Here is a 144,179-nt window from a genome sequence, read left to right as displayed (position 1 = left end):
TAATCAATGTATTCAGGGCAACTGAGGCTTCAACATAATGACTAGTTTGGTTACCCAAAGGGCCAGCAACAACCACAAGGCAACTTCCAGCAAAATCCCTAACAATGCCCCCATAACTAGCATCCCTAGGATTTCCCTTAGAGGCCCCATCAAAGTTGGCCTTGATCCATCCTTGGGAAGAAAGCACCATAAAAGACCATCCCTACCTTTATCCTTGTTGTTTCTACTATTGGAGAGGTTCCATCTTTCATTAAAGTCTTCTTTAGTAGCTAAACCATTATCAATTCCATATAAGCATTCATAGATCCCTCTATATATTTTATCCACCACCACTTTAGGGTTCACACTTTTTTCCCTAAAAATCTTGTTGTTACGTTCCTTCCAGATGTTCCATGTGACAATAGGGAGAGCAAGTTTCCAAAGCTCAACATTCTTAGAATTGGAACTAGGGCAATACCATTGCTGCCAGAACTCTTCCAGAGAGTTCAGGAAAACCCAACTCAACTTCCACTTACTAAAAATAATATTCCAAATTTCCTGACTAAAATTGCACTGGTAGAGGATATGGCAAGCAAACTCCTCCTCCCTGCAGAAAAGAAAACACCTGTTAGAAAAAAAAAATCCATGTTTATGGATATTATCAAGAGTTAACACCTTATTTTGGATAAAAATCCAAAAGAAGATATTAATTATGGGAGTCAACTTCTTTATCCACACTTTCTCCCACAAAGGGTTCTCTTCCAGAACTTTGTAATGGATAGACACCACTGAAGACACAGAATATTTCCCATCAGAAGTTTCCTTACAAATCAAACAATCCTCATAATGCTCCATAAAGATTTTGGAAGAAAGCAAGATCTCCAAAAAATTTAATCCTAGACAAAGCTGGCTGAACTCAATCCACTTTCCATTTCTCCAGTAGTCCCTAGCAAAGTCTCCATACCTACTTTTAAACCAGTCTTTCCATTCCTTAAGAATGGGGATTTCCTCCAGCGGTTTATCCATTAGCCACCTGTCCTCCCAGAATCTAATAATTCTCCCATTCCCCAATTTCCACTTTCTTCCAGCTGTAACCTAGGCTTTAGCCATTTGAACTGCATTCCAAATTGCAGAACCTTCCACAAGAAAATAATTATCCACAAATTCTTCCTCAGATGGTTGCATGTGAAGGTATTTCTTTCTCCAAATTGAATTCCATTCCCTTTCCTCCCCTTTCATTCTCCAAATTTGTTTAGCTAACAAGGCATTGTTTATAGTTATAATGTTTCTTATTCCCAAACCCCCAAAAGCCTTAGGAGTGCAAATATTATTCCAGGCAATAAGGGGGATTCTATTTTTATCTTCCACTCCTGACCATAAGAATTTTTTTTGAATTATTTCAATGGCCTTAGAAAACTTCTTAGGGATTTTAAACAGACTAAGGGCATAGATAGGAAAATTTTGAAGGGTAGCCTTAAGCAATGTCACCTTACTCACTTGGCTAAGGAGAGCTCCTTTCCATCCAACCAATTTGGAATTGAATCTATCAACTAGCTTCATCCAGAAATTCTCTGAAGGCTTTAAGCATAGAGGGAGACCCAAATAAGTAGAAGGGAACTCAAAAATTTTACATCCAAGGATTCTTTCGATCCTTCTTTGTCTATCCATAGGGGTAATGATGAAGAACAAAGAACTCTTATCCAAATTTATTTTTTGACCAGGATCAACTTCATAGGAATCCATAACACTCTTCATGTTTCTCACTTCTCTTATGGTAGATTCTCCCATGGTAATAGAATCATCAACAAACTATTCATGAGTATAGGTTAAGTTGGATGAGGAAGGTTTATGACCTTTGAGTTTCCCTTCTTCCACACTTCTCATTGTAGATCAGGAAATTGAAAATCATCAAACTATAGAAATTAGGACAACCACAAAACCTAAAGCTGCTATGAAAGCAATCCCAGTCCAATCAATGAAGACATAAAGACAAGATATTCAAATCAAATGAAATTGAAGCAAACCGACGCAGATATCTCCTTCATGTAGCTCCATTGTTCTTCTTTCACCTTCAAATTTGATGTGGATCTCACCTACAAGTGCAAAATGCAAGTGGAAAGCAAGTTGTTGATGAAATTCACAGTATAAGGTTACTCAAAAATGTGATTGATTCCCTCCTTTCATTGAAGAAATTCATCCAATTTATAGACAAATTGGAGAGAGGACAAGATTAGCATGAAGAGATTTGAAAGGAAATTCAAATCAAGAATGGCAAAATTATGACAAATGTATGACAATTTCTATGCAAGGTGTATGACAAATTATGACAAGTTGCTGTGCAAGATGTATGACAAATTATGACAATATTGAAATAGAAATTAGGAATTAGGAGAAATTAGCAAATTAAAAAATTGAGGAAAAAGATGAAATAGAAATTAGGTGAATTAATTAATAGGTTTTCATCCATTAATTAATTCATGAAAGAGACCTAGGACTAAATAAATAGATTTATTTAACCCACAAAGAAGAAGAAAAGGATTAAATGAACAAATCATAAAACCCTAGAAATAAGAGGACAAGGAATTAGGTCAAGACAACAAGAAATTAATGTAGGTTCAATCATGATTCTTATTGACAAAGGACCAATGTTGATAAATGATTGAGATTGGTTGACAAAAATCAATGACAAATTGACCAAGATTGACAAGGAGATCAAATTGATAGGCGTCCATTGATGAGGAACAATGACTAATCAATCCAAAATGACATGATTGAAAAGGACAAGGATCAATGATGAATCGATCACAAAATGACAAGATTGACAAGGACAAGGATCGATAACGAATTGATCGCAAAATGATAAGATTGACAAGGACAAGGATCAATGATGAATCGATCGCAAAATGACTAGATTGACAAGTTAATAATCGCAAATGATTACTAACAAGCTAAAGATGATTGAAAGATTGACAAGAGGACAAAACCCTAATTCTATCATTGATTAGGATTGAGGATGTCCAAAAATGATGATAAATGAGCATGCACCATGATGTGATAGGATAAAATCGACCAAAATCATGATTGAAGATTGCTATCGACAAGACCTAATTTGAAAGTGAGAAAAATGAGGAACACAGAAGGACTCAATGCTCGCAAATGATAAAGACCAAGTGTGCAACATAGAAGAAATGTTAATGCAACACAAGAACCCTAAAATAAGGCAATGCGCAAATGTTAAAGTATGACTCCACAAGCGTTGACCATTTTTAGACGTCTACACTCATAATAAATCTACCCAAACTTTCAGCCATAATAGTAAACAAAATAGGAGAGATAGGATCCCCCTGTCTTAGACCTCTAGAACTTTTGAAGAAACTGGAAGGGGATCCATTAATAATAACTGCAGAAGTGGAAGTGCCAGTCAGCTGAGATCAAAGTTGAATCACCTTTTCCCCAAACCCAAAAGCTTTCATAATTCTGAAAAAGGAATTGCCAATTCACTCTGTCATAGGCCTTGGACATGTCCAGCTTAAGAAAAAAGCCTTGTTTTTTAGCAAAAGTTAAAGAATGAATATTCTCATGCACATAAATGATGGAATCCAGAATCTGTCTGCCAAGGACAAAACCATTTTGCTCAGTCGAAATAATGCGGGGAAGGATATCCAACATTCTAGAAGTAAGAATCTTAGATATTATCTTGTAAACATATTTACAACAACTGATAGGTCTAAACTTATTGAGAGAATCAGCTCTAGAGATCTTAGGAATAAGAACGATAAAGGTAGCACTGAGTTCTTTTAGAAGCCGCCTAAAACCAAAGAATTCTTTAACTCCATTACAAATATCAATCTCCACAATATAGCAAAATTTTTGGAAGAAGAACATAGGGAATCCATTCGGACCAAGAGACTTGTATCCAAGAAAGGAAAACACAACGTTTTTGATCTCCTGATTCAAAGGGATCCGAGAAAGATTTTTGTTGTCATCCTCATTTAAAATGGGAGGGATAGCCTAAGCTAGAAGGTCTTGATTTCTAATAGCCAAAGCGTCCACACCTCCCAAAAGATTACTAAATAAATCCATAGCTTCCTTTCTTATTTCATTTTCATCCGACAAAATCTCCCTATTGTAGGATAAACTGGAAATCCTGTTGGCTGCCCTATGCTTAAGAGTAGTCATGTGAAAAAACCAATTGTTTTTATCACCTTCCTTCAAATACAATTCTCTTGATCTTTGTCTCCAAAAAGTTTCTTTATTAGAGATAATTTCATGGTATTTGGAAAGCAACCCATTTTTAACATTCCTCAAATCCTCAGAAAGCCCTTCCACTTGAATTTTATCTTGAACTTCTTTAATATCTATCTTAATATGAGCTTTCATTTTAAAGATATCTCCGAAAGTCTCTTTGTTCCAGATTTTAACTTTGGCTTTGATAATATTAAGCTTTTTGGCTACTCTAAATAAGGCAATACCCTCAACCTCAAAATTCCACCATTCCGCAACAAAGATTTCCAATGAAGGGTGAGACAATTAAGCTTTTTCAAATCTAAAAGGAAAATTTTGCTTTGCAGAAGTTGAATTGGCAGTGAAAGAGATAGGATAATGATCAGAACCAATCTTAATGATAGACGCCAAAGAACAATTATACTTAGAAAGCCAATTGGGAGAAATCAGGGATCTATCCATCCTAACTTGAATGAGATCAGAGCCAGTTCTTCTATTGGTCCAAGTGTAATTAATCCCTTGGAGATCCACATCCATCAAAGCTTGATCATTAATAAATTCCATAAGATCTTGTCTTCCCTCCAGCTGCAAAGGAAGGCCTCTAATCTTTTCATCCTCTTTTAAAGGGGCATTGAAATCTCCCATAATCATCTAGCTTTTATCAAAATTTTTTTATCTATCTTCAGCCAAGCTCCTCCAAAATTTAGTTCTTCTAGCTTTAGAATTAGGCACATAGATATTAGTGATAACCCAGGCAAAGTTATCCTTAATGTGCTCAAGAAAAACTGACATCCTATTAACCCTTGGAGAAATTTCCTTATCTTTAATAGTATTCTAATTCCAAAAGTTAGGTGTACCTCCAGAGGCACCCAATGAACTTGTTCCAACTACCCCATTACTTTTAAAAATTCTAATCCTTTCCACTTTATCCTTACACATCTTAGTTTCTTGAATAAGGACTACATACGGTTTATGATCTCTTACAATATTATGCAACACATCCTTCTTGTGGAGGGTGTTCAACCCTCTAATATTCCATGAAATTATCTTCATACTTTAACCGAAGATAAGGCTGACTCAATGGAGCTCTGTGTTCCATCAACATGATTCTTCCAACTTTCAACGGTTATAAATTTTATGTTATTTAAAGTTTTAAAATAGGATTTTTATTATTAATTATTATTTAGTATATATTTAATTAGTTGAGGATTAATATATATTAATTAATATTTAATTTGTAATTTTATTATTAATTATTTATTAGTATATATTTTATTAATTGCGGATTAATAATTATATATGTTAATTAATATTTAATTAATATTTTTTTATATATGTATGCAAGGAAGTATCATTTTAATTGGCAAATGATCATCGACATTTATTTCCTTTTTAATGTATATTTCCATCTTTGGAAAGTATGTAATTGTGTCGCAAGAGAAGTGATTAGATTATTGTTTTCGAGTAAGTATGAGAAAGATGTTTTATTTTGATAAATGAATATTTGATTTTATATCATTGTGTATATTGCATACATTATAATTATTATCATGTGATTTTGGTTTGGAAACTCACGAAGAAGTATTTAAATTATTGTATGATGCAATCAAACTTTAGTGAGTTAGAAAACCATGAGCGATCTGTACCTCGACAAGGTAGACAAATTACAATCAAACTTAGATCCATTAAAAAACTGGATCGATTTTAATGTTTAAACAAATATGGAAAATAATTGTCTTTTCTAATTTATGCCTATGCATTTTTCATTTTCTATATTCGCATTTGCTTAAGAAATGGCAAGTCCTCGATCATGATTATTAGATATTGTCGTATGTTGATTTGGGTACCTGCTTATGTCCTTGATCTGGAGTTTTGATTGTTTTCTTGTGATGGCATTGTATCTGGCCATGTCCTTTATGCGAGTGTTATTACGTTGGTATGTGGTTGACCATAGATGGTCAGGTCTCTATTTAGAGTACCGTCAGTCAGTGCACCTTGTATGAAGTCTTGTTTGACCAAGTGGGTATTCCTACCATTTTTAACTTCGTATGCTTGTCCTGGTGTTTATCTGGGTTTTAGGAGTTCATTGGATTATGGTCTAAGTTTCATATGGGAAAGTGGCTTTCGATTGGGGGTCATGCCCAAAGTGGTTATTGGGTAACCCATCAAAAGTGTGCCTAAATAAGTGATATCCTAATTGTTATTGAAAACACTAAGAAGATAATTGTGCCTCACGTATGGGATGAGGGCTAGTACAGACGTGACATGCTGTGAGAAGGCCAGAAATGAAAAACCAACAACCTTGTCTTCACGAAAGGATGTGTGGGTCCACATGAGGCTTGGATGGGCTAGTAGATGGGACTAGAACCTATGTAGACCTGCCATGGTAGCCATACCAAGTTATGTGATGACACTTGTCCCTTATGTTTGCTAGTGTGTTGGTTGAGTTGTCTTTGTTAGGAGCACTATTGTGGAGTCATCCTATTGTTTATGCCTTGATGAGAACCTAATATTCGCGTTAGACCCTAGGTTTCTTATGATGGTTTATGAAGACCTAGTTTCACGGATGGTCCGGTTGATCTTTGAATTTGCTTCTTATTATGTTCAGTTGGATCCTTTTCCTATTCAGGGATCATTCATGTATTTATTGGACCGATGTGGTCGTATGTATTATTGGTTTATGTTCATCTTGATGGCAGGATGTAAATGATGTGAACCTTATGTATTCTTCACCCTTTTAATTGTCAAAGGGGTCTTGTAGTTGAGCAGACCCAGAGATGTAGCTCACTAGGGGTGAACTCCGATATCTTTTTAGTGTTATGTGGTGTTTATGTTCTTATGTTTTCTTTTTAATTTAGAATGTATGGATGGCATTATGTTAAAATTTATAATGTGGATTAGATGAAGTTAATCTTAAATGTATGTATGTAGTCATCTTATTAAATGCAGTAATTTGGATCATGAAAGAATGTGGATTTGAATAATGGAATGTATTCAGTTGTTGATAATGCAATTAAGTGTGCATGGAAAGTATTCATTAGCTTATTATGAAATTAAGGTACATTATGAAATTAGATGCATGACTTATGTTTTAATGAAAGTTTGAACGTAATGTATGGTTAAATTTTATTGGATGAACTTAATCATGTTATCTATATTTTTAACCTTAATGAATGAACTCATCATGTTATCTATAATTTTAATTTACCGAATGAATTATATCCTTATTTAAAGTAATATCTTGTCATTAAGTTAATCAGCTTAATTGGATTAATTAGTGCGAGTTAAGTGTTGAATTAAGTAGTCATGTTGGGAAATTCTTTAGGTGTTATTGAAGTCTTCCATTGTGTTATCTGAGCTTATGATAACTCATAGTATCATTGTGTTGTGTTTAATTTAAAAAAAAAATTGCACTCTATTCTTGTGTTTTAGCTTTATCCCTTTGGGGTTTCCTTGCGGGCATTATTGTTATAGTTCAATAGGGGTTATGGTTCATGCACAATGATGGTTAGGGTTAAATTTAGGTTAGGGTTGAAGTTTAATTAGGGGGAATATTTGAGTTAGGGTTAGAATTAGAGCTAATCGGGGTTTAATTAGGATTAGGGTTAGTATTATAGTTAGAGTTAGTGTTAGGATTCAAACAAGGTTAGGGTTTTAGAATAAAGTTTGATTTTAAGGTTAGGGTTAAGGTTTAATGAGTATTATGATTTATGTTATCATAAAGATTCAAATAGTGTTGTGGTTCGGTTTGGTTTAGATCAGGGATAGGGTCAAGCTAAGTTTAGGTTTATGGTTAAGGTTACTTTAGGGTTAAGGTTTAAGTTTGAGATAGGGTTTAATTATGGTTTGGATTAATTTTAGGGCTAGGTTATCATAAAGGTTTGAGTACATTTAGATTAGGGTTAGAGTTAAGGTTAGGTTATATTAGGGTTATAGTTAATATTAGATTACAATTAAGGTTACTATTGTAGGATAAATTTGCGGGTTATAGTTAGGGTTCAAATAAAGTTTGAGTTATTGTTTAATTAACATTATGGTTCAACCACAATTAGGGTTAGGGTTAATATTAGATTAGGGTTGGGGTTCAATTAGAGAAAAATCTTAGAGTTAGGGTTTAAAGGGTTATAGTTAATTATAGTTAGGGTTCAATTATAGTAGGATTGATTGTGATAAGGGTTTAATTATAGTTAGGCTTAGGATATGAGTTTAATTAGGGGTAGAATTTGGATTATTATTCAATTAAATTACGGTTAGGGTTCAATTTGGTGCAGTATTAGAGTTAAGACTTGATTCAAAAAAAAATTGTACATGTTATAAAATATTTTCTATATTTTCAAATTTAAACCTATTTCACTTCTTGAAAATTCTTTAAAGATTATTTATTTAAAAATTATGTATTTTCTTATGTAAAAGAATACAATATTCTAGTATATAAATAAATTATTATATATTCTATAAATAAAATAAAATTAAGTTTAAGAAAAATTATATTATTTTAAAATTTAATAATTTTAGTTAAAATAAAATAACTCTATTATACATATTGTTTTTTTATTAGTATAGATATCTAAAATACTTCTATATAATATATATGAGCATCCTTCAAATGGATGTGTTTAATAAAGTTATATTAATTTTATTATCTTTTATGTGCTACTTTCATGTTTTTTTAATTTGATGAAATAATAAAAATCATTTGTATTTATGATTAAAATATAATCCTCGCTATGTCACTTGTGCACTATGATATATAGTTGTTTTGGTAAATTATTTATTGCCTGCATTATTTGCATTATTGGCTAAATACCTGGTCTATAGATTAGTTAAAGAATAAGCATTCTTTATTTTTCAAACTTTTTTAATGTTTTTCTGTTATTTTATATTGAGTTAAGAGTTATTTAATTTACCTAGATTATTTAAATGTTATTTATTCATTATTTGAATTTTTAGCATATAATTATCTAAAAATAATTCATTATTTTTTATCCATATCCATGATAATAGTAATAGGGATAATAGATATAAAAACCTTGCTGTAAAGCATGGTTCATAGATGAAAATAATAATTTAAAATCATTTAAGGAAACAACTCTTTGAAAGAAGAAAGTTGCATTTTTATTTGTAGTATTGAATAGACATTGGGATTTTGATTCAAAATAGAAATTGATATTTACAAACACACTTCCATTACAAAATTCCTAAATCAATAAGCATAGTAGAAAAACATTCCTAATTGAGTATCACACCTAAGATAGCTACAAACTTGCCCTGGAAAAATTCTAAATTTCTACTATTTGGACATTCTTTATATATTTTAAGATTGTAATTTTTCTTGAAATTTTAGAGGATTTTGAAATGGCAAATAAAAAAAATTCTTCAACATCTTAAAAGTATGATTTGGAACAATAATTATTTTAGAATTTTATAGACACATTCTAATATAACATTTTTTTGAAACTTTAAAAATAATTGTTGAATTTACAATAGCAATTCTCATCCTTCTAAGATTTTATTATGATAGGTGCATCCAAGAACTTAAAATGTTTGAATTTTAGACACTCCATGGTTGCCCATGTGAACACATTAGGAAGCAACAGTTGCATATAAGTCTATCATAAGGATAAGGATACATAAAGAAAAATTAGACAAACAAATTACATATCAAAGAGTATTTCATAAATTTTTTTAAAAGTTTCAACAAGAATTAATAGATTAAGAAATCAAAGAAGAAAAATAAATATTACCATCATCAAAACCAAAAACAAAAGTAGTTGTGAGAGAAAAAAAGGCATCAAATAAAGAGATATTAAGTAAAGGCTCAATAAATAATTTCAATTTTTTAATATTTGAATTAGAATCAATAATATAATACATACATGTTTGTTTATTGATTGTTTGAAGGTATTTATTTTCAATTGATTAAAATTGGTTTTATGTTATAGAATCAGATTTATAATGAGAAATATATATGACAATTTTATAGACTATTTTTACTCCTCTATTCATAGATATTACCTTGATTTTTGAAACAGATTTATATGGGAAATTTTAGGTATTAGCTGTCCTCCATACATGAATATTAACATAATTTTGGATTAAAAATTGGTTTTATGTTATAGGATCAGATTTATAGGCTATTTTTTTAGGTATTAAATGTTCTTCATACATGAATATTAACATATTTTTCTAGTATTTACCATTATAGTTATTTTACTTTGTCTATTTTTTAATGTAATTGAAGAGTTAATTTGTAATATTTTAGTTTCTATTGTAAAGTGTTGTTAATTAATTATTTTTTAGCACATCAAAATATTCATCTTTATTAAAATATAGAAACAATTTTTTAATTAAAATATTAACAAAATAATTATCTTCAGTTTAATTGATTTTTGATTCGTAGACAAAATGTGGGTGAACTATCTAGTTTGAATCTTCTTTTAAAGCACATTTTATACTTTCTTTCCCTAAAATATTGTTTGAAATGATTAAATTAATTAATTCTAATTTCGATGGAGAATTGATTTTTTCTAAAGAATATTAAAATAATAAGTATTCTTTATTTTAAAAGGGTTAATAATTTTTTTCTTTTTTTTATTATTTAAATATCATTTTTTTCATAATTAAAAAAAAATGAAGTTAGAGATTATTTTATTTTAGTTGAATAATAATGCAATGTTTTTGAGATTATACATATTCTTATTAATTATTAATTTCTAAGGTTGTTAAGTGCGGTGTAATTTGGTCTATATATAAATGTATTTAAAATAAGTTACATGTTAAAAACTTACAAATGTTGGAATTAACTTGAAGTTTATTAGTATGATAAATGAATAATTCGGTGGTAAACAAATATGAAAGGAATATTGTAATGTAGAGAGAAAAATATTTTAATGAAATTGAATGTGATTTTAACACACGAAGTAAACTTGGTGTAAAAATGTAAAAGTAAATTGTCTTGTGAAAAAGAAAGGTAAAGTGTGGAAAAGTAAATTGAAGACCCCAAAATCTAGACATAAAGACAATTAAACCTCCAATATTTATTTATTTTTGCAAAATCAACTCCATTACTTTCCTCTTATATTGGATATCCCTAGTTTGTTCTAGAACAGTCCTTAACAAACCTTTTTGATAAATGAATACAAGTCTCTTCATTTTCTAGAGGCTTGATTCAATACCCTTCTATTAAAAAAACCTTACATGGACCATGAAAATGTGATGAACTCTCTTACTAACTTAAATACATGTTTATGAAACAAATTGTAAAAATTAAAAAAATATCAATTTTGAAAAATAGCCACAAAATGTGGTAGTTAGTTGGCACCCTTGATGTGGTGTCAATAAGTCTTTGATGCCACCATTACGCACAATGCTTGCACTATTGATAGACACATTAAGGTGGCCATATTTCCATGTTGGTATTAGATGCTTCTATCTTATGCAAAGGTATGAAGATTTTTTAGCTATAGATACTTTTGTCTTATGCAAAGGTATGAAGATTTTTTTAGGTATAGATGCTTCTGTCTTATGCAAAAGTATGAAGTTTTTTTAGCTATAGTTGCTTTGTTAGGAAAGAACTTCCAAGTGCTATACAACATGTCCTAGGTAATAAGGATGCAAGATATTAGTTTTAAAAATAAATTCTCCTTTCCTAAATGTGTTATTATCTTTTTTTTATAGAAAACTTCCCCCAAATTTACTTGTTCATGTTTCTTAATCTTGGTTCCTCATCTCCTAAAATTTGTCTCTTTATATTTTATCTTATTTTTAAAATTTGTACATGTTTTTTAATCATTTGTTATTTTCAAAATCTATATATTTTTTAGTAGTCTAAATATTAGTATTGCAGACCTTTTAAATTTTGACCATGTTATTATTTTATATCATCCACAAATCATGTTCTATGATCTTTCATTACTCTACAATCCATGATTATGTTTATTTCATCTACGAATCATGTTGCATGATCCATAATTACTCCACAATCTTAGGATGGGGTCCACTCAACCATGCAGCTAGGTGACATCAGATTTGAGGTAAAAGGGCCAAAATGGACCTAGAGGAGAGTTAGGATGGGACACGCCAAATTAATAGCACAAAAATGAGGTTTAAATTGTACAAGGTTAAAATTTATGATGCTAAATTTATCCCTCACTTTAGTGGGTATAAGCCTATGCAAATAATCACAAAGAGATAATATGTGTCACTAATTTCAAGGTAAGAAGCCCCCAATCTTAAGATTTTAACAAAAGCAAAACAAAGACAATCAAAGACAAAAGACACATAAAAAAAGGGGTTAGTACTAAAACAAAAGCTCCAAGTCAACTAGTTGAAGAGACCTCCAATGTCAAAATATCTCAGCCACTATTCTCATTCTCGAAATGCTATTACAAGAACATGAGTGGTCACATGGAAAGAGAAAGAGCATGCAACAAGAGATGACCCATGATACAACAACTAGAAAATTCATGAGCTCATGGGGAGGAGAAAATAGAGAAAATGGATGCCACAAGGTATCAATTTGTGTTATGCTAGGTGATCCATGAGAGAGAGTAAGGAATGTAGATTCCATATGCTAGCAAGTTGTGTTATGCCAGGTGATCTACAAAATTATGAATTCTCATGAGACAATAATTTGTGTTATGTTGTGTGATCCATGTAGGAAGGAATAGTTAGAATAGTATACCAAGTTGTGCTATGATAGTTCCACTCATTTGAAAAAAGAACACAAGGTTGAAAGGTCTAGCAAGTTGTGTTATGCTAGTCAACCTACCTTAAAGAAGTTGAAAAGGAGGATGAGTTGACATCTTGTTAGATATGTTGTTGTCTAGTTTTATTAGTTAAGCATCTTGTCTAAGATGTTGGTCTAGTTTCGAGCATGCAACAACCTATATAAGACATGTAAGAAGGATAACCTAACAAGGAATCGTGTAAAGAAGTCCACAAAAAGCATAACCAAGAAATGCATTATGGAAGGAAATCTGCAAATTGAATTGAAAAATGATAACCAAGCAAGGCATTATGCAAGAAAATTCACAACTTGAATTGAAAAAGGATAACCAAGAAAGGCATTGTACAAGGAAATACACAACTTGAATTGAAGAAGGATAACCAAGTAAGGCATCATGTAAGGAAATCCACAACTTGAATTGAAGATGGATAACCAAGCAAGGAATTATGCCAGGAAATTCGCAACCTGAATTGAAAAAGGATAACCAATAAGGCATTATGCAAGGCATTCCATAGCTTGAATCGAACACATATTACAAGGAGGCCCCATGTATTCCCCCCTTAAGAAGTCAACATAGCCCTATCTTGATTTCTTAAAGAAGATAGAAACATGGATACACACCTTTGACATCGAAGAGGTATCCTTCAAGCAACAATTTATATAACTCCAAGCTAAAGATGCATGACTCTTATAAGCAAGGAAAATATAGTTGTAAAAGAGATCTTGTGACAAGTGTAAAGGGATTCTATAGAGGGATACATAGAGGAAGTGATCTTTATCCAAAGATATTCACCTATGGAAATAAAAGGGATATTTGATAAAGATAAAATATTTGAAAAGGAGGAGACTAACAATACGCACATCCCATTCCTAGGAAAAGGTATATTCTTAGTAAAAGATTGCACACATTCATTAAGGGGAGATCATTCATAAGAAGACACACCAATGCAAACAAAGAACAAGTCCAACCAAGGGACATATATGCACTTGTATCGATGGCCGCTCTATGTAAGAAAGGACCTCAAGTTATGAAAAATGTATTTGAGAAAGAAGGTGATGTGGAAACTTGATCATTATCTCTTATTTGGCTAAAGAGAAGGTGCTATGTCACATGGAATTACACAGGGTGCAATTTACGATATTACATTAGGCAATCTTTGATAAAAAAGAGAAAATTAAAATATTAATATTGCCCCCCAAGAATAGACACAAGGAAGAATGACTTATTATGTTGTTGTCCGAGTATGATTGTAATTTAAGTTGTACCACCACATGAAAAAGAACCCCCATTAAAGGTAAACTAGCAATATCATAGGGTAAGGAGCAACATAATAAGATAAATGGAGTGCTAAAGAATTACTTCACAATTTATATTAAGAAAAATCATAAGATTAGTTGTAAGAGTAATATGAGCTCTATCATATTAGTATTGAACAAATTATTTAAAAGCTTTGCAATTTTAAAGAGAATGATAATAGTTATGATGAAAGAGACAATACAAATAACCATCTTTATTCTTGCAATTATTGATATATCTTATAAAAGGAAAAGTAACATTATTATCATATTTCAATCTCTAAATGATTATTGTACCTGATTTTTCTTGGTTTTCAACATAAATAGGTCTTGTCTCTTGAGATGTAGGGCAAGGTACACTAGTGAAGGAAGAAAGGTTTTTTTCTTGTGGTAAAATAATTGGTAAGGAAGGAGGAGGATCGTTTGATGAAGAAGAATTTTTAGATAGACGATAGTTTCTATGTCTTGCAAATTACTTCTTAAGAATTTGAACCTTAGGAAGATAATCCATATATGTCAATGAATTATGATATCCTAAACAATCTGTAGTAGATTGTGAGGGAGTATCTATAGGGACCTTGACTCCTTTTTCTTGTTTTCCAGGTCCTTGTCCTCTATAGCCTGGTTTTGAAATAATATCATAGACAACCTCATAGGATGTTTTAAATTGTGAAGGAGAAGGAATTTGATTAGGGATATCCTTAAAATTTGTTGTATAAGGGCATGTGGAAGAATGGAAAGGATGAATATATGAAGAAGGGATATCCTTTGTAGGAAGATTCTTCTTTCTATCATCATTATTAATATCCTCTTTGGTAGGTTGGGGGGAAGCATCCTCATCATCTAAGGATTTATCCTTGCTCAATTTTATCTTAGGAGATAGGTTATGAGTAAAATGCATAACATCTTATTTCCTACTAATATGTTGATGATCAAGAAAATCTCTAGGAGAAAAAGGAGGATCTAGAGGGATTGGTATACTAGCATGTTTACCTTGATCCCCTTACACTAAAGTATCTTTATGATAAGAAGATTTTGTCATGGTTCTCTTCAATGATTCCTCTCCATTAGAGAGATCCTTGATATGATCATTGATTCTTTCCTCATTAACATAATATACCCTAGGAGAGGTACAAGTGGTAATATTTTCAATGAAATCTCCAAGATTATCATGAATAATGTCAACTAAAGCCCTTATGAGATCGAGACATTCCATCAATGTTTTTAATATTGTAATTATATGATCACATGAAATGTGGATAAAATCTTTGAACAATGATTTATAAAGGGGAAATATTGTTGAAGCACTTCTTATGCAATATGTAAAGGTACTATGAAAGAATGAAAGCAACATGAAGTGAAAAAGGCTACCATCCAAACCATGATTTTGATAAAGATATTAAATAATTAATGTTAGCATATGCGAAATAGAAAAATATTCAAATTTTGTTAACTCCATCATGAAACAAATTACATTTTGTAAACTCGATTTGGTTTAAAGTGTGATGTGGTTCGTTCTTTTGGGTTGGTTGATATTTTGTGTAGCTATTTTGGTCAATTGTGAATATGTTTGGTGGTCTGGATTGAAGATTGAAGCAATTATGTTGTTGTGCATTAATAGAGTTATTATTCAGGGTTGACCTATGGTATTTTGATTCGTGTAGTAGCGTGTAATTGCATAAGAGGTACTTTTGAAGTTTCTGGAAGGTGTGGCAATATGGTGTGATCCCTCACATGTTTCATTATCTGTTGCATTATCTTGGAGATTGGTTTTTAGTTTGACCATTTTTTTGTGTACACGTTATATTTGTTTTGGCCAACCTAATTAATAATATTGTGGTTACAGATGGTATATAAAGGATGAAATGATTAAGTAGATAAAATAATGAATTGTTGATGCAACCATAGCCAAAGGGTCCTCAAAGAGAACAATCTAGTCTATGCAGCAAGCGTAATGCCTTAGAAGCAACAACACAACATAGAGAAAATGCAAGATTAGACATCCACAATATCATAGATTCATTAAGAATTAGATGGAAATATGTGGCAACCATCAAGGCTTGTAGACCTAATTACATAATACATTCCAAATTACCATCCATTCGGACCTCCAAGAGGTGCTCTAATTAGTAAATATTAATTCATGTCATCATATCTCTTTTCTATCCCCCAAAGAATCAACTACAACAATATCTATAGCACTCAAAACACATCTAGGTAGGCCACAAAAGATTACATTCTTTGAGACAAGAAAATGAAACATGTAAAATAGGTCAAACCCAAAGCATGAAGATCTCCTCTGCCAAGGACAAGAATAAAGTGCAGACCACCAAGGAAGGTCGGTCAAGGGCCTAGGAACATTGTGCATTATGTCAATTAGATCCAGAAGTCAAGAAAGTTCTCCACAAACAAAGAAAATTCCAACTAGTTATTAAGCTCAAACTGCTCCGAGAACCAAGAAACAAACACTCCGGAAGGGACAACTTGCTAGAAAAGAGTCCAAATGAATGAAGAATCAGGAACAAGGAACAAGAGCAAGTCTGGAAGCCAAAAATATAATTCACAATGAAAAATGAACATCTACTAGAGAATGCAAGAAGAATCACAAAATTTGCAACATGAAATTGAATATGAACAAAACTGAAAAACAAATATTTTTGGTTGACACAAGATGGATCATCGATCAGGGATACTCCTGCATCAGACACCCCAGGTAGGAAAATATGTTCCATGAGAGGGAACTCATGAAAATCAAAATGGATTTGGGATATAGATCACATGCTCATTCTAGATTCAACTATCTTCTTTGTTTGTATATTTCTTTCTCCTTACTTCTTTTAGGACGTCAACTAGATTCTCCAACTTCTTCTTGTCTTCTCCTCTCTTTCCTTGCTTCATACTTGCACACTATCTCTTACCACCACTCTCCTTCTACAAATTTGATTTAATTCTTCCACCAGAATTCATCTTATCTGCCACCATAACTCTAACTTCACTGCCATCCAGTACCACCTTGCTATCGGACCCATCAACAAGGTTCTTCTTCAAATCCATGTCATCCTCTGCATCTTGTTTCTCTACACAACAACTCTTTACTAGACTCAAATTCTTTACTTCCTTCTCCTTCGCTTTCAAAGAAGCCAAAGTAAACTTTTGTCCATCCTTCTCAATAGTGATCAAGTTTCTTCTACAATCATAGATAGCTTCTCTATCAAACTACCAAGGTCTACCCAGCAAGACATGACAAGCACTCATGGACACAACATCACATAAGACTTCATCTTTGTAAAGTCCAATATTAAAATTCACCCAACACTGCTCTTTCATCTCTACCACATGATCATCTTTCAACCAACTCACCTTATAAGGACAAGGATGCTCAAGCCTCTTCAAACCAAGCTTCTCTACCATTTCCTCAAATACCAGATAATTAGTACTTCCAGTATCCGCAATAACCTTACAACGTGCTTACCTCTTGATTTGCATATAGTCCAGAAAAGATTCTTCCTTTGTGTAGGTTTTATTTCCTTCCTGCTCAGCTCCACCAGGACTTTTCTATACATAAGGGATTCTCCTTGCTTCGGTTCTACTACACACTCATCTGCTACTCTAGTTTCATGATCCTCATGCTCCATGAAATTCCTTGCCATTCCTTTCTTAGTAGCTCCCTAAGAACAATCATAAGATCTATATCTGATTTCTCCACACTTGAAATATTTACCTAGTAATTGCCTACTACTACTGCCATTTCCTTTTTTTTGCATCTTTTGATCTGCTCTTTACTCCATTTAGATTTTGATTCTTCTTTAGTAGTTTGCTTTTCCATACTCATTTTCCTTCTATTCATTGCATATCTTCCCTTAGGGTTATTTTGTTGTCTTCTTTTTACTACACCTTCTGCCTTCAGAGCATATTGGTAAGTTTCCTCAACTCAAGAAATCTTTAGTATATTCATCTCATCCTGAATGTTAAATCTAAGTCCATTTATGTATCTAGCCACCTTCTCCCTATGCATCTCACAAAGTCCAAATCTGATCATCATCTTGTATAATTCCTCAGTATGCTCTTTCACACTGATGTCCCTATGCTTCAATTTTGTAACTTCTTGATCAATTACAACTCATAGTCTCCCAGAATGAATTTAACCTTCAATCTTGAAACCATCTATCTCCATAGGGTGATCTTCATCTCACCATTCTCTATTATATCCCTCTACAACTCTCTCCACCATAAACAAACATGTCCTTTCATCTTAGTTTGTGCTAACCTAACCCTCTGCAGATCTTTAATATCTTCAAACTCAAAGTAGTCCTCCAACCTGCCAACCCAATCTATCAAGCTTTCTGGATTCAATGTACCTAAAAATTTAGAAACCTCAACTTTATGAATTTATTCACTTATGCCACTACTCTAAGAAATCTATCTTCTTCCCCATCTATCGGTTCTTCAACTTCTTCAACCTCAAGCTCCTCCCCTACCTCTTCATACTCTCCCTTTGGTTCCAGATCCCTCTATAAACTAGCCAATGCGTTTCATGGATCTCATTCCTCATCTCATTTTTGAAATCCTCCATCATCTGCTCTATCCTTCTAGGGTTCACCCTTCTCAGTGACATCTCTTCCCTTAATGAACTAATGAATCTAGAAGCCAAAAAACTGATCTGAAATGAAAAATGAACATTTATCAGAAAATGTCGAAAGAATCACATAAGCTGCAACACAGTTTTAAACAGGAACAAAACTTGAAACAATTTTTTTTCATTGATGCAAGGTTGATCATGGATCAGGGATGCTCTTGCATCAATTGTGTATATTTTGTGAAGGGAATGTTAAGTTGTATAGAGGTTTGTATTTATAGTAGAGTAGTGATGAAGAAAGTTTGAGATGTGTTTTGAACATTTGCCATGATTGTCTCATCTTATTGAAACATTGCACTATTTTATTCATGACTACTCTTTTAGTCTGAGCCTCACATTGCTCTTTGTCAATAATGACACATAAATTGTCATATATGTTGTCAAAGAGATGCATTCACTCTCATATCATATTCTAACACCATTAACAATCTATCATTTCCTTTGGACTGTCATGTACATGGTCTTGAGCATTGGTACTATCTTTGTTAGATTGCCTTGTAACTATTTTACCACTATCCTTGGTGGATGTGCTTCTCTAACCTTTTTCTAAGGCTTTGATGTTGAAATTTGTCCCTTGATTCATGACTATAGCTACACCTTATCTAATATTGTTGTTTGGTCTGGGACTACTACCAGTAACATTGTTGACTGTGACTAGAAACTCTTCATAACTTTAATGCTCAAAACTTTGTCACTCCTATATTCAATGATGGACCTTATGATCTATCCCATTTAATCTCTGATTTGAGTGAGATATCATTCACTATCTATTGATATAAAAATCATCTTAACCATTAATCAATAAAAGGTACTTCATAACTATTCATGGAGACTTAGATTGTTCTTTGTAATGCCCCACCAGGAAACCCCGAAGGGATAACACAAAAACACAAGAATAGAGTTCAATTTTTTTTTAAAGTTAAAACAACAAAATGATACAATGAGTTAACATTAAGTTCAGATTACACAACGAAAGACTTAACTAACACCTAAAGGGTTTCCCAATGTGATTACTTGGTTCAACACTAACTCAAATCCCACTAAATATTCCAATTAAATTGATTAACTTAATGACATGTTTATACTTAAACAAAGGATAAATTTATTCGATAGGTTAAAAATGTAGATAACATGATTAAGTTCATCCCTTGCAATTTAACCATACATTACATCCAATCTTACATTAAAATATATGACATCCATCTAATTTCCATACATACTTTAATTGCATTGAAAGCTAATGAATACTTTCCATTTCATTAAACCTACAACTTCATGATCCATAATACTGCATTTAATAACTTCATGCATGCATTTAAGATTAATATCATCTAAGCCACATTATACATTTTAATCATAATGCCATCCATACATGCAAAATAAAAAGGAACCAAATGAATACAAACACCACATAACACCAAATTGATATCGAAGTTCACCCCTAGTGGGCTACATCTTCGGATCTGGTCAACTGCAAGACCTCTCTGATAAAATAATAGGGTGAAGAATACATAAGGTTCACATCCATTACAACCTACCAATAAGGCGTACATAAACAAATAATACATATGACCACACCGGTCAAAAGATACATGAATGATCCCAGAAGAAGGAAAAGGATCCATTTGAAACATGATAAGAAGCAAATCCAAAAGAACCACTGGAGCACCCATGAAACTAAGTCCTCACAACCCATCATAAGAAACCCATGGTCTAACATGAATATTAGGTACTCACAAAGGCATAAGAAAATCAGATATGACTCCACAACAATGCTCCTAGCAAAGACAACACAAACTACACACTAGTGAACATAAGGGACAAGTGTCATCACATAACTTGGTATGGCTACCCTAGTAGGCCTCCATAGGTCCCGACCCCATCTACTGGGTTACCCTGGCAACCTTTCTCGAACCTCCGGCCCATCCAAGTTTGATGTGGACCCAACACATCCTTTCGTGAAGACAAGGTTGTTGGTTTGCCATTTCAGGGCTTCTCACTGCATTCTAAGTCTGTACTAGCACTCATCCCATGCGTGAGGCACAATTATCTTACTTAGTGTTTTCATTTACAAAAATCTTTAATATACTATTAGGTTATCACTTATTTGACACACTTTCGATGGGTTACCCAGCAACCACTTTGGGCATGACCCCCACTCGAAAGCCACTCTCCCATATGACACTAGACCATAATCAAACGAAACTCCTAACACCAAGGAATACACCAGGACAAGTTTACGGAGTTCAATATGGTAGGAATACCCACTTGGCCAAACAAGTCCATATACAAGGTGTACTGACTGACGATTCCTTGACTTAGAGACATTACCAGCTATAGTTAACCACATACCAACATCCAACACTCACATAAAGGACATGACCAAATACAAAACCATCACATGAAAAAAGTCAATACTTGAGATCAAGGACATAAGTAGATACCAAAATAATCATATGACAATATCAAACGCTCACAATCAAGGACTTGCCATTTTTAAATCAAATGCGAATATTGAAAACTAAACACACATTGACATAAATCTAAAATGACAATCTTTTTCCATATCATTTAAAAATACAAATCGATCAAGTTTTCTAATTGATCTAAATTTCCAAATACAGTTTAGACAAAATCACCATTACATAATAATTTCAATACCAAAATTGGAATCATATGATCGTGCCTATAAACCAATACATAAAAACCAAACGTTATTAAATTTATTTTCTCATCTAATATCCAATTTCAATAGGAGAAAATGTCATCAATTTTCTAACTCTATCTATCCATCTTCGAATTTCCAAATGACATATTATTTAATCTCAGAAATTTCCAACTAATATATTGTTTAATTTCCAAAATTTAACAAATAATATAATATTTATTTTTCCACTTTTCAAATACTATATTATTTAATTTCTAAAATTTCCAACTAATATATATTGTTTAATTTCCAAGAATTAACAATTAATATTACAATTCTTTTCCAAGATTTTCCAAATAATATATATTAATTTCACTATCAAGAATTACCAAAAAAAATATGTTATTTGACTTCTAAAATTTACTCATAACATATATTAATTTACTTAACAAACTTATGTTTAAAGAAATACAAATTTAATATAAATTTGAATATATTTAAAATTAAAATTCAATATATAAAAAAAACTTTTCTTTATTTATTTTTAAGCCACAAATGGTGGCCCCCACATCCGTGGTTACCACGGGTTGTGATTACCACAACCGTGGTTTCCACAGACTGGGTATGTGCACCAAGTTGTGGTACCAAAAGGGGGTCTTAAGATGCCAATTTTTTTTTTTTCTGAAATCAGCAAAGTCTGAACTTCAACGACAAATTGAAGATAGTTACACTCCAAATTTGAAGATGCAACAAGAACAAGAGTCAGAGTGCTTCGAGTCTACTTTCTAAACTATTAATTTTTTTTGAAAATGGTGGAGATTAAGGGCTTCAAAAAGGGGGGCCACAAAAAGTGGTCCTGTTTTTATGCAAAAAACATAACATAGCATCTCTTGTGGCCCCCCTAAAATGTTAACTTTTTTTTTGAATTTTTAAAACTGCTTCAGTGAGAAATTAGCTAACACCTTGAAGTTTATGCCAGAATTTTCAGCTAATTTGTTAATGAGTATATGATTTTTTACTAATTTTCGAAGTGGACACAACCTAAAAAACAAAAATTTGAGCGTGCTCCCCCCTAAAATCATTGAAAACAAATCAAAAATCAAAACTTTTTTTTAAAATTGTGTAGAATGGAGTCTAGTTTCTAAAAATGTAATTTTTTTCAAAATCTGATGAACATGTAAAAATCTAGACCCAAAATAGTGCATGTTGGTTTTTGACAAAAACCAGACACACTAACAAAAGAAATTATAGATGAAAGACTTAACGAAATCAAAATTTGAAATAAATTACATTTTTGGATAGCTAAGAGGGAGCTCAAGTTTACCATAGTATTTTTTTTAACTTCATTGAAACACGTGCAAACCTGATGGAGAGCACGACCAAAAATATGTCAAAATTTTCAATGTTCTGACAAAAACACATCTCTAGCCTGCAATGGTCATCCAAACCTTTGGGTTGGATGCCCAAGGCAAATCCAAACCATAGGTTTGGTGTTTCCCAAAGCGAGACATTTGGCGCTTGCCAAATATGGCGAGCAACCTATTTGGCGTGTGCCAAATATGGCAAGCAACCTATTTGGCGTGTGCCAAATATGGCGAGCAACCTATTTGGCGTGTGCCAAATATGGTGTTTGCCCTATTTGGTGTGCGCCAAATGTGATGAATAGATATTCCATTTGGCGCATGCCAAATGTGGATAACGAGGGAGATAGCTCAAGGGATAGTAGAATAAGGGAATTGTGAGAGCTAGAAAGGGGAGGGAAAAAGAAGAGTATGTATCTATAAGAATGAAGAGCCTGAGAAGAGGTAAGGGGAGAGAGAGAATATGAGATTTAGTTCATAGAGAGAGATGGAACTACGAGGGAAGGGAGTTAAAGAAGGGAGAGGTAAGATGGGGGTTTCTATGTACACATTTGGCTCTCTCCCTATTTGGCGCATGCCAAATATGGAATAGATACAAACTCTTCTTTGTCCCTCCCCTCTCTAGCTCTCACAATTCCCTTATTCTCCTATCCCTCGAGCTATCTCCCTCTTCATCCTTACACCCATCTAATTCCCTCTCTCACCTCTTTCACTCAGTTTTTTCCTCACTCCCTCCTCTCTCTAGGTCCTAAGGGGTTGTAGGACACCATATGACCCCTTAGAGCACAAAATGACCCCTAACAACACCTAAGGGGTCATATGGTGTCCTAAGGGATCATAGGACACCATATGACCTCTTAGGTTACCATAGGACCCATAACGACACCATATTTTGTCCTAAGTGGTCATAGGACACCATATGACCCCTTAGGACACCATAGGACACATAACGACACCATATTGTGTCTTAATGGGTCATAGGACACCATATGATCCCTTAAGTGTCATTAGGGGTCATATTGTGTCCTAAGGGGTTATATGGTGTCCTATGACCCCTTAGGACACCATATGACCCCTTACGACACCATACAACCCATAACGACACCAAATTGTGTCCTAAAGGGACATATGGTGTCCTAGGAAACCATATGACCCCTTACAACACCATACGACCCATAACGACACCGTATTGTGTCCTAAGGGGTCATATGGTGTCCTAAGGGGTCATAAGATGCCATATGACCCCTTAGGAAACCATACAACCCATAACGATACCCTATTGTGTCCTAGGGGGTCATATGGTGTCCTAAGGGGTCATCGGACACCATATGACCCCTTACGACACCATACGACCCATAATGACACCTAAGGGGTCATATGGTGTCCTATGGCCCCATAGGACACCATATGACCCCTTAGGTGTCCATACGACCCATAACAACACCATATTGTGTCCTAAGGGGTCATATGGTGTCCTAAGGGGTCATAGGACACCATATGACCCCTTAGGACACCATACAACCCATAACGATACCGTATTGTGTCCTAAGGGGTCATAAGACACCATATGACCCCTTAGGACACCATACAACCCATAATGATACCCTATTGTGTCCTAGGGGGTCATATGGTGTCCTAAGGATTCATAGGACACCATATGACCCCTTATGACACCATACGACCCATAACGACACCTAAGGGGTCATATGGCATCCTATGGCCCCATAGGACATCATATGACGCCTTAGGTGTCCATATGACCCATAAAAACACCATATTATTTCCTAAGGGGTCATAGGACACCATATAACCCCTTAGGACACCATACGACCCATAACGACACCGTCTTGTGTCGTAAGGGGTCATATGGTGTCATAAGGGGTCATAAGAAACCATATGACCCCTTAGGACACCATACGACCCATAACGACACCATATTGTGTCCTAGGGGGTCATATGGTGTCCTAAGGGGTCATAAGACACCATATGACCCCTTACGACACCATACGACCCATAACGACACTCTATTGTGTCCTAGGGGTTCATATGGTGTCCTAAGGGGTCATAGGACACTATATGACCCATTACGACACCATATGACCCATAACGACACCTAAGGGGTCATATGGTGTCCTATGGCCCCATAGGACACCATATGACCCCTTAGGTGTCCATAAGACCCATAACGACACCATATTGTGTCCTAATGGGTCATATGATGTCCTAAGGGGTCATAGGACACCATATGACCCCTTAGGACACCATATGACCCATGACGACACCATATTGTGTCCTAAGGGGTCATATGATGTCCTAAGGGGTCATAAGACACCATATGAACGCTTAGGACACCATACGACCCATACTGATACCATATTGTGTCTTAGGGGGTCATATGGTGTCCTAAGGTGTCATAGGACACCATATGACCCCTTACGACACCATACGACCCATAATGACACCTAAGGGGTCATATGGTGTCTTATGGCCCCATAGGACATCATATGACCCCTTAGGTGTCCATACGACCCATAACAACACCATATGGTGTCCTAAGGGGTCATAGGACACCATATGACCCCTTAGGACACCATATGACCCATAATGACTCATAACGACACCGTATTGTGTCCTAAGGGGTCACATGGTGTCATAAGCAGTCATAAGACACCATATGACCCCTTAGGACACCATACGACCCATAACGACACCCTATTGTGTCCTAGGGGGTCATATGGTGTCCTAAGGGGTCATAAGACACCATATGACCCCTTAGGACACCCTACGACCCATAACGACACCCTATTGTGTCCTAGGGGGTCATATGTTGTCCTAAGGTGTCATAGGACACCATATGACCCCTTATGACACTATACGACCCATAACGACACCTAAGGGGTCATATGGTGTCCTATGGCCCCATAGGACATCATATGACCCCTTAGGTGTCCATACGACCCATAACAATACCATATTATGTCCTAAGGGGTCATAAGACACCACATGACCCCTTAGAACACCATACGACCCATAACGACACCGTATTGTGTCCTAAGGGGTCATATGGTTTCCTAAGTGGTCAGAAGACACCATATGAACCCTTACAAAACCATACGACCCATGACGACACCTAAGGGGTCGTATGGTGTCCTATGGCCCCATAGGACATCATATGACCCCTCAGGTGTCTATACGACCCATAACAACACCATATTATGTCCTAAGGGGTCATATGGTGTCTTAAGGGGTCATAGGACACCATATGACCCTTTAGGGTACTATACGACCCATAACGACATTGTATTGTGTCCTAAGGGGTCATAAGACACCATATGACCCATAATGACACCCTATTGTGTCCTAGGGGGTCAAATGGTGTCCTAAGGGGTCATAGGACACCATATGACCCCTTACGACACCATACGACCCATAACGACACCTAAGGGGTCATATGGTGTCCTATGGCCCCATAGGACACCATATGACCCCTTAGGTGTCCATACAACCCATAATGACACCATATTGTGTCCTAAGGGGTCATATGGTGTTCTAAGGGGTCATAAGACACCATATGATCCCTTACGACACCATAGGACCCATAACGACACCATATTGTATCCTAATGGGTCATATGCTATCCTAAGGGGTCATAGGACACCATATGACCCCTTATGACACCATACAACCCATAACGACACCGTACTATGTCCTAAATGGTCATATGGTGTTGTAAGGGGTCATAAGACACCATATGACCCCTTAGGACACCATACGACCCATAACGACACCCTATTGTGTCCTAGGTGGGTCATATGGTGTGCTAAGGTGTCATAGGACACCATATGACCCCTTACGACACCATACGACCCATAACGACACCTAAGGGGTCATATGGTGTCCTATGATCCCATAGGACATCATATGATCCCTTAGGTGTCCATACAACCCATAACAACACCATATTATGTCCTAAGGGGTCATATGGTGTTCTAAGGGGTCATGGGACACCATATGACCCCTTAGGACACCATACGATCCATAACGACCCATAACGACACCCTATTGTGTCCTAGGGGGTCATATGGTGTCCTAAGGGGTCATAAGACACCATATGACCCCTTAGGACACCATACGACCCATAACGACACCCTATTGTGTCCTAGGGGGTCATATGGTGTTCTAAGGGGTCATAGAACACTATATGACCCATTACGACACCATACGACCCATAATGACACCTAAGGGGTCATATGGTGTCCTATGGCCCCATAGGACACCATATGACCCCTTAGGTGTCCATAAGACCCATAACAACACTATATTGTGTCCTAATGGGTCATATGGTGTCCTAAGGGGTCATAGGACACCATATGACCCATGACGACACCATATTGTGTCCTAAGGGGTCATATGATGTCCTAAAGGGTCATAAGACACCATATGACCCCTTAGGACACCATACAACCCGTAATGATACCCTATTGTGTCTTGGGGGTCATATGGTGTCCTAAGGTGTCATAGGACACCATATGACCCCTTACGACACCATACAACCCATCACGACACCTAAGGGGTCTTATGGTGTCCTATGGCCCCATAGGACATCATATGACCCCTTAGGTGTCCATACGACCCATAACAACACCATATTATGTCCTAAGGGGTTATATGGTGTCCTAGGGGGTCATAGGACACCATATGACCCCTTAGGACACCATACGACCCATAACGACTCATACGACACCGTATTGTTTCCTAAGGGGTCATATGGTGTCATAAGCGGTCATAAGACACCATATGACCCCTTAGGACACCATACGATCCATAACGACACCCTATTATGTCCTAGGGGGTCATATGGTGTCCTAAGGGGTCATAAGACACCATATGACCCCTTAGGACACCCTACGACCCATAACGACACCCTATTGTGGCCTAGGGGGTCATATGGTGTCCTAAGGTGTCATAAGACACCATATGACCCCTTACGACACCATACGACCCATAACAACACCTAAGGGGTCATATGGTGTTCTATGGCCCCATAGGACATCATATGACCCCTTAGGTGTCCATACGACCCATAACAAAACCATATTATGTCCTAAGGGGTGATATGGTGTCCCAAGGGGTCATAGGACACCATATGACCCCTTAGAACACCATACGACCCATAATGAAACTGTATTGTGTCCTAAGGGGTCATATAATGTCCTAAGCAGTCATAAGACACCATATGAACCCTTACGACACCATAAGACCCATAACGACACCTAAGGGGTCATATGGTGTCCTATGGCCCCATAGGACATCATATGACCCCTTAGGTGTCTATACGACCCATAACAACACCATATTATGTCCTAAGGGGTCATATGGTTTCCTAAGCAGTCATAGGACACCATATGACCCTTTAGGACACCATACGACCCATAACGACACTGTATTGTGTCCTAAGGGGTCATATGGTGTCCTTAGGGGTCATATGACACCATATGACCCCTTAGGACACCATACGACCCATAGCAACACCATATTGTGTCCTAAGGGATCATATGGTGTCCTAAGGGGTCATAAGACACCTTACGACCCATAATGACACCCTATTGTGTCGTAAGGGGTCATATGGTGTCCTAAGGGGTCATAGGACACCATATGACCCCTTACGACACCATACAACCCATAACGACACCTAAGGGGTGATATGGTGTCCTATGGCCCCATAGGACATCATATGACCCCTTAGGTGTCCATACAACCCATAACAACACCATATTATGTCCTAAGGGTTCATATGGTGTCCTAAGACACCATATTATGTCCTAACGAGTCATATGGTTTAATTTTTATGGTCGTGGCTATCAAACTATAGGGTATAGAGTAGAAATTTATCAAAGGTTTAAAAATTCAATGGAAGTCGTTTGGCTAGTGCCGAATATGGCTAGCGCCATATTTGGCGCTAGCCAAATGAGCTACACAAAAAAAAGGTTATAGGGTATAGAGTAGAAATTTATCAAAGGTAAAAAATTTCAATGGAAGTCATTTGGAGCTAGCCAAATGAGCTGCACAAAAAATAGGTTATAGTTAGTTTAAGGTAAAAAATTTCAATGGAAGTCATTTGGCTAGCGCCATATTGGGCGCTAGCCAAATGAGTTGCACTAAAAATTGGTTATATGGGACCCTTGACCCATGATCCAAGCCCACATTCTCTCTTTTTGTCCTCTTTCTGCACATGATCAGACAAAAAAATGCTTTTTGCATGGTGTTGACATTTTATGCAAGGTTATTTTATTCATTCCATTAGCTCTCCACCACCTTTTTTTTCATTTGGCAACGTCAAAGAGGAAGAACATAGTTTTTTTTATCAAATTTGAATAATTGAGGTAATATTTTCTTGTTTTTAGAATTCAAATACTTATTAAGTGTTATTTTGTTTAAATGTTAGAATAAAAGTGTGAGTCAAAATTGATTATAATCCTATTAGATTTACATTAGATTTAAAAATGCATTTGAAGGAAATTGCATAAGAAAATTAATTGTTTAGTGGTTTAAAACAAAATTTGCAATTTCATACATCCTTTTTAAGATCTTATGAAATAATTTAGAAAAGGAACACATGAAATAATTTCAATTTCATATATCCATTTTAACATATGCAGCATCATTATCATGCCAAGGAAATGACCAAAAAATGTAACATCGGAAGAGCGTGAAGCTAAGAATGCAAAAAAAAGAGAAGAAATGAAGCAACTTCGTGAACAAAGGTAATTAAATACCATAGAAGAAGAGGTGTCAATTGAAGAGGTGCCAATTGAAGAGGAACATGAAATATCCATCCAATCTAAGAGAGAGACAAAATTGGCCACACAAAGGCAACGGATGCAAAACCTTTGTGCAATGAGACAATTGAATCCCGAGGTTGAGAGCATGTCTACAACAATTCAAGTTGAAGGCACCCCATCTCTTACATCTCAAGTTGAAGGCACACTATCTCTTATTGACACATCGTTGGTGTCTACAACATCTCATATTGAATGCACTCCCTCCATGACATTTGACATTGCAAGTACTTCACAACTAACATCAAGTATTGGAGCTACACGATCTTGTACACCTCAATTTCAAGGTATGTCATCATTTTCATCTCCGCTTGAAGGTATGCCACCTATCCCTAATGTTGTTGACATTCCTAATCTTGAGATAACTCAAAGTTTGAGAACACCTCCTAGAGTTTTGCATAGAAATCCTAAGTATTTGATTGATATTGATGTTAATGTTTTGAAACCAATGGTTGACAAGTTTCTGAAGCATACTTGTCAAAGACATGCTAACCGGATATGGAAAATATTTTTTGAGCCTTTAAATGAGACAGGAAGATGTCAACTATTTGTTGAAATGATGAGAAATCTGAAATTTAGGCCTATAATGAAGATTCTTGGGCTAAGAACATCGATTGAATCAAGCGACAAATCTATTGTGAAGAATCTAATGAATGCATATGATACTGTTGGTTCTAACTCACGCACAAAAGATAGTAATCCACACGATGTGTCATTACATCAACAATTGTAAGCACTCAAACTAAGAAAGCTCACCTCCTTAGAAAGACAAGTAAACAATTGAAGATAAGTAGACAAACTCTAATGAGAGCTTTGGGAAGGTGACAAAGAGTGGAGGATCCATATAACAATGAGTTATGGGCATTTTCCAGTAGATTACCACAGAAAGATAAAGCAATTGTTGAAGCCTTGAGATCCCTAATTGAAGATTTTTGGAAGAATAACACAAGGGTCTCTCCAAATCAAAGAGATGTTGTAAGAAGGAGGATTGGTAGTAAAATCCATGATCCACATCCGAAACATTTTTTGGATATGACTCAAACACAATTTTTTCCCAAGTTTCAATGTATGTATCCTCAAATAAAAATTAGTCAAAGGTTCTTTGAAATGGTAAAGCCTTTTTATGTCAAAATAAATCACACACGCACAACTTGTTGTTGTAGAGTACATATTGAATTTTCTAACCATTATGATGTTTATCAATGCATATGTATAGATTTGCATGCTAACAATGTTTTGCAGGAATGCAACATAAATGGTCCACCGACATCTTCAAGGGAATTCATATTTAGCATCTTATGTGAAAGAGTAGATGGTCAAGTATATTACAATAAGTGTTGCTTGGATGGCACATGTGTTGATTGTGGTGGATTGTGACATTTACAAATTTGTCAACATATGGATATTGGACAAGAAATTGGTAATGAATTAGTAGAATTTGGAAAATATAAGACAGTGGCCTACATGCTAAAAGATGGAAAAGAAGCAAAAAGGTGTGAATTGGTTAGTGAGAAGATTCCAGTGTATCAGTTTATGGGCATCTTTCATGAGAATATAGTGTATGAGTATGCAAGGCATAACCATCGAGCTCGTTGGTTGGACTCACAATTTAAGCTATGCAAGGACTCATTTCCACTTCATACAATCATTTCAATTATTGACTTTGCAGAGAACTACACACTACAACCACAAAACAAGGTGCAATCACAATATTACAACTCCACACAAGTTGCCATATTTGTGCATATAGCATTCATTCATGCACATGATAGTATGGAAGAGGATAGGAAGATATTGAGGGAGTATCATTTTTACATCAGTGATGATCGCTCACACTCTACAGAGTTTGTGCAAGGTTGTTTTCAGATATTCTATGATGATTTGGCTAGCTGAGGAATATCATTTTGTCAACATATCATATGGTTAGATAATTGTGCATCACAATTTAAGAACTCTTGGATGTTTTATTGGTTGAGTAGGATGCATAAGTTGACTACTATTCAACATATGTGGAATTTCTCTGAGGTTGGGCATGGAAAAGGGGAGCATGATGGTGTAGGAGCATGTATTAAAAGAGCTTTAGCATGAGAAGAGTTAAAGTACAAAGGGAATGCAAACTTGAAAGATGCAAAATCAATTGTTCAATGGTGTAATGGTACAATTGGTCCAGGTAATCAAGGTAAGTCTTTAGTTCATAGATTATTTTGGTTGGTAGATGATACTAACATTGCAAAATTAGAAGATTGATGTACATTGACAGGATCGAGTGAGCTATTTCAAAAACTCTAATGCAGGTTCATGGACTATCCATATGCATCAGATGGCATGTTATTGTTCTTCATATAGAGATGGTGCCTATAATGACTATGAGTCAAAGGAGTGGGTGGACGAATGGTGTATGAGACCTCTAATCCCACTTGAGACATACCAACCTTCGAGTGCACTACAACTCACATAGATGGAAGAATCAATTGATTTTGACCATGTGTGAGATTTAGTCCAACCAGGTAAATTATCCACATGCAATTTTTTTACTTTAATATTTTACCTTAGTTGTTTGCTAAATTCTTCTCACTTTATCATTGCAGGGCATGTTTATGCAGTAATTGCAGCTGAAGACAATGAAGAAGGAACAAATTATTACCTGTGTCATTGTGTGGACGCAAAAAATAAATTGGACCGCCCTGTGGTAGATGGAGAAAATATTGAGTACCCCAAAGGATCAGTAGTTGTTATTGGTACATGGATTAGAAGGTACCCAATGAAGAAGTCTAACTTGTGGTTGTTTGAGGACTTCAAGACACATAAGAAGAATCTTCATTAATCTAACCTTGTTGTAGCTTCAAGTGTTCATTTGATCAAATATGGGGGTAGACCACTAAACAAGAACCTATGGAAGGTTTGTGAGTTTGACCATGAGGCCATACTAGACATGATAAAGAGTAGAGAAGATCCAGATGGTTCATTGGATTAAATGTAAATGTAAAAAATTGTAATATCAATCTTATTTGGATATATGTACATGACTTGTATTTTTGACTACTCGAGGCATTGTAATATAAAAAATTATGTTTTTGTCTTGTTTTGTGTGATTTTATGTAAATAATGTCATTTTGGACCATTAGAGATCACATGGGATCATTTCGTGAAGTATACCCTATTAATATGGTAAAAGATGTAAATAATGCTCATTTGTTGTCAATCACTCAAAGTGTGAAAAATTATCAAAATTTGGCATGGTTTTTCTTGATGTTAGTGACATGTAAGAATGATCCATTTGATCCTATGGGGTCATATTATGGCACTCTAAAAAAGCCTCTCTCAGTTTGGGTAGACTCGGATCCAGTTGCTCATGGTGACTCTTTCTCGGTCATGACAAAATGTGACAGATGAGTTCAATGAAAAGTTGCACAATGCCCCATCTTTCAATCCGCTCATTGCAGCACTAAATCATTAGCTCATACGCATCAAGGTGGCCGGGTTTATGCTAGGAATGCCTTCTTTTTTCTCTCCAACTCTCTTGATCATTGCGAGCCACACCCTAGCAGCCAAATCGCCCAAGTGCTCAAATTGCTCAAAGTTGTCAATATTCGGCATCGCATTTCTCCATGCCCATTAATTATAAGAATGATCCATCTAATCCTATGGGGTCATGTTATGGCACTGTAAAAAAGCCTCTCTCGGTTTGGGTAGACTCGTATGCAGTTGCTCATGGCGACTCTTTCTCGGTCACGACAAAAAGCGACATATGAGTTCAATGAAGAGTTGCACAATGCCCCATCTTTCAATACGCTCATCGCAACACTGAACCATCAGCTCGTACGCATCGGGGTGGTTGGGTTTATGCTAGGAATGCCTTCTTTTTTCTCTCCAACTGCAGCCAAATCGCCCAAGTGCTCAAATTGCTCAAAGCTGTCAATATTTGGCATCACGTTTCTCCATTCTTGTTAATCATAAGAACGATCTGTCTAATCCTACAGGGTCATGTTATGGCACTCTAAAAAAGCCTCTCTCAGTTTGGGTAGACTCGGATCCAGTTGCTCGTGGTGACTCTTTCTCGGTCACGACAAAAAGTGACAGATGAGTTCAATGAAAAGTTGCACAATGCCCCATCTTTCAATCTACTCATCGCGGCACTGAACCGTCAGCTTGTACATGTCGGGGTGGCTAGGTTTACACTAGGAATGCCTTCTTTTTGCTCTCCAACTCACCTGATCATTGCGGGCCACACCCTAGTAGCCAAATCACCCAAGTGCTCAAATTGCTCAAACTTGTCAATACTCAGCATCATGTTTCTTCGTGCCCGTTGATCATAAGAATGACCCATTTGATCCTACAGGGTCATGTTATGGCACTCTAAAAATCCTCTTTCAGTTTGGGTAGACTCAGATCCAGTTGCTCGTGGTGACTCTTTCTCGATCGCAACACAAAGTGTCAGATGAGTTCAATGAAAAGTTGCACAATGCCCCATCTTTCAATCCGCTCATCCATGGCACCAAACCGTCAACTCGTACGTGTCGGGGTGGCCGAATTTATGCTAGGAATTCCTTTTTTTTGCTCTCCAACTCGCCCGATCATTGCGGGCCACACCCTAGCAGCCAATTCGCCCAAGTGCTCAAATTGCTCAAAGTTGTCAATATTTGGCATCACATTTCTCTATGCCCGTTAATCATAAGAATGATCCATCTGATCCTACGGGGTCATGTTATGGCACTGTAAAAAATCCTCTCTCGGTTTGGGTAGACTCAGATCTAGTTGCTCATGACGACTCTTTCTCGGTCGTGACAAAAAGCGTCAGATGAGTTCAATGAAAAGTTGCACAATGCCCCATCTTTCAATCCGCTAGTCGTGGCATTGAACCATCAGCTCGTACATGTCGGGGTGGCTAGGTTTATGCTAGGAATTCCTTCTTTTTTTGTCTCCAACTCACTCAATCATTGCAGGCCACACCCTAGCAACCAAATCGCCCAAGTGCTCAAAATGCTCAAAGTTGTCAATATTTGGCATCACATTTCTCTGTGCTCGTTAATCATAAGAACAATCCATTTGATCCTACGGGGTTGTGTTATGGCACTCTAAAAAAGCCTTTCTTAGTTTGGGTAGACTCGGATCCAGTTGCTTGTGGCAACTCTTTCTCAGTCACAACAAAAAGCATTAGATGAGTTCAATGAAAAGTTGCACAATGCCCCATCTTTCAATCCACTCATCATGGCACCGAACCATAAGCTCGTATGCATCAAGGTGGCTAGTTTTACACTAGGAATGCCCTCTTTTTTCTCTCCAACTCGCCTGATCATTGCAGGCCACACCCTAGTAGCCAAATTGCCTAAGTGCTCAAATTGCTCAAAGTTGTCAATATTTAGCATTGCATTTCTCCATGCCCGTTAATCATAAGAATGATCCGTCTAATTCCACGGGGTCATGTTATGGTACTGTAAAAAAGACTCTCTCGGTTTGGGTAGACTCGGATCCAGTTGCTCGTGGTGACTCTTTATCGATCACGACAAAAAGCATCAGATGAGTTCAATGAAAAGTTGCACAATGCCCCATCTTTCAATCTGCTGGTCGCGACACCCAACCATCAGCTCATACATGTCAGGGTGGCTAGGTTTACGCTAGGAATGCCTTCTTTTTTCTCTCCAACTCGTCCGATCATTGCAGGCCACACATTAGCAGCCAAATCACCCAAGTGCTCAAATTGCTCAAAGTTGTCAATATTTGGCATCGCGTTTCTCCTTGCTCGTTAATCATAAGAATGATCCATTTGATCCTACGGGGTTGTGTTATGGCACTATAAAAAAAAATCTCTCAGTTTGGGTAGACATGGATCCAGTTGCTCGTGGTGACTCTTTATCGGTCGCGACAAAAAGCGTCAAATGAGTTTAATGAAAAGTTGCACAATGCCCCATCTTTCAATCCACTCGTCACGGCACTGAACCATCAAGTTGTATGCATCAAGGTGGCTGAGTTTACACTACAAATGCATTCATTTTTCTCTCCAACTCACCCGATCGTTGCGGGCCACACCCTAGCAGCCAAATCGCCCAAGTGTTCAAATTGCTCAAAGTTGTCAATATTCGGCATTGCATTTCTCCGTGCCTGTTAATCATAAGAATGATCCGTCTAATCGTACGGGTTCATGTTATGGCACTGTAAAAAATCCTCTCTTGGTTTGGGTAGACTCGGATCTAGTTGCTCATGGCAACTCTTTCTCAGTCGCGATAAAAAGTGTTAGATGAGTTCAATGAAAAGTTGCACAATGCCCCATCTTTCAATCAGCTCATCGTGGCACTGAACCGTCAGCTCGTATGCCTTGGGGTGGCTGGTTTTACGCTAAGAATGCCTTCTTTTTTCTCTCCAACTTTCCTGATCATTGTGGGCCACACCCTTGCAGCCAAATCGTCCAACTGCTCAAATTGCTCAAAGTTGTCAATATTCGACATCACGTTTCTCCATGCCCGTTAATCATAAGAATGATCCATCTAATCCTACGGGGTCATGTTATGGCACTATAAAAAGTCTCTCTTGGTTTGGGTAGACTCGGATCCAGTTGCTCATGGTGACTCTTTCTCAGTCGTGATAAAAAGCGTCAGATGAGTTCAATGAAAAGTTGCACAATACCCCATCCTTCAATTCGCTCATCATAGCACTGAACTGTCAGCACGTACATGTTGGGGTGGCTGGGTTTATGCTAGGAATGCCTTCTTTTTTCTCTCCAACTTGCTCAATCATTGCGGGCCACACCCTAGCAGCCAAATCGCCCAAGTGCTCAAAATGCTCAAAGTTATCAATATTCGGCATCACGTTTCTCCGTGCCCATTAATCATAGGAATGATCCATCTAATCCTATGGGGTCATGTTATGGCACTCTAAAAAAGCCTCTCTTGGTTTGGGTAGACTCAGATCCAGTTGCTCATGGCGACTCTTTCTCGATCGTGACAAAAAGCAGCAGATGGGTTCAATGAAAAGTTGCACAATGCCCCATCTTTCAATCTGCTCATCGCGGCACTTAACCATGAGCTTGTACATGTCGGGGTGGCTGGGTTTATGCTAGGAATGCCTTCTTTTTTCTCTCCAGCTCACCCGATCATTGCAGGCCACACCCTAGTAGCCAAATCGCCTAAGTGCTCAAATTGCTCAAAGTTGTCAATATTCAGCATCACATTTCTCCATGCTCGTTAATCATAAGAATGATCTGTTTGATCCTAGAGGGTCATGTTATGGCACTATAAAAAATCCTCTCTCGGTTTGGGTAGACTCAGATCCAATTGCTTGTGGCGACTCTTTCTCTATCGCGACAAAAAGCGTCAGATGAGTTCAATGAAAAGTTGCACAATGCCCCATCTTTCAATCCACTCATCGCGACACCGAACCGTCAGCTCATACACATCGGGGTGTTTGAGTTTACGCTAGGAATGCTTTCTTTTTTCTCTCCAACTCCATCAATTATTGCGGGCCACACCCTAGCAGCCAAATCACCCAAGTGCTCAAAATGCTCAAAGTTGTCAATATTCGGCATCACGTTTCTCCATGCCCGTTAATCATAAGAACGATCCATTTGATCCTACAGGGTCATGTTATGGCACTCTAAAAAAGCCTCTCTTTATTTGGGTAGACTCAGATCCAGTTGCTCATGGCGACTCTTTCTTGGTCACGACAAAAAGTGACAGATGAGTTCAATGAAAAGTTGCACAATGCCCATCTTTCAATCCACTCGTTGCGGTACTGAACCGTCAGCTCGTATGCGTTGGGGTGGGCGTCAAAATTCTCAAAGTTGTCAATATTCAGCATCACGTTTCTCCATGCCTGTTAATCATAGGAATGATCCGTCTAATCCTACGGGGTCATGTTATGGTACTCTAAAAAAGCCTCTCTCGATTTGGGTAGACTCGGATCCAGTTGCTCGTGGCAACTCTTTCTCGGTCGCGACAAAAAGCGACAGATAAGTTCAATGAAAAGTTGCACAATGCCCCATCTTTCAATCTGCTCATTGCAGCACCAAACTATCAGCTCGTACGTGTCAGGGTGGCCAAGTTTATGCTAGGAATGCCTTCTTTTTGCTCTCCAACTCGCCCAATCATTGCGAGCCACACCCTAGCAGCCAAATCGCCCAAGGGCTCAAATTGCTCAAAGTTTTCAATATTCGGCATCGCCTTTCTCCATGCCCATTAATCATAAGAACAATCCATCTAATCCTACGGGGTCATGTTATGGCACTATAAAAAAGCCTCTCTCAGTTTGGGTAGACTCAAATCCAGTTGCTCGTGGTGACTCTTTCTCGGGCGCGACAAAAAGCATCAGATGAGTTCAATGAAAAGTTGCACAATGCCCCATCTTTCAATCTGCTCGTTGTGGCACCAAACCGTTAGATCGTACATGTCGGGGTGTCCGGGTTTACGCTAGGAATGCCTTCTTTTTGCTCTCCAACTCGCCCAATCATTGTGGGCCACACCCTAGCAGCCAAATCACCCAAGTGCTCAAAATGCTTAAAGTTGTCAATATTCAGCATCACGTTTCTCCATGCCCATTAATCATAAGAATGATCTGTTTGATCCTACGGGGTCATGTTATGGCACTCTAAAAAAGCCTCTCTCTATTTGGGTAGACTCAGATCCAGTTGCTCGTGGTGACTTTTTCTCGGTTGCGACAAAAAGCAATAGATGAGTTCAATGAAAAGTTGCACAATACCCCATCTTTCAATCCGCTCGTTGCGGCACCGAACCGTCAGCTCGTACGCATCAGGGTGGCCGGGTATACGCTAGGAATGCCTTCTTTTTTCTCTCCAACTCACCTGATCATTGTAGGCCACACCCTAGTAGCCAAATTGCCTAAGTGCTCAAATTGCTCAAAGTTGTCAATATTTGGTATCGCGTTTCTCCATGCCCATTAATCATAAGAACAATCCATCTGATCCTATGGGGTCATGTTGCGGCACTGAACCATCAGCTCATACGTGTAGGGGTGGCTTGTGTCTTGGATTACAAACACATATTTAGGTTCAAAGCTTAAGTAATAATAAACTTTGTGCAATTATTCATCTAATCATTTGTATTGCAATTATGGATAACCATGATAAATGATTTGCATTAACCAAAAAGCTACAAATCCATGCAACATTGTATACTGTTAAAACTATCAAATATATCCAATACAAACAAATCGGCTTACCAAAAGCCATATGGACTTAGAATTTCACACATTCATAAAACAAAACATATGTTCAAAATTACTATAAAGGCATACAACATGATATCCAATAAAGTCAAATAGGGGCTTTCCAAAAGCCATATGGACATAGAGTGTCACATATTCGTAATACAAAACATATGTTCAAATTTTCCATATAGGCATACAACATGGTATCCAATAAAGTCAAATTGGAGCTTGCCAAAAGCCATATGGTGATAGAATGTCACATATTCGTAATACAAACCATATGTTCAAAATTGCCATATAGGCATACAACATAGGACCCTATTCTATTCATTTCCCTTTAGGGGAAGGAAACAGATCATGAGATATCTTTTCCTATCAAGGGGATGGAGATGTATATGATGCAGATGTCTTTCGAGTACGTCCACTCGACCTCCTCTCCCAACTTTTTTGTAACTCCACCTGATACAATGAAAATAATGATGTTAGCATATACAAAAATTGAATTTTAGAATGACATATAATAGAATAGTCACTTACCGCATACAAATAATCATGATGTTCATCCACAACAGGTGCACGTTCATGATCTGGAGTGACAAGCCCCTCCTGTAAGCATCACAATATAAATTAAACTAAATACAAGTGTCGTTAAAATTTTCAATAACATATTATTAAGATAACAAATGTAATGCTAAATTTACTAAATTTACAAATATGTCTCATACTTCTATTAAAGTAGTTGAACTTGCTACTACTGCAGCAACACCGCGCTCCATTGACACACAAATAGAAGGAGGAGTCTCTGAATTCAACATCTGAAAATTAAACAAAGTATATTGATTAATCGCCAAAACTATCTATATTATTTAATAACAACATTAAAGATAAATTGTTTACCTGGGTGAAAGATTGTCAATGAAATACACTATGAGGTGTTGATGTTGAAGCTCTAGCATCAAACTATTTGACATCCAAAATGAGTAATTAGAAAATCATTCACATAAGGTTCAACTATCTACATATAATAATTATATTTTTTCACTCGTTGTATACCTGTGGAGTCGACGAAGTAGTGAAAAAGGGTGCTGTAGGAATGTTGCTAGTATTGTGAACACTTTGACCCTGATTTTTTATCATAATAATTTACTAATTTAGATATATTCTCAAATTTACATATAAGATTTAATAAAAAGAATGAAATGAACTTGTAATGAAATTCACCTGGGTATCAATGCCAAATGTTTCGTTCAGCAAGGCTTCTGTCATGACAATGTTCTATGTAGCAAACTCCACTCGTGCACGTGCATTTTCAAAACTATTAGGATCATAAGTGCAAAGAGAACCACAAGATCGACAAAAATGAGCTTGAACTCAATGCCTAGAAGAATCAACATCATCACTCGCATCACCCTCTAGTAGAGGACTAGCATACTGTATAAGGGTCTAAGTGAGTGAGCTAATCGAGTCTAGAGTTTCGACCTTAATACTCTCCTTCACAATGGAAGGAATAATAACATGCTCCACCATAGGTCTGGTCAAGGGTCTTGGTGGGAGATTTGGATCACACTGTGCACCCTCTCTATCATGCGAGGAACCCCCACCTCTACCTTGGAAATCTAGAAAATCAAAATTGTTTGGGATCTCATTAAGGACAAACTCACAGTACAGTTTTCTCAAAAAGTATTGGGGTACCTCATGATTATTGCATGGGGGCTGATCAAATACCATCCACCACCTATCCCAAAAATTGTTCTTAATCCCTTCATGATGACACCAATGAATAGGGAATCTCCTACATCCAGGGTGTAAAGATTGATTCGTTCGGGGGTCCGTAAAAAGAGTACACAAGTCAAATTTATTAATTTTCTTTTTCTTCATTGCTGCATATGATAATTTGTCAGCATAAAATTGCTTTTGTTCTTCCTTCTTATGGGACCAAAAATTTATTTGCCCACTCACAAATTGTATGTGAGATACAATAGATTGCAAAGAACTGGCAAGGTTTGTCCTATGGGAGTTTGTTCTAGTGGGATCTTTTAGCCTTGTGATTAAATCTTCAAGCTCTTTTTGGCTATTTTCTATTTGACCTAATAGGTTTTCTTGTGTACCTATGGGGTGTCTAGGGATTGTAGGAGGTTCTTGATGTGCTTCTTCTTCAATATGGTCTTCATGAGGAGCTAATTGATGTGCTTCTTCTTCAATATGGTCTTCATGAGGAGGTGATTGAGTGTTTTCTATATTTTCTTGTCTAATCTCATTTTCTGATAATGAAAATAAATTTAAATCAATAAACCTAGTTTAATCTTCAAATTAATTAAAAAAAATGACAATAAGAAAATAAAAATACATACCTCTTCGAGCTCTTTGATGGCGTGGCGGTATTTTGATGAGAGATGGACAACTTAGTGCCCAATTTCAAGCTTTTACAAAGGGCGAGCGCAAGAAAATAGCACCCCAAAATGCCAAAACGTGGGTTTGGAATGCAAAAATGCAGAGCAAGGTTTTTTTGCTATTTATAATGCACATACGCCTTATAAAGCCCATGCCTTATAAGGCGTGCGCACTATAGGGCGTGCCCCTATAGGCTTAGTGTGCCAAGCCTAAGGCTTGGCACACCAAGCCTATAGGGTGCGCACCCTATAGTGCGTGCGCCTTATGCACTTTTTAATTTTTTTTTGAAGTGTGGCACCTTTTTGGTACCACAACTTCATGCATATACCCGACTATGGTTACCACAACCGTGGAGAACCACGGTCTGTGGCCTCCACAATCGTGGAGCCATAGACTCTGGTATCCATGGTGGGCAGTGGGTAGAGCCATGGCTCCCCATGCCCAATTTATTTTGTTTTATTTAAATATTTTTTTTAAATCAGAAAACCCCAATTCACTGCTCAATCTCAAATTGAGACAAAATAGAGATAAATTACCAGAATAACCATGATTTCTAAATATTATTTTTTAATTTTTTTTTGAATAACCAGACCCAAAAAGCTAAAACTGGGAAAATTTCTCCAACGAAATTCCACATTTGGGCAAATGGAATCAATTTACACATTCATCCAACTAATTTTCCCAAACACAAACTAATTTCACAATTTGAAACTTGAATCTGAATGCATTCATTTGGAATTTTAACAAAATTTTATTGTGAACAACCAACCCCAAATTTTGATTTTGAAATCAATTTGAACAACCACAATTTGATCTGGAGGTTGAAATGAAAGCAAGGAGGATTCAAATTCAAGATTTAACAACAAATCTTCCTTATTCCACAAATTTATGAGATTTTCAAACAAGCACAACCAGATTTCTTCCAAATCAAATCAATCTCTTTTAAACAAAAACCAAGGAGATAAACAAGAATCCAACCTGTATCAACAATCCTAGAAATGATTTGATGAAGAGCCCAACCTGCAGCTCAAGAAATTCTTCTCCCCCAAATGCCCAAAATTTTCCATTCCAAAAATTATTCCCTCCAATCTTTTTCAAAACCTAGGTTAAAGAGGAAATTTTGACCAAAAGTCCATTTTTTTGGTTGAAAATATTTTTCCCCAAATAAAATCATTTCCAAATTTTTTGCCAAAATTGATTTCCTCAATTGAATTAAAACTAATCATTTCTATTTCAAAATGCCAAAGAGGGTAAGATATTTCTATTTTCAAATACTATTTAACCTTTCCTTTCAAAATGCATATACTTAATTAATTCATCATTTAAACATAACTATTTAATCAAACTTGCTACAAACATGAATTTAGTAATCTGATTATTGATTAATCACACAAATAGGTTTTATTTAATTTAGTCCCTTTCATTTATGAATGCGTAAAAACACAATTAATCTAATTAAATACTTAGAATTTAATAATCATTTTTTACCAGACGCACAACACGCAAGTCAAGAAGCCAAACCAATACACAACCTGCATACCCAATCAAAAGGGGAAACTAACGGATGACTGGCGATGCTCACTTGAGCATGACTAGGATAAAACATAGGATCTTAAGACTACCTAATCCAATTCCTTTGGACCAATGAGGTACACTCAAACTTGTGAAGCCAGGTGGAGACGAACCTTGTATCTATGCGGTACTGTACCTACAATCTTCTGCAACAATGAACCACACATGCATACATATATATTGAATGAAAGTGTTAGCCTGAGATTAATAAAATAAATCAAAAGAACAATTATTCTTACATAAGGATCAATGTGAAAACAACATTTATAAGTACACACAATAAGCATGATACCTGACTATAACATTACAACATAATAAATTGATCATCCAAGAAAGCCACTTAAAAAGTCAACCAAGGTCAAACCGGGTTTAAAAATCTAATTAGGGCAAGGGTACTATAGATCGTAGGTAACAGTGTTATCATGGGCTCTTCATTGTGTGCTTGTATTCTTATTGCCCTCATCTTTCTTTTGCCAATTGTTATATTGTCTTCAACTACACTATTGGGTGAGATATGTTCATACAATTTTATCTTATTAGATTATGTTTGCAAAGAATGTAATGGGAATTCTATGAAATAATTATATTTTTTGAGATATATTCATACCATTTTATCTTATCAGATTATGTTTGCATAGAATGTAATGGGAATTCTATAAAATAATTATATTTTTTTGAATTGAAATGTAGGGTCCTCAGTCAAAGCCAATGTGAATGTGGATGCATGTTCTAGTCTTTGTGTGGGAAGCATTCCTATAGTTGATTGTGTGCAATGCGATTCTACCAAAGCATGTTGCCAACAAGGAACCCAGATTGTGTGTTGTTCTACCTACGAACAATCTAAAACTTTACTATTGTAGCAAATTATTTCTCCAGAGGCAATACATCAAATCAAGACTCAAGGTGTTAGGACCTACATGTAGGCAAGGAGTGTCATCACATGCAACCATAATGGGAACCTAGGAGCCTCTCTTGACATCCATAATGCCCATGCAGAGAAATATCAACCTTGAAGGAGTAAGAGAGATTAGCTTACCTAGATCAACAAGGTCTTCTCAACCATTCCTGGATCACTATAAATGCCCCAAGGATATGCATAGAGGCCACAAACCATTTATTATCTTATTATGGTGAATTACTATTAACCAACCTTCCTAGAATCAATTAATTAAATTATCACTTGATTACAAGATAAACTCCCAATGAGATATTCTAGTGGTCTAGACCCCAGTTCACCTAGTTGTCTACTCCCCATGACCCTAGTCACTAAATTGGAAGCCCACTCCCCTTAGCATGCACCTAGACCTCAGGGTACAACACATACACAACATAATACAACATTACCAAGGGCTCTCAGATGCATCATAACCTAGATAACTGAGGTTATACATCAAATAATAATCTCCAAGAACATGAACAACATATGCCAATATCATAGCCTTACAAAGGCAACCAAGAATCCTTAAACATCAAGAATCTCATTATAAAAAATTTTCAACATGAGCCCAAAGAATATCAACAAGGCATTTATCATCTTTCTCAATCCAATAGTGAAATCAATCATCTCAAGTCAATAAATCAAGCATACAACATCATAGGGATAGACTCATTCACGACAATGCACAAGCACGAGAGTCTAAATACCAAAATTCTCAATAACCAAAATCAAGAATAAAATACCAGTGAATACATTAATCATATATTTTTCACAAACACGAAGAGTACAATCTTTTCAAATCTAATTGCATAAGAAGGATTTAAAATCCCCAAATTGGAAAATAGAAGTTATAGAATGCAAAATTGTTGCAAAAGCGACAAGCCAAATCTTCAATCCACCATCAAAAATTGCAACCTCAAGAAAATCCAAGCCAAGCTCCAAAAGACAAATCAATAATTCTAAAAAAAAGGTCCAGCCAAGCCACACACAACAAACTCAAATCTCCCAATAAATAGAAATTGATAAAAAACTATACAACTTCTCCAACCAATAAAATTAATCCAAAATATAATATTTCATACCAACCATGCCAAATATTGAGGTAGAACAATATAAAATAATATGATTTAACTTACCCAAATATCCCAACCAATAATAAAATATGGTAGGTAAGATAAATAATTAAATAATAGATAAATAATTAAACCAAAGTAATATATTTCTTACCAACCATCTCGAAAATTAAAAAATAATAATATAAAATAATATTATTACAATCTCCAAACTCAACCAACAATGGGAGAGGGTAGGTAAGATAAATAATAAATAAATAAATGGGTAGAAAAAATAAACAATAATACATAATAAATAATCCCATTAACCAATAAATAAAATAGAAAGGGCTAATATAAAATAAACAAATCAAATACCCAATAAATGTTATACCACAAAATAATATAAATAAATAAACAAGCAATTAAATAATAATATCTTCACAACCACAACTCCCAAGAGGGCCAATCATAACAAGGGGCAAGTAAAGAAATAATAACAAATAAATAATTAATAAATAAATAAATAGATAATACATAATAAATTAAATAAATAAATAAATAAAATAATAAATAATTAAATAAGTAATAAATAATCCAACAATAAATAAATGGATAAATAAATAAATAAATAAAATAATTAACAAATAATTAAATGTACGGATACATATAAATGCTCCAACCAATAATAATTTAAACTCAATGCCATTAATATATCCCACATATGTATAAAATATAATAGTAAATAAATAATATTTCATGCATAATTATAAATGCCAAATATTATGATCCACACAATTACTTTAATAAATAAAAACCTTCAATAATTAAATCAACAATTATATTTAAATATTAATGCCATCCATTAATTTAATTTAATATAAATTTATTATATAAACCAATTTATTAATTTATAATTTGATTAATAATCACAAATTAATATTAAATATTTATATCAACTATTTATTTAATTTTTTATTATAAACTATGTAAGTCCATTAATTTAATTTAACATTATTAAACTATATAAATCAATTAATTAATTAATTAATAATTAAACCAATCAATAATCATACACAACAAAACAATCCAACATAGGATAACTCAAGAAACCACTTGACACTAGGCAACAACTCGCACCAAGACACTAAACTAACAAGGGTGATCAACTTAAACCTAGAGTATAAAGTGAGTTTTCATGTCATCTTCGATCAACTTGCCATTGGGATAAAGACACGTTCAGACCTGTGGAGCCAGGTGGATTCGATGTTTGGTACCTTAAAACTGGTCACCACCAATACATATACAACAACATATGCAATAACACATAACATAAATAAATAGGCAAGTGAAGTTAATCACAACATCATATCATGTTCGCAATGAGTGATATGACATCGTCTCTATCATGAATATACTTAGAAGACAGTCACAACATTCAAGCATTATCATTGACATCATCATACCCAATATAATCATGAAATAGAGTTAGTACATCATAAAATATCATCAAATCACCATAAACAAATATTAACCATGCATATGAAATGAGTACATATAGATCATCAAATAAGATTCCATCATCATCCACATAAAATCATAATGTCAAGTGCAAATGTAACATGTCTATCACCAATAAAGAAACATCCAAATCGTAAGTAAATCCATAAACACTTAATCATAGAATCACAATTTACAGTCTAAGCTATGCCAATATAGTCTATCAATGCACAAAAAGGAAAGACGAATCAGGGAGGGGCACTAAATCCTACCTCCCTTGGGCTCGACTTACTCCTAGAAGTTGCAAAAGTTAGGTTGAAAACATACACACATTAATCTAAAACTTCTTAAACATAGACAAATTAAAATCTTTCCTTTAACACAAATATAAACAATATACCTAATATTTCTCATTTAAGCATCCATCAATCAATAAATCTTCTTAATTTTAACATTTCCTAGCTCAAAGCAAGATAATAATAACAAAAGTTTCCTTACTACGATCCAATTATTCAAGGTGAATGAATTTCACAAGAGATAAAACAAGTCACAAGAATCCTACTAATTACAATAAGCATGCTAAGTCATTAAAATATTTTCAAGAAAACTTCATTTAATCCACATTTGCAAGACAAAACTATGATTTATGTCACCGAGTTAGCATCTATAAGCATGAATCAAAATAATTCACACCATTAAAGCATGCCAACATTCCTTTAACATCTAACTACACGCAAGCAAGAAGAGATATATACATTTTATGCAGCATTTTACACATAGGCACTCATTGAAGATACAAAATTTGCAGTTCATTTATGTTTAACTATTACAAATTTTTTAAATCCAAACACACTTCTATCTGATATTTTATAAAATCTAGAAATTTACCATTACCTTTCATCTATTAACATATTTATCTACTCAATTAATATTATCATTATTTAATTATTCGCTAAGTCTAGTGCTTTTCTCCACGGTGTCCTCCCTTGAACATGGTATCAGAGGTTCGATGTGAACATGATAGAGGCTACACTTAACACAACACGAGGGCCCACAATACTCATCATTCAAAATGACCACTAGAGAAAACAACAACAAAAGGAAAAATTCTAAAAAAAAAGATCATCAAATTCAACACTAAATCACAAAAAATTGCTCGCGAAATCAAAAAGAAATAAAGCGTGACAAGTACCATCATAAGAAAAAAATAGATGAATGAAGAATTACAAAAATCCATAAACCAAATTAACTCCAATGACACTTCATTCAATCACCAAGTAAATCAAGGCAATGCATCCAACTCATCAAAATCTACATCACAAGGTGACCATTATTAGTCACATCAAAGGGAGCAATCGCTACACAACTTCCAAGGGTACAATGCCCTAGATGTGTTAGAGAGTGCACATTAGACCTTCAAGACCATAAATTTATTTACATAGCCATATTCCCCTATTTATTTTTAATTCAATGCATTCTCTTATGTGAGTCTAAACATCTATTCTTAAGGAAAGAAGACATATACTAGGAAAGATAAAGTGTCTCATACAAGTTCTTCATTAGGGATAAGGTCAGAGTTATGGTTTGGGTTAGGGTTAGGATTAGGATTATGGATAGGATTTAATTAGGATTAGGGATGGGTTTTGGGTTAGGGTTAGGTTTAGAGTTATTTTTAGGGAAACAACTATCCAGCCCTAAGGATGCACCAATATATTAATACCCTCCATATATTATTAATAAATTGTAATAGATGATTGGTGCATCCTAAGGGCTATAATGTCATTCCCTATTTTTAGGATTAGGGTTTAGGATTATGATTTAGTCAAGCTAGGGGTAGGGTTATGGTTAACATTAGTATTATAGCTAGGGTTATGGTTTACATCATGGTTAGGGTTAGGGTTAAGGGTGAGTGTTAGGATTAATGTTAGTGTTTACATCATGGTTAGTGTTAGGTTTAGGGTTACCATTATCGTTAGAATTTATAATATGGTTAGGTTTATTGTTAAGATTATGGATAGGGTTAGGGCCTAGGATTATGGTTAGGTTTAGGGTTCAAATCATGGTTATGGTTATGGTTATGGTTTGAAATAGGGTCTAAGATTAGGATTAGGATGATAGTTAGGGTTTATATTATTGTTAGGATTAGGGTTACGATTAGGGTTAGTTTTAGGGTTTGGGTTATGGTTAGGTATAAGGTTATAATTATGGTTATTTTTAGGGTTAGGGTTAGGGTTAGGGTTAGTATTACAATTTATTTCTAAGGTTTAATTACAGTTAGAGTTAACATTAGAAGAAGCATCAAGGTGCCTATTTGACTTTAGGATTTACATCATGGTTAGGTTAGGCTTAGGGTTATTCTTAAGATTATTATTAGGGTTAGGATAATGGTTAGGGTTAGTTTTAGGGATAGGGTTATAATTTACATCACGATTAGTGTTAGGGTTAGGTTTATGATTTGGGTTACAATGAAGTCTAGGGTTAGAATTATGGTTATAGTTAGGGTTTAGGGCATGGATTAGGATTAAGTTTAGTGTTATGGTTAGGGTTTACATAGTGGGTAGGGTTAATATTTACATTAGGGATAGGGTTGAGGTTAATATTAGGGTTAAGGGTTAGGGTTAGGATTATGGTAAAGGTTTAGATTATGGTTAGGATCAAGGTTAGTTTTAGGGTTATGGTTATGGTTAGGATGAGGTTTTAATTCATGGTTGAGGTTAGGGTTAGGAATATGATTAAGGTTGGAGCTTAGGATTATGAATAGAGAAATGTATAGGGGTAGGTTTACATCATGTTTAGGGTTAGGGTAACGTTTAAGGTTAGGGATACGATTCAGGGTTAGGGTTTAGAGTTAAGATTTAGGGTTAGATATAGAATCATGGTTAGTTTAGGGCTAGGTTTTGGGTTATGATTAGTGTAACAAGGTTTAGGGTTCGGGTTATGTTTCAAGGTTATGATAGATGATTACTATTAGGGTTAGGTTTCATAGTTATGATTAGGTTATGATTATAATTAGGATTAGGATTAGGCATATGATTAGGATTAGGTTGACATCATGCTTAGGATTAGGGTTAGAGATTAGTTTAGGGTTAAATTATGGGCAGAGTTCAAATAGGGTTAGAGTTATAGTTCAATAGGAGTTATGGTTCATGCACAATGATGGTTAGGGTTAAATTTAGGCTAGGGTTGAAGTTTAATTAGGATTTAATTAGTATTAGGGTTAGTATTATAGTTAGTTTTAGTGTTAGAATTCAAATAAGGTTAGGGTTGTAGAATAAAGTTTGATTTTAAGGTTAGGGTTAAGGTTTGATTATAAATATGGTTTATGTTATCATAAATATTCAAATAGTGTTGGGGTTTAGTTTGGTTTAGATTAGGGATAGGGTCAAGGTAAGTTTAGGTTTATGGTTGAGGTTACTTTAGGGTTAAGGTTTAAGTTTAAGATAGGGTTTAATTATGGTTTGGATTAATTTTAGGGTTAGGTCATCATAAAGGTTAGAATACATTTAGATTAGGGTTAGGGTTAAGGTTAGGTTATATTAGGGTTATGGTTAATGTTAGATTACAATTAAGGTTACTATTGTAGGATAAATCTGAGGATTATGGTTAGGGCTCAAATAAAATTTGAGTTATTATTTAATTAACTTTATGGTTCAAGAACAATTAGGGTTAGGGTTAATATTAGCTTAGCATTGGGGTTCAATTAGAGCAAAATCTTAGAGTTAGGGTTTAAAGGGTTATAGTTAATTATAGTTAGGGTTCAATTGTAGTAGGGATGGATTGTGATAAGGGTTTAATTATAGTTAGGCTTAGGATTTGAGTTTAATTAGGGTTAGAATTTGGATTATTATTCAATTAAATTAGGGTTAGGGTTCAATTTGGTTTAGGGATAGGGTTCAATTTGGTACAGTACTAGAGTTAAGACTTGATTAAATTTTTTTTTGTACATGTTATAAAATATTTTCTATATTTTTAAATTTAAACCTATTTTCACTTCTTAAAAATTCTTTAAAGATTCTTTATTTAAAAGATTATGTATTTTCTTATGTAAAAGAATATAATATTTTAGTATATAAATAAATTATTATATATTATATAAAATAAAATAAAATAAAGTTTAAGAAAAAATATATTAATTTTAAATTTAATAATTTTAGTTAAAATAAAATAATCTTTATTATACATATTAATTTTTTTATTATTAGTATATATATCTAAAATACTTCTATATAATATATATGAACATCTTTCAAATGGATGTGTTTAATAACTTTATATTAATTTTATTATCTTTTATGTGCTACTTTCATCTTTTTTTAATTTGATGAAATAATAAAAATCATTTGTATTTATGATTAAAATATAATCCTCTCTATGTCACTTGTGCACTATGATATATAGTTGTTTTGGTAGATTATAAGCATTTTTTTTAAGGTTTATCTTCATCCCATATTTTTCAAACTTTTTTAATGTTTTTTTGTTATTTTATATTGAGTTAAGAGCTATTTAATTTATCTAGATTATTTAATTATTATTTATTCATTATGTGATTTATAATTATCTAAAAATAATTCTTTATTTTTATCTATATCCATGATAATTCATAGGGATAATAGATATAAAAACTTTAGTAGATGAAAATAGCAATTTAAAACCATCATTTATGTTCCTTTAAGGAAACAACTCTTTGAAAGAAGAAAGTTGCATTTTTATTTGTAGTATAGAATAGACATTGGGATTTTGATTCAAAATAGATATTAATATTTACAAACACACTTCCATTACAAACATTCCTAAATCAAAAAGCATAGTAGAAAAACATTCCTAAATTGAGTATCACACCTATGATAGCTACAAACTTGCCTTGGAAACATTCTACCTATTATATTGAGGTTTTTTTTTTTATTATTATATTATTAGAAAAAAGGGAAAAAATGTTGCTATATCGATATTTAAAAAATATAGAAAGATATTTGTCACAATCTTAAATTATTTTTAGTTAAATTATAGAAATTTTAAAAATAAAACTTATTTCAAATTTTATGAAAATGTTGTATTCTAGCTTTATATATTATATAAGTTTTTAAGATTGTAATTTTTCTTGAAATTTTAGAAGCAAGATTTTGAAATGGTAAATAAAAAAAAATCTTAAAATGAGATTTAGATACATTTGACAAACAAATTACATATAAAAGAGTATTTCATAAGTTTTTTTTAAAATTTCAACAAGAATTAATATATTAAGAAATCAAAGAAGAAAAATAAATATTAATAAGAAAACTACAAACCTAATTTCCAAATCAAAGAATCTCGAAGGAGAGTTGAAATTGCCCAAAAATTTCACTAATTGAAATCAAATCTAAAATAAAAGAAAATAGGTATTTAATTTTTTCCAAATCATGAAATCATAAAGAAGATACAAATCATCCCTCGATCTTCAAAAGGAATTGTCAGTTGGAAAAAAATGTCAGCGTGAGACTTACGAAGAATAGCCTATGGACTACTGAATATAAAGTTGTTATTATTTCAATTATTTTAATAACTTATATCTTTTGTAAACCATCATTTTATCTAATAGAACAAGATTTTTTTTAACAATAAAATAAACAACAAAGAAAGTGTTTGTTATTCCACAATCTTATCCACTTGCACTACTACAAATGAAATACATTTCTATTTATGTATTCATCACTTAAGATTCAAAAAAAAAAAAATTCAATGTATTGTCTTTACTTAACTTCATGATAGTTTAAAGATTCATATGTTAAAGAATGTTTCCAATACATTTATAAAGTTTCAAGATTTATAAAAAGATATGTTTTCAATGCACAAGAAATTTCTTTAATTAACTCACACTAGTAATCTATATAAATACCCGTTTGCCCATTCAGGACATACAATTTAGAATTTCAATACAGATCGTAGGTAAGAGTGTTATCATGGCCTCTTCATTGTGTGCTTGTATTCTTGTTGCTCTCATCTTTCTTTCGCCAATTGTTATATTGTCTTCAGCTACACCATTGGGTGAGATATATTCATACCATTTTATCTTATCAGATTATGTTTGCAAAGAATGTAATGGGAATTCTATGAAATAATTATATTTTTTTGAATTGAAATGCAGGGTCCTCAATCAAAGCCAATGTGAATGTGGATGCATGTTCCAGTCTTTGTGTGGGATGCAATCCTATAGTTGATTGTGTGCAATGCGATTCTACCAAAGCATGTTGCCAACAAGGAACCCAGATTGTGTGCTGTTCTACCTGCCAACCACCTAAAACATTACTATTGTAACCAATTATTCCTTCTACTACTTTATTTGGCTTTATTTAGAGAATAAGAGAGAAGATATTAAGTAAAGGCTCAATAAATAATTTCAGTTTTTTAATATTTGAATTGGAATCAATAATATAATACATATATATTTTTTTATTGATTGTTATAGTACTTGTTATAGGCAATATTATTGCATTTACTGATTATTAATAAATTGATTTTACATGGATTAGAAGTTTTTATTCATTTATTGATGTTTTTTTCTAAAATCAAATTTAATAAAGATATATGTGAGATTTTTAGCTCTATCAAAATTAAAAAGGTATTTATCTTCAATTGATTAAAATTAGTTTTATGTTATAGAATCAGATTTATCTTGATTTTTGAAACAAATTTATATGGGAAATTTTAGGTATCATACATGAATATTAACATAATTTTGGGTTAAAAATTGGTTTTATGTTATAGGATCAGATTTAAAGGCTATTTTTTTTAGGTATTAAATGTTCTTCATACATGAGTATTAACATATTTTTTTGGTATTTACCATTGTAGTTATTTTATTTTGTCTATTTTTTTGTAATTGAAAAGTTAATTTGTAATATTTTAGTTTCTATTGTAAAGTGTTGTTAATTAATTATTTTTTTAGCACATCAAAATATTCATCTTTATTAAAATATAGATACATTTTTTTAATTAAAATATTAAAAAAATAATTATCTTCAATTTAATTTATTCTTGGTTTGGGTGAACAATCTAGTTTGAATCTTCTTTTAAAAATGTAAAAATGTAAAAGTAAATTGTCTTGTGAAAAAGAAAGTTAAAATGTGGAAAAGTAAATAAATTGAAGATCCCGAAATCTAGACATAAGGACAATTAAGCCTCCAATTTTATTTTATTTTTGGCAAAAATCAACTCCATTACTTTCTTTCCAAAAAAAAGAAACAAACAACTACCAATTTTAATACTCATACCACATGTCCCCATGCAGCTTAAATTTAAGTAGCTAGAGTGTTGCCATGTAAAATTCTAATTAAGGGGAAATGATAAATTGGAATCTTTTGCTATTTTAGTGGACCAACAACTTCTTACAAAGTGAAAATAAGCTTTAAAAAATTCAGTAGCTGTTAAGCAACAACATGGGGACATGCCCTTATATATTGGATATATGTAGTTTGTTCTACAACAGTCCTTAACAAACCTTTTAGATAAATGAATACAAATCTCTTCATTTTCTAGAAGCTTGATTCAATGCCCTTCTATAAAAAAAACCTTACATGGACTATGAAAATGTGATAAACTCTCTTACTAACTTAAATAATTAAATACAAAATGTGGTAGTTAGTTGGCACCATTGATGTGGTGTCAACAAGTCTTTGATGCTTGCAGTATTGATAGACACATTAAGTCGGCCATAGTTCTATGTTGGTATTAGATGCTTCTATCTTATGCAAAGGTATGAAGATTTTTTAGCTGTAGATGCTTCTACCTTATGCAAAGTATGAATATTGATTGATTGTTTGAAGTTATTTGGGTTTATTACTAGTACTCGTTATACTCAATATTATTGCATTTATTGATTGTTAATAAATTGATTTTACATGTACTGATTGTTAATAACTTGATTTTACATGGATAAGAAGTTTTTATTGATTTATTGATGTTTTTTTCTAAAATAAAATTTCATAAAGTAATATGTGAGATTTTTAGCTCTATCAAATTTAAAAAAGGTATTTATTTTCAATTGATTAAAATTGATTTTAATGTTATAGAATTAGATTTATCATGAGAAATGTATATTATAATTTTATAGATTATTTTTGAGTCCTCTATATGTGATATTACCTTGATTTTTGGAACAGATTTATATGAGAAATTTTAGGTATTAGCTGTCCTCCATACATGAATATTAACAAAATTTTGGGTTAAAAATTGGTTTTATTTTATAGGATCAGATTTATAGGCTATTCTTTTAGGTATCAAATGTCATACATGAGTATTAACATATTTTTTGGTATTTATTATTGTAGTTATTTTACTTTGTCTATTTTTTATGTAATTGAAGAGCTAATTTGTAATATTTTAGTTTCTATTGTAAAGTGTTGTTAATTAATTATTTTTTTAGCACATTAAAATATTCATCTTTATTAAAATATAGATACATTTTTTTAATTAAAATATTAAAAAAATAATTATCTTCAATTTAATTGATTCTTGGTTAGTAGAAAAAATGGGGGAACTATCTAGTTTGAATCTTCTTTTAAAGCACAATTTATGCTTTCTTTCCCTAAAATATTGTTTAAAATGGTTAAATTAATTAATTCTAATTTCAATCCAGAATTGATTTTTTCTAAAGAATATTAAAATAATAAGTATTCTTTATTTTAAAAGGATTAATAAACTTTTTCATTTTTTATTATTTAAATACTATTTTTTCATAATTTAAAAAAAAAAAATATTAAAATAATAAGCATTCTTTATTTTAAAAGGATTAATAAAATTTTTTCATTTTTTATTATTTAAATATTATTTTTTTCATAATTAAAAGAAAATGAAGTTAGAGATTATTTTATTTTTATATTAGTTGAATAATAATACATTGTTTGAGAGATTATACATATTCTTATTAATTATTTACTTCTAAGGTCGTTAAGTGCGATGTAATTTGGTCTAGATATAAATGTATTTAAAACAAGTTACATGTTAAAAACTTACAAATGTTGGAATTAATTTATAGTTTAGTAGTATGATATATGAATAATTTAGTGGTAAACAAATATGAAAGGAATATTGTAATATAGAGTGAAAAATATTTTAATGAAATTGAATGTGATTTTAACACATGAAGTAAACTTGGTGTAAAAATGTAAAAGTAAATTGCCTTGTGAAAATGAAAAGTAAAGTGTGGAAAAGTAAATTGAAGACCCCAAAATCTAGACATAAGGACAATTAAACCTCCAAATTTTTTTTTGGAAAAAATCAACTCCATTACTTTCCTTCAAAATAAAACAAAACAAACCACTACCAATTTTAATACTCTTATATTGGATATATGTAGTTTGTTCTACAACAATACTTAACAAACCTTTTAGATAAATGAATACAAGTCTCTTCATTTTCTAGAGGTCTACAAGAGTCCTTAACAAACCTTTTAGATAAATGAATACAAGTCTCTTCATTTTCTAGAGGCTTGATTCAATCCCCTTCTATAAAAAAAACCTTAGATGGACCATGAAAATGTGATGGACTCTCTTAATAACTTAAATACATGTTTATGAAACAAATTGTAAAACATAAAAAAATATCGATTTTGAAAAATTAGCCACAAAATGCGGTAGTTAGTTGGCACCATTGATGTGGTGTCAACGAGTCTTTGATGACACCATTACTCACAATGCTTGCACTATTGATAAACACAATAAGGCGACCATAGTTCCATGTTGGTATCAGATGCTTCTGTCTTATGCAATGTAGTACCCCTGCCCTAATCAATCTCTAACCTTGGTTTAATCTTGATTAGTTTATCTTAATATAATGTTATAGTCAGATGTTGATTTAACGCATAGCTGTTGATGTGGTTTTCACTCTAGTTGTATGCAAGTTTTTCGGTGTTCCTATTTTGTGGTATTAATATCGGGCTAACGCTTTCATTAAGTTTCTATATGTATGCATGTATGACTCTTGGTTGCAGGATATTTCAGGTACAATGTCGCATGAGTGCGAGGTTCATCTTCACCTGGATGTGCAGGTTTGAGTGTACCTCTTTAATCCTTAGAGTTGGATTAGGTGGTCGTAAGACCCTAGTCGGCCTTAGTCATGCTCAAGTGAGCATCGCCAGTCGTCGTCGGTTATCCCTTTTTGTTTGGGTTTGCGAGTCGTTTGTTTGGTTGACCTTCTCGGTTTGCGTGCTTGGTGTGCATGGATAAATTGATTAATTAGTCCATAGTAATTATTTTGATTAAATATGTAATTGTGCAGTAGAGATTAATGGACTAGATTAATCAGGATTTCATTATGCGATTTTCGTTGATATTGGATTGCTCGTTTTAAATTGGGAGTAAGTTCGATTAAATGATTGATTTGGAATATTAAATGCATTTTGAATATGCTGTTGAAAAAGAAAGTTTTGTATTTTATCGTAATAGATTGATTGTATTCTGTTGGCTTTTGAAATTAGAAAGGCTAAATTGGATTAAATGAGAAAATCGATTTTGAATTGAAAAGCAAGTTAATTTGTTGCTATAGTTAGAAAAGAATTAATTTGGAGAGTTATTTTTTTTAAATAAAAATTTTAATTCCAAAAATGGAATTTTGGTCAACTCTTCCTTATAACCTAAAATTTGGGGGAAATTTTGGAGGATGGACATTTTTGGGGAATTTTTGGTTGAAAAGAAATTTTGGAGATGAAATTTGGGGATTTTGGATGGAGAAGGAAGGTTTTGGTAGCTGGAGATTGGGGCTCTTCAGCAGATCTTGCCAGGAACGCGAGATCAGGTAGGATCTAATTCTCAATTTTAGTTATTGTATAAAATGGAAATGGGGGCTTGAAGGTTTTCATGCCATCTTGGGTCCGGATTCTCCATTGAATGCCATGCTTATGAACTGATTTAGTAAATTAATTAGCTTGGCTGGAAATGTATTTGAGGTGTTGTTAATTCCTCTATTCTTTTTGGGCGTTTGAAACCCTTGGGTGTTTGTAAAGGATGAAAAAAAAAAAAACCATCAAGAAAATATGATATCAATCGTGGCTCGTTTAAACCGAACTTGTCTTAAATCGAAATTTTTATCAAACTTGTGGTGGGCATTTTGTTTTTTAGAAGTTCGGACTGTGTATTAAATCAAAAGAACAAAAAAAATATATATTTTTTTTTATCACTGTGCGTGTTTTTTTAATTATGGATCCGAACTATGCGTTCGTTGTTTTTTTTAAACGCTTTCGTTGGGGTTCGAAGGGCAGGGAGCGGAGCTCCACCCGCTCCTCCTCCCCTCCCCCATGCATTTTCCTTTCCCTCGCTCGCTTCCCCGCTTGTTCTCCCCCCCTCGCTTGTGTAGATAGCTGTGGCCGCGGCACACTGCGGTGGCCGCAAGGGCCGCGGTGGCCGCAGGCACCGCGGACCTGCGGGCACTGCAGTGGCGCCGCTGCATGGGAAGTTTTCCTCGGCTGGGGTTTGGGTGCCCAGCCATCCCAGTTGGGAGGTGGGCCCCGCCCTTGCCTTTTTAAAATGTTTTTTTTTTAAATTAGTTTTTAAGATGTGTTTTTTTTATGTATTTTTTTTTTAGTATAAAAAAAAAATGCATATAAAATATTAATATCATTTTAATGAAAGTTATTTTTACTGTTAAGTTTTATTTAGTTTCTTAATTATGATTAAGGTGGCATTAATCTTGATAAATGTTAATTGGATATTGATTTATTTTATAATGGAGTTTATAGGTGAATTAATTATTCAATCTCATTTCATGACTTACACTCTCTTTCTGATTAAGTTCTAAAACTGTTAATTTCGCAACTGAGTATCATTGATTATATTCTGATTGATCTTGGATTAATAAATTTAGATTTTACCTTCCAGTTGATTAGAGCATTTGGCTAATTGAGGTAGTATTGTGTAAAAACAAAATAGAATATTATGCTATTGGAAAATCGTTGAAATACGATGTAATTACTAATTGATGATGTTAAATATTATCTTAGAACATATCATTTTGAGTAATCGAGAAGTAAGTGAGATAATTTACCATTGATCATTAGAAACTGAAATGATATACTTTTGGAAATGATTATCTTCATTAGATCCTTTTTTTTATAATTATATTTCCGTGATCCGTATTATGCATCTGGGTTTGAAAAAATGCGAAACTGTAGAGGTCGGTTTTGGACCAGTATGTTAATGACGTTTTGATTGGAGATTTAATATCTTGTTTAATTGTTTAATGGTTGTCTGAGTTTAATTAATATGAATTGGTTTAAGAACTCATTATGGCTTATATGTCGGTTCGATGCTTCGAACCTTAGAGAGTTAGAAAACCAAGAACAACTTATCCTTAGTTGAGGTAGATAACTGTTATCTGATTTAGATCTTGTAGAAAACTTGATCGACTTTTAATGATTAGATCAATTCGGAAAGATTGTATCTGTTGAATATTCCTATGCGAGTTTAATTTCTGTATTCGCTTTTGATTATGAAATGGTATATTTTGATTTGTTTGGTAGGACCCTGTCGTATGGATTGACTTGGGGTACCTGTTTCAGTCCTCGGTTCCAAGTTGACTGTTGTATTGTGGTAGTGTCATTTTGGTCATATCCTCTTTGTGTGAGTCGAATGTTGATTTGTGGTTGACCGTTGTTGGTCAGGTCTCTAGTTAGAGTACCGTCAGTAAGTGATTATCTTTGATTTGTGTTTGACCAGATGGTTATCTCTCCCTTCTTGAACTCCGTTCGTCTGACCATGCCTAGTCCTTGGTTTTTGAGTTCGTCTGAGTTTGGTCTAGTGTTGTTTGGGAAAGTGGCTTTCGATTGGGGGCCGCGCCCAAAGTGGCTGCTGGGTAACCCGTCGAAAGTGAGTCTAATAAGTGATAACCTATCAGTAGATTAGAATGTAATCTCTAAGTAAGATAATTGTGCCTCACACATGGGACGAGTGCTAACACAGACTCGACATGCTGTGAGAAGGCCTGAAATGGCAAACCATCATCCTTGTCTTCACGAAAGAATGTGTGGGTCCACATGAGGCTTGGATGGGCCGGAAGCTCGGATTAGGTTGCCAGGGTGACCCAATGTATGGGGCCGGGACCTATGAAGACTTGCCATGGTAACCATACCAGGTTGTGTGATGACACTTGTCCCTACGTTCGCTAGTGTGTTGTCGTTTTGTCCTGTTAGGAGTACCTTTGTGGGTCGTCTTTTTGTCTATGCCCTTGTGAGTATTGGTTTCATGATAGACCTTGGGTGGTGATGGCTCAGTCTTGTGGATGCTCTTCTGGACCTTTGTATTAGCTTTGATTATGTTCAACTGGATCCTGTTCTTTTCAGGGATCGTTTATGTATTAATTGACCGATGCGGTCGTTTGTATATTGTTTATGTATCGCCTTGATGGCTGGATTGTATGGTGTAACCTCTTGTATTCTTAACTTTATTAATTATCAGAGGGGTCTAGCAGTTGAGCAGACCCGGAGATGTAGCCCTTTAGGGGTGAACTCCGAGATCATTATGGTGTTATGTGATGTATTCTCTTATGTTTCCTTTTTTCAGCTTTATCATGTATGATTAACTTATGTTAGAATGGTTAAGTGGATAAATGGAATTAACTTTTAAATGCTTATGTTCAGTCCTTTCTTGAATGCCATGTGGATTGAATGCCTAAGTGGTTTAGATGAGATTTATCGTTGATGCATGTTTGTAATCGTCTTTTAAAATGCAATAAGTTGGAATATGAAAGAATGCAACTTAGAGTAATGGATTATAGTCAGTTGTTGTTAAGGAAATTAAGTATGCTTGAAAAGATCTCATATGATTTTGATGAAATTCTAGTGTGTTAGAATATTAGATGTATGGCTCGTAATTTTAAATGAAAAGCTTGAATGAAGATTATGAATGGATCTTAATGGATGAATCCTTGCTTGTGATTTATATTTCCATCTTTTGGAAGAAACTATCCTGATTAAGAATTATCTCGTTATTAAGGTAATCAACTTATTGGATTAATTGTGTGAGTAAAGTGAATTGTGATATTTAAGTAATCTCATTGGGAAACTCTTTAGGTGTTAGTTGTTGTCTTCCGCTATGTAATCTGAATCTTTGATATCTTGTTGTATCTTATGTGGTGTAACTTTTTTAAAAAAAATTATTGCATCTCTATTCTTGTGTTATAGCTTTATCCCTTCGGGGTTTCCTGGCGGGGCATTACATGCAAAGGTATGACAAATTTTTTAGCTATAGATGATTTTGTCTTATGCAAAGGTATGAAGATTTTTTTTTAGCTATAGATGCTTCTGTCTTATGCAAAGGTACGCAAATTGTTTAGCTATAGTCGCTTTGTTAGGAAAGAACCTCCAAATTGCTATGTAACATGTCCTAGGTAATAAGGATGCAAGATATTAGTTTTAAAAATAAATTCTCCTTTCCTACATGTGTTATTATCTCTTTTTTAAAGAAAAATTCCCCCAAATTTACTTCATGTTTCTTAATCTTTGTTCCTCATCTCTTCAAATTTGTCTCTTTATATTTTATCTTATTTTAAAAATTTGTACATGTTTTTTAATCATTTTTTATTTTTAAAATCTATTTATTTTTCAGTAGTCTAAATATTTTATCTTATTTTAAAAATTTGTACATGTTTTTTAATCATTTTTTATTTTTAAAATCTATTTATGTTCTATGATCTTTCATTACTCGGCAATCCATGATCATGCTTATTTCATCTACGAATCATGCTGCATGATCCATCATTACTCCACAATCCTAGGATGGGGTCCACTCAATCATGCAACTAGGGGACATCAAATTTGATGTAAAAGGGCCAAAATGGACCTAGAGGAGAGTTAGGATAGGACACGCCAAATTAATAGCACAAAAATGAGGTGTAAATTGTACAAGGTTAAAATTTATGATGCTACATTTATTCCTCACTTTAGTGGGTATAAGCCTATGCAAATACTCACAAAGAGATAATACGTGTCACTAATTTCAAGGTAAGAAGCCCCCAATCTTAAGATTTTAACAAAAGCCAAACAAATACAATTAAAGACAAAAGACACATGATAAAAAGGGTTAGTACTAAAAAAAAATCTCTAAGTCAACTAGTTGAAGAGACCTCCATGGTCAAAATGTCTTAGCCACTAACCTCATTCTTGAAATGCTATTACAAGAAAACAAGTGGTCACATGGAAAGAGCAAGAGCATGCAACAAGAGATGAAACATGATCCAACAACTAGCAAAGCCATGAGATCATGGGGAGGAGAAAATAGAGAACATGGATGCCACAAGGTATCAACCTCTGTCATGCCAGGTGATCCATGAGAGAGAGAAAGAAGAAATGTAGATTCCATGGGCTAGAAAGTTGTGTTATGCCAGGTGATCTACAAAAACATGAATTCTCACAAGACAACAACTTGTGTTATGTTGTGTGATCCATGTAGGAAGGAATAGTTAGAATAGTCTAGTGAGTCGTGTTATGGTACTTCCACTCATTTGAAAATACAACACAAGGTTGAAAGGTCTAGCAAGTTGTGTTATGCTAGTCAACCTACCTTAAAGAAGTTGAAAAAGGAGGATGAGTTGACATCTTGTTATATATGTTGTTGTTTAGTTTTAGGAGTTAAGCATCTTGTCTAAGACATTGGTCTAGTTTCAAGCATGCAACAAGCTATATAAGACGTGTAAGAAGGATAACCTAACAAGGCATCATGTAAGGAAGTCCACAAAAAGCATAACCAAGCAATGCATTATGGAAGGAAATCTGCAACTTGAATTGAAAAATGATAACCATGCAAGGCATTATGCAAGAAAATTGACAACTTGAATTTAAAAAGGATAACCAAGAAAGGAATTGTACAAGGAAATCCACAACTTGAATTGAAGAAGGATAACCAAATAAGGCATCATGTAAGGAAATCCACAACTTGAATTGAAGATGGATAACCAAGCAAGGAATTATGCTAGGAAATCTGCAACCTGAATTGAAATAGGATAAACAATAGGGCATTATGCAAGGAATTCCACAACTTGAATTGAACAAATATTACAAGGAGGCCACATGTGTTCACCCCTTAAGATGTCAACATAGCACTATCTTGATTTCTTAAGGAAGATAGAAACGTGAATACACACTTTCGACATCAAGGAGGTATCCTTCAAGCAACAATTTACATAACTCTGAGCTAAAGATGCATGACTCTTATATGAAAGGAAAAGATAGTTGTAAAAGAGATCTTGTGACAACTGTAAAGGGATTCTATAGAGGGATACATAGAGGAAGTGATCTATATCCAAAGATATTCACCTATGGAAATAAAAGGGATATTTGATAAAGATAAAATCTTTGAAAAGGAGGAGACTAACAATACACACCTCCCATTGCTAGGAAAAGGTATATTAGTAGTAAAAGATTGCACACATTCATTAAGGGGAGATCATTTGTAAGAATACACACCATTGCAAACAAAGAAAATGTCCAACCAAGGGACATATATGCACTTGTATTGATGGCCACTCTTTGTAAGAAAGGACCTCAAGTTATGAAAAATGTATTTGAGAAAGCATGTGAGGTTGAAACATGATGTTTATCTCTTATTTGGCTAAAGTGAAGGTGTTATGCCACATCAAATTACACAGGGTGCAATTTATGATATTACATTAGGCAATCTTTGATAAAAAACAGAAAATTGAAATATTAATATTGCCCCCAAGCATAGACACAAGGAAGAATGACTTATTATGTTGTTGTCCGAGTATGATTGTAATTTAAGTTGTACCACCACATGACAAAGACCCCCCATTAAAGGTAAGCTAGCAATATCATAGGGTAAGGAGAAACATACTAAGGTAAATGGAGTGCTAAAGGGCTAATTCACAATTTGTATCAAGAAAAAACATGAGATTAGTTGTAAGAGTAATATGACCTCTATCATATTAGTATTGAAAAAATTATTTAAAATCTTTGCAATTTTAAAGAGAATGAAAATAACTATGACGAAAGAGACAATACAAATCACCATCTTTATTCTTATAATTATTGATATATCTTATGAAAGGAAAAGTAACATTATTATCATATTTCAATCTCTAAAAGATTATTGTAGCTAATTTTTCTTGATTTTCAACATAAATAGGTCTTATCTCTTGAGATGTAGGGAAAGGTACACTAGTGAAGGAAGAAAGGTTGTTTTATTGTGGTAAAATAATTGGTAAGGAAGGAGGAGGATTGTCTGATGAAGAAGAATTTTCAGATAGATGATAGTTTCTATTTATTTCAAAGTACTCCTTAATCATTTGAACCTTAGGAAGATCATCCATAGATGTTGATGAATTATGACATCCTAAACAATCTGTAGTTGATTGTGAGGGAATATCTATAGGGACCTTGATTCCTTTTTCTTATTTTTCAGGACCTTGTCCTCTATAGCCAAGTTTTGAAATCACATCATAGACAACCTCATAGGATGTTTTCAATTGTGAAGGAGAAGGAATTTGATTAGGGATATCCTTAAATTTTTTTGTATAAGGGCATGTGGAAGAATGGAAAGGATGAATATATGAAGAAGGGATATACTTTGTAGGAAGATTCTCCTTTCTATCATCATTATTAATATCTTATTTGGTAGGTTGGGGGGAAGGATCCTCATCATCTAAGGATTTATCCTTACTCAATGTTATATTAGGAGATAGGTCATGAGTAAAATGTACAACATCATATTGCCTATTAATATGTTGATGATCAAGAAACTCTCTAGGAGAAAAAAGAGGATCTAGAGGGATTGATATACTAGCATATTTACCTTGACCCCCTTACACTAAAGTATCTTTATGATAAGAATATTTTGTCACATTTCTCTTCAATGCTTCCTCTCCATTAGAGAGATCCTTGATAGGATCATTGATTCTTTCCTCATTAACAGAATATACCCTAAGAGAGGTACAATTGTTAAGACTTTTCAATGAAATCTCTAGGATTATCATGAATAATGTCAACTAAAGCCCTTATGAGATATAGACATTCCATGAATGTTTTTAATATTGTCATTATGTGATCACATGAAATATGGATAAAATATTTGAACAATGATTTATAAAGGGAAAATATTGTTGAAGGACTTATTATGCAATATGTAAAGTTACTATGAAAGAATCAAAGCAACATGAAGTGAAAAAGGCTACGATCCAAACCATGATTTTGATAAAGATATTGAATAATTAATTTAATCACATGTGAAATAGAAAAAAATTCAAATTTTGTAAACTCCATCAAGAAACAAATTAGATTTTGTAAACTCCATTTGGTCTAAAGAGTGACGTGGTTCATTTTTTTGGGTTGATTGATATTTTGTGTAGCTATTTTGGTCAATTGCAAATATGTTTGGTTGTCTGGATTAAAGATTGAAGCAATTATGTTGGTGTGTGTTAATAGAGTTATTATTCAGGGTCAACCTAAGGTATTTTGATTTGTGTAATAGTGTGCAATTGCATAAGAGCTACTTTTCAAGTTTCTGGAAGGTGTGGCAATATGGTGTGATCTCTCACATGTTTCATTTATCTGTTGCATTGTCTTGGAGATTGGGTTTTAGTTTGACCATTTTTCATGTACATGTTACACTTGTTTTGGCCAACCTAATTAATAATATTGTGGTTACAGATGGTATATAAAGGATGAAATGATTAAGTAGATAAAATAATGAATTGTTGATGCAACCATAGCCGAAGGGTCTTCAAAGAGAACAATGAAGTCTATGCAGCAAGAGTAACACCTTAGAAGAAACAACATAACATAGAGAAAATGCAAGATTAGACATCCACAATATCATAGATTCATTAACATTTAGATGGAAACATGCGGCAACCATGCAGGCTTGCAGACCTAATTACATAATACATTCCAAATTACCATCCATTCAGACCTCCAAGAGGTGCTCTAATTACAAAAAAATAATTCATATCATCATATCTCTTTTCTATCCCCCAAAGAATCAACTACAACAATATATATAGCACTCAAAACACATATGGGTCAGTCACAAAAGATTAAATTCTCCAAGACAAGAAAATGAAACATGTAAAATAGGTCAGACCCAAAGCATGAAGATGTCCTCCACCAAGGACAAGTATAAAGTGCAAACCACAAAGGAAGTTCGGCCAAGGGCCTAGGAACATTTTGCATTATGTCAATTAGATCCACAAGTCAAGAATGTGCTGCACAAGTGAAGAAATTTCCAACTAGCCATTAAGCTCAAACTGCTTCGAGAACCAAGAAACAAATACTCTGGAAGTGATAACTTGCTAGAAAAGAGTCAAAATGAACTAAGAATCACGAACAAGGAACAAGAGAAAGTCTGGAAGCCAAAAATATAATTCGCAATAAAAAATGAACATCTACCAGAGAATGCCAGAAGAATCACAAAAGCTGCAACACAAAATTGAACATGAACAAAACTGAATTTATTTATTTTTGGTCGATGCAAGATTTCTCATCGATCTGCATAATATGATTTATGATGATGTAATAGATCATATGATGATCATAAAAGGACCTGTTAAAGGGTATTATGTCATAAAAGGACCAATTATGACATAATATGATCTATGATGATGTAATAGGTCCTATTATGTCATCACAGGTCCTATTGTGACATCATAGGTCATATTATGTCATAAAACCCCTTAAGAGCACCTATTATGACTTTATACCCCTTACTAGGACATGTTAAGGGGTATTATGTCATAATAGCACCTATTGCAATATAATAGGACCTATAATGTCATAATACAACCTATTATGTCATAATAGATCTCATTGTGACATAATAGGTCCTATTATGACATAATATGACTTATTATGTCATAATACAACCTATTATATCATAATACCCCTTAAGAGGACCTATTATGACATAAGACCCTTTAGTAGGACCTATTATGACACATGTAAAGAAATAAGTTAGTTGGAAGAGAGACATGGTATGTTTAGATAGAGTTGAGGGGTATTATGTCACAATAGGACTTATTGTGACATAATAGGACCTACAATGTCATATTATGACATAAGACCCCTTAGTAGGATCTATTATGACATAATAAGATTGATTATCACATATTAGGACCTATTATGTCATAATAGGTCCTATAATGTCATAAGACCCCTTAAGAGGACCTAACATCATACCCCTTTGTAGGACCCGTTAAAGGGTATTATGTCATAATAGGACTAATAATGACATAATAAGACCTATGATGATGTAATAGGTCCTATTATGTCATCATAGGTCTTATCATGACATCATAGTTCATATTATATCAAAAAACCCCTTAAGAAGACCTATTATGACTTTATACCCCTTACTAGGACTTGTTAAGGGGTAGTACATCATAATAGGACCTATGTTATGTAGGTAGGGGGTAAGGGGAGGTGTATAGAGATAGCGAAGATAAAGAGTAAAGAGATAAGGACATGAGAGAGAGCTAGAGACATAGTTTTAGATTTTGGGAGAGAGGGGACAAAGTGAGATAGAAAGGAAAAAAAAAAGACAAAGAGAAATGTGACTTATATATAAATTGTGGCTCGGGATCCTAATGGGAAACAGGATCCCATTTCATTTCTCATGTGTTCCGTGAGATTTGCCTTTTTTTCTAAGTGTAAAACTTCCACAGTAAGTGGACACAACTTTGTGCACTTACCCCATGGTTGGGTGGTAGTGCCACTTCCCATCGGATGTTTGGATTGGTTTCATAGGTGTTACTGTGGTTTGTGACTCATGCTTCATCTCATGTTTTGAAGGTTATTTGTATTGGTAGACCTATGTGGTCATTGTATCATTGTAATAGTGATCTTATGTAACCTTATAATTGGATGGGATCTATCCTATATTTTTATTGAGAAGCTACATGTTGGAAGAGCAATGCAATCATATGTTTGAATGTTTTTCATCAGTTTCTGGATGATGTTAGTAAATTCTTATTGAAGTGGAAATTATGTTGTATCCTTCCAATCTTTCTATGATGAATCTTTATTTGTTTTTGGCTTCTTGTGATCATTGACTTATGATGCATATGTGGAATTTATGGTTTTGTGGAAGTTATTCTTGAAGTTAATTCTTTGTTGGTAACCCTTAAGGAATTCTGGTGTGAGTCTTCCGCTTGTGTTATTGTGCATGTTGTGTAAATGCACTTATGATGTTTATACTTTTAAATTTTTTTTGTTTCACTCATGTTTTGGGTTTTCCTTCGGGGTTCCTAGCGGGGCATTACATTAGGGTTAGGGTTAGGATTGGGGTTAGTCTTAGTGATTAAAATTAGAGATAGGGTTAAATATTATAATTAGTGATTATAATTAAAATTAGGCTTAGGGTTAGGGTTAGAATTATAATTAGGATTAGGGTCAGGGTTAGGGTTAAAATTGCAATTAAAGATAGCATATGATGATAGCTATAAGAGTTTGGGTTTGTCTTAGGATTAGGGTTAGGATTAGAATAGGGTTTAATTACACTTAGATTAGGGTTCAAGTTGTAGTGAGCGTTTAGATCTAAGATTAGAGTTGAGTTTACGGTTAACATTCAATTAGAGGGATTAGGGTTAAGGGTTAAGGTTATAGTTAATTAGAATCAAGGTTTGATTGTGGAAATGGTTTAATTATATTTAAGGTTAGGATTAGAGGTAAATTATGGCAATGATTCAATTAAATTAAGGATAGGTTTAAATTAGGATTAGTGGTAGTGTTTAATTACGGTTAGATTAGGGTTCAAGTTGTAGTTAGGGCTTAATTGTAGGGTTATAATTAAGCTTAGGGTTACGTTATGGTTAGGTTTCAATTATATGGTAAGATTAGGTTATTGATAGGGTTCAGTTAGGTATAGATTAGGGATATTGTCAAGGTCAAGGTTTGATTATGATATGGGTTAGACTTAGGGTTATTATTCAATTACATTAGGGTTAGGGTTAAATTATGATTAGAGTTAAATTAGGTTATGGTTTTGGGGTAAAGTTTAATTAGGATTAGGTTTCAAACCAATATATGCATATTATATCATTTTCTAATGGAGTTCTATAATGCCCACCAAAATACCCTAGAAAAATAAACCAAAATCTACTAACAAAAGAGATAATAGTTTTTTTCAATTAATCTTTACTACAATACAACATCTAGAATACACATTACTTCCTTAAATCATTATTGCATCATTACTATATATATGAAATATATGTGAACGTAACCATGAAACTGTATTATGTAAGCGAAATAACCAATCAATCGTTAACTTAACTCCATAATTAAACCATACAATGCATATCCATTCCCTATGGTATCTTAATGTCACTACTTGACATAAAACTAACACATCACATAACCATTTAGAACATCATAATATAACTTACAACCTATCCATTTACTTTCCATTCAACTACATCAATTTCATTAACTCATAAACTTAATTCAACCACATAGCATAATTTAATCCCTTATCATATTCTTTAGATTCCTTAAGAAACAACCCAAACAAATAGTCCAAATAACCATTCTCTTAAACAAAACTAGAGAAACCTTTAAGCTTCATTACATAATCCATCACAACTTGAATATTTCCATTACTTTGAATAAAGACTATAACAACAACTAGTATCCGTCCAATTTAATTTCTTCATAAGCTTACACATATGAACTTCACCTAACTATTACATCATAAGAAGATACATGACATAAGGGTACATATTTTCTTTCCCAATACATAGCATAAGAATACATGATCTCTTTTATGAATATAAAGCATCTTGATACATAGTCTTTTTTTACCAAGTACATAGTGTATATGGTGAAAATGGAAACAACAATATTGAAAGACTAAATGAATTCAACCACAAAACCCTAGCCTAACAACAACAAAGATCCACCATAACATATGAAGATAACCTAAGACAATGCAAATCAAATGAAATCACAAAGATTATACCATCACATGTCCAATAGGGTTTGGATCTCGATTCTTCCTATCTCCATTGATCTTGCTTGATATATTTGCTCTCAGATTTTATGTGTGCACAAGAGCTCAACAAAGAATGGAAATGTGGTTGCAAGTAGGCTTGATTGCATATGTAAGTTCAAAAGCATAGTCGGGGCTAAATGCATAGTGAGTTCTTGTTAGAGTTTGATAATGAAGGAAGCATCTCCTTATATAGAAGACACTATATGAAATGGAGGGATAAGATTGAGAGGTGTAAAAAGAGGTCGGCTATGATTAGAAGGTAGGTAGAGGAAATAAGAAAATAATAAGAGGGTAGGTAGTGTATGAATTAAGAGATGAATGACATGTGTCATGGGTGGAAAAGGTTAATGAATGAATTAAATAAATAAAGACTTATTTAATTAATAGAGGAAGTGGGATCAATTAAATAAATAAAAGTATTTATTTAATTTAGGGAAAAGGATAATTTAAATAAATAAATGTAGTTATTTAAATGAGAAATAAGGCTAGAAGAGGATATATGAATTAATTAAATAAATAAAGATTTATTTAATTAATAGAAGAATTAGAATTAGATAATTAAATAAATAAAGATATTTATTTAATTAAACTGGACAATTTTAGGTGTCTACATTTTGCCCCTGTTCGAGACAATGCAGCTTGTCGCGTTGTTTCAAAGAAGATAATATGAACTGATACGATTTTGCCCAATATGGGAATGGTATGCCCCCTCGAGAGATTGGATGAAAATGTTTGGAAAGATCACAGACAATCTATCGATAAGAAAGAAAGGCTAGAATGGACTGGCTAGATAGGATGGAGTGATAGAGTCACAGGATAATGAAGACTGGTTCAGGAGATAAGGGCTAGGGCTAGGGCTAGGGTAGTCTATAAAATAGACCATGAGGGGAATACATCCTCATTGTCATCCACACACCTAAGAGATCAGAGTGCAGAGATAGCAAAGAGCAGTCAACAGTCAGCAACGATGGCATTGGTGCATAGATTCGATCGTGTTCGCTGATTTCAGAGGCCAGCCGATGCAGGAGAGCCAGTGAGTACCACAAAACCTCCTTGTACTTTGTCGCATTAAGTGTTGTCATTAATGCATCTTAGGTAGTGCAATAATTGTGCTTTTAGATAGTGTAAAAAAAAATGTCAAAAATGTCGAGGTGCGTCTACGTTGGTGCCAAGTGTGTCTAGGTTGGCTAGGCACATCTGTGTTTGTGCTAGGCATGTCTGTGCCGGAAAAAGCATCTATGTCAAATGTGAGGGCATCTGTGTTGTGCAAGTGTGTTTGTACTATGTGGGCATGTCTGTGCAAAGTAGGTGCGTCTGTACAGAGCATAGGCACGTCTATGTATTTCAGGCACGTCTGTATAGAGCAGGCGCATTTATGCAGTATGTAAGCGCATTTGTGTCAAAAATGTGCATTTATGTCTTCTAGGGCAAATCAGCAGTTCTGTGATGAACATACGCTATCGATTGGATAAGCTGCTGAGAGGATACACTCAAGAAGGTCCTCTAGGGAAGACTAGGATAGATTGAGGCACTTTGTGATGAGCAGTGAGTACCAAGACATAGTACTTTGTGATGAACAGGGAGTACCAATATGAGCAGCACTTTGTGATGAATAGGGAGTGCAAATATGAGCATCCCTTTGTGATGAATAGGGAGTGCAAAACACGTAGTACTTTGTGATGAACAGGGAGTACCACTAGGATCCATAGCAACACTTTGTGATGAATAGGGAATGCCACTAGAATAGAAGCAACACTTTGTGATGAACAATGAGTGTCACTAGGATAATAAGCAACATTTTGTGATGAACAGTGAATGCCACTTTGACTGACATAGTTGATTTGCTTGACTGCAGGAGGATCTACCTATGCTGGAGTCATGGGAGAGATTCCCATTGACTTAGAGTTTACAATCGGAGCTGACAGTCAAGGACAAAGAAGCCATTGAGGTTATGGGTTTGCGATTCATTTTGTATGTGCTTGAGTTTTGAGTGAACATGGGGTTTCTGACTATGCTTGCTGAGTGATGGCACTCAGAGACTTGCACTTTCCATTTGCTGATGGGTGAGATGGCAGTCACTTTAGAGGATGTATAAGGTGATTGTAGCCATATGTATTTTGACATCATTGTATCATGACACTTATGATTTTGATATATATATGAGATGATTCATCTTTGCAGAAGCTATATGCATGTGTACCTATGTGATGCTTCTATATGTTTTATGTTGTATGTTTCTATGTGATGGTTATGATATGGATGCAAATATGTACATAATGAAATGCAATATTTTTGATCTTTTATGTTTTTAATATGTTATGCCAATGCAAATGTGAATGTATGAAATGCAGATGAATATGATAATGCAAATGACTATTTTCATGATAAAAATGTAAGATGTGCTAACATGTGATGTGTGCAGGATGTGATGCAATTGTGATATCTGTATGTATGTATGTATGAAATGCTTAATATGTGGTAATGTAGGTGCAGACTACATGAAATGCAAATATTTTTGGCATGTCATTATACTCAGTCGTGTGAGAGCAGGCTACATGGACTCAGGAAGGATGATGAAAGTCAATCAAGAACGGGGGATGGAAGATAGAAGATATGAAAGTGGAAGAGCTTCTTGTGCATTATCATTATTGAGCTTTATTATGACAAAATAGGTTATGACAATTGAGGCATATGTTCGACCCAGAAAGTCATTGTACCTGTTTGCATGGAGGTAAGACAGTCGCAAACAAGGAATGCCCCAGTTCACACTAGACTCACAGTGTCCTCATATCCTTGGACAAGTCATAGCATTACTAAGAGACAATCCACAGACAGCAAAGAAAAATAGGTGACGATACCCCATCCTCGCCTTTCTAGTCAAAGACATCCTGGAGATAGAATCTCTAGTCAAAGACATCCCAGAAAAGCTAAAAGACATGTCACCCAAAAGATAAAATTAAAATAAAATCAAGACTCGACACCAACATCCACTGTAGTCCTCAAGTTTAGTGTCTCTTGTCACTTGTATAAGTCTTATTTGATTATGGTCACAATGTTTTCTTTCACAAAAGGATAGATAGCACTAAACCATAATGTTGTCTGAGCCTGTTGAAAGATTTGATTTGTTGAAGCCCATTGTTGTTGTTGTGTCTCATCAAAAATTGACTGAATCCATGAAATTGATACTTTATTGCGGAGAATACGGAACTTTAATGCAGATCAACGATGCAAGTGTTGCTTTATTGCAGATTGTGCGCGGATAGACTGAAGAAAATTGGAAGAAACTGTACTCCTCGAAACATGTGATGCTTGCAGTTCCACACCCATCACTAGACTTAGGATTAGCCTTAGCCATAGATAGGAGCTGATTTATTATGGATGGAAAGGGGTGAAAAGGAGGGATTATTAGGAATGGCTAACCAATCTTAGGTAGATCAATAACAAGCCATGATGAGAATGAGTAAGTTTATTATGAATGGATAGGTTGTGAGTGTGTGCAAAGTGAAAGGATGAAATGGAATCCTGAAGGAGGGAGGAGCAATGTCTCTACGCATGGCACTAGTGACCCAGTTTTCACCATGGTACTTGCCCAGGATGCCACCGAAGTGGTTTTCACTATTGGATGAAATGTTTTTTTTTTACTTTTTTGATTTTTTTGTTGTCACAAGGCGCCTGTTTGCTAGGTTTTCACCAAGTAATGATTTTTATGTTTTATGATTTTTTTTGTATTTTTGAATTGGGATACTCTGAAGAGCTATGTGTAAAACCTGCGAAGGTGCATTTTGTTGATATGATCCTCCAAAGGTTCACCCTTTGTGGTTGAGAGTTGATATGCACTGGATCCATAGGCTGTTGTAATGATGTAAGGACCAAACCAATTTGGTTCGAACTTGCCCTTGTTCTCTCTGTCTTGCTGATTTTTAGGATTTTCTTTGAGAACTAAGTCACCAACCTCAAATGTGTGAGGCTTTACCTTATGAATGTAGCTATATTATTCCTTGACTAAATGATATGTAGCTCGAGTGACTATCTTCCTTGATGAAGAAACTGAGATAGAATTACTAGCGTGTGGACTACACAGGCCCGTATGCGTGTCACCTAAAGAAGTTTGGGCATCCTTGATAACAAAGTCCCTTGAGGAAGCTCCATTAAAGGTCCATGATGTATCACCAGAAGGGAAAGAATGTGCAGAACAAATGGATGAGTGATGAAGGCTTATGATTGCAAAAAGAAGTGAAAGCAAGATAGCATGATGGAGACTTAGGATCAACAAGTATGCTTTTTGAATTGAAATTTTAGAAATTTTTGCCCTCAGTTATTTTGATATTAGGGGAGATCATCTCTTGCTCTTTTTCTTTCATAGGATTTTTATCCTTGACTTTGATCTTTTCAGGGTCCAATAGCTTTTGATTTTGATTTGGACTAAAGGCCTTTTCTTTAGTTTTGACTTTTAGATTTTTCTTTTCAAAGCTTGATTTTTGATCCCCAATGAGTAAGGGCTTTTGTAATTCTTGTTGATCCAATTCTGGAAGTGGAGTGGAAATGGAATGAGTGGATGAAATGGTAAGGCTATGTGAGTTCTCAAGAGGGTCGATGATACACTCAATAGATTCTTTGTTGGAACCACTCTTAGGAGTATTGATATCAAGGGTTGCTTGCACCACTAGAGGAGATTTGCATTCAGACTTAGTAGCCACAACACTAGGTGGTTCACACCCAATTCTTTGGTTTTGCAAATTGCTTATAGATTGTTCCCGTCGACTGAATACCTTAGGAGATAGTGGGAGTTGATCAACATGAAAGATATAATCACCACATCCAATGTCTTTAAACTTGAACTTTTCTTTGATCTCTGCTTTTTCTGATGTAGAAGCTTTCAAGGATTCAGGATCCACATATGCCGATGAAGGAATAGCCTCTCGATTGGCTGGAATTGTTATTTCTGATCTAGGTCATAGATTGTTGCAATATATGAATGGATTTGGATCCGCTTTGATGGTCACTTCAACTCCATTGTGTGGAAACTTGATACATCAATGATATGTAGATGGGACTATGCTCATCTCATGAATCCATGGGCCTCCTAGCAATATGTTGTATGTGAGATCCAGGTCTAGGACTTGACAAACCACATCCTTCATCATTGGCCCAACTCTGAGAGGTAAAGTGACTATGCCTTTGGATGAGCGTTCTTCATCATCATATGCCTTGATGGTAATTTTGTTTGTAGAATTCACAGCTTTATCAAAATATCCAAATTGTTTAATAGTGCTCAATATACAAATGTTTAGACCTACTCCTCCATCTATCAGGACTTGTTTTATTTGATGTTTGTGTATGAAGGCTTCAATGTGTAAAGGTGCATTATGTGGCTGAATTACAAAGGTGTCATCACCTTCTATGAATGTAAGGGAGTGTGGAATAGAAAGGTATCCCACCATGGCTTGAAACTGGTCCACATTCAGATCAATAGGGATAGCAGTGTCTCTCAAGATTCTGTCAAGAATGGCTTTATGTGCAAGGGATATGCGTAAGAGCTCAAGGATGGATATAAGCATGGGTGTCTTCCCTAACTGTTCTACAAGGTCATACTCAGGTTTGGTTGATGAGGAAGTGGTGTTTTTAGCTGGAGAACCTTGCAAGGTGAATTTACCTCGACGAGTTGTGACATTACATTCAGAGGTAGGTTTAGAAGAAGATCCAATGCCTTTTAGGACAATCTTGGGTCTTTGGGTAGAATTCTCAGGCGTTTTGTCCTTGATGATAATGGTAGAGATATAATTGTCCATCGAAATGTGATTAACAGTTGAATCATAGTTATAGGATGCTCTGGTATAGTCGGTCTACTCATCTGTGGCTTTAGCTTTTCCCTTGTTAGGTTTTGGGAATGGTTCTTTAAACATTTCATGTTCTTGATTGGATGAGTGTCCCTCAATCTCAATGTCACCTCTATCAATAAGATCTTGTATAATGTTCTTCAATCGGTGACAATTTCCTATTTTATGTCCCTTGCTCTTATGAAATTCACAATACTCATTGTCATTCCACCAATTTGGTTTAACCATTGGCTCATATGGAGGAAAATCTGGAATTGTGATTATCTTGTTTGCCACTAGCTTATTGAAAACTGACTCAAGTGGTTCTCCCAATGGGGTGTACTTCCTTCATGATTTGGAAGTTGTTTGAGTATTCACTTGATTGTTTGTAGATCTTGATCCCGAAAAAATGATTTTGGGTCGTACTGTATTGGCATAAAAAACACCATCATTGACTGTGTTCTTGTTTTTATTCCAAAATCTTGGCTTGTCTTTTCCTTTAAAGTCCTCTTTGTTTTCTTTGAATATTTTAATAACTCCTTGTTCAATTAGGACTTTCTCTGTTGCTAAGCCTTTTTCAATGACATCTTTGAAGGTGGACAAACAAGCTTTTCTTAGGTCATAACCATGTCTTTGTTAACATTCTAGGTGAACATCTCTACCATTTGTTTTTGTGGAATTTCACAAGAGCATCTGTTGGCTAGATTTCTCCATCTTTGTAAAATTGATGAAAAAAATTCTCCATCCTTTTGTTTGGTGTTGCACAAAGTAGTCACCGATATGTCTCTCTCTATGTTGTATGAGAAATGTTGGATAAATGCCTCTGCTAAGTCACCCCATGACTTAATTCCAGGTGGAAGTTGGGAGAACCATTCCATAGCTTGATCACCTAAGCTCTGTGGGAATAATCTCATCAAATATGTCTCTTCTGCTGCTACCTCAATGCAAGTTGTGAAAAATTGTCTTATATGTGCCTTAGGATCCCCTTTTCCTCTATACTTATCAAACTTAGGTGTCACGAAATGTTTAGGAAAAGGAGGCATTGGAATTCTCTTGTCAAATGGATAAGGACATATGTCTCTCATTGTGTAAGTTGGCTTCGGTGTATTTATGTCCTCCATTTTTTTTAAGTCCTTAATTTGTTGTTCCAAATTGTTCTTAGGTGGAGACCGATTTCTTGGACCATACCCCATGCCTGAACCACTATGTGCAGGAGGAGCATGTTGCATATATGGATGGTATTGATCATACACATGTTCATATGGAGGAGGTCTATAATGATGCTGCGCATATGGACCACTCGATATAGAGTCATGATAAGGAATGGAATATCTATTTTGTCCATGTATACCATACTCTACAGGAATGTCATGAGTTTTTTCTAGAGTGTTGCCCCCAAATTTGACATGAGGTTTCCTTGTGTCCAAATTTTGAGCATGCCTTTGGATATCCAATTGCTTTGGTGGTTGATCCTTAGCATTGGTATGTGATTGAGTATATTTTTCTGCATAAGACCTCCACAATGGTCTGCAAAGGTGAGTATCATATGCTTGGCCATGTGTGTATGGGACCTCTGGTTTTTGAAACAAAGATGATGGTGATTCAAGCACCATATGTGGTCCTCTATTGCCTCCACTATTAGGCCTCCTTTGATCCATGTTGGAGTGAGTTTGTTGCAAAGGTCTATGTTCCATTATTTGAGACATGTCAAAATCATGAGGGATCTTGGCTTCACTTTGTGCCATCACTTGTAAGAAGTATTGTCTATCTCTCCTCATTATTTCCTCAACCAATCGATTGAAACGAGGATCCATAATGGAGTCTTCCACTTTTACTGAATGTACTGAAATATTGTCCATATTGTCATTGTGTGTATCATTGTTGTTTGTAGTGTCCATATTCTCAACATTTGGAATGTTTCTATAAGCATCCATGTTAGGTAATGTAGTATGATCAAAATTGAAAAAGATATCATTGTCATACTCATAGGAACTCATGTTTACGGACTCTTGAGCCTCTTTAGCTTCTCTCCTAGATTTTTGGGAATGGTTTCAACCATGAACTAGGTATTGACCAAGATGTGTGAGACTAGATGAAAATGGAAAGAGTATGGAAGACCAAGAGTTGGATGGAATGTAAATGAATCTAAAGTGTACTTGCAATGTCCAAAGTGTAAGACCAAGTATGTATGTAGTAGAGTAGGTGTGGCTTCCAAAGAGATGATAGTTTCTCTTGATGAGGTAAGTTGACCTTGACTCTAAGTCAGACCAAATGAGACCCAAAGTTGATAGACCTTGATGAGGGACCACTTAGCAAAATGTTATTGTATGTAGTGTGTTGACAAAGTAAGATGAGGAAAAGCAAGTGACCTTTTGACTCAAGTTTAGACAAATATGAATGTAATGTAAGGTGTAAAGCAATGATGGACTTTGTGAGACCCAAAGACAGGTTGAATGCTAGATGAAAATCTAGAGAAATAACTTAGGAAGCTCAAGAATTCTAAAACTGATTGCTCTTGTTTGTTGTACTGTAAATTTTTCAAATTTGTGAAGTTGTTGTTGTGACCCAATCTGAATTTTTGATTGTTTTTCTGTGACAAGAGGACACAATGTTGATGAAGACTCAATATTTGCAAGTGTTTAGACTCAAAATGACTCAAAGAAAAGTGTGTTGTTTGATGTAAATTGTTTTGCATACACTTGAAGACACAAAAGACACAATGTTTTGATGTTTGTTCTTGAATGTTTGATTGTTCAAAATAAGTCAAGCACAATTCTTATGGCTGGCCAAGACAATAGTTGTTGATCCCACATGGGGTTTCTCCTGAGGCTACGCTATTCAGAGTGAATACTTAGATGCTTGACCCCACTGGCTCCACCCTCGGCACTCACTTCTCGAGGAATCTAAGCATCAGTCCCCATGAAAACTCCTTGTGGTGAACTTTGTATCTCTACTAAGAACTGTATGTGTGTGGGCCGCTACCAGAGGTCTGACCTCCTGCCCCAACAACTAGAAAGATTTTGGCTTCTAAAAAAAAAAGGTTCTAGTAAGGGCATCTGCTCGTGTGGCCATACATGTGGCACTTTTATCTCTATAAATATAGAAGGCTCCCAGCCGGTAGGGGTTACGCCCTACAAACACTAGTACATTCGGGTCAAAATTTTGACGGCAAATCATCGGAATTCCAATAGATTTTTGTCGCACTACCGACAAAAAAAGCCGTTGAAAACTTTTTGTCAAAAGTTCTGACTATCCTTGTGGTCGTCACAATTCCAACATCAGCCCCATCCTTTCCGACGACCACCATTGATACTCATACCCAGAAAGAATACTGTCTCGATCTGGGGCTACCCTCAGAATTCTGACATCAAAGCGTAAAAATTTTGATAGAGGAGTGTCGTTGGATGCACAACATCCTCGTCGAAACTCTCCTAGAGGCCATCGTAATTTTAACCCTTTGGTGTCAGAATTACAACGGCCTTTGGGAGAGTTTCGACGAGGATGCTGTGCATCCATCGACACTCCTCTATCGGAATTTTTACGCTTTGATGTCAGAATTCTGACGGTAGCCCGATTTTTTAGAAAAAAAAAATTTATAGAAAAAGATTGGCATTGGTATCTCTATTCTATCTCTCTTCTCTATCCCTCTCTACTATCTCTCTTCTCTCTCTCCTCTCTAGGTCTCTTTCTCCATCCCTCTCTTCTTCTCTCCCTCTCTACTTCTCTTTCTCTACCCTCTCCAAGTCATTATCTCTTCCTCTCACCCTCTCTCTCTCTCTCACCTCTAGTCTATGCATATGAACCTTTCAAACCCACTCGGGGGTAAAATAGCCCTAAGTTGGCCTTATTTTGAGGAAAAATGCAAACGTTTAAAGGATAAAATCAATAATTTTTTACATTGCCGACCCCAATCTGTGCAAACCTTCTTGTTATTTGCATCTAAATCTGTGCATGAGAGGAGTCCAAACCCAATCAGCAAGAGAAGAGCACCTTAAGTCAGCTAGAAGGAAGGTAAATTCATGAATTTAATAAACAATTATTGGGCTAGCCAACCTATGGAGGTGAAATGAAGGCAAAGGTAAAAAGGAAGCATATAAAACAAAGATCAAATTCTCATCAAATTCAATTTGCAACCAATTAAGAGGAGAAGAATTAGGGAGCAGGTCTGTGAATTAGGGTATAAAATCAGATTAAATTTATTTGTGATGCATTATTTGTTTTTCATTTCATTCACGATATGTTCTTTCTTGCTTTCAGGATGTGAGGACTTCATTACAAGGAAAAGAACACCTTACCCAACACATAGAGCATGCCAACATCATGCTTCAATGCAAGGATGAAGAAACTTGATGAAAGGAGGCTTCAAGGCATGAAAGAGGACATTGGCATCATGGAGGGTTTTCACATCAATATCAACACCAAAATTCACGAGTTTAGGATGGCAACATGAGGAGCTAAACCTATTCAAAGCTTTCAACAATGCAATACAAAGGAAGTAGCATCTCAAGGTGCAAGGACAATGTCAAATGATGATCAAGATATTATGAGGATTCAAAAAGGAAGAAACAAAAGACTATCTTGCATTCCCTTTGAAAATCCAAGAATAGCAATCAGTAGAATAAGGAGAAATCAATAAGGATTGCTTTAAAATGAAGGGATCTACAACACGATAGGCCATATGTAAGACATCAATCACCAATGATCAAGGTATCAAGTCAGAGTTACAAAGGTGATCAAGGTTGGATAGATCAAGAATAAGTGGATTCTACATCAAGCCTAGGCATTACAAAGTCTATATCAAACATATTCACCAAGGTGAATTACCCCACAAAGAGGTAGATTTTTGAATCTCAAAGAGGATTTCATCAAAGAAATCCATTCAAGTCAAGTATATGCACCATGAAGTTGAAGCAAGCATCATCGGTATGGAGATGCAACAAAAGGAGGACCAAGCATCATCAAACATATACTTCATTAAGCACACGGTCACATAAAAGGATCAAGAACTATCAAGAAGATGGAAGGACACAAACATGATCAAGTAGATAGTTTCAGAAGAATTAATCAAAAGCTAAGAACTTGATCATCTAGATGATACAATTTGGGAATATGTCCCACCACCTTCATCATGTTGAGAAAACTAGATAACGTTGAGTATCAAGAGATATTGCTCAATCACATAAGATTTGTGATGATCAACTTGGCAAGTTGAGTTGGCATCCAATCATTGTCAACCTAATCAAGTGAAGCCACACTGACATGTCCAAGTTCATCATACTTGATTCATCTAATGAATGAGCTAGTGACACATTGCAATGCATCAAAGTTTGTTCAAGCATACCTAACCTATTTCCTCACTGGTTAGAATTCAAGGTGGACATGTGTCCTATTCAATGTAATTATTTAATTGGCTAGAATGGAGTTTGTTATAACAAGCCCTAATTAGGGTTTCACTATATTATCTTGACTGTTGATTTGATAGTCAATCTAGGTCATTCATTATAATGGGGGTCTATAAAAGGCCTAGCCTTTTCATTTGTAAAGGTTAATAGTTGCTAGTCAACAATTAATAGTTCATAGATAGCAGTTAGATAGCAAGTATAGTAGAGTAGGAGGAAAGAAGGAATTGTTGCCAAGACTTGTTGATTTTAATACATGATCTTCATTGAAGCATGGTGGATTTCTACGTGTAATTTCTACATGTTGCATGGCTTCTTGTTACTTCTCAAGTTTAGATAAATTTCATATATTGCAATGGAGAAATGTGATGATTTCTTGATGGAATTCCTATTTATACTATTTGTAATTTGCTGGTTGTAAGTTGCAATGTACAGTTAGTCTGAACTTCATTAAGCATAAGTTCAATTGTGAATGTTCACTTAAATTGCGCTAGTTTTGGGTATTCGAATGAATGTTCATGATATGAAAACCCTTCGTGTACTTGTTTCTACATTAGTTTTGTGTACTTGTTTCTGCATGGCAAAGCAAAGCTTGATTATGGAATTTGTCTATCAAATTATCATCCTTTATTGTCACTGTTCTTAGGATTAAATTAGATCTCTAAACCCTTTATCTCTTTTGTCTTTTATTTTCCAAGCAAGTTAGTGTAGAGTCCAAGTTCCAGTAGAATTCAAGAAAAAAGTAAGCCCCCTTGCGATTCCAGCAAAATCACACCATATTCACTAAGTCTATCCCATGCAATTAAGTTGCATAGTTCGTATTGTAAACCTTGGAGTTGCTTTGATTGATCACTTTGTTTAGCATTCAAAGTTTCTTTGTTCAAGAGATGATAGAATACCTTGGTATTTTATTGTGTTCGCGGTGCATTAAAAAACATCAATAGGTGGTTCTAGATGAAAGATAGTTGTGGGTTTGCATGCATGTTTAGTGCATGATTCAAGGAGCTTGTTTGCAACTTTCTCGTTGAGGAGATGTTGGTATGCAATCATTAGTCCCTCATCATCTCTACAATATTTTCTTGATGGATTCCTTGACTAGTGGAATTGTTTGGCAAATCGGATTTGGAGTTGATTTGGTGTCTTTGTCTTGAGATCCATATGGTATTTCTTTGTATCTCAATTTGAAAGTTATTGATGTGATGATGAGTTTTACATGCATCATTGTTTTAGATCTACAAGTTATGCAGTTGTATGGATTTAATCCACCCATTGGTGATGTAGAGCCCTTGTTGCTGAGACAGGATCCTTCACTCAAGAACCCCAAACAAGGACCCTACAACTTCTACAAAGACATCAAGGGTTGGATTGGTTTCAATTTTATTGTTTTCATACCTCTCCCCATACTAAGCCATCTGGACAATGCCAATCCCACAGTGTCTCACAAAAGTCTCTCAGGACTCAAAGGCCACTACACCCAACCAAAGGTGGACACACACTTCCTAAGGCAATGGTGACTTCCAATACCTTGATTTACTATCCTATAGGGTTAATAGACCTTTTCCAATCATCAAACATGATGTATTGAGAAAAATTAGTACTGCTGCTACAATTAGGCCTGTCACGCCTAGTAGCCCTGCCAATCTGAAAAAATTAAGGTTTCTTGTTAATTTCTCAAAAGACCTCTACAAATAAGAGTGGATTTTTTTTCATTCAAGTGAGTTCCAAAGGATTTCAAAAGGGTTTGGGCAGATCCAATGTCTAAGGGTTATAAACCCAACTTCACTCCTAGGCTTAATAGCCCTAATTAGGCCACCTTAACAAAGGAAGTATACTCAAAACCTACTGCCTGGGAAAAGTAAGACCTAAGACATGTGGGGGACATGGATAAAACATAAATTACCAAGTTATAGCCTTGGTTCCACCGCTATCATCACTTGTGGGGTCGGATGCATACCCAGCCAAGGTGGTTACATAGAGATGCCCACCTCTAAAACTTCAAACCCTCGCCTTTACCTGTCACTTACCTAAAAAAGGTCTTGGAAATATTAAATTAAATTGTCACAATTTTCTTCACCCCAAAGGGCATACAAATCCCATGAGGTATCAGCAAGAAAAACTCATATTTGCTGTCAAACCCTAGGTAGACTGTCAAATCCGGGGTACCTTCACAAAAACCCACTTTTCTCATGGCTCCAAAAGAGTTAGAGGCTCAGAATTGTTGCATCGGAAAGGTAAGACATGTGAATTTCATATTAAAGAGTTTTTATGCCTTGGAGAAATCCATACTATATGGAATATGGGAAATAGCAACAAAATGCAGGAAAAAGATAGATTTTTATTGGTTTCTTTGTTCACAAAAATTTCATTTTCCTTCAACAACCTTGCCAAAGGTTGGAATTCGACCTTTAATGACCCTTCCAATAGTTATAAACTAATTTTGGAAACCAACATGGTGGTTTGGAGGAAGTTGCAATTTTGGGTTAAAAGTTGTCATAGTTGCTTGACAACTTTTGACAACTTTTGACATTTTGTCCTCCTAAACACACCTAGACACTAATTGACCCCTAAGACACTTAACACTCCTCAAGTGCACTAAAAGTTCCTTCAAGGAATGAATAACCCCAATTTCCATATACCCAAGGTGGTTTATAACACACCTACCTAGGGCATAGGCTTACAAGGTGGGGTGACTTATTACATCAACATGAAAATAAACCAAAACTATCCTTATATGTTTCAAAACCTGAAAACCAATCAAGAGGAGTTTGAATCTTCAAGAATCCCATGATTTTAATTTGAAGATGTGCTTGCATCAATTGGCTATAGTGAGATGACTTGAATGTGGACTGTCTATATCCACAAATCTATGGTCATTTATGCATTGGTATGTTGCACTGGGATGGGAGGAAGGAATATTAGAGTACCTAGATAGTTATATATTGCCACTCTTAGTGTGGGCCACTATTAAGGGATTCTTGAATGGTCATGGAAGGCATACAATTTAGTTTTCAACAATGAAGTTCCCTCAGAGGGCATGATGCCAAGCTTTTTTTGGGGGAGTTACCTCCCCATTTGATGGGGAAGTTGCAGCTTTTTGGACAAGACTTGGCTTTGATTGTGAAATTTATGCTTGCATGATTATGAAAGGATATAAGTTTTACAAGTAGGATCTAGATGCTTTCTTTCCTTACCTATGTGGGGAGATATTTTCCTTCAAATCATGCCCAGCCGAGGTAAACCTCTTTGGAATAATAATAACAAGCATTTCTTTAACAAAGTAAATTATATATAAGAGCAGTTTATGCATGGATTTACAAAAGTGTCATGCAAAATGTAGATCTATACCTTGTTACTTAAAAATAGAAGTTCTTCTCTGTGTTCATTTTTCCATGATATAACTTGACCTCAGGCAACCTTTTGACTATCAAGAAGTGATTGCCTCAGATGAAAGTAGTGATAAATGTCACTATCAACAAAAGAACAACCAATAAATAATAAATTTTCAGTGAGATCATAGTGCCTAAATCAGTCTAAAAGCTTATAAGGATCAGAACCATGCCATATAAGCTTCAAGAACAATTTGAGAGCATCAAAGTCATCTACCAGACATTAGAAATTGTCAAATCAATGACACATTCATATCAAGCATCTTTACTTTTTTGAAAAGTAGACCACATTTCAGATCTAGATGACACCATAATGACTTTGATTTCCTCTTGCAAGATATTCCTCCATCATGTATTTCTTCATCAAAGTTCAAATTTTCTTCTTCAAGGGTTCTCAATGGTTCTCTATATAGGATTCTTTGTGTCTATGAGATCCACTTCATTGGGAGGCCTACTTAAACATTTCACATCTGCTTGTGGACTCTCACCTTTCAAACATTTCACATCTTATAATTGAGCTTCGCTTTGTTTCGAGAATAGTTTAATATTCTCTACTTAACAAGGCCAACCACGTGAAGGTGGAAGCTCATTCTTTCATTCATTCTTTCATCCATTATTAAAATATAACATTCATTCATTATCACATAACGTTCATTAGCTTTCATTAAAACGCAATATTCATCAATAATCATCAACACATATCATTCATGAACATTCATTAGCACATAATTACATTCATTACACATAAAAATCAGTCATTATCAAATAAGGTAGATTACAATCATTTCTTTCTTTGTTTTTTTTTGAAGCTATGAAAAGACTAAGTGGAACATCAATTTCTTCATCATTCCCCCATCTGCGGATGTTATGCCCTCTTCTCATGCTCTTGATGTATGCCTAGTCCTATACAAAGGACAAGGATGCTGAACCAAAGGGGGGTCCTCTACAATAACAAAGAATTGGGTTAAATTCAAAACATTTTTTTATTATTGTTACAAGTATTTCATTAATTTAAAGAACACAACCGTTACACTCTTTACCTGGTGGGGCCACATCATCTTCCACATCATTTTGTCTAGCCTCAACCTTGACATGCTAAGCACCCTCTAGATCCTCTGGAGTTGAAATACAAAATGTTACATTAATCAATACACCAATTGCAATTAAATTTGTTTAAAGGAATACCAGTGGTCCTCTTTACCTGATTGGGGAACATCATGTTCCTGATGTTGTCTACCTGGATCATGCTCCACTTGGTCACCACCGACTACATGCTCTAAAATATTAACAATAAAGGTTACATTAATTACTACACTAATTTTCAATTTAAGATGTTTAATTGTATTAATAATTAAATAAAAAAATTTGAATAGCAAATGAATACCTCCACTACTAGGATGCACATCCGGACCTTCATGTACAGGTTCTGTTCCATGATTATCATGCTACATTGCAATGTCACGTGTAGTGTTATCATTGCTTGCTTATTTAAAAAAAATATAGTCACTTTATGTTGAAACTTAACATCAAATAGATTATTGGTTAAGTATTCAATTTGAAATAATTTTCATTTAGCTTAGTTACCATTGTGACAGATGCATCAGAATCTCGTGTTTTCCCACTCAATTCTTGTAGTCGTTCAGCCATGACTATATAGCCTTGCTAGTAGTCAATTGTCTTGTCATCTTCCGTGGGCGCTCTATTGAATTCAGAGCCCTGCATTTTTGCTTAGTATTGTGAATTTTGCTTGTATTGTTTGATAAAAAAAAAATTGTTTACAATTTATAAATATTTTGATGTGATACTTAATTTACTGATTCTTACAATTCATGCGGCAAGTTTCATATAACCACCAGAGCTGAGTTTGTGTTGCCCATGCTTTTCTTGTCTTGCCTTGGTTGCCTTTGACATGTCACTCAATCTATGAAAAGTTTGAAATATGTTAGATTATATAAATATAAAGAATAATTAGTACATATTCACATTCTTAATAGTATCACATACCTTCTTCTAGCATCTGGTGGTGTATTTCCTTTTTTCCTTTCAATTCTCTCCTTTGCATCCAAAATCAGGTCCTTCCACTCCCTCTTTGGAATCATGGGGGGATGCTCATACTTTACGTTCTTCTCTAAATGTGTCCTATATTGGTCCCTCACATACTTTAGATATGTGCCAGCTTTTTCCAGGAGCTTAGTCTTGTCGAATGTGTCATTTCCAAACAACCCTACCATACGGTTTGTGAGTTCATCTTTTAACTTTTTTTCTTGGTCATTCCACCTTTAAAGAAAAAACAAACCTATTAGATTTAGAAAGAAACTGAAGCTACCTTTGATATAGTTCAAGAAATGGATAAAAGGAAAACTATTCTAGCAATGATATGAAATCAAAATAGTGGATAAGGGTTAGTTCACGTATGATGTTCCACCTTTTACGTATGGTGGGCCCAAATATCTACAATGAAATGTCATTAAGATTTTTATAAAAAATATCATTTCCTGCAAAAAAAACATGGGATCATTAGTCCAAAATGAGTGATCAATAAGTAAATTACAATTAGACTATATATAATAATATTTTTAAAGTACCTGGAACCTTCTGTATCTTCAAGGGAATCAATTCTTTGTCGCTCACCACCAATGTGGCCTGCAACGTTCCCGTACTAGCAATATGGGAAGATCTAGGAAATGATGGTATGTTATCAGTAGTACTCACCTCTGGTGCATCCTCATGTGCATCTCCTGCCGCAGTAAATGAATCCACTATGAAATGCCTCCAAGAAAGAACACTTCAAGGGTAATAAACACATAATGAAAGAGAGAGAAAAAGAGGGATCTACCACCAGTGGGTGGGTCAACACGAGCCGGTGCAATAGACGATGTCTGCATGCTACGTGTTGCTGATACTGCAGTCGGCAATACAGTTGGGCTCGACCTCGAACCCATGTCAGCAACTGAAGAGTAATACATTAAATATGTAAAACATTAAAAAAGCAAGTTCACAAGTCCAAAGGAGTGGTTTTAATATATAGAACATGGTCATCACCTGAACTACTCGCAATACCCTAATCATCACCACCAAGATGATGAGGCCCTATAAATTTTTGTAAAAACAACACATACATATTTTAGTTAATGACATAAAAGAGATAAAAATATAAACCATTATTGAACTTTTGTTATGATTAAAGCTTTCATTATTGCTTACTTGCAAGTTTTCCATTGTCGTCAACAATAGTTGCACCCTCTTTGTTATCTCATTAGTTTGAGGACTTATGGTTGCCAAATCAAGAATCTCTTGCCTAATTTTTCTAATATTCTTATGTACAAATTGCATAGGGTTTGCGGTAAGTGTGATGTCATCAGCGTATAACACTGTTGAGAGCCCCACATCCCTATGGAGGTGCTGAGGTACTGCAGGTTCCTTTCCCTTATCCCGAACATCTGTTTGTGACAAGAATATAATTAACACTATCAAAATTACTTCAAAACACTCAAGAAAAGATCATAATGTAACAGTTTGATTCTATCTAATTTGTACAATTACAATGAGGTTTACCTGCTCCATAGAAGTGTTGGGACCTACACCCCTATCTGTGCTATGTGGTGGATCCATGTGGCCCTGTGACAAAGAAAAAATATAAAAATGTTAGTGAAATGAAACCAATAGACTTAGCAAAAAAACTTAATAATACAATGGTTTATTGGATTCATTAATTGGAAGTTGGCTTAAATAGTATATATATAGTACGTACCACCCCCATGATAGTAACTTTGTTTGTATCTATACGATTCAAATTGTAATCGATTAGTAGCTCTTCCCCTACACTTACTGATTTTATCGCACATACAAACACACAATTTCCCTCACGTGCCTCAAATATGCAATTGGGTTGCTTATTAGTTGACCCAGGTCGTGTACTATTTATAAAACTTGCAATATTCCCTGTTGCTTTTGGCCTTCCATCAATGTATACAGCCACTCGTTTACTTTGATCATTATCTTTTTGTTGTATATAATTGGCTGATAGTGCATACCTATGCATACTTTTTTTATATCGAACAATCTGCATCCAATCATTATAATTGTAACAAGGTCCAACAAACTCCATCAATTCAGCAACTTTGTTGTAATAGACCTTTATGCTGTCCATGGAAAATAGGCCCAAACCATGTAACGATGAAGGTGCTATGCGATATATCCTCTCATTAACACAAAAATCAGTGTTTATTGGAGGAAGTTCCTTGGGTACACATTGTTTTAGTAGATGTTTGTACCTCAAGGGCACCTAAATGTCGCCTTTGGTCTCATCATCATAAGAACATGACCCCCCTTGAGCAAGAAAAAATTCCATGCATTTATTGAATTTTCTTCTAATCTTTTGACCTCTAGTTGATCTCCCTATTTGAGATCTACTACATGTCTCACTTTCCTCTTCTATTCCTGCATTTCCCTCACTCGAGGAAGACACATCTGACAAATACCTATTTGGTGATACCTGTGCACCATCAAATGAGAGAGTTAGTTGGTAATGAGAGAGATATTTTGCAAATGAGGGTAATATTGATAAAGAAGTCGACCATAAAGTTGATGTTGAGATTAAAATTTGAGTAAGTCCAACTGGGGCCTCAAGTGTTGATAACCGTATTAGATTTGCTGCTAATGTTGATGTTTGAAAAACTGAGGAAGTTTGTTTTTCTTATAATTTTTTAAAAATATATTATTTCTATAAGGTGTATTGACTTATACCTGTCGATCCATTAGACTGTGCAAGATCCTCGTCAAAGGGGTTCAAGTTCCTACACCAACAATTGAGCATCATAAGCATTACATTTGTAATTTGATAGACAATAAATATTGTAGTATCATAAGCATCATAAGCATCACATATGTATCATCATATATGTAATTGAGCATCATAAGAATCACATATGTATCATCATAAACATGTAATCCATCACATATGTATCATAAATCACCATCCATCACATAGCTAATAAGTAGTCCACATTCCATAAATAAACACAAAGTTCAAAAAATGTCACATGTATCATCATAAGCATGTAATCAATCACATATGTATTTTAAATCACCATCTATCACATAGCTAGAGGTGCATCATGAATTAATTAAGTAATGGCTTTAGAATTCAAAACATATGAATTATTTATGTAACCATATAAGTCAAATCAATTTCTATCAAGATATCAATATTAAATAGATAATATAATAATCGCATCTCATACATTTCATTCATGTCATTGATCTTCTTCTTCATCCAACTCATCATCATCATCATCATCATCCTCATTGTCGTCATTTTCATCATCGTCATCATCATCGTCATCGTCGTCATCATTATTGTGTTCGTCATCATCATCGTCATCACCATCACCATCACCATCACCATCACCATCACCATCACCATCACCATCACCATCACCATCACCATCACCATCACCATCACCATCATCATTAGCAGCAGCACCATCATCATCATCAACTTCTTCTTCGTGTACATTTTCGTTAGTAACATCATCGAATAACTGTCGATCGTGATCATCTATATCATCTTCTACTTCTTTGGTATCTTCTTCTTCCATCACATTATACATTATCGGCCTTCCTCTTGGATCATGTCTAACAACAAATGACAAACCTGGTTTATGTGGAACCTCTGAGTAAAATACTTGCTCACATTGACTTGGAAGAGCATAGGGCTCATCCCCAACTTGTTCAAATGACCTTGTATTAACCATTGTAAATCCATTATCATGTTTGATAACAGTTCTATCAGGATCATTTATATTCAGTCGTAGCCTATACCATTTGACGATGAACAAAACTAACTTGAAGGAATTAAAGTCACACTCAAGTATATCATCCAAAATGCCATAGTATCAATTTTGAGACACTTGAGGATGTATGTCATTTCTAGATGAAATATTGGTCATCTCAAAGACTGGAGTTATCCCAGAATCACAAGTTTTCTTCATGTCATCCAACTATTTGATGCAAAATTTATGACCATTGCAACACATAGCCTTCTGGTGTTTGACCTGCAATATGCCTAACATATTAAAATTATTGCATCATGAGTTGATAAACATACAGGTGATTAATAAAATTATATGTACCTGTTGATCTCTTAAACCATATGCTAAATCAATTTCCCTTTGTGTAACATTGGAATCTCCATTACGATGAGCTTCTTTAACTAATGAAGCGACACCATCCCATGTTAATGTGCGACCAGAATGTTGACATCATTCAATCCACACTGTCATCCAATCAAGATTGTTTGCAATATACAAATGTAGCGCATCCCACTCCTGACCAACCGTATAAATAATTAATAGACCACTTACAATTGATTTATTTAGAAGATGAATAATTAATTTACTACAATAACATCTTATAATTACCTCTCACTTTCTTCAATCTACCTTTCCCCATCAAGTGCTCCCCTTCAAATTTATTAATGGGGTTGGGATCCCAAATGCGATCCACGTGGATTTTTGCTGCAAACTTAGGAAGATATTAAGTAATGTACACCATAGTTTGGTATACCATATATCCCTCCACCATAGAACCCTCAGGATGTGCTCTTTATCAAACCAAAGCCTTCAAAAATTTCAAGTGCCTCTCAACCATCTACATTGACCTAGTGTGTACAGGTCCACACAATTCGATCTCCTCAACTGGGTGTATGAGGTAGTGTTCTTGTGCATTGAAAAAAGTTGAAGGTAGACACTTTTGCATTTCACACATTAGATGAGGGATTTTTCTCTTCCAAAATTTTATATCTTCCTTGTGGATTTCTTTAGATGACAACCACCTAATTAAAGAGATTGAAGACACAAAAATATATAAACAAGACTTTACAAAATAATATACAAATATATTGCATAACAAGTAAAACAAATGGGAAATATAATATCTATACAACAAATTGAACAAACATCACTACTTACCTCATGTATTTTCCAAGATCATATATGACTTGCTTGATATTATTATCGAAGTGGTCTGGGAGAGATAGAGGTAGAACGTATTGCAACAATTATAAAATGATCTTTTCATTGTTTTCTAACATAATACACTGAAAAGTACATGCACAGTATACAAATATATAGTAAATACACAAGAACACGAATTACTTTAATGAAGGTATGCCAATCATGCATTTTCATCCCTAGCCCAAATTCACTCTTCTTTGATATGAGATTGTTTATGTTCACAGCAAATCCTGTGGGAAATTGAATTTTTCGTATGACTTCTTTTATAGAATTGCTTTGCTGCTCCGTTAATAACCAAGGAAGGGCACTTATATTAATCTAATCTCCATTGCTATTTGATTGAATGACATTTTTCATTGCATGATTGGATTCCACAATGTCACTACAAATTTTGATAATTTTTTCTTTGTCATGCCTTCCATCCAATATTTTCCATAATGTCTCTGTTATATTCTTTCCAATATGCATTGTATCAAACAAATGCATAATTTGTAGCTTCTCGTAGTAAGGAAACCTACTGAATTGTCTGGGATAACTTTTTAGTCCCTTTGGAAGGTGGCCATCCATGCCTTGACGACCTTCAGTATCATCAATTACATCATCAGTAAACAAAACACGATAGAAAAATTCAAATTTGAAACATAAACCATTAGATGGAATGACATTACCTTGATGATTAATTCTATTATATTCCAACTTCCATAAATGAGGAGTCATTCTTCGTGGCTTTGATATAGTCTCTTCTTTCCCATTGAAAAGATGTTTTTCAGTATTCCGGTACTTATGATTTTTGTGAAGGAAGTGCCTATACTCCTCAAAAACCTACTTTCCTAAACTTTTTGAATACGGGATTTCATCTTTGGACCACAAACGGGATGATAATCATGTCCCCCTTCAATGTGACCATGCTGCCTACAATGTTTCTTAGTTGTTTTGATTAGAAGTCTTCTAGTCTTTAAGCCCTTACAAATTTTGCAGGGACAATAACATTTCCCATCACCTTTTCTTTTCAAGTTAGACCATAATCTAGCAATTGTCTCCTTATTTTGTTCTTTGCTGATATTATCTGACATGGTCTTTCTTCACAGGCAAAAAAATCAGGCTATGGAAACTTCAGTGCAAAAGCTTCACAAAAATTGCAAATCAAACCAAAACCATTGAACTTAATAGAGAACATATTTAATGTAACTGATTGTGTGAATTTCTGAGCATTATGTCTGTAAATTCTTACTAAAAGTTTGCCTATTGCAGACTTTCTGAGAGACATTTTTGAGTATTCTAAGCAAAGCATTTATTTAAACATACACTTATTCATCCACATTGCAGGGATAACAATACAAGGCTCACATATTGGTCTAAGAGGATGCCATGGTCTCACAAAGTAACCAAGAACCATATGAAATGATGGCCATCTTGAATCGACACACAACTAGGGAGGATCCATACGATTATGTATGACTTCCCCCTTGTTTGTTTAATGGGATTAGCCAGCTCCTAGACATAGCCATCAATAATCACTAAGAATGTACAAGTGGATCGTAGCTACCCATACAACAAACACTTACCCCTATCCTCAAATTTTCCCAATGTTTGATTCCTTATATACACTCATCCAAGGTTATCTATGTCGATCTTGGTGAGGAATCACATCACAACAAAGAAGGCAACATTTAAAAATAGAAAGAGTTTCACTAAACTACCAAAGATCATAAATATTGAAAGAAAGAAAAAATAGTAACAATAATAAGTCAAATAAATGTGTTCAATTCCAATAGCAAATCAAACATAGCCACAATAACTACTAAATAGAGAAAACTCACAATAGTGATTAAACTAATTCAAACAAGATAAAATAAAATTGTTGGCCAATGCAACAAAGATGAGAGATCATCAATAATTGAAGGAAACTTCACAATCCTTAAAAGTGCACATTACATAACTATACGACTAGAAATTGTGGCTAAATAGAGTGAATATTCATCATGACTCCAATAATAGTCCCTCATGTGTGCATTTGTGGCATGAACACAAAAACTCACACACAACATGGCCATGTACCTAATGGAGAAGACATGCCTAGGCTACATGCCCAAAAAACATGACTATACTAATAGTCCCTCATGCATGCATTTGTGGCCTACACACTACAAATCCTAACATATCATGGCAATACACCTCATAGAGAAGACACACCTAGGGCCACATTTCACATAGCAATGTGCCTCACACAAAAGACATGCATAGGGCACATGCCACATAGCCTATTTGCTAATCGAGGATACTTGTTGGAGTCAAACTAGCTAGAAGAACCACTAGAGGGTCACCTAGGAGCTCCACATGGATGAAAAAGAGAGGCCATGTGCAACCAAATAGGTCACAATGCTCTAGTGACCACGATCCATTTGACCAACTGATGAAGATACCTACAACCAAGAAGATTGATTTCTATGAGTCGAGAGACTCCTACTTGTCTAGTACTCTTAATGAGCAGTCCTAGGAGTAGGAAGAAGATGAAGGAACTCTATCCATGGTACATGAGGCATTACATTGATGGTTGACAAATATCTGATGGTGAGCCACTTCTAGGGCAACTTTGTTGGTGTGTAGCTAGATCTATAATAACATTAGAACAAATTATTAATTGAGAAAAAAGTGAAATATTTTCTTAAAAAATGAAATGAAAAACTTATAGTTTTATTTATCTATCCATATGTTGCGTAGACTCCAACTACACATAGCATGTGCAACAAGGGTCTTGGATGCTTAGATGAATTAACGCAACCCCACAGGTAAGCCTTAGACAAGATTACATTGGGCAAAGTGGACCAATTTAGGCTCTAGAAAAGTAAAGTAGATGGTGAGAAATTTATATTTCCAAATCGAGATAAATGACTATAAATGCCATCTTTTAAAGAAAATGATATTCAAGATGTGGCTTATAGTTACATAAATTTGTGTTTGGACCCCAACTTCCAATCTTTCCACCAAGGTTTATAAGATTGAATACTCGTTTTGTGAATCATATCAAGTAGAATATTCTCTATAACAATTTCAAAAGTCTCATGATCATAATTAGAAAGGGAAAACTTAGCCTTTGTCTCAATTGATGACATGAGACTCAAAATTTCTAGAGAATAAATCCTTTGGGCATTGGATATATTTTTTGTGAAATTACATGGCCCTCACCCATTGCAAGTGAGCCAAAGGATGACCTTGATATTGTAAAAGGGGAAACACCAAATGTTCTACTACCTAAAGGAAATGACATCTCAAAAATTGAAACCAATCAAGACAAGTGAAGGTTTAACAACCTCCCAAGTTCTCCATATACTTTTAGCCACAAAACCTCCATTGATGTGAATAAAATCCTTCATGGTGAGAAATGTTTAAAAACTAATCCTTATAATATTGAGACAAAGAGATTTGGACATGAAGTGTTAGCTTTGTTTGCCAACTCATTGTTGTTGGCAATGTGGAAAAATATAGAAAATAATTTTTATTTGCAAGGTTCTACATTAATGTGGATGAGGAGAAGGTGCTTCCTTCTCCAATTACATTATCATGTAGGTTGGGAGTTTGGGTGTAATAGATCAAATATATGGTCTCTTTGGTTTTTGAAATTAATATTTCATGTTTGGCCATGCCTCTCATGGGTTTAGGGTTGGAAATCATCTTCATCCAAATAAGGAGGATGAGATTAGACACATTCTAATTATGTCATTCTTGGTTTCAATTTGTGAATGAGCTTAGTAAGTGGTTGTTGCCTAGAGGAGTATGCCTCAATAAGGCTAGTGAAACTGATTGGGGGAAATGATCTATGGACTTAAACAAGGAAAATACGTAACTAATGTAATGAGAAGAGCTTTAAGGGTCCCCCTCTCCCCTTGGATTCATATCTTAGAATTGAAGAAAATCATATTTTGATTGAAGCTAAGGATATGGATGCTTGCAAGGTATAGAGTTCCTTGGTGAAGTTCAAGTCACTTTAAGTTGTGAGTTTTGTAGATATTTTGGGAATTTTTCCTATATTTGTTTCTAGTGCCAGTAATAAAGTGATATTCAGTTTTTTTTGTTTTTTTTTGTTGTTGGCTCTATGTGAGCACTTCTATTACCTTTTGGCTTTTTTCTTGTCTCTTTCTATGCTATATACAAGGATGAAGCCCTTTCAAAACTCCCTTTTCAAATTCATATAGCTATATCCTAAAGCATTCAACTTAATAAAAAATATTTGCTGACAACACATACTTACATATACCATGCTCTTTTGCCACCCAAGTACTAGTGCTACACATTTTTAGTAGATTGATAAAAAGATATACAATCATTCAACAAAAAATATTAAAATGTATCTTTCACAAGCTATACCTACAACCTCTAAAGTATTTTTTTAGTGGAAATTAAAGACTTACAAAATTAAATAAAATATAAGACAAATGGAAAAAAGCATAATCATGCCAATCTATTTGAATTTAACACCTTCATTAATTGTCCTCTCGGTATATATTTCTGATATAGATACAAAGTACTTGTTCTTTGAATAATATTTCCAATATGAATATTTGTTTTCTTAACTCAAATGTTTTACTTTCTACTCCAAATTAATTAAAATGTCCTAGTCCTTATTGTAAGTCATATTTCCAAGAAAGGGATATAGGAGAGAAATGTGTTGGATCTACACCCTTGTGGGATATGTGGACTATAAAATAATTAAAAAGGTATGTTGGTGGAAAGGCAAATCTAATGCAAATTATATCAAGCTAGATTATGGGTAGACTAATGGATCAAATTTGTCGAGGATACTAGATGTAGGTTCCAGACTTTGTACGGACATAAGTACACATGTGTTCAAGGGGATAGATAAAACCTTAATAGATAGGGAATTATATCACAAAGGGAGAACCAATAAGAAATCATTCCATAGTGAATGAAGTGTGGATCAAGAAATTGATGAAATTGCAAGGTTTGTGTTTTTTCAGGAAGAAACAAACATCTAATGGATCGTTTAAGGAAAGTTTAAGTTAACATTTTTAAACATTTGTGTTAAGTTTGCAAAATGAATTTGTGCTAGATTCTTGAGGTTATTGCATGGAGGCAGTATCATAATGAATTTGCATCTTGAGGCAACTTACAGTGAGGACCTATATAGATCGTTGACCATTGAGGCAATGGAGTGAGCATGAGAACATCCCTGAATTTGTTGAGCTTAATCTTAGTCTCAATGCAATGAGCATGTGAAAATCATTGAATTTGTACAATTGAATTTTCATCTTGAGGTAGCTTGTAGTGAGCTCTTGTGCAAATCATTGATCATTGAGGTAGTGTAGTGAGCTATGAGCAGATCAGTGAACTTGTGGAGTTGATGGTTAGGCAATTCATTAGTTAAAACTAAAATGAACCTATAGAATTTGATGTAGGAGCATCAGGGAGAATTTGGAAGATTTGTAAATCCTTATTGTGTCATAAAGAGGGCTATTAGAGAGTACGACATTCTATCTTAGTTCATTATTTGGTCTTGTTGTTTGGATAGTAGGTAGTGGTGGTATTAGGGAGTGTTCTTTGAGTTTCTAGAGATTTGAGCTACCACAAAGATGTTTGGTGATGATAGGGTGAAAATTGTGTTATTTTACTTGATTAGGGATTCAATGGGGAGTTTCGCATTCTATTGCACTTGAGAGTTATGATTTTTAGTTTGGATGGAGAGTATGTCTACACACGTGTCATATTTCAGAGTTTTGGAGTTGAGCCTCATCGAGCAGAAAGTTTGATGTGATAGAGTTGTGCAAACTCGCCGACTATTTGTTCCACATTGATGTAACCAGAGGTTTGTAACGTGTTCCCATCAAAGATAGTATGTGGGTGACAATTGGGACTAGATGTGTTTACATTAGGTAACACATATTGTGTTCTTTCCTTTGGAGTAACATGTGGGGTTTTGGGCTTGGCCTATTACATGTTTGGTGAAGGTTTATACTTTTAGTCAACTCAATTTTTTTTTGAAGAATTATGGATGATATATATGCATGACTTGTGATTTTTCCAAGTACGGAGAAAAGAGAGTGAGGAATTAGAAGTAAGAAAGCAGAATCAGAAGTCATGAAAGAGAAATGATGTGTGGGAGATGAGAGAAGCAACTGAGTTAGCAAGTGAAAGATTGAGATATAGGCCTCCTTGTGGATATGCCATAGAGTTTACTTGATATTATTGTAACCTTGGGCTACAACCGAACTTGTATGAAGCTCTAGTGGCAAATATTATGAGTTTTTGTTATCTAATATAAGAAGGTGAATCTTGAGGATTTTTTTTTTTCCCTTTGAGGGTTTTCCCAAGATAATCCTTACGTCTTGAGGCTCCGTTGTGTGGATTATTTTTTTGCATCTTTTTGTTGTTTTATGTTAGAATTATGTTCCCAATCATTGAGGTTGCAAGGTTGGACAATTTGTTCAAGTATCCAAAAATAAAGTATCCTCGATTAAAGATTAGAGCAAAACAAATGAGTGATCAAAATCTAATCAAGTTCATTTGTTTGTACAAGTTAAGACAAGTAAAACTTGATCTTCCAAATCACCTTATGCAAATGGAACTTTAATCATTGATTTGGGAGTGAAGGTTTTGTTCACATAAGGATGAGGTAATACAAATGGAGAACCTAAGACCAACTTGATGTAATGTGAATGAATGATGAGGGCAGATTTGTTTATACAAATGAATAAGAAAAAGCATCAAGACCTTGTGATACCAATGAAAGGGAAATGATCGATTGAATTGAGGAATACCACAAAGTCAAAATCCAGATGCAATTGAAATTGCAAACACCGAGGGAACAAGCTCTGCTCTGCTTGTGGTTCGAAAGCTAACTGTAAATCCATGTATCTGACTGTGGTTTGGAAGCTGACTGTGAGTGTAGTTGTTCCTAGGTACCCCCCGATTAACTAGGAGTAAGAAGAAGCTGTCTAGTTATATCTAGATATATAGATATAGAAATAGATAAGTAGATGAGGGAGGCTATGCATTTGTCATCAATGCCAATATTAGTGAAGGAAGAAAAAACAAGGAGGTCCGATTGTCTTAAACAAGTTCATAATAGTGAACTCATCAAACAAAGAAGATTAAAATACAGATTTGTTTACACAAAAGAATGAGGAAACACCGAATTGCTTGCACAAAAGAAACATTCAAAATCTGCCCAAGTGAAAAATTGCAAAGGAACCTAATATGGCCGATCATGTTAAGGATTGCAAAGCAAGTTTAAATGGCCGATCAAATCAAATCTTGAAAAGGTCCTTCTAAATGCTGCCAAAAACCTTACCTTGGTTGCAGTGCAGAGATCGCTCCAGTGGGGGGGGGGGCAGCGGCTTCGGTTTGCTTTACACAATGAAAATGCATTGTGTTTTTTTTTTTTAATATAATGCTCAAGGTCGTCGGAATTCTGACGAACACGTGCATTTAAAAAAAAAAAATCAAATTTTCACACAATGCTCCTTGTCCATTGGAAACCTCCGTCGGAATTTGACCCCAAATGTATTAGTGAAATGATCAAATAAATTTGATCAAACGGGTTTATGGGGAGACATAGTGTCAGTATGAACTACTCAGCACATGTTATCCATAGTTTTCACCATGAATACAGTTGTATATAGTGGTTTGGAAGAGGTGGGTTTTCCTCACTACCACTTGGGTTGTTCTCTCCTCACTAGTAGTCCTAATGACCACATGGGGAGACAGGCCCTCTAAAGATTAAACAAAAAGAGCCTATTGCCCAAGACACAAAGGACACTGGTTCAATTTTAGTGCACCAATTGAAGTGTTTGATAATCTATGAAAACAAGGCACACAATAAAGATCAAAAGAAAATCCTTGTCAAGGTCCTACAACAAATATTTTTTAGTAGTTTGGATTGTTTCAAATGATCACCCCTTCCTGCAAGCACACAAGTTAGGTAAATTTTAGATCCAAAAGACTTTGTGAAATAGGGGCCTTCAACAATATGTTTTCTTGACCAATTCAAATATTTGATTCATCATAAAAAAAGACCACTTGTAAAATTTCAAGAGATTTCCAGAAATGTAAGAAAATCCAAAAAAAATGCTAATTTGCTCCAAAAATTAATTTTTTATGAAAAATCATAAAAAATTCATATAAAATGTAAAATCGATTCAAAAAATCTGAAATTTTTACTGGACAGTCCTAGTGATCTTCCAAACCTATGTAAAACAAATTCTGCAACAAATCCAAGCAGTTTGTGACATATGAGTAAAATAATGCAAAACCCTAATTTTCAAAGATCTGATTTTTGAGGAATGATTTTGCATCAACTTTAAAATCACAAAGAACAGACCCTATGTATAATTCTAAGAGATTTCCAAAAATGTAAGAAGATCCAAAAAATTCACTAATTTTCTCTCAAAATTAATTTTTTTATGAAAAATCATAAAAAATTCATATAAAATGAAACCTTCATCCAAAAAATCTAAATTTTTTAGTGAACACCTCTGATACTTTTTTCTGACCTGCAAAAAACTTTTGATGCCAAAATTCGAAGCCGTTTGTGAGATCTGATCAAAATAAGAAAGATCTAATTTTTTAGGAAATATTTTGCATCAAAATTAAACTCACAAAGAACAGATCCTGTGTATAATTATGAGATCTTTCCAAAAATGTAAGAAAATCTAAAAAATTCACTCATTTGCTCTCAAAATTAAATTTTTATGAAAATTCATAAACAATTCATAGAAAATTAAAATATGTTGAAATACGACCTATTATATCATAAGACCCCTTAAGAGGACCTATTATGACATAAGACCCTTTAGTAGGACCTATTATGACATATGTAGGGAAATAAGTTAGTTGGAAGAGAGACATGGTATGTTTAGATAGAGTTTAGGGGTATTATGTCACAACAGGACTTATTGTGACATAATAGGACCAATAATGTCATAATATGACATAAGACCCCTTAGTAGGATCTATTATGACATAATAAGATTGATTATCACATATTAGGACCTATTATGTCATGATAGGTCCTATAATGTCATAAGACCCCTTAAGAGGACCTAACATTATACCCCTTTGTAGGACCCGTTAAAGGGTATTATGTCATAATACGACTAATAATGACATAATAAGACCTATGTTGATGTAATTGGTCCTATTATGTCATCATAGGTCTTATCATGACATCATAGTTCATATTATATCATAAAACCCCTTAAGAAGACCTATTATGACTTTATACCCCTTACTAGGACTTGTTAAGGGGTAGTATGTCATAATAGGACCTATGTTATGTAGGTAGGGGGTAAGGGGAGGTGTATAGAGATAACGAAGATAAAGAGTAAAGAGATAAGGATGTGAGAGAGAGGTAGAGACATAGTTTTAGATTTTGGGAGAGAGGGGACAAAGTGATATAGAAAGGAAAAAAAAAGACAAAGAGAAATGTGACTTATATATAAATTGTGGCTCGGGATCCCGACGGGAAACAAGATCCCATTTCGTTTCTCATGCGTTCCGTGAAATTTGCCTTTTTTTCTAAGTGTAAAACTTCCACACTAAGTGGACACAACTTTGTGCACTTACCCCATGGTCAGGTGGTAGTGCCACTTCCCATCGGATGTTTGGATTTGTGCCTTAATGCGAGGATTGGTTTCACAGGTGTTCCTGTGGTTCGTGACTCATGCTTCATCTCATGTTTTGAAGGTTATTTGTATTGGTAGACCTATGTGGTCATTGTATCATTGTAATATTGATCTTATGTAACCTTGTAATTGGATGGGATCTATTCTATATGTTTATTGAGAAGCTACATGTTGGAAGAGTAATGCAATCATATGTTTGGATGTTTTCCATCAGTTTCTGGATGATGTTAGTAAACACTTATTGAAGTGGAAATTATGTTGTATCCTTCCAATCTTTCTATGATGAATCTTTATTTGTTTTTGGCTTCTTGTGATCATTGACTTATGATGCATATGTGGAATTTATGGTTTTGTGGAAGTTATTCTTGAAGTTAATTCTTCGTTGGTAACCCTTAAGGAATTCTAGTGTGAGTCTTCCGCTTGTGTTATTGTGCATGTTGTGTAAATGCACTTATGATGTTTATACTTTTAAATTTTTTTTGTTTCACTCTTGTTTTGGGTTTTCCTTCGAGGTTCTTGGCGGGGCATTACATTAGGGTTAGGGTTAGGATTGGGGTTAGTCTTAGTGATTACAATTAGAGATAGAGTTAAATATTATAATTAGTGATTATAATTAAAATTAGGCTTAGGGTTAGGGTTAGAATTATAATTAGGATTAGGGTCAAGGTTAGGGTTAAAATTGCAATTAAAGATAGTATATGATGATAGCTATAAGAGTTTGGGTTTGGCTTAGGATTAGGGTTAGGATTAGAATAGGGTTTAATTACACTCAGATTAGGGTTCAAGTTGTAGTGAGGGTTTAGATCTATGATTAGAGTTGAGTTTATGGTTAACATTCAATTAGAGGGATTAGGGTTAAGGGTTAAGGTTATAGTTAATTAGAATCAAGGTTTGATTGTGGAAATGGTTTAATTATATTTAAGGTTAGGATTAGAGGTAAATTATGGCAATGATTCAATTAAATTAAGGATAGGTTTAAATTAGGATTAGGGGTAGTGTTTAATTATGGTTAGATTAGGGTTCAAGCTGTAGTTGGACTTAATTCTAGGGTTATAATTAAGCTTAGGGTTACATTATGGTTAGGTTTCAATTATATGGTAAGATTAGGTTATTGATAGGGTTCAATTAGGTATAGATTAGGGATATTGTCAAGGTCAAGGTTTGATTATGATATGGGTTAGAAATAGGGTTATTATTCAATTACATTAGGGTTAGGGTTAAATTATGATTAGAGTTAAATTAGGTTATGTTTTTGGGGTAAAGTTTAATTAGGATTAGGTTTCAAACCAATATATGCATATTATATCATTTTCTAATGGAGTTCTATAATGCCCACCAAAATACCCTAAAAAAAAAACCAAAATCTACTAACAAAAGAGATAATAGTTTTTTTTCAATTAATCTTTACTACAATACAACATCTAGAATACACATTACTTCCTTAAATCATTATTGCATCATTACTATATATATGAAATATATGTGAACGTAACCATGAAACCGTATTATGTAAGGGAAATAACCAATCAATCATTAACTTAACTCCATAATTAAACCATACAATGCATATCCATTCCCTAGGGTATCTCAACGTCACTACTTGACATAAAACTAACACATCACATAACCATTTAGAACATCATAATATAACTTACAACCTATCCATTTACTTTCCATTCAACTACATCAATTTCATTAACTCATAAACTTAATTCAACCACATAGCATAATTTAATCCCTTATCATATTCTTTAGATTCCTTAAGAAACAACCCAAACAAATAGTCCAAATAAACATTCTCTTAAACAAAACTAGAGAAACCTTTAAGCTTCATTACATAATCCATCACAACTTGAATATTTCCATTACTTTGAATAAAGACTATAACAACAACTAGTATCCGTCCAATTTAATTTCTTCATAAGCTTACACATATGAACTTCACCTAACTATTACATCATAAGAAGATACATGACATAAGGGTACATATTTTCTTTCCCAATACATAGCATAAGAATACATGATCTCTTTTACAAATATAAAGCATCTTGATACATAGTCTTTTTTTACCAAGTACATAGTGTATATGGTGAAAATGGAAACAACAATATTGAAAGACTAAATGAATTCAACCACAAAACCCTAGCCTAACAACAACAAAGATCCACCATAACATATGAAGATTACCTAAGACAATGCAAATCAAATGAAATCACAAAGATTATACCATCACATGTCCAATAGGGTTTGGATCTCCATTCTTCCTATCTCCATTAATCTTGCTTGATATATTTTCTCTCAGATTTTATGTGTGCACAAGAGCTCAACAAAGAACGGAAATGTGGTTGCAAGTAGGCTTGATTGCATATGCAAGTTCAAAAGCGTAGTCGGGGCTGAATGCATAGTGAGTTCTTGTCATGGTTTGATAATGAAGGAAGCATCTCCTTATATAGTAGACACTATATGAAATGGAGGGATAAGATTGAGAGGTGTAAAAAGAGGTCGGCTATGATTAGAAGGTAGGTAGAGTAAATAAGAAAATAATAAGAGGGTAGGTAGTGCATGAATTAAGAGATGAATGACACGTGTCATGGCTGGAAAAGGTTAATGAATTAATTAAATAAATAAAGACTTATTTAATTAATAGAGGAAGTGGGATCAATTAAATAAATAAAAGTATTTATTTAATTTAGGGAAAAGGATAATTTAAATAAATAAATGTATTTATTTAAATGAGAAATAAGGCTAGAAGAGGATAAATGAATTAATTAAATAAGTAAAGATTTATTTAATTAATAGAAGAATTAGTCTTAGATAATTAAATAAATAAAGATATTTATTTAATTAAACTGGACAATTTTAGGTGTCTACACATAGAAATCAATGCCAAGAATAATCACATGAAGAATCTGAATCTAAGAATCTAATGCACACATGCTAGAATCCAAGAAGAACATCCCAATAGAAGAAGGCATCAAACCACTCGACCATGTGGAAATAAGGAACCACCCCCCATGCTAAGAGATGACACAATATACCACTCACACTCTAGATCTAGGCTGACACCTAAGAACCAAAGGATAACTCTCTGCACATCACACGGCCAAAACAAGGCTTAAGAATCATAAAACTTCAAACATAAAATCTCCAGAGGCAATACATCAAATCAAGACTCAAGGTGCTAGGACCTACATGTAGGCGAGGAGTGTCATCACATGCAATCATAATGGGAACCTAGGAGCCTCTCCTGACATCCATAATGCCCATGCAGAGAAATCTCAAGGTTGAAGGAGTAAGGGAGATTAGCTTACCTAGATCACCAAGGTCTTCTCAACCATTCGTGGATCACTATAAACACCCCAGGGATATGCGTTGAGGCCACAAACCATTTATTATCTTATTATGGTGAATTACTATTACCCAACCTTCCTAGAATCAATTAATTAAATTATCACTTGATTACAAGATAAACTCCCAATGAGATATTCTAGCAGTCTAGACCCCAGGTAACTTGGCTATCTACTCCTCATGACCCTAGTCACTAACTTGCAAGCCCACTCCCCCTAGCATGCACCTAGACCTTAGGGTACAACACGTACAAAACATAATATGACATTACCAAGGGCTCTCAGATGCATCATAACCCAGATAACTGAGGTTATACATCAAATAATATTCTCCAAGAACATGAACAACGTATGCCAATATCATAGCCTTACAAAGGCAACCAAGAATCCTTAAACATCAAGAATCTCATTATAAAAAAATTTCAACATGAGCCCAAAGAATATCAACAAGGCATTTATCATCTTTCTCAATCCAATAGTGAAATCAATCATCTCAAATCAATAAATCAAGCATACAACATCACAAGGATAGACCCATTCACGACAATGCACAAGCACGAGAGTCTAAATACCAAAATTCTCAATAACCAAAATCAAGAATAAAATCCCAGCGAATACATTAACCATATATTTTTTCACAAACACGAAGAGTACAATCTTTTCAAATCTAATTGCATAAGAAGGATTTAAAATCCCCAACCTGGAAAATAGAAGTTATGGAATGCAAAATTGTTGCAGAAGCGACAAGCTAAATCTTCAATCCACCATAAAAAATTGCAACCTCAAGAAAATCCAAGCCAAGCTCCAAAAGACAAATCAATAATTCTAAAAGAAAAATCCAGCCAAGCCACACACACAACAAACTCAAATCTCCCAATAAATAGAAATTGATAAAAAACTATACAACTTCTCCAACCAATAAAATTAATCCAAAATATTATATTTCATACCAACCATGCCAAATATTGAGGTAGAACAATATAAAATAATATGATTTAACTTACCCAAATATCTCAACCAATAATAAAATATGGTAGGTAAGATAAATAATTAAATAATAGATAAATAATTAAACCAAAGTAATATATTTCTTACCAACCATCTTGAAAATTAAAAAAACAATAATATAAAATAATATTATTACAATCTCCAAACTCAACCAACAATAGGAGAGGGTAGGTAAGATAAATAATAAATAAATAAATGGGTAGGAAAAATAAACAATAATAAATAATAAATAATCCCATTAATCAATAAATAAAATAGAAAGGGCTAATATAAAATAAATAAATCAAATGCCCAATAAATGTTAAACCACAAAATAATATAAATAAATAAACAAGCAACTAAATAATAATATCTTTACAACCACAACTCCCAAGAGGGCTAATCATAACAAGGGGCAAGTAAAGAAATAATAACAAATAAATAAATAAATAGATAATAAATAATATATAAATAAATAAAATAATAAATAGTTAAATAAGCAATAAATAACCCAACAATAAATAAATGGATAAATAAATAAATAAATAAATAAAATAATAAACAAATAATTAAATGTACGGATACATATAAATACTCCAACCAATAATAATTTAAACTCAATGCCATTAATATATCCCACGTGTGTATAAAATATAATATTAAATAAACAATATTTCATGCATAATTATAAACGCCAAATATTATGATCCACACAATTACTTTAATAAATTAAAACCTTCAATAATTAAATTAACAATTATATTTAAATATTAATGCCATCCATTAATTTAATTTAATATTAATAAATTATATAAACTAATTAATTAATTTATAATTTAATTAATAATCACACATTAATATTACATATTTATATCAAATATTTATTTAATTTTTTATTATAAAATATGTAAGTCCATTAATTTAATTTAGCATTATTAAACTATATAAATCAATCTATTAATTAATTAATAATTAAACCAATCAATAATCATACACAACAAAACAATCCAACATAGGATAACTCAAGAAACCACTTGACACTAGGCAACAACTCGCACCAAGACACTAAACTAACAAGGGTGATCAACTTAAACCTAGAGTATAAAGTGAGTTTTCATGTCATCTTCGATCAACTTGCCATTGGGATAAAGACATGTTTAGACCTGTGGAGCCAAGTGGATTCAATGTCTGGTACCTTGAAACCCATCACCACCAATACATATACAAAAACATATGCAATAACATATAACATAAATAAATAGGCAAGTGAAAAGAATCACAACATCATATCATGCTCGCAATGAGTGATATGACATCGTCTCTATCACGAATACACTTAAAAGACAGTCACAACATTCAAGCATTATCATTGACATCATCGTACCCAATATAATCATGAAATAGGGTTAGTACATCATAAAATATCATCAAATCACCATAAACAAATATTAACCATGCATATGAAATGAGTACATATAGATCATCAAATAAGATTCCATCATCATCCACATAAAATCATAATGTCAAGTGCAAATGTAACATGTCTATCACCAATAAAGAAACATCCAAATCATAAGTAAATCCATAAGCACTCAATCATAGAATCACAATTTACAGTCTGAGCTATGCCAATATAGTCTATCAATGCACAAAAAGGAGAGATGAATCAGGGAGGGGCACTAAATCCTACCCCCTTGGGCTCAACTTACTCCTAGAAATTGCAAAAGTTAGGTTGAAAACATACACACATTAATGCAAAATTTCTTAAACATAGACAAATTAAAATCCTTCCTTTAACACAAATATAAACAATATACCTAATCTTTCTCATTTAAGGATCCATCAATCCATCAATCTTCTTAATTTTAACATTTCCTAGCTCAAAGCAAGATAATAATAACAAAAGTTTCCTTACTACGATACAATTATTCAAGGTGAATGAATTTCACAAGAGATAAAACAAGTCACAAGACTCCTACTAATTACAATAAGCATGCTAAGTCATTAAAATATTTTCAAGAAAACTTCATTTAATCCACATTTGCAAGACAAAACTATGATTTATGTCATTGAGTTAGCATCTATAAGCATGAATCACAATAATTCACACCATTAAACCATGCCAACATTCCTTTAACATCTAACTACACGCAAACAAGAAGACATAGATACATTTTATGCAACATTTTACACATAAGCACTCATTGAAGATACAAAATCTGCAGTTCATTTATGTTTATCTATTACAAATTTCTTAAATCCAAACACACTTCTATCTGATATTTTATAAAATCTAGAAATTTAACATTACCTTTCATCTATTAACATATTTATCTACTCAATTAATATTATCATTATTTAATTATTCGCTAAGTCTAGTGCTTTTCTCCACAGTGTCCTCCCTTGCACATGCTATCAGAGGTTCGATGTGAACATGATAGAGGCTACACTTAACACAACACAAGGGCCCACAATACTCATCATTAAAAATGACCACTAGAAACAACAACAACAAAAGGAAAAATTCTTAAAAAAAAGATCATCAATTCAATGTTAAATCACAAAAAATTGCCCGCAAAATCAACAAGAAATAAAGCATGACAAGTGCCATCATAAGAACAAAATAGATGAATGAAGAATTACAGAAATCCATAAACCAAATTAACTCCAATGACACTTCATTCAATCACCAAGTAAATCAAGGCAATGTATCCAACTCATCAAAATCTACATCACGAGGTGACCATTATTAGTCACATCAAAGGGAGCAATCACTACACAGCTTCCAAGGGTACAATGCCCTGGATGTGTTAGAGAGTGCACATCAGACCTTTAAGACCATAAATTTATTTACATAGCCATATTCCTTTATTATTTTTAATTCAATGCATTCTCTTATGTGAGTCTAAACATCTATTCTTAAGCAAAGAAGACATATACTAGGAAAGATACAATGTCTCATACAAGTTCTTCATTAGGGATAAGGTCAAAGTTATGGTTTGGATTAGGGTTAGGATTAGGATTATGGATAGGATTTAATCAGGATTTGGGATGGGTTTTGGGTTAGGGTTATGGTTAGGTTTGGAGTTATTTTTAGGGAAACAACTATCTAGCCCTAAGGATGCACCAATATATTAATACCCTCCATATATTATTAATACATTGTAATAGATGATTGGTGCATCCTAAGGGTTGTAATGTCATTCCCTCTTTTTAGGATTAGGGTTTAGGATTATGATTTAGTCAGGTTAGGGTTAACATTAGTATTATAGCTAGGGTTATAGTTTACATCATGGTTAGGGTTAGGGTTAAGGGTGAGTGTTAGGATTAATGTTAGTGTTTACATCATGGTTAGGGTTAGGTTTAGGGTTACCATTATGGTTAGAATTTATAATATGGCTAGGTTTATTGTTAAGATTATGGATAGGGTTAGGGCCTAGGATTATGGTTAGGTTTAGGGTTCAAATCATGGTTAGGGTTAGGGTTAGGGTTTGGAATAGGGTCTAAGATTAGGATTAGGATGATAGTTAGGGTTTATATTATTGTTAGGATTAGGGTTAGTTTTAGGGTTTAGGTTATGGTTAGGTTTAAGGTTATAATTATGGTTATTTTTAGGGTTAGGGTAAGGGTTAGTATTACAATTTATTTCTAGGGTTTAATTACAGTTAGAGTTAACATTAGAAGAAGCATCGAGGTGCCTATTTGACTTTAGGATTTATATCATGGTTTGGTTAGGCTTAGGGTTATTCTTAAGATTATTTTTAAGGTTAGGATAATAGTTAGGGTTAGTTTTAGGGATAGGGTTATAATTTACATCATGATTAGTGTAAGAGTTAGGTTTAGGATTTGGGTTACAATCAAGTCTAGGGTTAGAATTATGGTTATAGTTAGGGTTTAGGGCATGGATTAGGATTAAGTTTAATGTTATGGTTAGGGTTAATATTTACATTAAAGATGGGGTTGAGGTTAAGATTAGGGTTAAGGGTTAGGGTTAGGATTATGGTAAGGGTTTAGATTATGGTTAGGATCAGAGTTAGTTTTAGGGTTATGGTTATGGTTAGGATTAGGTTTTAATTCATGGTTGAGGTTAGGGTTAGGAATATGATTAAGGTTAGGGCTTAGGATTATGAATAGAGAAATATATAGGGGTAGGTTTACATCATGTTTAGGGTTAGGGTAACGTTTAGGGTTAGGGATAGGATTTAGGGTTAGGGTTTAGAGTTAAGATTTAGGGTTAGATATAGAATCATGGTTATTTTAGGTCTAGGTTTTGGGTTATGATGAGTGTAACAAGGTTTAGGGTTCGGGTTACATTTTAAGGTTATGATAGATGATTACCGTTAGGGTTAGGTTATGATTAGGATTGGGATTAGGATTAGGCATATGATTAGGATTAGGTTGACATCATGCTTAGGATTAGGGTTAGAGATTAGTTTAGGGTTAAATTATGGGTAGAGTTCAAATAGGGTTAGAGTTATAGTTCAATAGGGGTTATGGTTCATGCACAATGATGGTTAGGGTTAAATTTAGGTTAGGGTTGAAGTTTAATTAGGGTTAAAATGAGAGTTAATTAGGGTTTAATTAGTATTAGGGTTAGTATTATAGTTAGTTTTAGTGTTAGGATTCAAATAAGGTTAGGGTTGTAGAATAAAGTTTGATTTTAAGGTTAGGGTTAAGGTTTGATTAGAGTTATGGTTTATGTTATCATAAATATTCAAATAGTGTTGGGGTTCAGTTTCGTTTAGATTAGGGATATGGTCAAGGTAAGTTTAGGTTTATGGTTGAGGTTACTTTAGGGTTAAGGTTTAAGTTTAAGATAGGGTTTAATTATGGTTTGGATTAATTTTGGGGTTAGGTGATCATAAAGGTTAGAATACATTTAGATTAGGGTTAGGGTTAAGGTTAGGTTATATTAGGGTTATGGTTAATGTTAGACTACAATTAAGGTTACTATTGTAAGATAAATTTGGGGGTTATGGTTAGGGTTCAAATAAAATTTGAGTTATTATTTTTAAATTAACATTATGGTTCAAGCACAATTAGGGTTAGGGTTAATATTAGCTCAGGGTTGGGGTTCAATTAGAGTGAAATCTTAGAGTTAGGGTTTAAAGGGTTATAGTTAATTATAGTTAGGGTTCAATTGTGGTAAGGATGGATTGTGATAAGGGTTTAATTATAGTTAGGCTTAGGATTTGAGTTTAATTAGGGTTAGAATTTGGATTATTATTCAATTAAATTAGGGTTAGGGTTCAATTTGGTTTAGGGATAGGGTTCAATTTGGTATAGTATTAGAGTTAAGACTTGACTAAATTTTTTTTTATAAAATATTTTCTATATTTTCAAATTTAAACCTATTTTCACTTCTTAAAAATTCTTTAAAGATTCTTTATCTAAAAGATTATGCATTTTCTTATGTAAAAGAATATAATATTTTAGTATATAAATAAATTATTATATATTATATAAAATAAAATAAAATAAAGTTTAAGATAAATATATTAATTTGAAATTTAATAATTTTTGTTAAAATAAAATAATCTGTATTATACATATTAATTTTTTTATTATTAGTATAGATATCTAAAATACTTCTATATAATATATATGAAAATCCTTCAAATGGATGTGTTTAATAAATTTATACTAATTTTATTATCTTTTATGTGCTACTTTCATCTTTTTTTAATTTGATGAAATAATAAAAATTATTTGTATTTATGATTAAAATATAATCCTCTCTATGTCACTTGTGCACTATGATATATAGTTGTTTTGGTAGATTATAAGCATTTTTTTTAGGTTTATCTTCATCCCATATTTTTCAAACATTTTTAATGTTTTTTTGTTATTTTATATTGAGTTAAGAGCTATTTAATTTATCTAGATTATTTAATTATTATTTATTCATTATTTGATTATTTAATTATTATTTATTCATTATTTCATTTATAATTATCTAAAAATAATTCATTATTTTTATCCATATCCATGATAATTCATAGGGATAATAGATATAAAACTTTAGTAGATGAAAATAGCAATTTGAAATCATCATTTATGTTCCTTTAAGGAAACAACTCTTTGAAAGAAGAAAGTTGCATTTTTATTTGCAGTATTGAATAGACATTGGGATTTTGATTCAAAATAGAAATTGATATTTACAAACACACTTCCATTACAAACATTCCTAAATCAATAAGCATAGTAGAAAAACATTCCTAAATTGAGTATCACACCTAAGATAGCTACAAACTTGCCTTGGAAACATTCTACCTATTATATTGAGGTTTTTTTCTTATTATTATATTATTTGGACATTCTTAATATATAGATTTTCAGAAAAAAAGGAAAAAATGTTACTATATTGATATTTAAAAAACATAGAAAGATATTTTTCACAATCTTAATTTATTTTTAGTTAAATTATAGAAATTTTAAGAATAAAACTTATTTCAAATTTTATGGAAATGTTGTATTCTAGCTTATATATCTTATAAGTTTTAAAGATTGTAATTTTTCTTGAAATTTTAGAAGCAAGATTTTGAAATGGTAAATAAATAAAAAATCTTAAAATGAGATTTAGATACATTTGACAAACAAATTACATATCAAAGAGTATTTCATAAGTTTTTTTTAAAATTTCAACAAGAATTAATATATTAAGATATCAAAGAAGAAAAATAAATATTACCATCATCCAAACCAAAATCAAAAGTAGTTGCGAGGGAAAAAAAAGCATCAAAGAAAGAGATATTTTGTTTGTCACTTAAGCAACTACAGATGTTTAAAAAAATTAATAAGAAAACTACAAACCTAATTTCCAAATCAAAGAATCATATCTAAAATAAAAGAAAATAGCTATTTAATTTTTTCCAAATCACGAAATCATAAAGAAGATACAAATTATCTCTCGATCTTCAAAAGGAATCGTCAGTTGGAAAAAAATGTCAACGTGAGACTTAGGAAGAATAGCCTATGGACTATTGAATTGAAAGTTGTTATTATTTCAATTATTTTAATAACTTATATCTTTTGTAAACCATCATTTTATCTAATAGAATAAGATTTTTTTTTAACAATAAAATAAACAACAAAGAAAGTCTTTGTTATTCCACAATCTTGTCCACTTACACTACTACAAACTAAATATATTTCTATTTATGTATTCATCACTTAAGATTCAAAAAAGAAAATTTTCAATGTATTATCTTTACTTAACCTTCATAATAGTTTAAAGATTCATATGTTAAAGAATGTTTCCAATACATTTATAAAATTTCAAGATTTATAAAAAAGATATGTTTTCACTGCACAAGAAATTTCTTTATTTAACTCACAGTAGTAATCTATATAAATACCCATTTGCCCATTCAAGACATACAATTTATAATTTCAATACAGATCATAGGTAAGATTGTTATCATGGGCTCTTCATTGTGTGCTTGTATTCTTATTGCCCTCATCTTTCTTTCGCCAATTGTTATATTGTCTTCAGCTACACCATTGGGTGAGATATATTCATACCATTTTATCTTATCAGATTATGTTTGCAAAGAATGTAATGGGAATTCTATGAAATAATTATATTTTTTTGAATTGAAATGCAGGGTCCTCAGTCAAAGCCAATGTGAATGTGGATGCATGTTCCAGTCTTTGTGTGGGATGCAATCCTATAGTTGATTGTGTGCAATGCGATTCTACCAAAGCATGTTGCCAACAAGGAACCCAGATTGTGTGCTGTTCTACCTGCCAACCACCTAAAACATTACTATTGTAACCAATTATTTCTTCTACTACTTTATTTGGCTTTATTTAGAGAATAAGAGAGACGATATTAAGTAAAGGCTCAATAAATAATTTCAGTTTTTTAATATTTGAATTGGAATCAATAATATAATACATACATATTTATTTATTGATTGTTATAGTACAATATATATATATGACATAGAATCAGATTTATCATGAGAAATATATATGACAATTTTATAGACTATTTTTGAGTCTTCTATTCATAGATATTATCTTGATTTTTGGAACAGATTTATATGGGAAATTTTAGGTATCATACATGAATATTAACATAATTTTGGGTTAAAAATTGGTTTTATGTTATAGGATCAGATTTATAGGCTATTTTTTTAAGTATTAAATGTTCTTCATACATGAGTATTAACATATTTTTTTGGTATTTACCATTGTAGTTGTTTTACTTTATCTATTTTTTATGTAATTGAAGAGTTAATTTGTAATATTTTAGTTTCTATTGTAAAGTGTTGTTAATTAATTATTTTTTTAGCACATCAAAATATTCATCTTTATTAAAATATAGATACATTTTTTTTATTAAAATATTAAAAAAATAATTATCTTCAATTTAATTGATTCTTGATTTGTAGACAAAATGGGCGAACTATCTAGTTTGAATCTTCTTTTAAAAATGTAAAAATGTAAAAGTAAATTGTCTTGTGAAAAAGAAAGGTAAAATGTGGAAAAGTAAATAAATTGAAGATCCCAAAATCTAGACATAAGGACAATTAAACCTCCAATTTTTTATTTTTTTTGGCAAAATCAACTCCATTACTTGCTTTCCAAAGAAAAGAAACAAACAACTACCATGTAAAATTCTAATTAAGGGAAAATGATAAATTGGAATCTTTCACTATTTTAGTGGACCAACAACTGCTTAAAAAGTGAAAATAAGCTTTGAAAAAAAGGGGGGCTAGAAATAAGCACTGCTTATTGAAAAAAAAGACACATGACTCCTTAAAAAATTAAGTAGCTGCTAAGCAACAACATGGGGACATACCCTTATATATTGGATATATGTAGTTTGTTCTGCAATAGTCCTTAACAAACCTTTTAGATAAATGAATACAAATCTCTTCATTTTCTAGAAGCTTGATTCAATACCCTTCTATAAAAAAAACCTTATACGGACCATGAAAATGTGATAAACTCTCTTACTAACTTAAATATATGTTTATGAAACAAATTGTAAAAAATAAAAAAATATCGGTTTTGAAAAATTAGCTACAAAATGTGGTAGTTAGTTGACACCATTGATGTGGTGTCAACGAGGCCATAGTTCCATGTTGCTATTAGATGCTTCTATCTTATGCAAAGGTATGAAGAAATTTTAGCTATAGATGCTTCTACCTTATGCAAAGTATGAAGATTGATTGATTGTTTATTGATTGTTTGAAGTTATTTGGGTTTATTACTAGTACTTGTTATACTCAATATTATTGCATTTATTGATTGTTAATAAATTGATTTTACATGTACTGATTGTTAATAACTTGATTTTACATGGATAAGAAGTTTTTATTGATTTATTGATGTTTTTTTCTAAAATAAAATTTCATAAAATAATATGTGAGATTTTTACTGATTGTTAATAACTTGATTTTACATGGATAAGAAGTTTTTATTGATTTATTGATGTTTTTTTCTAAAATGAAATTTCATAAAGTAATATGTGAGATTTTTAGCTCTATCAAATTTAAAAAAGGTATTTCTTTTTAATTGATTAAAATTAATTTTATGTTATAGAATTAGATTTATCATGAGAAATGTATATTATAATTTTATAGATTATTTTTGAGTTCTCTATATGTGATATTACCTTGATTTTTGGAACAGATTTATATGAGAAATTTTAGGTATTAGCTGTCCTCCATACATGAATATTAACAAAATTTTGGGTTAAAAATTGGTTTTATTTTATAGGATATTTATAGGCTATTCTTTTAGGTATCAAATGTCATACATGAGTATTAACATATTTATTTGGTATTTATCATTGTAGTTATTTTACTTTGTCTATTTTTTATGTAATTGAAGAGTTAATTTGTAATATTTTAGTTTCTATTGTAAAGTGTTGTTAATTAATTATTTTTTTAGCACATCAAAATATTCATCTTTATTAAAATATAGATACATTTTTTTAATTAAAATATTAAAAAAATAATTATCTTCAATTTAATTGATTCTTGGTTAGTAGAAAAAATGGGAGAACTATCTAGTTTGAATCTTCTTTTAAAGCAAAATTTATGCTTTCTTTCCCTAAAATATTGTTTCAAATGGTTAAATTAATTAATTCTAATTTGAATCCAGAATTGATTTTTTCTAAAGAATATTAAAATAATAAGTATTCTTTATTTTAAAAGGATTAATAAACTTTTTTCATTTTTTATTATTTAAATACTATTTTTTCATAATTTAAAAAAAAAAGAATATTAAAATAATAAGCATTCTTTATTTTAAAAGGATTAATAAACTTTTTTCATTTTTTATTATTTAAATATTATTTTTTTCATAATTAAAAAAAAATGAAGTTAGAGATTATTTTATTTTTTATATTAGTTGAATAATAATGCATTGTTTGAGAGATTATACATATTCTTATTAATTATTTATTTCTAAGGTCGTTAAGTGCGATGTAATTTGGTCTAGATATAAATGTATTTAAAATAAGTTACATGTTAAAAACTTACAAATGTTGGAATTAATTTATAGTTTAGTAGTATGATATATGAATAATTCAGTAGTAAACAAATATGAAAGGAATATTGTAATATAGAGTGAAAAATGTTTTAATGAAATTGAATGTGATTTTAACACATGAAGTAAACTTGGTGTAAAAATGTAAAAGTAAATTGTCTTGTGAAATGAAAAGTAAAGTGTGGAAAAGTAAATTGAAGACCCCAAAATCTAGACATAAGGACAATTAAAACTCCAAATTTTTTTTTGGTATGACAAATTTTTTAGCTATAGATGATTTTGTCTTATGCAAAGGTATGAAGATTTTTTTTTTAGCTATAGATGCTTCTGTCTTATGCAAAGGTATGCAGATTGTTTAGCTATAGTCGCTTTGTCAGGAAAGAACCTCCAAATTGCTATGTAACATGTCCTAGGTAATAAGGATGCAAGATATTAGTTTTAAAAATAAATTCTCCTTTCCTAAATGTGTTATTATCTCTTTTTTAAAGAAAAATTCCCCCAAATTTACTTGTTCATGTTTCTTAATCTTTGTTCCTCATCTCTTCAAATTTGTCTCTTTATATTTTATCTTATTTTTAAAATTTGTACATGTTTTTTAATCATTTTTTATTTTTAAAATATATTTATTTTTCAATAGTCTAAATATTAGTATTGCAAACATTTTAAATTTTGACCATGTTATTATTTTATATCATCCACAAATCACGTTCTATGATCTTTCATTACTCCGCAATCCATGATCATTCTTATTTCATCTACGAATCATGCTCCATGATCCATCATTACTCCACAATCCTAGGATGGGGTCCACTCAATCATGCAGCTAGGTGACATCAAATTTAAGGTAAAAGGGCCAAAATGGACCTAGAGGAGAGTTAGGATAGGACACACCAAATTAATAGAACAAAAATGAGGTGTAAATTGTACAAGATATAAATTTATGATGTTACATTTATCCCTCACTTTAGTGGGTATAAGCCTATGCAAATAATCACAAAGAGATAATACATGTCAATAATTTCAAGGTAAGAAGCCCCTAATCTTAAGATTTTAACAAAAGCCAAACAAATACAATTAAAGACAAAAGACACATAATAAAAAGGGTTAGTACTAAAATAAAAGCTCCAAGTCAACTAGCTGAAGAGACCTCCATGGTCAAAATGTCTTAGCCACTAATCTCATTCTTGAAATGCTATTACAAGAACACAAGTGGTCACATGGAAAGAGTAAGAGCATGCAACAAGAGATGAACCATGATCCAACAACTAGCAAAGCCATGAGCTCATGGGGAGGAGAAAACAGAGAACATGGATGCCACAAGGTATCAACCTGTGTTATGCCAAGTGATCCATGAGAGAGAGAAAGAAGAAATGTAGATTCCATGGGCTAGAAAGTTGTGTTATGCTAGGTGATCTACAAAAGCATGAATCCTCATGAGACAACAAGTTGTGTTATGTTGTGTGATCCATGTAGGAAGGAATAGTTAGAATAGTCTAGCGAGTTGTATTATGCTACTTCCACTCATCTGAAAATACAACACAAGGTTGAAAGGTCTAGCAAGCTGTGTTATGCTAGTCAACCTACCTTAAAGAAGTTGAAAAAGGAGGATGAGTTGACATCTTGTTATATATGTTGTTGTCTAGTTTTAGGATTTAAGCATCTTGTCTAAGACGTTGGTCTAGTTTTGAGCATGCAACAAGCTATATAAGACGTGTAAGAAGGATAACCTAACAAGGCATCATGTAAGGAAGTCCACAAAAAGCATAACCAAGCAATGCATTATGGAAGGAAATCTGCAACTTGAATTGAAAAATGATAACCAAGCAAGGCATTATGCAAGAACATTGACAACTTGAATTTAAAAAGGATAACCAAGCAAGGAATTGTAAAAGGAAATCCACAACTTGAATTGAAGAAGGATAACCAAGTAAGGCATCATGTAAGGAAATCCACAACTTGAATTGAAGATGGATAACCAAGCAAGGAATTATGCTAGGAAATCTGCAACCTGAATTGAAATAGGATAACCAATAGGGCATTATGCAAGGAATTCCATAACTTGAATTGAACAAATATTACAAGGAGGCCACATGTATTCACCCCTTAAGATGTCAACATAGCTCTATCTTGATTTCTTAAGGAAGATAGAAACGTGAATACACACCTTCGACATCAAGGAGGTATCCTTCAAGCAACAATTTACATAACTCCAAGCTAAAGATGCATGAATCTTATAAGAAAGGAAAAGATAGTTGTAAAAGAGATCTTGTGACAAGTGTAAAGGGATTCTATAGAGGGATACATAAAGGAAGTGATCTTTATCCAAAGATATTCACCTATGGAAATAAAAGGGATAGTTGATAAAGATAAAATCTTTGAAAAGGAGGAGACTACCAATACACACCTCCCATTACTAGGAAAAGGTAGATTCTTAGTAAAAGATTGCACACATTCATTAAGGGGAGATCATTCATAAGAAGACACGCCATTGCAAACAATGAACAAGTCCAACCAAGGGACATATATGCACTTGTATTGATGGCCACTCTTTGTAAGAAAGGACCTCAAGTTATGAAAAATGTATTTGAGAAGGCATGTGAGGTTGAAATCTGATCTTTATCTCTTATTTGGTTAAAGTGAAGGTGTTATGTCACATCAAATTACATGGGGTGCAATTTACGATATTACATTAGGCAATCTTTGATTAAAAAGAGAAAATTGAAATATTAATATTGCCCCCAAGCATAGACACACGGAAGAATGACTTATTATGTTGTTGTCCAAATATGATTGTAATTTAAGTTGTACCACCACATGATAAAGACCCCCCATTAAAGGTAAGCTAGCAATATCATAGGGTAAGGAGAAACATACTAAGGTAAATGGAGTGCTAAAGTAATACTTCACAATTTGTATCAAGAAAAACATGAGATTAGTTGTAAGAGTAATATGACCTCTATCATATTAGTATTGAAAAAATTATTTAAAAGCTTTGCAATTTTAAAGAGAATGATAATAACTATGACGAAAGAGACAATACAAATCACCATCTTTATTCTTCTAATTATTGATATATCTTATGAAAGGAAAAGTAACATTATTATCATATTTCAATCTCTATAAGATTAGTGTAGCTAATTTTTCTTGATTTTTAACATAAACAGGTCTTATCTCTTGAGATGTAGGGCAAGGTACACTAGTGAAGGAAGAAAGGTTGTTTTATTGTGGTAAAATAATTGGTAAGGAAGGAGGAGGATTGTCCGATGAAGAATAATTTTCAGATAGATGATAGTTTCTATGTCTTTCAAAGTACTCCTTAATAATTTGAACCTTAGGAAGATCATCCATAGATTTCGATGAATTATGATATCCTAAACAATCTATAGTAGATTGTGAGGGAGTATCTATAGGGACCTTGATTCCTTTTTCTTATTTTTTAGGACCTTGTCCTCTATAGCCAAGTTTTGAAATCACATCATAGACAACCTCATAGGATGTTTTCAATTGTGAAGGAGAAGGAATTTGATTAGGGATATCCTTAAATTTTGTTGTATAAGGGCATGTGGAAGAATGGAAAGGATGAATATATGAAGAAGGGATATCCTTTGTAGGAAGATTCTCCTTTCTATCATCATTATTAATATCCTATTTGGTAGGTTGGGGGGAAGGATCCTCATCATCTAAGGAATTATCCTTTCTCAATGTTATATTAGGAGATAGGTCATGAGTAAAATTCATAACATCATATTTCCTACTAATATGTTGATGATCAAGAAACTCTCTAGGAGAAAAAAGAGGATCTAGAGGGGCTGATATACTAGCATGTTTACCTTGACCCCCTTACACTAAAGTATCTTTATGATAAGAATATTTTGTCACATTTCTCTTCAATTCTTCCTCTCCATTAGAGAGATCCTTGATAGGATCATTGATTCTTTCCTCATTAATAGAATATACCCTAGGAGAGGTACAAGTGTTAAGACTTTTCAATGAAATCTCTAGGATTATCATGAATAATGCCAACTAAAGCCCTTATGAGATATAGACATTCCATGAATGTTTTTAATATTGTAATTAGATAAAATCTTTGAACAATGATTTATAAAGGGAAAATATTGTTGAAGCACTTATTATGCAATATGTAAAGGTACTATGAAAGAATCAAAGCAACATGAAGTGAAAAAGGCTATGAGCCAAACCATGATTTTGATAAAGATATTGAATAATTAATGTAATCACATGTGAAATAGAAAAACATTCAAATTTTGTAAACTCCATCAGGAAACAAATTAGATTTTGTAAACTCCATTTGGTCTAAAGAGTGACGTGGTTCATTTTTTTGGGTTGATTGATATTTTGTGTAGCTATTTTGGTCAATTGCGAATATGTTTGGTGGTCTAGATTGAAGATTGAAGCAATTATGTTGGTTTGTGTTAATAGAGTTATTATGCAGGGTCAACCTATGGTATTTTGATCTGTGTAATAGTGTGCAATTACATAAGAGCTACTTTTCAAGTTTCTGGAAGGTGTGGCAATATGGTGTGATCTCTCACATGTTTCATTTATCTGTTGCATTGTCTTGGAGATTGGTTTTTATTTTGACCATTTTTCACGTACACATTACACTTGTTTTGGCCAACCTAATTAATAATATTGTGGTTACAAATGGTATATAAAGGATGAAATGATTAAGTAGATAAAAGAATGAATTGTTGATGCAACCATAGCCAAGGGTCTTCAAAGAGAACAATGAAGTGTATGCAGCAAGAGTAATGCCTTAGAAGCAACAACATAACATAGAGAAAATGCAATATTAGACATCCACAATATCATAGATTCATTAACATTTAGATGGAAACATACGACAACCATGTAGGCTTGCAGACCTAATTACATAATACATTCCAAATTACCATCCATCCGGACCTCCAAGAGGTGCTCTAATTACAAAAAAATAATTCATATCATCATATCTCTTTGCTATCCCCCAAAGAATAAACTACAACAATATATATAGCACTCAAAACACATATGGGTTGGTCACAAAAGATTACATTCTCCAAGACAAAAAAATGAAATGTGTAAAATAGGTCGGACCCAAAGCATGAAGATGTCCTGCGCCAAGGACAAGTATAAAGTGCAAACCACAAAGGAAGTTTGGCCATGGGCCTAGGAACATCATGTATTATGTCACTTAGATCCACAAGTCAAGAAAGTGCTCCACAAGTGAAGAAATTTTCAACTAGCCATTAAGCTCAAAATGCTCTGAGAACCAAGAAACAAACACTCTGGAAGTGATAACTTGCCAGAAAAGAGTCCAAATGAACTAAGAATCAGGAACAAGGAACAAGAGAAAGTCTGGAAGCCAAAAATATATTTTGAAATGAAAAATGAACATCTACCAGAGAATGCCAGAAGAATCACAAAAGTTGCAACACAAAATTGATCATGAACAAAACTAAAAAACATTTTTTTTTGGTTGATGCAAGATTGCTCATCAATCGGGGATACTCCTGCATCAGACACCCCAAGTAGGAAAAGATGTTCCATGATAGGGAACTCATGAACATAAAATAGATTCAGGATATAGATCCCATGCTCATTCCAGATTCAAATATCTTCTTTGTCTACACATTTCTTTCTCCTTCTTCTGGTACGTTAACTAGAATCTCCAGCTTCTTCTTTTCTTATCCTCTCTTTCCTTGCTTCATACTTACACAATATCTCTTCACTAGAATCAAATTCTTTACTGCCTTCTTCTTTTCTTTCAAAGAAGCCAAAGTAAACTTTTTTCCATCCTTCTAAATAGTGATCAGGTTTTTTCTACAATGATAGATAGCTCCTCTATCAAACTACTAAGGTCTACCCAGCAAGACATGACAAGCACTCATGGACACAACATCACATAAGATTTCATCTTTGTAAGGTCTATTATTAAAATTCAACCAACACTACTCTTTCACCTCTACCACATGATCATCTTTCAACCAACTCACCTTATAAGGACAAGGATGCTCAAGCCTCTTCAAACCAAGCTTCTCTACCATTTCCTTAGATACCTCTTACAACACTTACCTCTTGATTTGCATATAGTCTAGAAAAGATTCTTCCTTTGTGTAGGTTTGATCTCCTTCCTACTCTGCTCCACCAGGACTTTTCTATACATAAGGGATTCTCCTTGCTTCAGTTATACTACATTGTCATCTGCTACTCCAGTTTCTTGATCCTTATGTGCCATGAAATTCCTTGCCATTCCTTTCTTACTAGCTCCCTAAGACACTCATAAGATCTATGTTCAATTTCTCCATACTTGAAATATTTACCCAAGAATTCCCTACTGCTACTGCCATTTCCTTTTCTTTGCATCTTCTAATCCAGCTCTTTACTCCATTTAGATTTTGATTCTTCTTCAGTAGTTTGCTTCTCCATACTCATTTTCCCTCTATTCATTGCATATCTTCCCTTAGGGTTATTCTATTGTCTCCTTTTTACTACACCTTCTGTCTTCAGAGCATATTGGTAAGCCTCCTTAACTGAAGAAATCTTTAGCATACTCACCTCATCCTGAATGTTAAATCCAAGTCCTTTTATGTATCTAGCCATATTCTCTCTATCCATCTCTTGAAGTCCAAATCTAATCATCATCTTGTAGAATTCCTCAGTATACTCTTTCACACTCATGTCCATCTGCTTCAAGTTCTACAACTTCTTGAACAATTACAACTCATAGTCTCCCAGAATGAATTTAACCTTCAATCTTGAAACCATCTGTCTCCAATGAGTGATCTTCATCTCACCATTCTCTATTCTATCCTCTGCAACTCTCTCCATTATAAAGTGACATGTCCTTTCATCTTAGTTTTTGCTAACCTAACCCTCTACAGATCTTTAATATCTTCAAACTCAAAGTAGTCCTCCAACCTGCCAATCCAATCTATGAAGTTTTCTAGATTCAATATACCTAAAAAGTTAGAAACCTCAACTTTATGAATTTTACTCACTTGTGCCACCGCTCTAAGAAATCTATCTTCTTCCCCATTTGTCAGTTCTTCAACTTCTTTGACCTCAAGCTCCTCCCTGCCTCTTCATACTCTTCCTCTGGTTCCAAATCCCTCTACAAACCAGCTAGCACATTTCCTGGATCTCATTCCTCATCTCATTTTTGAAATCCTCCATCATCTGCTCTATCCTTCTAGGGTTCATCCTTCTCAATGACATCTCTTCCCTTGATCTGGTGCAACTGCCTTATCTCAATAGTCTAACTACAAAGTTCCAATTGCCTCACAATCAACAATCTATTGAACACACTTGCAACCTACCTCAAGACTACCAACCAGCTCTGATGCCATGTAATGCAGCCATAGCCAGAGGATCCTCAAAGAGAACAATCCAATCTATGAAGAAAGAGTAAAACCTCAGAAGCAACAACACAACATAGAGAAAATGCAATATCAGATATCCACAATATCATATATTCATCAATAATTAGCTAGCAACATGTGGGAAAACATGCAGGCTTGCAAGCCTAATTACATAATACATTCCAGATTACCATCCATCTGGACCTCCAAGAGGTGGTCTAATAATAAAACAATAATTCATGTCATCATATGTCTTTACTATCCCCCAAAGAATCAACTACAACAATATATATAACATCCAGAATACATCCAAGATGGCCATAAAAGATTACATTCTCCAAGACAGGAAAATGAAATGTGTAAAATAGGCTGGACCCAAATCGTGAAGATATCCACCGCCAAAGACAAGAATGAAGTGCGGACCTCCAAGGAAGGTCGGCCAAGGGCCTAGAAACATTGTGTGTGGTGTCAATTAGATTTGAAATTCAAGAAAGGGATCTAGAAGCAAAGGAATCTCCAATTAGCTGTTAAGCTCAAACTGCTCCGGGTACAAAGAAATAGACACTTCGGAAGTGATAACTTGCTGGAAAAGAGTCCAAATGAACTAAGAATCAAGAACAAGGAACTAAAACAAGTCTAGAAGCCAAAAAACTAATCCACAATGAAAAATGAACAGCTACCGAAACATCCTGAAAGAAGCACATAAGTTGCAACACAAAACTAAACAGGAACAAAACTTGAAACAAATATTTTTCATTGATGCAAGATTCCTCATCGATTGAGGATGCTCCTGCATCAATTGTGTATATTGTGCAAAGGGAATGTGAAGTAGTACAAAGGTTTGTATATATAGTAGAGTAGTGATGAAGAATGTTTGAGATGTGTTTTGAACATTTACCATGATTGTCTCCTCTTATTGAAACATTGCACAATGTTATTCATGACTGCTCTTTTAGTTTGAGCCTCACATTGCTCTTGTCAATAATGACACATAGATTTTTATATATGTTGTCAAAGAGATGCATTCACTATCATATCATATTCTAACACCATTAACAAGCTATCTTTTCCTTTGGACTATCCTATACATGGTCTTGAGCACTGGTACTATCTTTGTTAGAATGCCTTGTAACTATTTTAGCACCATCCTTGGTAGATGTGCTTATCTAACCTTTGTCTAAGGCTTTGATGTTGAAATTTGTCCCTTGATACATGACTATAGCTACACCTTAGCTAATCTTGCTGTCTGGTCTGGGACTACTACCAATAACATTATTGACTGTGACTAGAAACACTTAATAACTTTAATGCTCAAAGCTTTGTCACTGCTATATTCAATCATGGACCTTATGATCTACCCCTTTTAATATCTGATCTGAGTCTTTCATTGAGATATCATTCACTGACTATTGATATAAAAGTCATCTTAACCATTAATTAATGAAAGGTACTTTGTAATTGTTCATGGAGACTTAGACTGTGCTTTGACTTTGCAACTCTAAGCTATTAAGATTGATAAATCTCCTCTTCCTTGAGCTTTGATAAACTATCTTAAGAATAATCAATGATCTATGCTATAAGCCAATAAAACTATAAGGATTCAAGAAAACTATGAGCTATTCACAACTCTGAGCAAGGAAATAATGAGTTGTTTTCATGAATGGTGATAGAGAAATCATTGCAATCATTTCTTGATAAAATGTAAGAATGATATCCAATCTCAAGGTCTTGGAACACTTATAAGGATGGTAAATCACTAAAAACATAGTCATAAGGAGGATGAAACTTGTAAAAATAGGCACCGCAATCATGGTACTAAAAATTCAAATCACCCTATAAGCGCTAAGATTCCTTGTCCTCGGCCCTAAAGGGACAAAAGCGCATACGGGGTTCTTTTACAAAAATGACCGCGTACGCGCTGCTTTAGGACTTAGCATTGCATATTTGGTTTTAAGTTGTAAAATAGAACGTACACGGTACCTGTCAATATTTTTTGTTTTTTTGGCAAACTATGTTTTACTTTTCACATGACTACAATTTGGAAATTGGGTTTTTTGTCGCTAAATCGTGCACGGGCTTGCTCTTTTCTCACCCAAACGCCATGGATCAAGGTTGGTTTTGCTTGATTTTTATTTTTCTTCCGCATTTGTTCAATTTTTTTTACGTTTTGAATTTAAATTCATTTATTTTGATTTGGTTTTTTAATTTTTTGTTACACAAACCAGATTCTGAAAATCCACAACAAGAACAAGAAGATGCACCTCCTGAAAATCCTGAACAAAACCCATAGAATACACCTCTAGCTCCTCCTTTTGACTGTACACCTGATACACGAGCAATTAATTAATCAGTTAGGGCAAAACACAACTAAAATAAATAGACTGATTAATAAATTTAAAACATCTAAGCTTGAGCATCATAAATCCCTCGCCACAAGCCTAGAAACTTTAGCTAGTGGTGCCACTGCAGTTTCCACTCAAATTATAAAATGGGGAAACTATAGGGATACATATCATCAATTTTATGATAGTGGGTTATCATATGAGGAAGTGAAAAAAAAAATATTAGTAAACAACAAATATGTGCCCTTTTTGTTGATCCTAAAACTGGTCAGTCCTTACCTCTTAATGAAAAGAGGTTTTCCATACATTGGTGTACCAATGTGTAGATGAAGAATATTTTTGGAAAAGGTGGTGGATTCTCTTTGATGAACCACCTTGTAATAATTTTGAGGAAAGTATATTGTTTTTGTCTTCAATGTATTGCCTAATTATTTTGACACGAGAGAGTTACATGGTAGAGGTGGCAACCTTTCCCAAGATAGACTTGTAGCCCGTAGGCGAGTAGCCCAGGAGAGTCATCATCCCCTAGCACCCAAACCCAAGGTGCATTTGATTGTCCTAGTAGACCTAAAAGAGTCGATGGAGCTACTGACTCTTCAAGTAGCCACAAAATTTATTGATGAGATCATCCAGTATGGGACACAATTAGCACACCCTCTTGTATCAAATGATGAGCCATTAGTTGCTGCAGGTGGTGCTAGTGAGCCCATTAAGCATGTATGTGCCACTTGCTCAGGGATATGCATAGGGATGGATCACGAGGCCACTATAGAAGGATCCACATCCCATTCATGCATGATTTGTAGGAGTAGATGTCAAACCCACACGGTTGAGGATGTGACACTAATGAATGAGCAGATGGACATGTTGTTTGGCAGTCAGCCGCAAACACAAGTGTGTTGATTTGAATTCATAGCATTTTATTTATCAGTCACTTAAAATTTGTAATTGAGAATTAATTTTCATTTATAGATCAATTTAAATTGATACAAATAATATGCATTTTAGGATGCAGCAACGGTATCTGATATTTCTCTCGTACTTACCGCAATGACAACTTTGACGTCTGAGGTATAAATTTTGTAACATGTTAAAATAGAATGCTACACTTTGAATTAAAAAAATTACAAGATATGATAACTCTCTTTAATGCTTGACAATTTTTTGTTTGTAGGTGTTGTCAGGGAACCAAATGTCCTAGATTGATGATGTCACTCTCTCAATGATCAATTTTGGCCTACAAGGCTATACAGTATCATATTTTGTACACCTTATTTTATGTATTCTTTTGATGAAATATGAAAGTCATTTCATTTTAGATTTGTTAAATTATGTTTAATATCATCTATACTAATATCTCACGTTAATTTTTTTGTAAGGGTACCCCCCGTGTATAGGCCTCGTCCTCAGCAACTGAAATACTTGAGGATGCCAAAATGTGGGAAGAAGGTAATTGAACACATTATTAGTTGTACAATTGTTTGAAAAGGTTGAAATTGTCTTAGTTGGGATTTGTAGATTGATTAGTGTTTTTTGTCTATTTTATATGTACAACTCCCATTGAGCTATGTAGATATGTTGATTGCACTTGATATGCCCGAGGATCGAGTGAGGGAAAAGGTATGTACCTCTGCTTTATTTTCTTGTTTTGATGATTATATGCACATGTACATGTGAACTTGTGATAAAATACAATCTTATCAATTTTTTATACAGGAAATATCCATAACTACTTCATCAATGGTGAGCCCTCCTCCGTGTACTATAGAGCCATCTCAGGCTCCTGTACACTTTTGTTTGATATATTACTGTGGATGCATGAAAAGCAAGATTGGGTGACTAGGACCTAATCCCAATTTGGCCAACACATTGGGAATACGAAAGAGCCTAGGGAGATAGATTACTTTGGTTGCTTCTTGTGAGAAAGAGAAAGCCAAAGATTACCTCTTAGGGTTTCTATTCCTCTTACTGCAAATGATGAGAAAAACTAGGATTTGATTGATCAACTAGACTAGGAGATGAAGAATGAAGCATAAATGAACTTGAAATTGCACAAACTTGTAGATCTGAAATTGAGATACTAAAAGCATGAAAGGGGAAGGATTATAGATTTGTACCTAATGCTACAAACTTAACAAAATTAACTTGGACCAGAGTGCCACGGTGCTGTCCTATTTCTACAGACAAGAGGCTGCAACTGAGACACTGCAAACTGGAGGTCCCGAGTCTGCAACCTGTCAAATTTGATTGCAAAATGGAAGGACCAGGGCGCCACACCCCTATCGTTAGAGAGTTTTTTAGTGGTGAATATTCACCAATTGGAAAATTCCATGCGAATAGTGAGGGGCACAATCGTGGTCAAATCGCCCAGAATTTTGAAGAACAATGCAAATATTTGTAATCTGGTTTCACCATTGACCACACATTGTCGATGTGCATGCCTGTAATATTCATCTAGAATCACTCAAAAGTGGGTATTATATCCCCTCCACTATTTTCCAGCAATAGTAAAATGACCACGTACCCAGGACCTAATTCACCAATGGTAAATTAAATGTTCATTGCATGCGTCGGTCAAATTCGCCAATATCAATTAAAACATTATAAGCATTCGAGGACCCATTTCGCCCCGCCTAAATTAAATGTTCATTACACACCCATGCAATTTGCCAAAAATGCAATTAAATTAAATGTTTATTGGCAATTACGATGCCCAAGCCCCACGCAATTCACCAAAAATGCAATCATCGATTGTTATAAATACACTATTTATTACACTCTTTCTTACAATTTGTTCATGTCTGATTAGTAAATTGGGAGCTCTTGAGTCTCAATTCGCATTCCACACATTGAGTTGGAAATTTGAAGTTCATTGTAGGGTGGAGGGCTAGAGTTACAATCCTGCAACACAGGCCCAGGCATTCATTCCTGATTCCTGATTCAGAGAATTGAGAAGGCATAAAGGTGAGTAATCATTTCTTCATACTTGATAGTATTAGTTTTAACTTTTAATTCATAGTGAGAGGTCAAGACTCAAGATGTCATAGTCAGACATGGGTGAGACTCCTCAGGGTGGTGAAGGGATTGGGATATAGAAGCCTTAGACAGTCAGACTGAGTCCATTTGGGATATAGAAGCCTCAGATAGTCGGACTGAGTCACTGAAGTGAATTAGTAGTCAGTTTATAGGTATTTATAATTATACTACAATTCTTAAGTCATATTACAATTTCAATTTGCAAAATTGCAATACTATAGTTGTCATTGATGATTTTTGATATTGTATTCCTTGAATTTGTCAATCAGAAGTAGAATGGATACTTATTTCATATTTTTAATTGTGAATTTGAATTATTACTAAACAATTGAACTATTAGTAAATTGGTATTTGGTTCCACATTATGTTGAACATGAAATGCAACAATTTGTGTCACAAGATCCATAAAATTATTCATATTGCATAACTGTTACTGCTAGAACCTTTCTACTGTTCTACATTAAATGCTTAAAATGATGTTCATGGCGATTAGGGTTTTGTGTTTGTTTTTTATCTTAGTTGGCTAGTAAACCGAAGTTGTCATGCGTTGAAAATTTGAGTTGTCCTCTCTTTATTTGTCTATGTCAACGTCAAGTGTGGTCAAATGGTTGGTCAGACATGTTTAATGTTTCATCTCTAACTCGCAAATAAATTTCATGTTTAACAATTTAAGTGGTGAGTTAGCGAGTGTTGGTTTGGGTTTAAATCGTGAGGTCTCTAGTTTTTTGAGTGTTAGCATTTTATGTTAGTGAGGTGGAGATTGTTAATGAAATCGCTTTTGTCACGAGGTCTCAAATTGGTTTGATGCCATGCATTATAGCCCTGAGAGTTAGTGAGTAAGTACTAAGTCATTAATGGTCTATGTGCCACTGCTCATGCCTGTTTATGATGGTAATTAACATAAGACATCGATAAATAGTTTTCAGATTTTATGGTTATCGCTAGCTCGTAGGTCCTTTATCATCAAGTCAGTTTAAGTCGTGAGCTTGCGAGTATTGGGAGATTTTAGTTGTCGCTACCTCATAAGATGTTTTGCACTTGACCATTTTATGTTGCGAGGTTGCGACTGGGTGTGATTTTATGTTGTTGTACGATCGTGAGGTGTTAGTGGTTAAGTCATTTTAATTTGTGATCATGCGATGTAGTTGGTATCGTATCTTAGTTGGTTTCGTCGCTTGCTCCTAGGTTTTGAAGTTGTTTAGCATTTTAAGTTGTGATCTGACGACAGGTAAGTTTTGGTTTGATTTTATGGTCATCGCATGCTCACGGGTTTGTAAGTCTTAAGTCAAAAAGTGTTGTGAGCATGCGATGGCGGTTAAGTGCCTTGTTGTCATGGGATCGCAAGGGTTTAAGTCAAGTTAAGTTTCGAGTTGTGAGCTTGTGATGAAATAAGTTATTTTGTTAGATTTGCAGTGGTTTCCAACTTGTAGGTAAAGAAAGAATATTACAAATGTTATTGCGAGGTTACGACTGAAGGGCTTGATGAAGATCAATGGTTGTTGCTCACTCACGAGATTATTTGAGGATTCGTAAAAAGGGTTGTGAGCTTGTGACTAAGAGGATTTGGTAGCATTGTCACTAACTCACTGGTTCCTTTCCTAATTGTTATAACCGGTTGAGAGTGTGCGATTAAATATGGGGATTGACACGTGGACTTGTTTGTCGGGTTCTGTAAAAGTTTTGAATGGCAATCACCAATCAAATGCCATAGTAGCTAGTTCATGCAAGTGTGGCAATTAATGAGACTTGAGAGAAGTGACGACACCCAAATACCATAAATTGCATGTTCAAGCCAAGATTTTGACATTTGTACAATTGCATTAATGCATTCTATCAGTTTAATTGAATTAATGCCACACTAGCTAGTTCATCCAAGTGTGGTAGTTAATGAGACTTGAGAGAAGTGATGGCACCCAAATACTATTTTATGTTGCGAGGTTGTGACTGGGTGTGATTTTATGTTATCGCATGGTCGCAAGGTGTTCACGGTTAAGTGATTTTAATTTTCGATCATGCGATGTGGTTAAGTCGCTTGCTTGCAGGTTTTGAAGTTGTTTAGCATTTTTAGTTGCGATCTGGCGATAGGTAAGTTTTGGTCTAATTTTGTGGTCATCACATGCTCGCAGGTTTGTAAGTCTTAAGTCAAAAAGTGTTACGAGCATGTCACGGCGGTTAAGTGTCTTGTTGTCGCGAGATCACAAGGGTTTATGTCAAGTTAAGTTTCTAGTTGCGAGCTTGCGATGAAATAAGTTGTTTTGTTAGATCAACAGTTGTCGCTCACTCGCAAGATTCTTTGAGGATTCGTAAAAGGGGTTGTGAGATTGCGATTAAGAGGATTTGGTAGCATTGTTTGAAAATAGCTTGAAATCACCAATATTTTTATTTTTATGGTTTGAAAATAGGTTGAAATCGCCAATATTTTTTTTTAATGGTTTGAAAATAGGTTGAAATCGCCAATGCAAATATTTTTCTGGTTTTAAAAACATTACAATTCTCCCATGCAAATATTTTTGGGGTTTTAAAAATATTACAATTTGCCAGGATTTTTTCACAAACTTTGAGCAATCACGACTAATTTGCCAATGGAGATTATTATTTTTCTCCGTAAACCGCAAAAATTCGCCCATAAAATTAAAATTTTCCTCGGGAATTATACAACTTTCGCTAGGTTTTTACACCTTGTCCAAGAGGGGGGTTTCTTAAAGTTTTCCCTGCCTGTCGTGGGTAGGACCATTGCACCATGCCCTTGTCCTTGACAAATTTTTGCACTTCTGAGACTTCTGAGTGGTTCTGATGCCTTTTCCAGATCTAAAACTACCTCTGGATGCCTATTTTTGTACCTGCAATTGAAAAGGGAAGGTTTGGGTGGCTATATAGGGTTATGCCTTATTAAAACCCTTGTGTTAGTGATTTCCACCTCCACAAATAGCTAATAATTTACTTAAAATGTGTGTGCTAGAACCTTGTGTGTGTGCTAGAACCTTGTGTGTATGCAAGATCCTAAATGATAAGAAACTAGAGCTACCCTACGCAGGAGAGTAAACCTTAAATGTAAATATGAATGCAAATGGCAATGCTTCAAATCAAATATGCTAAATGATCTAAGTCATGAATCTAAATATGTAAATTGATGTAAAGAAGCTCATACAAAGACATGAGAATAACATGAAATCATACCAAACCCCAAGGGAGAGATATTGCCACTAGATCTCCTATTACTCTTCAATGTCTTCAAGGCTCCTAATTTATGATGAATGGTTGACAAATGTTTGATGAATGTTGTTGAATGTTGTTGAAGACTCCACATAGGATTCTCTTTTACTACATAGAAGGCTCCTTGTGCTCCAAAAACCTTCTCTTGGATTCTTAGATTTGATCGATAGATAGTTCTTAGTTCTTAGTTGCCTTCAAATAAAAAAAAAGAGAGTTCTTATGAATAAAACCCTAGATCTTAATTTTGACTTAATTCTACCTTTAGGCGGACCTAGGAATTCAATTTCCTGCTAATATTTTGGGGTTAAGCATTATAATATCATATAATTGTGCTCCCAAAATTTTGAGAAAAAAGTCGAGGACCATGTGCACTCTTGCCACGGTCCGACCAAATTTTCACCAAATTTTTAGGGTCGTTAGATATGATGATATTAGAGCAAATCCCAAAGTTACAACTGATTTCAAGGTGTTTTGATATGCGAAATCGGGCCTTAAAGGTCGAAATAGAACATAATTAGGGTTTATGATTAAATGATTTATTGGAGGAATAAAATAAAAAGGGGCACACTTAGGGTAAAGGGCCCAATTTTATAATGTGTGAATTGATGAAATATGACTTTAGATTTAATTAAATTAATTAATTAAATGCTTAAAGGGAAATTAGAAATGCAAGACACACTAAGGCGGGTGCTAACCTAAGTGTGAAATTGTACCACCCTAGAAAGGGTGTACAATTTACAACACTACATTTAGCCCCCAGTTTAGCTGTCATATGACACTACATGCATATGCAAGCTAAAGTACATAAAAGTAAAAATTCATGAAAAAGGATATATCCACAAGTGGTCAGATGAAGCCACTAGTGGTATCTATCGTACACAGTTAGGATCTGCACCCTACAAAACCATGCATTAGATAAAACCACACGTTAGATAAAACCACAAAATCACCTAAATTCTTACTAAGGAAACTGATTATAATTCAAGGGTAGCTATATGCCCCGCTTGCTTCATCTTGCTAATTTTAGTGAGTTGAAATAGGGTATCATGTTTACCACATCAAATTGTGAAAGAAGATTGATGACAAATGCTCACAAGAAGATTTGATACAAGATCAAAAACAAATGGAGAATAATTTGGTAAGAAAGAGAACTAAGCCTCAATTTCAACACAACAAAGAGTGTGAGGATTTGAGAGCTCTCTAACACAAGATGAAATATTTACATGGAAACAAATGCAAAGAGAAGGAAGAAGACACAAAAAGCATGAATACACACTTTGGTGATCCATGAGAAGAGAAAAAGAACCATGGACATCTCACCCCTAAAACTAGGTAATCCATGGAGAGAAGGACATGTAAAGCAAGCCCCCAGAGTCTATCCAGGTGATCCTTGTAAGGGAGGAGAGTGAGAACACTATTAGTTCCACTCAACCTCGTGCATGTGTGTGAAATTAAAACAAGGATATCTACCTTCGACACCAAGAAGATATCCATCATGCAACAATGATAAAGCCAAGCAAGAGAGGGAATACTCTTCAAGTAAGGATAAGATAGTTGAAAAGATATTTTTTGCTATGTAAGTGCAAAGGAGATACTTGGAGGAGAAGAGAGCTTTGTTCAAAAGACATCTACCTTTAAGAGGAGTTTTCTTAGACAAATATAACTATTGGCATGATTGGAATAATTGATGCGGACGAGTTGATGACTGTATTGGTAGAAGAATGATGATGACATGATCAATTATTTGTGTTTTCATTGATGGAAACCTATGTCAATTAATGTTTGATGATGGTTACAGATGAAATTTGATGTCTAATTTGTTGGTTAAGTAATTTGGTCTATTGGATATAGAATTTATAAGTATGATAGGGTTTAATGGTAGGACTAAGAATTAAGACTTCAACCGGTAAAAGAAAAGATTTTGATGGAATCAACAAATTGGTGATGGTTGGAGACTTGTGGTTTGAGACATAAGCTTTGATGATGGATTTGTGTACGTGACTGGAACCACTTCCTATGTTGATTACTAGAAGGCATGTTTTGAATTTTTGATGGAGTTGTGCTAGGGTTTAAGGACTGGTGATGAATTCACTCGACCGGTAATGATTTCTAATATGACAGTGATTGGCGATGAGTCTACATGAAGTTGGTAACACGCCACAACCCGTGTGAAATATTTAATTTTTGTTTTGGTGCGATTCAAGTAAGATTTTCTTGGGAATCAACGAAACACTTAGTAGAGTGTTTTGAGGATACAAATTGAATTTTTGTGAGGGGTTATGAATAATCAATGACTAATATTGCATTGTAAATTGTTGTATTGATCTAGATATTGATCGGATATGATATTTTTTGTAAATTCAAGATGTAATTAGGTTTTATGGCTGACTTAGTTGTTATGGCTATATAGGGTGAGACAACTTATGTTTCATGTGTCGATGGCATTAGGAGAATGAGTTAAGCCATTCTAGAGAAGATACAGATTTTTTTGAGTGTTGTAGACTATGAAACATAACTGGATTTGATCTAGCATGTTGAAAGTACAAAGTAATAGATCATTTTTCACTATTGTTCCCTAACAGTTACACCAACATAAATCCCTTAACCGAGTAGGTCCTAACATGCCTTTGCCATCTAAGTCCCCAAATAGGGCAGCTCATAAAGAGTGTTTAAATCTTCTAACCAAGTTGATCCTAACAGATCATTAAGCTCCTAGCTGAAGTGATAGGAAAATCCCTTAACTGGGTGACTCCTAATAGGGTCTGCTCCTAACTAGGCGTATTATAAGCTCCTAACATGACTAAGCTCCTAATAGGGCATACTTCAAAAGAGTATAAATTATTGTGGGTACCAATCCCCACTGTGGTTTTTCCCATTTGGGTTTCCACGTTAAAAATCTTGGTGTTCATGTGTGGGATGTCTTTTCATAGTGTTTATGTTTTCATGCATTATTTTTTATTACCACTTATGATAAGTTTATTGTTGTTTATCAGAGATCTAAAAATGGTTACCAGTAATGTTAATGAATTGATAGATGAAGTATTCTGATCTGACAATAAGTCAGTACAAGTATGTATTGATCATATATCTAGTTGGTACATATTCTGATTAATAAGATTGCATAAGTGGGTATCAAGTGTATGAGATCTGCTAAAGGGATAGATTCATGTATTAAATGACTTCAAATCTATTGTAAATGGTATTTTAATTTGAATTTATAAATTGTGCTAATACCGATTCAGCCCCCTCTTAGTATTAACTAGATCCTCATAGGATTAATAATTGGTATCAGAGTTGTGGTCCTCTGTGTGCTAAAAAGCTTAACTGCTTGAGGAAAAGATTTTGAGGAAGACAAGATGATGAAGAAAGAGGGTTCAAAATTAAACAAGGATAACTATAAGATCTGGAAAGACAGAATGAAGATATATCTCAAACATCTTGGTACTCAATAATGGAAACATGTTGAAACAACATATGTGGCTCCTACTACTACTCCCTTGACACCTAATGATCTCAAAGATTAGTAGGAGAACATGCAAGCCCTTGAAGCTATTGTAAGTACTTTATCTAATTATAAATATATTGATGTTCAAGGATTGGAAACCGCACATGAGGTTTTAGAAAAAATTAGAAATAATTCATGGAGGAGATGAGCATGTACAAAGAGAAAAAGAGGAAAGATTCAAAGGAAAATTTGATGATATGAAAATGCAAGAACGAGAAAACATTGCACAACATGGTCAGATAATTAAAGAAGTTGTTGGCGGTATAAAAGGTGCTGGTGGTAAAATTGATGATGATGTGTTGGTAAGTAAAATGCTCAAAACTCTTCAACCATAGTATGATATTAGATTATCAGTAATCGAAGAACTGAGTTCCATTTCAAAGGATAAGGTAACTGTTGACTCTTTGATTGGCAATCTTACATCCTTTGAGTATAATAGTTTTGGCAATAGTGTGGCAAAATCTATTGAATCTTCTTTTAAATCTTTTGTTACCAGTTCATCTACTAGAAAACGAAAGAATGTATGTCAAATTCATGAGTTCAGATCTAGTCATGGAGGTAATCGAGAAAGTGAAGACAAAAATGCATCCTTGAATTCTTGTAAGAAAGGGGTATTTTCAAAGGTTGGGGTATTTTCCTCTTTTCCTTCATCAATTTTAACCATATAGATTAGGCCTCCTCTTCTTCTTTCCTTCTTTAATTGCATGGCTGATATGGTTTCTATATTAATGGGGTTAAACTTTCCTTGGATTTTGACCCTTTCCCCCCCATCATCCAAGCATTTAACAACTTTGTTATAGCAATCTACATTGGCTTGATGATCTATTAACCAACTCATTCCAATAATTACATCATATAATCCTAGGGGTGCCACATAGAGATCTACCCTTGTTTCAAACTCAGGAAATTGTACCCTTGCCCTCAGCAAACACTTAGTTACTTCCCTAGTTGCCTTATCCCCATATTGAACCATCCATGATGACTCCATTTGATTAAATTTTAATGCACATTTGCTAACTAACTCAGGTGAGATGAAACATTCAGATGACCCAGTGTCAATTATAATTCAAATTGGTTTTTCAAATAGTGTACTTGTAGTTTCCACGGGAACATTCTGGAATCTTTCTCTTCGGTTCCTAACTGCTACATGAATACTTTGTTGGGGCCCTTGTTGTGGTTGATTGGCCCTAATCTGACCTTGCATCCTGGGACATTCTCTAGAAAAATGGTTTCCCCCACACATAAAGCATCCACCTGGAGGACCCCTCTTGCCTTGATTCCTAGGGGGATCATTCCTTGTTTGATTGGCTATGGGTGGATAAGTTATCTTGTTTTGCTGGTCATTCCTATTATAGTTGCCTTTGTTATTATTTCCCCTATTATTATTATTATTTCCATTCCTCTGATATTGATTAGGGGGTGGCCTTCTTTCAGAAGAATTATTCATTTGACTTTTGTTGAAGTTAGTGTTCCCCTTGAATTCCTACTTCCTTTTAAAAGAGTGGTTCCCATTATAGTTCTGCCCTGCTAGGGTTTGAATCTTCCTCTCTTGCCTTAGGGACTTTTCAAGTACTTCGTTCATGTTTTTAGGTCCATGCATGTTGACCTCTGCCCCTATGTTGGTATTTAGTCCCAAAATGAACTTCCTCACTTGGCCTTCTTCATCTTTCTAGTACATAGGTATGTACTTAAGCAATTTGGTGAACTTATCCCAATATTGTTGGACTGATAGGGGCCCTTGACGTAGGTTATGGAATTCTTTCACCTTCTCATCAAAGAACAATTGAGGGAGCCACCTCTTTTAGAAGTGGTGAACAAATTGATCCCCATGTGATCGTATCCCTGCTATACCCATTTTGCTCCTTGGTGTTGGTCCACTAACTAGCCACCTCCCTTGTGAGTTGATGGGAACCCCGTAAGGCCTTGGTTGTTTTGCTAAAATATCTTAGTTCAAAATAATTTTCCATTTCATTTAACCAATTCTCAGCTCCTTCACCAATTTGCCTCCCATCGAACTTAGGGGGGGTGATTTTCTTCAAATCCTTAGAGAGTTCTAATATGTTATTTTCTTTCCTATTGTCCATCATATTCCCCTGATTACTACTAGGGTTCTCATTTTCATTTCCACTTTGATTTTCAATGTCATTCTGCCTTTCCCTAAGGTCCTGCATTGATTGCTCCAAGAAGTTGTTTTTGTCCCTTTGTTTGGTTAGCAGGTTGATTATAGCCTCGACCCCATCTTCGTTATTCCTTGGGTTGTGTTGATCCCCTTCATGGTCTTCCTCATGGTTTTCTTCATGGTTTTCCTCATGGTTAGCTTCCCTTTGTCTCCTAGTGGTAGTACGTCTTCCATTTCCTCTTCCTCTTCCTCTTCCTCTTCCTCTTCCTCTTCCTCTTCCTCTTCCTCTAGCCATTCTAAGGTCTTACCTGAAATTTAAATTATGTAGTTAGTTCTTGATTTAAGATTTAATAATTTAATCTCTACCATTGCAAAACATTCCCTTAGTTGTGTAAATTGAAGTGAGCACAAGGCCTAGATTTGAAACTTTTCTCTGATACCACATGTAATAACCCAACAAAATTTGACCACTTTCTTTTTTTTTGTTTACTTTAATCATTTGTGTTTGATTCAATCACATACTCTAGGCATCCATCCATTAGGATTAGGCATTCAACCATCTAGGATGAGCATCTAACCATATGGGTTAGGCATCTGTCCATACGAAGCAGAAGGTTTCATCTTTCCAATACGGGATAGGCATCTACCCATATGGGGTAGGCATCTATCCAATTGGGATAGGAGGTGCTCTGGCTAGAGACTTAGACTCATCGAGACCATTCGAGTCCTGAGTCACTCACTAAGTACTACACTCTTCTAATAGGAGTGCACCGAGGTTGCCGTCCTTAGGAGAAATCAAAATAACATAATACAAGCTTGAATTCCACCTCGGAATTTGGCTTAAAGCCTCGGGAAGTCAAGTGAATCCATACGGGATTCCTTTCGAGTATGCATTGAATTACTTTTTCCTTTTTATTATACTTATCTTTCAAATTAGGATTCTTCTCAATCCTTCTTCTTACCAAAACCTAGACCCCAACCACGAATGCCTAAGTACTAGGGACAACTCCGTTCCTAGACTTCCTACATACCCATTTCGGCACGGGATCAAGGCATAAAGTATGTAGTTCTATTTTCTACTCTATGGTTTGATGTAAACTGATTAGTGGGTACGCAACCCTTTCTAGGGTCAATGTCCCAGATAGTTTCTCCATGGTTGCTACCCATGGTGGTAGCACTTAAGCAAAGGCTCAAGGTGGCCTATTGCTTGTAACCTAAAACAACTAGATCCTAATACCCATCATAAGCATCACCCTTGACCCAATTGTCAATCGTCAACAGCTCTTTGAGGTTAAATCAATTTCATAAAAGCATTTCACACAATCAACCCTAAAGGGGGTTTACTATGGTTTAACTTAGTGGATGTAAAATCATTTAAGGATTATCTTATTAGATTATCGATCCAAGGGAGATTACCCGCCCCTTGGATTTTAACTTCCAAGTGTCCCTTATTACTCCCCAATGATTTATAGGGATGATGCCACAGACATCATTGATGCAGCTTTATTAGGCATTGAGTGCAGTAGTTTAACACGAGGGCATTACCATAAGTGTGACCCAGAAGCACCATAAATACTGAACGTTGCTAGGTTTTGGTTTTCTGACTTCCTTTATTTAGTTTTCTAACTAAGAAGCTATGAAAAATATCATGCTTGAAACGTTTATGAAATGAATGTACATAATTAGACATTGCAAAGTTAAATTAATTGAAATAACTACCTCAATGCAATTCATGTACCACTTGATAAAAATACCATCTTTCTACAACTAAACTATTTAATATTTCAAACTTGAAATCCAACTTACACAATAATGACAATTACGAAACTCGCATATTGATAATTAAAAACGTGTAACTTGCATGGAGATGATAAAGATGTCATTAAATGCAATTAATGTATAAGTAATTTGCATGATGCAAGAATAGTGTAACTTACATGCAAGACTAAGCAATGTTTTATTCCTACCATGGGAATAATTAATTATAGAGTCATGGGTTCCAAAAATAGCAATTAGTTTAGACATAGACAAATTTTGGATCAAATCATAATAATATAAATTAATTACTTATAATGAATCTAAAATGCCAACTAAGTAACCCAATAAATCTCAAATAGATTAAGAGATTCCAATTATATACTTTAAATTACAATTACAAATTTACTACACAATGATCCCAATTATTTATAAATATTTCTAAGTTTAGTTTACTAACTTAAAATTTATACTAAAGAAAGTAATAACAATTCCTAATTGGCAAATTATATATATATATATATATATATATATATATATATAATAATACATAAAAAAATAAGCGAAACCTTGTGTTTAAAGAGTTAGTGGGGAGTGGGGCCCATGGGTCCCATCACACCTGCGGACCTGTAGGTGCAGGCCTGCAAAGATGAGAGGACACCGTGGGCCCCTGCACTCCCCCTGTGGCCACTACCGTAAAAATGACCGTAGGGGAAGTGGATGGTACCACCTCCCTGACGGTTACATTAACACCGCCTCCCCCTACATGTTGCCCGATAAATACTTCATGCATAAAGACTTTACTTTAATTTATTTATTTATTACCATTTTTTGTATAAATTAATAATATATATATGGTTTTCATTCCAGTTTATTTAATAATATAAAAATGTTATTTTAAAAATAAGAATAAGAATTTATTCACTGGCATGGAAGATAATAGAGGAAGTTTATTTCATATGATCTCATAGGATCCCAAGGAAACACACTGTGCTTGAATTCGAGGCAGCAATACAACAAAGAGCTAAATCTCCTCAAAGATAGGTACATGTATAAATTTTGATTTCACAGAGATCTTATTCAACAAATATGTCTTATGTTGAGATAATAAAATTTTGATGAGATTTCCAGGAAATTGATATTCACAGAGAGAGATTTCTGAAAACAAGATAATATTTCCACAGGGATTTTATACATTAAATCTGAGAAGAATTCCTACCTGAAATACTCTATCCCAGTGAGATTTCTTAATACAATGATTATATGCATAGAGAAAGAAATTATTCACAGAGATAAAAGATTTTGAATTTGAAACAAGATTTTATTTCTTTAATCTAATTCATAGCAAGAATTTGAACAATATTTTATTTATCTAATCTAATTCACAACAAGTATCTAAAACAAGATTTCATTAATCTAATTCACAGTAAGAAATTGAAACAAGAAATCTAATTCTCAGCAAGAAATTGAAACAAGATTTCATTTAGTTAATCTAATTCACAACAAGAAATTGAAACAAGATTTAATTAATCTAATTCAGAGCAAGAAATTGAAACAAGATTTTATTAATCTAATTCATAGCAAGAACAAGATGCATGATTCAAGTAAATCAATAAAAAAGAACCTGGATACTTGCAACTTGATGTAGAATCCCCTCTGAATTGTTCAACTAGCCTCCCTTGATCCTTCCTTGCAAGCTTGGAAAATTTCTTCAAAACAACCTTAACTATTCTCCAAATGAAAATATGACTACTAAAACAACTGTTTGAGAAAACTTTCTTCAAAGAATTACCAACTCCCTCTTTTGAAAACTTGCATACAATATATAGGAAAAATCTCGTAATTCCACTATCTAGAGAAATTAATTAAGAATGAGATTCTTTTTCCAATATTGGACCCATGCAAAATTGATTAATATCCTAGTGAGGGAGTTACATGCAAGGTATTGAAGATTCCTCTAGAAGCTTCTAATTTCTCCTAAAACATGTGCCATAATTGGGAATGGGAAAAAGAATAAATAAATAATGTCTATTTAAATTATATTCTCCAAGTGTGTGTGTGGCTCCATTATTACTCTTTTATAATATTCATTCAACTATTTTCAATAGCTCAACCAAAAAAATATAATAGAATTGTATCAAATCAAAAAGTGATAAAGGAGGGTTGTGACAATTTGTGTAGAAGTAGATTGAAGCTTAAAAGGATCCGATCAAGCAAATGTAGTGCTATTCAAACAGCTCAAAAAACCTGTTGTTTTCTAACAATTACAGCAGAAGTGAAATTCCCTAACTGGATAAGCTCTAACAAGCTTGGTTACTTCTTAAATTCTCTAACAAGGTGGTCCATTAGCTTGTGTTCTCAAACCCTCTACCAAGGTTACTCCTAACAGGGTATTTGTTTTTTCATCAAGGCATTTTGTAAATCCCTTAACCAGGTGATTCCTAACAAAATCAGTTCTTAACAGAACTTATTGTAAAAGCTTTAACTAGCTTGGCTCCTAATAGGATGAACTTCAGAAGAGTTCAGATAGCCATCCTTGTGAGTCTCATCTCACCATGGTTTTTACCTATTTGGGTTTCCATGTTAAAAATTTGTGTCAAGTGGTGAATGTTTTTGTGGTTATGATCTTATTTGTTGATTTGATTGACTACTTAACTATTCTGATAAGGCATGATAACTGAAAGCATTGAGAGATTGAATATGTTGAGATATGATTAAGCATTTTGATGTTTACAAGATTGAAGTTGTTTACTATTAAGTTGTTATAATAGTTAATTGGTTGATGTTGAGTATTGATCTTGATAGTGAAAGTTTACTTTGTGAGTTTGAATTTTAGATTGGGAAGTTTGTATTAGTTTTTCAGTATACTAATTCACCCCCCCTCTCACTCTAGCTAGGAGCTTAATGATCTATTAGGATCAGCCTGGCTAGAGGATTTCAACACTCTTTGTGAGTTGCCCTATTAGGGAACTTAGATGGCAAGGGCATGTTAGGACCTACCCGATTACCTGATTTATGCTAGTGTAACTGTTAGGGAACAACAATGAAAAATGATCTGTTACTTTGCACTTTTAGCTTGTTAGATTAGATCCAGTTATGCTTCACAGTCTGCAACACTCAGGAAGATTTATATCTTCTCTAGGACAACTTAACTCATTCTCCTAATGCCACCTACACATGAAACATCAGTTGTGTCACCCTATATAGCCATAACAACTAAGTCAGCCATAAAACCTAATTACATCTTGAATTTACAATACAAAACATATCAGATCAATATCCAGATCATTATAAAAAATTTTAGAATGCAATATCAACCGTTGATTATTCATAATCCATCACAAAAATTTGATTTGTATCCTCAAAACACTCTACTAAGCATTTCGCTGATTCCCAAGATAATATTCCTTGAGCCGCACCAAAAAAAATAATTAAATATTTCACGTGAGTTGTGTCATGTTACAAAATTCATGTAGACTTTCTGCCAATCACCATCAAATCAAAAATCATTACCGGTTGAGTGAATTCATCACTGGTCCTAAAACCCTAGCAAAACTCCATAAAAAATTCAAAAGATGCCTTCTGATAATCAACATAGGATGTGGTTCCAGTCACATACACAAATCCATCATAAAAGCTTATATCTCAAACCACAAGTCTCCAACCATCACCAATTTACTGATTCCATCAACATCTATTCTTTTATTGGTTGAAGTCCTAATTCTCAATTCTGTCGGTAAACCCTGTCATACTTACAAATTCTAAATTTGGTAGACCAAATCACTTAACCAGCAATTCAAACATCAAATTTCATCTGTAACCATAATCAAACATTAATTGACATAGGTTTCCATCAATGACAACATAAATAACTGATCATGTCATCATCATTCTTCTATCGATACAGTCATCAACTCATCTGCATCAGTTATGTCAATCATGCCAACAATCTCCCCCTTAGAAGTTAATGGAAATACCAATCAGTTACACAATCATATATGCCAATCATCTATCTCTTTGCACATTAACCGCCAGTCTCTATGTCTACTAGTCTTGACTGTCTTTTCTTCTCCTCAAGCCTGATCATCAAATTTCTTTTTCTACTCCATAACTGATTGGCTGATTTATTTTTCTTCTCCCCCTTTGACAATGATGCCAAAGTAAAAAAAAAATCACTTGGCTTCAATCTAACCAGAACTGTAAATCATATCACACTACATTAGAGTCATTCCCCCTACAAATTATCTCACATCTTCATCAATCCTTAATGAAGAATAAACATGAAATCCACAGGATTGATGAAACTCCAGCATCTTAGTTCTTCCGGTGTAGGGGTCTAGCCCCTAATTTACTTCCGAGAAACTCAAAAGTAGTCTTTGGCAATGGTTTAGTAAAGATATCAGCCAACTAATCTTTACTATTCACATACTCCATCTCTACCTACTTCTCCTGAACTCTTTACCTTAAGAAATGATACTTCAACTCTATATGCTTGGTTCTTGCATGAAGTAGAGGAATCTTGGAAATATTTATTGCACTTGTATTGTCACGATAGATAGTCAATGGTTCAGACATATCTATCTTGAATCCTTCTAACACATGCCTCATCCATATGGCCTGGGTGCGATTCATGGATGCAGCAATGTACTCAGCTTCAACTTTAGATTGAGAAACACAAGTTTGTTTCTTACTTGTCCATGCAACAAGTCTTCCTCCAAGTAGAAAAGCCCCACTAGTTGTGTTTTTCCTATTATTTGCATTGCCTGCTCAATCTACATTAGTAAAAACATCTAAAGTAAAATTTCTCTTGCAGGTATACCATAATCCATAGTCCAATGTTCCTTTAAGATATCGGAAAATCCTCTTAACAACTACCATGTGACTTTCTTTGGGCTCTTTTCGAAATCTTGCAACTAGCCCAACAACATGAGCAATGTCTGGTCTTCTATGTACACCATAGTATAGTTTACCAATCATAAACTTGTATTCTTTTTCACTAACATCTAGTGAATCATCTTGCTTTGTCAACTTGCAACCTGTTACCATCAGTGTACCTATACCAGTTTACAGTCTTCCATGCCAAAAGTTTTTAGCACCTCTTTAATATACTTGGTTTGACAGGTAAAAATACCACCATCCAGTTCTTGGATCTGTAATCCAATAAAGAACTTTATTTCACCGATTAGAGACATCTCTAATTCCTTATTCATCTCATCAGAAAATTTCATACTCATATTATCATCTCCATCAAAAAATTTGTCATCTACAAATACTTTAGCTATAAACATCTTGTCTCCATCAATTTTTAGATAAATATTATTGTCCTCACTAGTACGCTAGAATCCAATCTTGATCAAATGTGCATGTAATCTCGCATACCATGCTCTCCCTGCCTGCATTAGACCATACAAAGCTTTATGCAATTAGCATATCATGTCCTTGATGGTATGATGAAAGAATAAATATCTGATCAA

Source organism: Cryptomeria japonica, chromosome 3, assembly GCF_030272615.1.
Source record: "Cryptomeria japonica chromosome 3, Sugi_1.0, whole genome shotgun sequence".
NCBI classification, from domain to species: Eukaryota; Viridiplantae; Streptophyta; class Pinopsida; order Cupressales; family Cupressaceae; genus Cryptomeria; species Cryptomeria japonica.
Note: the sequence above shows the minus strand (reverse complement) of the source record.